The sequence below is a fragment of the Dermacentor silvarum genome, chromosome 10, assembly GCF_013339745.2.
Source record: "Dermacentor silvarum isolate Dsil-2018 chromosome 10, BIME_Dsil_1.4, whole genome shotgun sequence".
Lineage (NCBI taxonomy): Eukaryota > Metazoa > Arthropoda > Arachnida > Ixodida > Ixodidae > Dermacentor > Dermacentor silvarum.
In genome coordinates, this window is record NC_051163.1 from 116250282 (window position 1) to 116394460 (window position 144179).

At 45.4% G+C, this 144179-nt stretch overlaps 1 protein-coding gene and 1 long non-coding RNA gene across 2 annotated transcripts; one reads left to right on the top strand and one right to left on the bottom strand.

Annotated features, from left to right (window-relative positions):
- Nucleotides 1-1395: 1395 nt before the first annotated feature.
- Nucleotides 1396-74205, bottom strand: LOC119431781 (ATP-binding cassette sub-family C member 2-like). Its single transcript, XM_049658041.1, has 17 exons — nt 74137-74205; nt 66058-66230; nt 57825-57959; nt 54598-54738; nt 43956-44090; nt 41383-41444; nt 39870-39986; nt 36534-36665; nt 32580-32742; nt 24978-25235; nt 23106-23309; nt 18224-18370; nt 15254-15350; nt 12011-12213; nt 9559-9735; nt 1770-1937; nt 1396-1458 (listed from the first exon to the last, which is right to left on the bottom strand). Exons 2-17 carry the CDS (start codon nt 66214-66216, stop codon nt 1396-1398), a joined length of 2361 nt encoding a protein of 786 aa, XP_049513998.1. The 5' UTR covers nt 66217-66230; nt 74137-74205.
- A 55453-nt stretch (nt 74206-129658) lies between these two features.
- On the top strand, nt 129659-133099 carry LOC125940880 (uncharacterized). The gene is made up of 3 exons (XR_007464056.1): nt 129659-129840; nt 132052-132093; nt 132917-133099. It is a non-coding gene; the product is annotated as an uncharacterized LOC125940880 (long non-coding RNA).
- Nucleotides 133100-144179: the final 11080 nt, after the last annotated feature.

Here is a 144179-nt window from a genome sequence, read left to right on the forward strand (position 1 = left end):
TCATTTTCTCGACAGGGAAAGGGTTGGTGAGTTTGTGTCCTTGCGTACCACGTGTGACAAGGGTGGTTCAAGGGCGCGTTACAGATTCCCGAGCCTACAGCGGTATGTGTCATTGAGCTTGGACGCTTTCTGCGCTATCACCAGATCGGCACACTTTTCAGAGTGACACCACCACCGCCGACACCTGTGAGCCTATAAAACTTCGCTTAAAAGAAGACACGGCTTCAGTATATGTTTGCGAAAGATTCGACCATTTCACGTGCAGTCGTAAGATTATCGTGGAAACATACCACCGCCCACTGATAGCGATTTCCCAGAAAGCAATCGGAAACATGCCACCATGGCTACAATGCTTTTATCTCCACTTGATTCGGCACGACATCACAATCACTTTTCTTCCAAGGAAACACCTTTTTAGTCTGGTATGCCGTCACGGGTCTCTGTCAACTGCAACAGCGATGTCGACGATGACGGTGCGGAAGTGCAGGCCATGAGTGTGCTTTCATCTTGTGTCAGAAAAAGGACACTACAGGGACTTATCAATGAGACAAGTTAGAATAAATAATTAGGAAAGTGTGCTAAACAGCCTGAGTAAAAACAAACCGGTTGAAGACCACCTAAAACCATTTAATGGCGAGCTCTCGCGATTGCAGGGTGTCCTGTTAAAAGGGTGGAGGGTTGAGATTCTGCTAGCATGACGAGTGAAATGATCGAAAAAGTTGGAAGTCCACGGCGCGGGATAGTGTATTCTGGCCTTGAATGGGTCGCGAGATTGAAGCCTTTGTGCACAAGTGTGTAGTTTGCAGGAAATTTGCTTACAGCCAACCTTGTGAACCGTTGCGGATGGATGCGCTCACTGCCAGAGCAATCATAGTACCGGGTCGGTGCAGAGCTTTTTCACTACGGCGGAAGAACACACCTGTGTACTTGCGGTGCCAGTTCGAACTTTCCCGAGGTAGAACGCTCAGAGATGCATTGGCACTCACCATCATCCAAGCGCCTAGGGCTGTTTTTTCAAGATACGGTATACCTATGGAGATATGTCCTGACGATAGGCCACCTTTTTCAACCAAGCAAACTGCCGAGTTTGCGCGAAAGTATTATTTTCAGTATATCACTCCTAGCCCTGGCTACCCATAATGAAATGGTTTTGCAGAAAAGAGAGTGCAAGTATCAACGCGGATTTTAAAGAAAACTCATGAAGCAACTAGAGATTTTTGGATCGGTTTCCTTGCTTATATAGAACAGCGCCACTAGAAGGCAGCGCGGCACCTGTGGAGCTTCTGCAGGGCAGGAAATTGCGAACAGCGTGCCGGATTTTTGAGGTGAGCCATTTTTAAACATTGTCAAGCATCGCCAAAGAGACGACCAGAGACAACCTCTCTCAGCACTGAGTCAAGGGGACGTGGTGCGCCTGAAGAAGCGCTCATGGGATGCAAAAGTGCGAGTGTTGGGGCACTGCACGCAGCCACGATCTTAAATTATGCCCACAGAAGAAGGCAAGATTTTAGGCCACAATAGAAAAGACTTGTTGCGGACACAAGAACAGCGGCGGTAGCAAACCGCCTTTGCATGCATCTTGCCAAGTGGGTGTGGCGGGTCCACCCACAGCTTGACTGCACTCGCTTCATGGCCTGCTCGGCCCGACCCGCTAGCACACTTGTAAACCTGAGATCCGGTTTCATCGCCGTACAAATCTATTCGACAAGAATTTATCAGATCCCTGGAAACGTGGGTAATGAGTGCAGAGAAGCAGGCGGTCGACTTGCCTTATGCCTGAGCAGGCCTTTTCCCCCTATAACGTATCTGAAGACACGGCTGGCCACGATGGGGTCCAAAGCGCTAAGTGGGTCGTCTAGTAGGTAAACATCACTCTGGCTGTACACTGCTCTTGCAATGGAAATGCGTTGCTTTTGGCCACCACTGAGGTTGCTTCCCTGCGAACGACAACGAAAAATGAATGTTACGCACGAAGTTCCGAGGAAGCACACAACTTTCTTGATTGTACTGTTGTAAAACTAAATGACGCATGCTGGACAGCATTCTTAGAGATATCAAGTGCGGGAGAGGTGATCTTTTTTTTCAAGTGTACACGGCAGAAATAGCATAGCGTTTCTGTGTGCATTTCACAAACTCTACCAAGTGTCCAAAAACTCTGCAGCAAAACAATTAAGCCATCATGCATTGTTTTTCCAGGAATTGATCACGGATCCAAAGATCAGCCGCCGGTGGCTCGGAATGACCTTTAACGTGCCCTTCGATTCGCAACCTTGTCGGAAAAGGGTGGAATGTGGCGCTTAATATTGTTACGATGGGGTGCGTTTATTTAACAGATGAATTGATGAAAAGGGGCCGTGCCGACACCGAGCCGCTACCAAGACAAGCGCACTTCGTTCTCCTCTTCCTCCGTCCTTGCCGTAGTTTTAGCGTAACACTCCTCCCTTCACAGACGAAGCCCGCTGGGCGAGTAACTGTTACGTCCACTCGGAGTCACGTGGATGACAGCGTTTCAGGCGAGCGACATGAACAAGCTGCGTCCTCTTAGACCGGTAGCCATTGGACACGAGACGAGCAATCGAGTAGGTTACATCACTTAGGCGATCGGTGATGACGAAAGGCCCGGTGTAACGAGCCAGAAACTTCTGGCACAGGCCGCGCTTGCGAAGTGGTGTCCAAAGCCATACAATGTCCCCTTTGTGGTATGACACATTCTTATGTATTGAATTGTAGCGGATCTTGGAGTGGTCCTGGGATGCCGACGTACGGAGCTGAGCTATGCGGCGTGCTTCCTCAGTGCGGCAGAGAGTCTGGGCAATAGAAGAGTCCGCATGAGGAGTAAAAGGTAGAATGGTGTCAAGGAAGCTGCGGGGTGGTCTAACATAAAAGAGATAGTAAGGGCTGTAGCCTGTAGTTTCATGCTTTGCGGTGTTGTAGGCGTAGGTGATAAAAGGCAAGATGTCATCCCAATTTTTGTGCCTGGAATCCACGTACATCGAAAGCATGTTGGTCAAAGTTCTGTCAGTGCGCTCGACGAGACCATTTGTCTGTGGGTGATACGGGGTCACGTGGCGAAACTGGCAAGCACAAAGTCGCAACAGCTCTTCGACTACGTCGGCCACGAACTGGCGACCGCGATTGCTCGCAATAACACGAGGGGGTCCATGACGGAATATAACGGAGGACAGGAGGAAGCTCGAAACATCAAGAGCCGTGGCCGTTGGCATCGCTGTGGTTTCAGCATAACGCGTTAGATGGTCGACGCAGACTATAATCTAACGGTTGTCGTTTGTTGAGCGCGGGAATGGGCCGAGAAGATCCACTGCAACCATTTCGAAAGGAGATGATGGTGGCGCTACAGGGTGAAGGAATCCGACCGGAGCAGTATTAGGGCGCTTGAATTGCTGGCACTTGTTACAACTGGCCACATACTTCTCTATATTCCGTCGCATACTGGTCCAGTAGAATCGGCCCTGAATGCGATGGTATGTTCTGGTGAAACCCAGGTGCCCAGCGGTCGAGTCATCGTGCATAGCACGGAGCACGTGAGTTCTTAATTTTTTTAGGGACCACTAAGAGGAGGCGGGTACCATCAGCCGCATAATTCTTCTTGTAGAGGAGGCCATTTTGGATGACAATGTCATTGTTACCTGTTGGCTGAGCAGCTGAGGCGAAGAGGGCATCCAGGCTGCGGTCGTCACGCTGCTCTTCCCGGAAGGTGGCCAGGTCGGGAAAAATGTCGTCGATGGCGGCCAGAAACTCATCGAAATTGTCGGCGTCACATTCACTTGTTGGTAGAGGGAGCCTCGAAAGAAAATCGGCGTCCGCATGATGTCGGCCACTCTTGTAACGGACTGCAAAGTCAGATTCCTGTAAACGTAGCGCCCATCGAGCAAGGCGGCCAGACGGGTCGCGGACATCAACCAACCAACAAAGTGAATGGTGGTCAGTAACGATCGTGAAGCGGCGACCGTAGAGATATTACCGGAACTTCTGGACTGCAAAGACGACGGCGAGACACTCTTGCTCAGTGACGGTGTAATTTTGTTCGGCCCTGCTCAACGAGCGGCTGGCGTAGGCAATGACATGCTCGGCGTCACCAAGCGCTGCACGAGGACTGCGCCGAGGCCGATTCCACTCGCGTCGGTGTGCAATTCTGTTGTGGCAGAGGGGTCAAAATGACGAAGTATGGGTCCGGAAGAGAGCAGGAACTTCAGTTGACGAAACGAGGAATCGCAATCTGCTGTCCAAGTGAAAGGGTCATCCTTGCGCAGCAATGAAGTCAGGGAGTAGGCAGTATCGGCAAAGTTGGGCACAAAACGTCGAAAGTACGAGCAAAGACCCAAGAAGCGCCTCAGCTCGCGTTGTGACTGCGGTTGTTTAAAGCCGCTAACTGCAGTGACTTTCTGTGGGTCCGGTCGCACCCCGTGCTTGTCCACTAGATGTCCAAGTACCAGCGCCTCTCGTTGGCCAAAGTGACATTTCTTTGAAGTGAGTGTAAAGGCAGCTTGTTCAAGGCACGTCAGAACAACGTCCAGCCGATGGTTGTGCTCTGCAGAAGTACGGCCAAAAAATGACGACGTCGTCAAGATAACACAAACAAATCTCCCATTTCAGGCCGCGCAGTACCGTGTCCATAAACCATTCGAATGTTGCAGGCGCGTTGCACAAACCAAAAGGCATGACGTTGAATTCAAACAAGCTCTCTGGGGTCGCAACAGCGGTTTTCTCTTTGTCAGCTGAATGCATGGGTATCTGCCAATAGCCCGATCGGAGGTCTACAGATGAAAAGTAGGATGCGGAATGAAGGCAGTCGATAACATAATCGATCCGGGGAAGTGGATACACAACCTTTTTCGTCGCAGAATTGAGACGCCGGTAGTCGACACAAAACCTCCAGGACCCATCTTTCTTTTTCACGAGGATGACCAGGGCAGCCCAAGCGCTAGAGGAATCTTGGATGACGCCCTTGGCTAGCATGTCGTCGACCTGTTCAGCGATGATCTTGCGCTCTGACGCCGACACGCGGTAAGGCTTCTGCCTTATGGGATGCGCGGACCCCGTGTCGATCCTGTGGCGCGCCCGCGTAGTTGGAACGCGAACTTTGTTAGTGTTCTGTGCGAAATCAAATAGTGACACATGTTTGCTAAGGACGCTGACCAGGGATTGATGCTTCTCTGAATACAGTGACTTGTTGATCATTTTGAGAAAAGGCAACTGAGTCTTTAGGGACACCGGGGCCAGCCCCGTGCTCTCGGGATTCATGGAACGTGTCATCAGTTAAAGCGCCTATGCTGAGACTGGTATCCATTTCAAAAGAGGCAATTCGCATACCGCTGGGTAGCACAACAGACTGGGAGGCTAAATTTGACACCCACACTGTAGTCGTTCCGCAGGCCACAGAGAGGATGCATCGAGGTACAAGCACAGTTTTCTTCACTACCATCGAAGGCACAGGCTCAACAATTGCATCAAATGTATCGGCGTCGACACCGCAAGCAGCAACCCGAACTCTGGATAAGGAACGTGCCGGTAAGACTGCATCTTCAATGATGGCGAGAGTGCATGAACAAGTAGCAGGTTGGTCGATAAGAGAAGAGAGGAGAGAGAGTGAGAGAATAAACTTTAATTCAAAGAGCACGCGAGCGTAGGTAGCTCCTCCGCTCTGCAGTGGGTGGTCCCCTCAGTCCAGGAGTCCAGTGGCCTTAGCTGCCCTTCCCGCTCGATTGACCAGGTTGAGCTGGTCCGTCGAGTCGGAGCTGGACAGCGCTGCCTCCCATTGCCGTGTGGTGGGGTGTGTTATGGGTGTGAGCTGTGGTGTGTTTGCGCAAGCCCATACCATGTGGTAAAGCGTTGCACATTGATCACAGTGTGGACATTTATAGGAATACAGCGCAGGGTGTATGGCGTGGTAAAGACTCAAATGTGGATATGTGTTTGGAGTTTTCGCCATATTACGGCTTCCTCTCGCGTCAGAGCATTATGTGGTGGGGGTAGTGTTCTTCGTGAAAGGCGATAGTGTCGTAGGATGCGAGTGTAGGTTAATGGTATGGGCTCTGGCTGGAACTGCTCGGCGCGGTCATCTCGCGGCTCCCGGTGTGCATGCGCTCGGGCGTAGGCGTGTGCCTTCTGATTGCCGCGTAAGGACTCATGGCCCGGAGTCCACACGATTTGTATGTATGGTGGCAGCTGGTGCGCTCCATTCAGAATGCGATGTGCAGCCCTGGAAATTTTGGCCCTGTCATAATTTCTGCATGCCGTCTGAGAGTACGTCAGAACTATGACGCAATCCCTGTGCGGTCTCGTCGTGATGGCTAACGCTATCGCTAGTTCGTCTGCCTCCGCAGCGCTCACTCTGGAAACCGACGACGCATTTATTTCGGTCCTGTGATTGTCGACTACGCTGGTGACGAATGCGGTGCTGCGTGCGGTGCTGGCCGCGTCTACGTACAAGACATTGCGGTGGTTTCCATACTTTGTCGCGAGCGCCTGCGCTCGGGCTTGTCTCCGTCCGATATGGAAGTTTGGGTGCATGTTCCTGGGAATCGGTGAGACGTGCATTGTTTCTTGTATTCGTGTCGGGATTTTGGTCAGTGCGCTGGTCTTCCGTACGGTATATCCAATACGTTCCAAGACGCAGCGTCCCGCTATTGTGCGTAGTAGTCTTTCCTTCTGACTTACCAGGTGGGCCTCTATGATTTCCCGTGCGTTGTTGTACACCCCTGTCTCCTCGAGGCGAAGAGAGGAAAAGCTCGCCAGTACCGCAGTCAACAGTGGCACCGCACTGTTGTAGGAAATCGAGGCCAAGAATTACGTTGTGAGTGGCTTGATACACCGTATCGGAGAAAGAAACGTTCGCAGTGCACACTCCAATTGGTCGGAGCAACTTTCCACTCACAGCACGAAATGCATTAGCGTTATCCCAGCGGAAGATCACTTTACGGCCCTAGTCGGGTTTTTAAATCCAGACTGATGACGGAGACACTCGCTCCCGTGTCCACTAAGGCCACCGTAGCAACATTGTCCACTAAAACATGAATCTTGTTATGACGCATGGTGACTGGCGGAGGCATAGGGGCGTGTAGCTGATGATGACTGGTGACCTCACCTCCATTGGTTGCACCGCCTAGTTTCCCGGCGGCGGTGACGTGAGACGTCATCGCGGAGATGGAGACCTGCGCTGGCGTGAAGGTGGTGGCGTCAAGCTCCGCATAGAAGCTGGAGAGTCACTACGGTAATTCGCCTGGTGGTTTGTCCTGCTATCGGAGTCAGAAGGCCAGCGTGTCCCGTCGCCGTGCCGATTGCTACGCCGCTAAAACGTGCGTGGTCGCTCATACGACGGTGGGGACGTGCGTGGGTGATGAGGACGAAATCTGGCGACGTGACCGCGAATACCGCATTGGAAGCAGATGGGGCGCTTACGGGACTCACTGAAATTGTCATTAGCAGGATAACTGGCATGGTCATCCCACTCTTGAGAAACTGCAGGTGCTCTGGGTGAGTAACCATCGTGGAACTTATAACTGGGATACGCATTCAGAGTAGGGTTCTCGGCGTTCCCTTCGTCATCGGCGATCCCTTTTAGAAGATGACCAACTTTGTCCTCTTCTGTTATCTGAGGGTCCAGGGCCTTGCACAATTTCAGCACTTCCTCGATGTACGTCGTGCATGTTTCGCCGGGAACTTGGGCTCGCTGCATTAGGGTTTGTTCCGCACGCTTCTTTTTAGCTGCCGGATCTCCGAAGCACTTCTTGATTTCATCTACGAACCGTTCCCACGTCGTCATGCTTTCTTCGTGGTTTTCAAACCACACTGACGCGGTTCCCTTGAGAAAGAAGGCAACGCTGTTAATCTGGGCGGTGCCATTCCAGCCAGTGAACCGACTTGCGCGTTGGTAAAAGCTGAGCCATCCTTCCACGTCTTCCCCGGCTTTTCCGGCGAAGGTTCGTGGTTCGATATAGGGCTGCCATTGGGAGCTGGAAGAAGGCTACGGGTTGTCGCCGTCGGAAGCCATCTCTGGTGGCAGACCGGCAATTCGGCGACTTCGGCGAAGCTCCACGGATTGCACTTCTGCGGGAGGTTCGTCGTCGTTATTCGGGGACACCGTTGTTGTACCCAGCGCCGTCCACCAAAACTGTTAGGATGGGGTGCGTTTATTTAACAGATGAATTGATGAAAAGGGGCCGTGCCGACACCGAGCCGCTACCAAGACAAGCGCACTTCGTTCTCCTCTTCCTCCGTCCTTGCCGTAGTTTTCGTATTTATCGTATTCACGATAAATATTTAGAGCTTTTTTATTACAACATAGGTGTCAAAAAGCGTGCTACGAATAGGATAGACTCAACCACAACCTAATTCACACGTTATTAAACAATATAGCCGTATTTTATTTTGGATCACTTTTTATTCAAGCATCTGCCACAGGTATTTGTCCTCAGAACGTTTCATTTTCGTGCGCAAGATGCATCAGGAGCAGTATTGAAGATTGTAACAAACAAATGTAATAATTATTCTTAATTACAGATGAAGAAAGCTGTGGCAAAGTTTTCCTTCAATGCAACATATGCGTTAACGTCAGCGAATCACCTCGTTCCTCTCCCCTTGACCTTTTTTTCACAAGCCCTTGAAAGGCTTTGAAAAGAGTTTTGCACATTTTTATCATCTCTTTGTGCTTGGTAAACTAAAGTCAGTGTATCAGAAATTATATATATATATATATATATATATATATATATATATATATATATAAAACTGACTGATGCTTACGTTTTATTTTTTGCAGCTAAGTGTGGGTGCTGAAATTCGATTATGTTGAACTGAAAGGAAAACTGCTCATTGACAAATTGCCTTGCTGCTTTTTAAGATAACAATTTTGGAAGCGTGAAATCTTGACAGTAAACGTATTGCACCAGATGTTTGTGTAACACCTTTTGCAATTACCGGCCTCCCAAGCCACTCGGTTGGTAATCCCACTTTTATAAAGAAAGAAATACCAATGCTGTTAAATGGCTTTATTATTGTACCCGACTTGCTGCGCACGCAGTAGCGTATGCTGGGCCAAATCTTAACCCTTAGGTGTTTGCTTACTCACGTGTATCTTATATTACTGTAGCTCAACTTTGAACTTACTAATGAATGTAAATGCTCGTAAAGTGGTTTTATATAAACCAACAAACATTTAACCGAACAAACAACTATTTCGATAGCTCAGAAGCGTTCTCTGGAAAAATTTGTTCATGTTGGAAAGAAATTGGAATTGTTTTGAAGAACAAGGAAAAAAAAAAACAAATTTTGCCTCGAAAGGTAAAAAAATAAACTTGTCACTCTAAAAACTTGTCGAAAGAGACAATTCCCTATACAAGCGGTCACCCTTATTGGAAACCCGCGAAGAAAAACTTCCTGATTAGTAAGAAAGCAGAATCCATCTAGAGATAACGAGTAGACAGCAGGTGAGAAAATATTGAGGGTATCAAATAACGCTTATATTTCATCTCATCTGTTTCAGCAGCTCTTTTAACATGCAGTAAATGCGCTTTGCTTACGCAGTTCTTTTAACTGTACCTTTTCGCCAACTTCGGTCATGTCCCCAGTCGCTAACATGTTGATATCATTTATGAGTTGGCAGCTTTGAATAACATGGTGGTAGAAGCTTGGGTCCATCGGCTTCCCGTAGAGAATATTGTCCCTGACGGTCATATTGTGAACAGCGGGCAACTGTGGAGCAAAAGCTATACGACCCTGAAGAAGAAAAAAAGTGTTATTGCGCAGCGGATAATTCGCCGGTGTAGGGAAGGAAAATGCAATAGTCTCGAGTTGAATCAGTAAGCCTTCCCTTCAAGAAGAACTGGTGCAACGAAGGAACATGTTGCTGGTTAAGTTGACGCATGGAACGTTCTGTACTACGCTACACCATGCTTCCACATGTGAGATACTGAGCTGTAGCGTGAGACATACTAGAGATATTTTGCATTAAGCACGTTCATAATGGGGTAATTCATATGTCACATGCTACAACAGGTCAGTTATTGAAGGCTCTCTTCGTTAAGCAGAGGCGGAAACTGCCTAAGTGAAGCGTTGGTGTCAGTTCACTGGAGGGAAGTGATGTATATCGATCGGTCACGCATCTCGAGCGACGCGTCCACAATTGTTATGGAAAGGTTGGCGTGGTGAGCTTGTGTCAAGAACTGTATATATGCGTGATGCGTGCATTACTAATAAATAGTTACGTAGTCAGCGCCGTCCTGTCTATGTATGTATTACCGTTGTGGTCGTCTGTTTTGCGGAAGATTATCCTTAATTACTGGTTCAACAAGCACCCGCCAGCGAATACAACCCTTATATAGACTGTGACAACCTAAATAAACGATATCCATGTCGCACTCCAGATGCCCACTCAACCCTCAGTAAGTAAAGGTCTAAATTTGGAAAGGGAAGTTTGAACTGTGAGGCCGCTTCCATGGAGACCGAAAACCACAAGTGTGAAAAACTCACACCATTGCATCACGGCGTAATGCGCCAGGTATCTGGGAAGCTACAATTGCAAATCGCATTGTGAGCTACAGCTTAAGCGCAACCTTGGTTTGAGCCAGTTGGCGGAAACAGTGGCGCAATATAGACGTGGACAGAGAACACGTAAGACGTGTCAAACACCAACTTCCAACTGAGTTTATACAGAGCAAGAATCCCCTTTTTATAGTTCAGCCAAGTCACGTGATCATAGTAGAAATGCTACAACAATAACAATAAGTACGCGCGAAGGCTAAGCGATCAGCGGCGCAAGCTAATCAAAAGACATGCGCAAAGATTTGGTCAGAAAATCATTTACTTATCAAGAAGTGGTAAAGGCGCCATGCTGACACAAGCATCACCCACTCGCTCGATATAACAGGCCTCCATCACATCCCTCTCAGTTTTACCTTTACTTCTGCCGATAAATTTGGTTTGAACATTCATTGGATAACACGTGCATTCCCCTTTGACAACTTAGGTCAGTGGGTATCACAACAACCACAAAAACACCATGCCCTGCACTCCGCATCAATTTGTAACATTGTAGCACGTCGGTAAAGCATTAATCGTTGGCTGAAGAACCGTTATGTGACACATGATTCATAAGAGCCCTTCTCCACCAAACCAATATTAATTCAGACAACGTAGATGTCAATTGAAGTTGAGTGTGCTGTAAGTTTTTGCTTTTCCCTCCCTCCTTCTAGCTATTCCTCCTACGGCTTTTTGCCTCCGAGCCCCCGATCGATTTTCCGCCACAGGTAAATATGCGGGTGATTACGTGCAGACTGGCAAAAATTATCTACGTCTCTTAACAGAGCTCTCGGTTTCTAACGCCAATTGCACCGACAATGCGCCATTTGCACAACTCCGTAGAACCTGACACATGTGCTGCGGATCCTGCTATCTTCAACATTACTGCTTGTGTAGGCAAGCTTACACGTCCTGTATACGGTTATTGGAGCTGTAAATCAAAGAGCTATAAAACCTAAAAGAAAGAAATGCAAAACATAGTCAGCGCTACCTTTATAAAACACGTCATGCTATTTCTAAGTGTCTTTCCGACCTGGAGGCGTTTATGTGCAATGACTATTGGTACACTCCATAATCAAACGCTGCGCGCAAGAATAGCAGGAAAAGTAGGACGGCGGCTGAGACAATTACTGTAGTATGCATGAAACAAAGTTCGAGTTCGAGGTTGCGGGTTTCATCCTTGTGCCGGCCGCCCCATTCCGATGGGGGCGTGACACAGAAAGGATTTTGCTCTTAGATTTATGTGCCCGTTAGGAAAACCCAGTGGTAAAATGATTCTGGAGATCCTAACTACGGCGTACCGGTCAATCCGATCATGAATTCGTCACGTAAGTCTATGGTATTTGATTATTTATTTGAAATGTTATAGGTTCCGAGACTCTGCTAGAGAGTTGTTTTTGATGGTATTTCGTGAACAAAAATGTAAACACTTTCGAGGATGCAAGCAGCTGCAGTTAGCTTCCTGTTGACCTACCGTGGTGGCGACTTTGCCTGCAATGACGTGCATGTCACCCAGTATGGCAGCGAGCAACGAGGATTTGCCGCTACCTACAAATCCGACGATCCCAACCAAGGAACCGGGCTCTACCTCCAGGTCGATGTCTTCAAGTTGCGCTTCCGATACACCAGTGTCAGGAAGGGCCCAGGAAAAGGAGCATCTCTCTATTTTAACAGCACCTGAATACGAGCGGAAAATAATTTGACACGTTTATATAAGCATGATCAATGTTGATATTCTAAGGGTAACATCCAGTCCTTGAAGAACATTGACCTGGATTTCGGAAATTGAAGTTGTATTCGCTTTTCATGGTCATTCGCAATAACGTTGTCCAGAAGTATCAACACTTTTCTTTTTCTATTTTTACTGCCATTCCCCTTCCATGATACCGAGTGGGAAGTTAGAACTTTGATGTACGCCGACTTTCCCGCCTTGGTTTCTTAGCGGCTACGGCGTGGAGCTGCTCAGTTCGAGGTCGTGGGTTCGATCCAACGGAATGCAAAACAGTCGTGTACTTTGATTTTGCTGAAGTTAAAGAAACAGCAGGCGGTAAGAAATAATCCAGAGTCCCCCACTGTGGCGTGCCTCATATTCAGATCGTAGGTTTGAAGCGTAAAGCCTTAAAATGCATTTTAATTGTTAACCATTCAATCCGCCTTCAGCCTTTCTTCATTATTAAATGTCACTCTCAGTTGTCTTTATGATTGGTATGGCGAGATATAATACGGACTGTTAAACCATGGCCGACCGAGATGCAATTAAAATACATTCTTGATCTGTGAGAACAACTAGACAACGACAAAAAAACAAAAAGGGACGTTCGCAGACGCTGTCTATGAACTGAAGCTTTATTGCAAACACGTGACAAATGCACAGGGCGTCTCATTGTATTAACATAATTTCATTTGGTCACTCATGACATGTAGCACTATTGCCCCTATTTGGATATAAATTACTCTCAGAAGCCGGCATTATTTGCACACAAAATGAAAGTGAATAATTGACAAAATAAAACTTTTTTGCTAATTTAACGCTTGAAACTGACTACGTCACGTATGAAATTTCACGAATTGTAGCCGGTAACTTTTAAAGGCATGTACACTTGGTAAAACTTATGAGGATGACACCAGTTTCAAATAATGTATTGGTTTTCCGGTAACTTTAGGCCTTCAATGCACAAGAAGGCGTTCTGCTAAAAAAGTAAGTGGAACAAGCAGTGCATTTTCACGTGCAATTCAGTGCATGTGGAACTGCCTTCTATAATCGCTGGTTTAAATTCGTGTACTGCAATGTGTGATGAAGCAGTTAGTTTAAAATGGTATTAGTAACATTTTCGTAACTAGATAATCATGCATATTGATTTCAGGCGTGAGTCATGTATACCTCTTCGAGTATTCCAGCTCAGTAGGTCGGTTTGTGGTAAATACCACAGGCGATTGAAAAGAACTCTGTTAGCGTTAAAATAAAACACCATGTATACAACGCACACTGCACCAAAGCGGGAAAGAATAAATAAAACCAACACATCGTACAACAGCGCTAGATACATCACGTGTGATTAAATGTGATTGAAAAGTTCAGTTAGTCCTGTTTAGAGTGATAAGAGGCCTGACTTACGCATTCGTGCGCGTGCTCACGGATGCGAAAAGCTGCAGCTATCTGTGTCTCATAATGATAGTGGTACTATCGAAAAGTGGTACGCAACCTCGAGTGCGACAGTGGCCAGATAGATGAGATGTGGGTGTGCCCTTTAATGAAGTGTGGTATTCTTTCAGGAGTACTTTGGGGCAGCGCCCTGTTTGGCCAATATAGACTTTACCACAATCAAACGGAGCTTTGTAGACGACGCCTTTACTCCAAGGTGCAAACCTGGAATAATGCTTGATCGAACAGTCAGCGTTCTGAAGCGAGGTCCCGCCCTCATGCTTTTTCTGAATGGAAACACACATGTTGCTATGTTTGCGCTTTGAAGAAGAAAAAAAAAAAACATCCTAGTCCTATCTAATGCCGATTTTCTTGATGAGGTGCATAACCGAATGCAGGTATGGAATACCTACAGATTTGCGCCTGTTAAGTTATTTGCGCGAGTTCCTCAGGAATGTTTCTTCCCGCGTTATTCCAGCGAGCGAGCGAGATTGCTTACTGGCTCGGAGGAGCCACAGCCCAACGAGAGGGAACAAACGTAAAGAGTTATGTGAAAATAGCTTCTCTGTCACTGAACAAATGTGTTTTGCGTTTACGGCGCCTCTATTAGTGCGGCTGCCTCCGTTATACCGACTCAAGCATTCTCCCAAGGGCACCGGCTTCGCAAAATATTAGCTTCATTATCAAGACTGACTTGGACAGGTCTGTTCATTATAGCTGAAAACTCAGTTCGAGACAGATGAAGAGAACACAAACACGCGCGACTCCTCCGTATTCGTGCTCCGCGCGCACAGAAGCCGCACAAGGCAGCTGTTGTGCCGTGTTGCTGCATTCGCACTTTATCTTTCAAATCTCCGAACAGGAGCCAGGCAGAATGAATCAGATCGAGGCCTTAAGGTCATGTGCACGTGGGCTTCCTAACCTATTCCGTCAATTCTATCCACTGATACGCGAGAAATATGAGGGTGCGGCTTGTCGTGCTGCAGGAACACTTTTATTGCGCGATAGTTACCGCACAACACGTGTTGTAGTTTCTTCAGCGTTTTAATTACTGGTAACTTAAGCATTCATTTACATACATAACTGCACTGTACCCTGTTTACACCATTCCACATCGCTTAGTTTTACCCACTTTATTTTTTTGATGAGCACATCAACGTCTTCTAGGTTTCCGTCGAGGCTGTCCAAGGCCAACCACTTAAAGGCCTATCTTCAATGGTCGTCTGGCCATTTTTAAAATCTCCAGCATACCTTGGCACGCCGTTCGGACTGACATGCGTAGCTATACGAAGGCTGAAGATTCATGAATGTTTGCAACTAAAATGTGATGTTTGACGAGGAATTCTTCACCGCGCCTTCAGAAAACGAAACATCGTGGGCTGCCATTCTGTTTGAGACGCTGGTGGACAGTTGATGCAACCTGTTCATTCGAAATGCCAATTCTTGAGCACACAAAAGATAGTGCGACGTTCCATCAAACACCTATTCTTGTGTGCTTTTGCACTAGCGCAAGAAATAGTTAACCATTCCCTTCATTATGGCCTTCGTAAAATGCCATTCACTCGAGGCCTTTACCTTTTCTCGCGGACGCGGATGTTTCGCAACCGCTATGCGAGTTCTCCTGTTCTTCAGCAGTACAAAAATCGGCGATTCTCTTGAGTGCCAGAGACCCCTGAAATGAAATTTGAGGATCACAGCGAGCACAGCAATGTCGCAATGCACCAAACATTTATGCTACTGCTGTAAACCATGTTGATAACTTGATCGTCATCATCATCATCACCATCAGCATATTTTTATGTCCACTGCATGATGAATCTTGCCATCTCGAATTACCCCTGTCTTGCGCTAGCAGATTCTAATTTCCACCTGCAAATTTCCCAATTTCATGACCCCCCCTAGTTCTCTGCCGTCCTCGACTGCACTTTCCTTCTCTTGGCACCCATTCTGTAACTCTAATGGCCCACCGGTCATCTACTCTAGGCACTTGGTTTGGTTTGGTTTGGTGCCTATAGAAATAACACAACCCACTACGGGGGATTACACGGCTTGCCTAGATATACTTCTCTCTCGTAATGTCAGCAAGAATATCCGCTATGCCCGTTTGCTCTCTGATCCACACCGCTCTCTTCCTGTCTCTTAACGTTACGCCTAACATTTTTCATTCCATCAATCTTTGTGCGGTCCTTAACTTATTCTCGAGCTTCTTTGTCAATCTCCAAGTTTCTGCCCCATATGTTAGCACAGGTAAAATGCAATCATTGTACACTTTTCTTTTCAACGACAGTGGTAAGCTCCGAGTCAGGACATGTAAATAGCTGCCGTATGCATTCCAACCCGATTTTATTCTTTTGTAAATTCCTTTCTCATGATCAGAGTCCACTGTGAATAATTGACCTAGTAAACGTACTCCTGTGCAGACTCTAGAGGCTGACTGGCGATCCTAAATTCTTATTCTCTTGTCAGGCTGTTGAACATTATCTTTGTCTTCTGCATATTAATCTTCAACTTGACACTTGAACTTGATAACTTCATGCTTCGATACAAATGTTTCTATTAAAAGTAAAAAGGCAGACTGGTACCTTGGGCGTTAGAACTGCCAATCATGTTATGATTATGCTGCGAGAAATGACCCGATGCGACTGATTAGTGCCTTGTATCCTTCGGCTGCTGAGAAAGTCATCACAGGACAAATTTCTCTCAGCGGCGGTTACATTTCGACAGGGTGCGTGGTGCAAAAAAAAAAATGCCCGTGAACTGTGCTCTGAGGCACACTGAAGACCTCCACGTGACTGAAACCACACTTCAGTCACGCCGTATACTACAGGAGCCTGTCATTACTGGTTGGTGGGAAGCAAAACCACATAGCGTTCTCTTAAACATTGCTCACAAATCGACGGCTTTCTTCATAACAACTTTCATATAGGGCTATATTGTGTGTTCTCTTAGTTATGGAATTGATGGAAGGCCCTAAATTCGGCGATACTTCCCATCAACACTGTTCCTACTCTACAATCTGTTACGCATTGGTAATCGGTGCTTCTATTCTCTGTCTTGTACCGACCGCATTCCGCTGCATTGGATACAAACACTTTTGTAATGAAGCGAGCGAGATCACGTATACTATTCGCTATAGTAGTCACTTCGTTATAAATGTCACGTATTTTCACATTTTCCAATTTGACTGTGCTTGAGTGGTTACGTTCTACAAAACCTGAGTTTTTTTATCGTGCGCCACTTAGCAAAATAATCGATCGACGACCTGAATCGTGATAATATAACAATCATATTGCCAATCCAATCAAACAATATATTCATCTATCAGTCTATCCATAAGCCAATGTTTCTTTACTTTTTGTGCTGCGTTGGTTGTCCGTGGGGCACTCCGACACCCTTATCAGCTCAATTGGCCGGTCGTGAGCGACGGATGTCAAGAAAGGCATAGAATCGAGCCAGAGCCATCGTTACGTCACACCGGCCCCGACCAACGGACTCTCTGGTTAGTGCCGGCAGTGATGCAAAGAAAGCAGTCCGACGCAGAATTCTCATTGTCGCCGCTATAACAAAACGCGGTTGGCAGCAATGGCTTCACTTATTATACGCGAACAAATAAAGGCTGGTAATTTTTTTAGGTATCTGGGACAAAAGTGAGTACGCAATCCGAGCAACGAAGGCCCCGATATTAATACGTACGCCAGTCAGTTTCTATGGACATTATTTGACATTTTATTAGTCATTCGGACATGATTTCCTTAATAATTTGTCGTTTTTATCTTTCTGTCTTAATTTTTTTTGCTTTTGTCTTCGCTGATCTTGTACGTCTTTCTTCTTCATCTCATATTTAGTACCTCCTTCGAAGTAGCAAGCCCTGCATACGTATAGCAAGGCTGACACATTCATTTACCATTGTTCTATTTTGCTCTCTCGCGCGAGCACGTGTTCCAAGGTGACATTGTGAAAGTGGGCATGGCTTTGTCTTACGGCCAGTGACTCGCAAAAAATGACAACAAGGCAGGAAGCTGGACCAGTTTGTTTGAGTAGCTTGACGTATTTATAGTGGTGCAAAAACAAAAGACCAAAAACACGGAGAGGACAGCGCCTTTGCTAGCTGTTATCATGTGCGTTTCCAAGTTTTCTTTGAGCGCTGTAAATATGTCAAAATAAAATGAATTTACGCTGGCACTCTGGCGTAAAATTGAATTGTGAAGACCAAAACTTGGCTAGGGATGCATACACTATTTCCTTAAACATGAAATTTGCTATAAAATATTTCGGTATGGTTCCGCTCACATCATATTTATAAGATAGAAAGCTTGCCAGGGCGATGTTCGTCCATTGTGTATCTTATGTATACGGCATGACAATACCTAAATTAAAAAAAATATCCCAGCAGTATAGAACAGAACGTTCCTGCTATTAGCAGCTTTCGCTTATATGTATATTCACTCAATATATCATGTATTTTGTCTTGCTCAGGTACAAAGATTACTGTCAAGTCTCATATATGTTTCATTGCTTCTCAGGAGTGATCATTCGCTCGCTTACCTGACTGATATTCCTCAGAGCGTGTCCACAGTTGTTCATGCTGAGGTCTGTCATATACAATAGTGACACACAGGAGAACGCCAATGCTGGCGTAAAGATGATGTCTGGTTCTAGTACGCGCAGCGTCGAGAATAAAATGATCATAAGCTGTAACAGAAATGGAAAGACGGCGACAAATAAACGATTAAGATTGATCGATTGGTACATAAGACTTATATAAAAAGAAATATAAATGCCAGAGCGTTACATGTCTAATGAGGCAGGAAAGCTGGCGTTGTCCGCAACCAGTAATAATTGCTTATAATCTAATAAAACTTCCCAAGTTGTTGCAGCAGTCTTACTATGAGGGCAAGTTTCATTAAAGTCGGTTCATCAATGTTTGTGCTATCCTCTCCTTTATTACCCACCAAGGTAGGTGATTGGCCATCGCATTGGGCTGCTGAACTCTGATGTTGCAGGTTTTATGCCGCCCGCGCCAGTTGCATTTTATTGAGGGCAGAACGAAAAAAAAAACATTGGTGTACTTTAGTTTATGTGCAGGTTAGTAGCATCATGTGGTCAAAATTAATCCGGAGTCCCACGTTACGGCATACCTTATAATGAGATTCTAGTTATGGCACTTGAAATCCTGACTGACTGACTGAACAAACTCTATTAAAACCAGCAAGAGGTGGTGGCTGGGCCTAGGCCTCCCAAGTGGGGACGTCGAAGTGTTGCCTCTTCGCCGCCTCACAGGCTTGCTGGGTCGCCCAGAGTTGGTCGTCGAGGTTGGAGCTACGCAGGGCAGCGTGTCATCTCGACTTGAAATCCCGAGAATTTATTTTTTCCTCGCCTATATTATTTGACGTTCACCCGGTAATTTGGCACTAAAATCACTTTACGGCCAATTGACTATCTGACTTACTCCTAGCGTAGCTATCATAGCCGTATTTCGTTAATGTATTGGTCGGAAAATAAAGTGCCCTGTGCCTACGTATGACATTTTGAATATATTTGAAGTGAACAAGTGTATCGTGCAAAGAATGTCATGGTGAACATCTTAAATGGACTGACAACCACTTTTTGTGGTACCCGTGTTTTAGTGCAACGGAAAGCTTACTGGTCTTAGTGCGCAATTATGCAGCGGTAACGCGGAAAACGCCATGCAACATTTCGTATCAGAATTTTACGATCTGCATTTAGGATGTAATTGTGTTCAAGAAACACGCTGGAAACGGTGATAGGTGATCGCGATGGCAATTATACGCCGGCATTGGTGGGAAGCAGACGAGAAGTGCAGCTCTATCTGTGAAAAAGTTATATTTTAACGCGCGTTAAGGGCCCCGTGTCGCAGAAAATCCGGCGCCGGCTTCGGCGTCGGCGTTAAGTATCGACGTCTGGCGGAAATAATCAACCGAACCACATCATCCCGAACCACCCCGACCACACAGGCACTCCACATGGCGTAAGGCGTTAGTGAACAAAAATTGAATTTCTCAAAGTAAAATCCGTCAGAAAATTTGTAAAGTACGACTTAACCACAACCTACAGGCGTGATAGCGTCGGATTGTAATTTGAATATACGTGAAAAAAAAAAAGCCTGTTAAGCAGCCAGAGATCTCTGAATGCTATCGCGTTTCACTCTTAAAGGGGAAGCGTAAGCGTCCTCCAATTCTGATGGTGTTTTTCTTTGGTTCTAGGCAACATTGAGAGGAATGTTGAAAACCAAGCCTTTCTAAATTTTGGACACGCGCTCGCCTCGGGGCAACAGTAAATAATTTTTAAAATAATAAGAAAAGGCCCTAGGGCCTTCACATTTTGATATAAGAAGGCTGTAAAAATGTCTTCCCAGCAATGCATTTGTGCTTAAATGTGAAGCCAACTTTAAGGGGGTCAGTCTTTGTAAGCTGGCCTTGGTCTTTGTAAGCTGGCTTTCCCATGTTGTGTAATGCAATGAAGCCTACTTATAACGAAAATTGTGATGCAAACGGAGCCCGATAACGCTATCGCGTTCCACTCTTAAAGGCGAAGCTTTAGCGTCCTCCATTTTTTGTTAATCAAAGCGATGTTCCTTCGATTCATGTTTTATGAAGCATTGAATTATTTTTGATATAATAGGTGGTGACCGAATCTACGCTCCCTGACAGCTCCCTCCAAGTACCACACAAACTCATCTCGAAGACCATACTTTTGCTCGCTGCATGCGCCAGGCTTATTTTTAGCCAAGCCAAGCTGAGTGGTAGGATATACCAGTAGTGCTATTATTGCAGTGCTAACACCAATTCACAGCACAATTCGTCGATCGCATTTTGTATCTCATAGAGACCACAGAACTCTCGCGAACTCGTGCGTGAAACAGTGCTCACGCGTGAATAGCTCTGCCTGCTCTACCACTCCACTCGTTACAACGAAGGCAGCCTCGACTCAGTTACAGCGCACTTTTTATTAATTCGTAATAAGCATGGAATAAAGCGCGAAAGTGTAATAATATACGAACTGCCGTTTTAGCAATAAGTATGGTATGCCTAATAACAGCCGGCTTATGTGCTGTAATCTCATGCACTACACCCGAAGTACCAAGACCTCACCGCCAGGCTACGCCACTTACAGGCTTTTGAGACTTCTTTGCTAACCTAAAATAATATTTCCTACTTGAATCGCGAACAGCTGTGCTGGATTCTATCCCTATAAATCATGATAATTTCATTTCCATCAACGACCCACCACGCATTCTGGCCAGTTGTAAGTTCCTTTAAGCAAACATGACAGCGCTACGAACCGCGGGGGGACCACGAATTTTAGAATCAATTCTATTCCTCCTCTCCTGGCTTTCCAGGTTCCTTGTTGGCACGTCGTGATGCCAACATGTTCATACACGCGACGTCCGCAGCGAAAACCGTTCGATTGCTCTATCCGAGAGAGCAGCACTTCGACGACAACCAGCCGTGTGTTTTGAGTCGGAAAGGGGGCTCAGCCATTTTGCCCCGCAGAACCTTCCGTGAAGTGTAGGAGAGTTTGCTCCTTGGCTAGTTGGGCGTACATTGTAATTTGAACTAAAACAGCACAAAAAAGGACAAAAGTGACAGAAACAGCACTGTGTATGCCACTCTTGTCCCGTCTTTCACATTGTTTCTAGTTCTAAATACATTGATACATCTTTCATTCAGCCGGCGCATTGCGGAAGGCGAGCACAAGTAGAGAATCGCGCAGCCCTTCTTCTGGCTCTCTATTCTGGTTGGCTGACGTCACTCATGCCTTTCTCTGCGCTGCACAACACTGATAAGAGTACGCAATACGGAGGTCAGAGCGCCACGGAGAACGGTACCGAAGGCGAGTGACAAACCTTGGCGGTCACGTAGCCATTCACCAAACGCCTGTAACATTGAAGTTACGGCATCAATTCGAAACATTCTTGGGATTTATGCTCATTGTAGACTGGTACACATGCTGCGACTACAAAACAAGATTTTTTTCTTTAGCTCAGAGCTGGTTCCGGGGTCCTTTGCGAAGATTCTGCACTCAAGCCACGTTTACATGAATGCGACAGAAGCGTATCATATTATCGTTCATGTGTATCGTACCGCAAGTAAACAAGGTAATCAGATGGGAAGGTGGTATCGCATCAAATGCGCCAAACTGGGGTAGCTTGAGATGGAGAATGCGCATTTCAGCGGCCCATCTAAACAGAAGTGTATTGTATCAGGAATTCTGGGAAAGCATTCGCTGCGGGATGACAACCGGCCAACTAACCGGTGGTGGCCGCTGCCGCACTGCGGGACACCAATACAGAACTTTCGGCTTGCGAATTTCTTTTCACAAGTGAGCACATTGTTTCAACAGACATTGACATTGTTTCAACAGACATATCATTGACCAACAGGCACTGTTTCAACACTGCGCGTTGAAACAGAGTCTTGTTGGTCAATGATAAATGAGGCTAACACCAGTGAATTGTTTGATTCGTGCCGTTAACGTAGTCATGTCTACTTTGAGGAGACAGAAGCCATGACGGCCGCGTTTGGCTACCACTGGACATGACAGTAGTCGCAGGCACGCTGTAAAATTTTATTATCCTAATAGAATACGGCAAGTTTCCGCAAAATAAACGTCGCGTAAATTTTCTACGCGGACAAATGAAGGATAACCTGCCGTCACCAGGCAGTTACTTTCAGTACATTTCAGAGTGCCACAGCAAAAGCACGCTTATCGGAAGTTAGCGCTAAATTTCAATTATGACACCAGATGACGTTAGCTAGCTGGACAGGGTAATGCGCATTTCAGCGGCCAATCTAAACACAAGAGTATGGTATCACGATTCTGGGAACGCGTTTTGTGCGGGATGACATACGCTACTGTGTAGATTTAATACGGAAAATAATACGACACGCTCTCTACTGTATTCATGTAAACGCGGTTACAAGCAAGTATATAGCAGCGGCCGCGTCACTTCACCAGAAGGCAGGAGAAATTACCATCCGACATAGCGTTAGCACAAGGTCTGTCGAGCATTTTCATTGCATAAATCACAGATGAACTGGTATTACGAAGAAGCGGTTATTACATGCGCTTCCTAAAAAATCAGGATAAATACCACAAGAAATGCCTGCGGGGTGCTTTACCACGAGTGATAACAGCTTCAAAGTGTTTGCGTTTAGAGGTATCACCTTGGAGCGGTTATTACGCTGGACATCGGGAAGTTCCTCTGGCTGTGCCTGATTAGCCGAAAAGCCAAAGAACACGGCTTTCGAAGAGATGTTATAGTAAAGTATGGTATATGTTTGCGAAAACACTCTGAAAAGAGAAAAACCGCGAGACAACACCGTTGCTCCACAAAATAATGAAGAACTCGCAATTTCGGAAGAGAATAAGAGTTGTGTGCAAATCTGCTTGTGGCGACACGCACCACAGAGCTTGTGGACGAGTAGAGGCAATCCAAGATAGCATCCAAGAGGTTCACGCGGAAAAGCCACCGGAGCTCGGTTTCCCTGAAGCGCAACACGTTCTCCTGGAGGGCGTCTTCCCAGGCATACATCTTGACGATGCGGATCATGGCCAGCAAGTCTGTAGTGACTTTCAGGCGTTCTTCGCGGGCACTTGTCACTTTTGCCTGCAAGAAAGTGGACCAGTTTTTTTAGTCGCTGTTGTTTTTTCCGTTCTCATTGATTTTTGTCAATTGATATACTCTATTGATCCTAATTAAATGGTTTTACAGAACCCCAAACACCCAGAGGCATTTATTTCAACTCTGTGATTGAGTCAATTTTTTAATCATGATTTTACCTGGCCAGCATGTATTACATCAAATACTTGATTTCAAACACGCTCCTCTGCCGTGCTTTAAGTGCGCGCAAAGGAACTGCAGTAGGTAAAATTATATATGGAGCCCTAAATTACGGCGATTCTCATTACCCACTATTCAGTTTCAGGACACTAAACCTCCCAAGTTCTTAAAATCTTTAAATGCTCATTGCGTCCTAAGAGTGAAATTGCCGAATAAACACGTCTTGTTCAGCGTTATTAGCAGTACATTACACTTTTTTGTATATAAAGAGCTCCAGGATTAAGAAAACCGGACGAGCAAAGCAGGGACAAAAGTGGGACATGGTGTACGTGCATGTTCAGTTTCAAGTGATTGTCTTCTGCTAATAGCGCTGCTTCTTCCGAACTTCTGTACACCCTAGTAGCATAAGTGCTCCAGCAAGCTTATTGTGATTTAACAGCTGCACGGGAAGTATCGTGAACTAAAGTCCCATAAAGCCCCTCTACCTTCTGGAAAGTACCTCCATCTTCTCTCTCCTCCTCCCGTCTCTTCTCCTAAACCGCTTCTTTTTTTCTTTACTTTCTGCTTGCGAAAACAAGTCGACGGTGGCGCACGCTCGAAAGTTCCCGTTTAAACTTTCAGGCCGGGCGTGCGCCGCCGCCGCCGCCGTTCAGCACGATTGGACGATTGCTGTTCGCGCTATCACGTGACAGCAATCGTCCAATCGGGGATACAGGAAAGAGAGAGAGAGAGAGAGAGAAGCGGCATTGTTCAAGAGATGGCGGTACTTTTCCGAAAGTAGAGGGGCTTTAAAGTAACAGTGCTCTAGATAACTTCTAGCGTTTGCAGCGGATGCTCGCCATCTGCTGTGGCTTTGCCTAAACTACACATGAAGGAGAGTGCTTAGATGTGTCATGGTACAGGCAACGTGCACTTACTCATGAACAATAACTTCCACAGGGCAGTTCTGGAGATTATGCATAAACTAGGACGGCACGCACTTGTTGAACTAGTTTGTGTCTGTAAAAGTTCTTGCGTTAAGAAAAACAATTCGCGAATCCAGTGCACATGTGGGAATCGGTGGCATGAGAAGCTTTCTTTGATGCTTACTGAAACGTTTTAAATTTTTTTGTAGCTCAACTCTCCTAGCTTTGATGCCATTCTGTTCCCTCTGATTTTTCCTTCATACTCGGCTGCTTTTCTTGCACACTTAGTCTGGTCTCAGTAACCAACTTTTTAAATTTTTGCCACTTGTGCTTGTATATTAAGGGACATACAAAGTTTCACATGTCTATCTTGAAGCGTTGTTCAAGCATGTTCACATGTCCAGCGGCCAAGTTATTGTATACTCGACAAGACAGCAGTCAGCAGCCAGCACGCGGAAAGTAGGGGAGAGAACATTGCTTAGTCGATCATAATTCTGTGCTGTATAGGTCATGCGAGAACACATACACGATGAACGAAACCGTGTGACGTAGGCAAAGAGATATTGGCTAAAAAAGCCCCTGCACTCACCCATAACCTTTTCTGGACGAAGGAGAACAAAACGGGCAGGCACAGGACGATAACGACCCATGCGGCGCAGCAGAGTGAAGGGCCGACGCCAGTGCGTGTTGCGAGCATCCAGAAGACAATGGGAAGCGACAAGGCTCCGAACATTGGCATGGGAACAACATAAACGCAGTTGGACGCCAACCAACAGTCCACGGTCAGCATCGAAGTGATGCGACCTGCCGTATAGCGTGCTCTGGTGAGAGCCGACATTGACGTTACCTGAAACACCAGCAATGTCCGATGTACACATGTTCGCTTGTTCATTGTCGAGGTGGTCGCATAGAACACTATAATTGTTTTTGATGTGAAAGCATCATATGGCCCACTGAGGGAGAAAGCCGGCGTCTGTCATCTGGACAAGCGAAAAACCGCACCAAATTCCCATTGGCATGTGAGGCCACGCCGCGAGCGCGCCTCGACGGAGCAGAACGGGCGAAAGGCGGGCGAACGGGCGAACCTGCTGCCGCGATAGCACGCCAGGTGTTGCGTGAGGGGAGAGGGCATCGCCGCAACGCCGCGTCATCTTCGCTCTCGGAAGACTGTGTTATCCGCACGTTCTTTGTCCGCACAAGCTCTCACCTGCGTTTTAACTGCGCCTCAGAAAGGCCAATTAAAACGCGCCAATCATTGGCCAATCGTCTGAACGCGCTCACTTGCCCCCGAGGCATAACTCAAACGAGACTCAGTGGCGTTCATCATCCTCATCATCAGCCTATATTTTTTATGTCCACTGCAGGACGAAGGCCTCTCCCTGCGATCTCTAATTACCCCTGTCTTGCGCTAGCGTACTCGAACTTGCGCCTGCAAATTTCCTAACTTCATCATCTCATCTGGTTTTCTGCCGACCTCGAATGCGCTTCCCTTCCCTTGGTATCCATTCTGTAACCATAATGGTCCACCGGTTATCCATCCTACGCATTACATGGGCTGCCCAGCTCTATTTGTTCCGCTTAATTTCAACTAGAATATCGGCTTGCCCCGTTTGTTTTCGGATCCACACCGCTCTCTTCCTGTCTCTTAACGTTAGTCCTAAGATTTTTCGTTCCATCGCTCTTTGTGCAGTCTAACTTGTTCTCGAGTTTCTTTGTTAACCTCCAAGTTTCTGCCCCATATGTTAGCACCGGTAGAATGCAATGATTGTACACTTTTCTTTTCAACGACAGTGGTAAGCTCCCAGTCAGGATTTCGCAATGCCTGCCGTATGCACTCCAACCCAATTTTAGACTCTAGAGGCTGACTGGCGATCCTGAATTCTTGTTCCCTTGCCAGGCGATTGAACATTAACATTGTCTTCTGCATATTCATCTTCAACCCAATTCTTACACTTTCTCGATTAGGGTCCTCAATAATTTGCTGTAATTCATCTCCATTGTTGCTGAATAGGACAATGTCATCTGCAAACCGAAGGTTGCTGAGATATTCGCCGTTGATCCTCACGCCTAAGCCTTCCCAGTTCAAGAGCTTGAATACTTGTTCTAAGCATGCAGTGAATATCATTGGAGAGAATGTGTATCCTTGCCTGACCATTTCTTGATAGGTAACTTTCTACTTTTTTTTGTGGAGAACCAAGGTAGCTGTGGAATCCTTGTAGACGTTTGCTAAGATATTCACGTATGCCTCCTGTACTCCTTGATTACGCAATGCCTCTAGGACTGCTGGTATCTTTACTGAATCAAATAGCTTTTCATAATCTATGAAAGGCATATAGAGAGGTTGATTGTACTTCGCAGATTTCTCGATTACCTGATTGATGACATGGATATGATCCATCGTAGAAAGAAAGTAAGGAATATTTGAAATTATAACGTGGCGAAGATTGAGGAAGCCGTAAAATGTGGACGCAGCATAAAATCAGTAAGAAGAAACCTTGGCATAGGACAAGGCAAGATGTATGCACTGAAAGATAAGCATGGTAATATCATCAGCAATTTCGATGACATAGTAAAAGCAGCGGAAGAATTCTATACTGACCTGTACACTGCCCAAAACAGCCAAGCTACTTTCATTCGAAACAGTGATTAACTGGATACAGAGGCTCCTTCTATAAGTCCTCTCTATATGCCTTTCATAGATTATGAAAAGCCATTTGATTCAGTAGAGATACCAGTAGTCATAGAGGCATTGCGTAATCAAGGAGTACAGGAGGCATACGTGAATATCTTAGCAAACATCTACAAGGATTCCACAGCTACCTTGGTTCTCCACAAGAAAAGTAGAAAATTATCTATCAAGAAATGGTCAGGCAAGGAGACACATTCTCTCCAATGATATTCACTGCATGCTTAGAAGAAGTATTCAAGCTCTTGGACTGGGGAGGCTTAGGAGTGAGGATCAATGGCGAATATCTCAACAACCTTCGGTTTGCAGATGACATTGTCCTATTCAGCAACAATGGAGACGAATTACAGCAAATGATTGAGGACCTTAAGCGAGAAAGTGTAAGAATTGGGTTGAAGATGAATATGCAGAAGGAGCCCTTCCTGAAGCCAGCCTGTTCTCTTGGTTGGCTGAAGTCAAGGGTTGCCCCGATTCTATTGGAAATTATCTTGGTGAATATTTTAGACAATACTGAAAGCAAGCTAATGGGTCTATAATTCTTCAATTCTTTAACGTCTCCTTTCTTATGGATTAGTATAATGTTGGCGTTTTTCCTGCTCTCTGGTACACTTGAAGTTGTGAGGAATTGCGTATAAAGGGCCGCAAGCTTTTCAAGCATGATATCTCCACCATCTTTGATTAAATCTACTGTTATTACATTTTCTCCAGCAGCTTTCCCCTTGGTCATGTCTTTCAAGGGCCTTCTAACTTCATCGATAGTTATAGAAGGAGCCTCTGCTATCCGGTTCATCACTATTTCGAATGAAAGTAGCTTGGCTGTTTTGGGGCACTGTACAGGTCAGTATAGAATTCTTCCGCTGCTTTTACTATGTGATCGAAATTGCTGATGATATTACCATGCTTACCTTTCAGTGCATACATCTTGCCTACAAGTACGGCGATGATTTTTGAAGAACGGATGCGACAATCACTTGTTATGCAATGGAATGCTCGAGGTTTACGTGGTCGTTTGTCGGATTTCCGACAGCGGGTATTTAAGTACCAATTTCCAGTTATTGTTATCTGTGAACCTAATATGGATTCTTCTTTCCGTATTTCTGGATATGTCCAGATATGGTCTCGTAACGACCAAACCTCAAGCAAAGTATTAGTTTGTGTACGTCATGATCTGGTATACTTCAGACATGACGTCCCATCACATACTACTAACGATTACGTATGCCTTACCATAAAGCACAGATGGCGCACGTTCTCAGTGATTGGAGGATACATCCACCCAAGAGCGAGGATTGATTGTTCGCACCTGATGTCTGTGCTGCAAGCATCGCAAGGTCCGCATATTGTGATTGGTGATTTCAACGCACACCATCCCCTGTGGGGTAGCACTATGACGAATACTCGTGGCAAAACTTTGGCCGACTTTATGTGCAGTCAAGGATTATATGTGCTCAATGACGGATCTCCTACATTTATTCGTGGGACAACCTACAGCAGTTGTCTCGACCTAACGTTTGTGTCAAGGAGCCTTCTGTTCTCAGCAAGCTGGTCGACGGATGTAGAGACTCACGGTAGTGACCACCTCCCAACTTAAGTTCAATTTAGCTGGTTTCGCCACTCAGCCTCACGTTGCATCCGTCAAACAGACTGAACTTTATTTAAGACGTCTGTCAATGCCGGCTGTCAGAGTCTGACATCTCCATCTGCAATAGAGGGCATCATTGCGTCTACCTTGCGGGACAAAACCAGAGAGGTTAGCGTACCGAGACACAGATCATCGGTCGACACACAATATGAGGCCCTTCGTGCAATCCGTCGCCGCGCGGAACGGCGATACAGAAGAACAAAATCACCATTAGATCTTTCGAACTGTCGCCGAACTCAACGACATGTTCTTCGTCATCTCGACAAGCTTGACAGACAGCGTTGGAGGGCATTCTGTCGATCCCTAGACCCGAGACAACCTCTATCCAAGATCTGGCGGGTCATACGAAGTCTTCAGACATCTTCACAACAAAAACACCCATTCCGTGCCGTGGCTCTACATCAACGCTGGACCGAATTGGAGGTAGCAGAGGACTACTGTAAACTTATTGTGGACACGTCAAATGCAGTGAGCTCATCGCTTGTCACCATCGCGCCCCCATCACTTGATGAGCGACTCGAAGAACCTTTTACGATGCAAGAACTTGACGCTGCAATTTCTGCTTCCCGACGCTCATCGGCACCAGGACCTGACGGAATCACATACGCTGCACTCCACCATCTTGGCACAGAAGCACGACGTATCCTTCTATCTTTTTATAATGCCACATGGGAGTCTGGAAATGTTCCAGATAGTTGGAAGTGCAGTCGCATTGTAGCATTACTTAAACCGGGGAAGTGCCCTAACGAGCTTTCCTCCTATAGACCGATCGCCTTAGCCAGTTGCGTCGGCAAAGTAATGGAAAGAATGGTTTTGTCAAGGATGGAGTGGTTCCTAGAGAGCAATAATTGCTTTCCTGATTTTATGAATGGATTCAGAAGAGGCCGTTCTTCGATCGACGATGTTATCGACTTGGTCTCCACTGTTGAACAGGAAAGAAGTCGCCGCTGGTTAGTTGGAGCTGTTTTCCTGGATCTTAAGGGTGCATACGACAATGTTCTCCATTATGCAATCCTTGATGCACTGGAAGATTTAGCCGTCGGTGGCCGGTTATATGCATGGATAGTTAGCTATCTCAGTGGCCGCACCGTGTACATGTCGACAAGTGATGGCGACACCGGCCAGCACGATATCCACCGAGGTGTTCCACAAGGGGGAGTTCTCAGTCCAACTCTCTTCAATATTACACTGATTGGCCTTGCATCTGAACTTCCTAACACGGTAAAGATTAGCGCATATGCGGACGACATATGCATATGGGCATCTGGAGCTACCCGTCCCCAAATGCGTGCTAGACTCCAACGTGCAGTGACAATCACAGCTAAATATTTGCGGCGTCAAGGCCTTCAGCTCTCAACAGCAAAATGTTCCGTGATTGCATTCACGCGAAAACGAATGACCAGGTATCCCATAATTGTTAATGGAACAGCGATACCTGCAGTAACACACCACAAATTCCTTGGCGTAGTCATAGACCGGGGATTATCTTGGTCAAGACACGTCGCTACAATGAAGACAAAGCTGAGGAGTTTCGTTCACGTCCTTCGCGTCGTTGCAGGAACAAGATGGGGCCCTTCGGAGTCATCGCTACTTCAACTGTACCAAGCGCTATTCATAGGATATATACGGTACAGCATGCCAGCGCTCTCAAGCATGGGACTTAGTTGTGTGCGCACACTGGAGAGCATTCAAGCTCAAGCATTGCGCACATGTTTGGGCCTCCCACGATGCACGTCAACCAATGGAACTATAGCGGAAGCTCGTGCTTGCCCGATTGCTGTATACTTGATCTGCGAGCCTCTTCGACTGCACCTCCGCGTGTTGACCCGACACAAACACCATCCTTTGTCATCGCTCCCTGCCATACAGCCAGGTTGCAGCTTTTCAAGGATTCTATTGCGTCATCAGAATATTGTACCGTCAAGATTTTCTCCCGACTGTATTCTGATAACACCCCCATGGGTTCTGCCTAAACCGTTTGTTGCTCTGCAGATTCCCGGCATTACAAAAAAGACGTCCATTGCATCCATTGGCCTTAAGCAGCTTACTCTGTGTCACCTTTATGCAAAGTACGGTGATACCATACACGTGTTTACGGATGCCTCTGTCACACCATATGCATCCACTGCAGCCTTCGTCATTCCACATATGATCGTCGCACGGCAGTTTAAACTAGACCATAGGACAACATCAACTGCCGCAGAACTTGCTGCTATCCGGGAGGCACTTCGATTTCTCTCCAAGGAGCCTCCTCGCGCATGGACGATATTCTGCGATTCCAAACCAGCTCTTCAAACCATTGACTTTGTTCTCAGGCGGGGCCCGTATTATTCAATTGCTATAGAAATCGCAGAGCTTCTCGACCTTGCAAATAGAAATCGCCATATTATCACCTTTCAATGGATACCTTCGCACTGGGGTGTGATAGGGAACGAGCAGGCAGACGCTGAAGCGAAAGCCGCTTTAAATAATGCGACTGAAGTACGCATTCCATTCTCGCGGACAGACACAAATGCCCTACTTCGTTGCGTAATACGCAATTGTGCGTTGCAGCACTGGACCCAACCAGATCATCAACACAAGCGAGTGCATAAATGGGGCCCAGAAATGACATACCGCATTCCTCACAAGCTCAAAAGAAGCCAATCAAGCATCATGCACCGGATACGCCTTGGTGTCGCATTCACGAATTGTTACAGACATATGATTGGTTGCAGTGGCATTAGCCCCAATTGTGAATACTGCCAGGTACCAGAAACACTTGACCATATATTTTGCGTTTGTCCCGCGTACGCGCAAGAACGACAGAAACTGGTCTCCTCAATTGCAGAAGTCCATAAGAGGCCCCTATCAGACGAGTTTCTTTTAGGTCCTTGGCCCAATGCAAACAGCGCAGCCATGATAACCAGTGCCGCTTTAGTCTTTCTACAAGCCACTGGGCTAGACGCACGGCTTTAGAGATGCCACAACGTTGTAAAATTGTACATACACACCTCCTCCTCTTATCATTATCATCCATCAGCCCTTTTCCTCCCCGTCCCTTCTCCCCAGTGTAGAGTAGCAGGCCAGAGCAAGTTACAGCTCAGGCCGACCTCTCTGACTTTCTGTAAATAAATTTCTCTCTCTCTCTCTCTCTCTCTACATCTTGCCTTGTCCTATGCCAAGGTTTCTTCTTACTGATCTTATGCTGCGTCCATATTTTACGGCTTCCTCAATCTTCGCCCCGTTATAATTTCAAATATCTCTTACTTTCTTTTTGTTGATCAGTTTTGACAGTTCAGCGAATTATATCTGATCTCTTGAGTTGGACATTTTCATGTTTTGTCGTTTGTTTATTAGGTCCTTTGTTTCTTGGGAGAGCTTACCTACTGGTTGCCTTGGTGCCTTACATCCCACTTCAATTGCTGCTTCTGAGATCAACGTAGTTACGGTTTCATTCATTACCTCTATGTTGTCTTTATCTTCCTGTTCTAAAGCTGCATATTTGTTTGCGAGCACCGGCCTGAATTGGTCTGCTTTTACCCTTCCTGCCTCTAGGTTGGCCTGTTTTCCTCTTGACTAATTTCACTCTTTCTCTCTTCAAATTGACAGAAAGGCTAGACCTCACTAACCTAGGGTCACTGCATTTTACCTTACCTAACACTTCTACATCCTGCTCTATGTTTGGATCGGCAGAGAGTATGAAATCCATTTCATTCCTTGTTTCTCAATTAGGGCTTTTTCTAATGGAAAAGCGGTGTTCAATTGGAAATCAAATGCTTTCGCATTCAGAACTCATAACATGTGCTTAGATGTCCTCAGATTTTTCTTTTATTGAGATATTTTTAGGCTAACTATTATCAGGTTAGCGAAACACTACTGACCTTCTTGAATATGAAGCCTATGAGAATAGTGCGTGCACGGCAGCCCAACACGTTCAAGATATCCATCTGGTAGCACGTCATCAGCATTTCACAGGTAGTGGTTGCCATAAAGAGAAGTATCGCGCTGACCATGCCGACGCTGGTGCAACTATCTATCAGTAGTCTGGAAAAATGTGAATGAAAATAAAACAGTGTTTGCATTGTTTGACAATTGTGGAATAATTACGAGAAATGAATTCGCAGAGCTATACCACCATATGTGAGAAGTAGTGATACTGTTTAAAAATGTGGTGCCGAATAACAGACCGAATAAAATGTGCAGCATAAAGAAAATATCACTTCGTTTTCTTTGCTCTCACATATCATTTTGCCAACAGGGTGCTATTTTTATATAAAAAGACCATAAAGACATTGAGGCGCTAGGTGAGGTTTTCTCGAGAAAAAAGTTGTTTTAGAGCGCAGCTCTTAGGCGCCCGTTGCTGCGTTGAGCGTCGGCGTGCCTGGGCGTCCGCAGGCGTTGTCCCTCGGTGTAACCGAGTGAACGAGCGCAGTGAAGGATGAAAGAGAGAACGCGGAACGCAGAGGGGAATGTAAGACTGCGAGAGCGAAGAGAACACGAGGAAGAAAGAGGGGGAGGAGGGTGCATCCGAAGCATGAGGAGGAAAGTGGGAGAGGAGAGTACGGCGAAAGGGTGAGGAGGGAGTGGAATGCCGGCGGCGACCAGGCATGCGGCGAGAGCGGAAACAAAAGTGCTGGCGTGGGTCACGCACCCGCTGCGCATGGGCTGCTTCACCTGTGCCGCCGCCGCTAAAGAATGCGCTCTGCGCGAGTCACGCATTCCCGTGTTCACGCTGTCTTTCTGACAAATGAGCGACGCAGAAGAAGAGCGACCCAACCGGTGAAAATGATTCGTCTACCTCTGCTGCTAAACGAGCTGCCCGAGCAGAGGCTCAGTGTCACCGCCGGGAGAACCCTTTCGTTCAGAATCAAATTTTTTCCCCAATATATCGCTAATTCAAAACATCTAAACAGCTGCCGCCAATTTCGCATTGGAGAGTATCGTAATCGTCGGTGAATTTACATTAAGCAAGCACTTTCAAGATTCTAGTACTATAGTAGAAGGACAAATTTCCAGGGTTTAGAGCATAGGACCAGCTATGCAATAATGTTACACAAAAGCGATTAATATGTCCCGACATCACTTGGAAAGCAAGCTAGTGAGATTGGCCATGCGTAGTTAATATTTTAGCATATCATAACACCTCGCACCGTTCTTTGTGCTTCGCTTGGACGCTTCATTTCTTGTGGCATCTTGTTTCGCAGCAGAGCTTGAAGAAGGCAATTCTACAATTCTTAAAGATGGCAAACCTGCATTAATAGTTTTCGGCTTAATTTGCGTTCATTGTTTTGCAAGTGATCCTGTGCACTGGCCGCGTGCGGTGATTGGGACCCTCTGACATCTTGTGCTTGGGTATTTTTCTTTATATCCTAAACTGATATTTCTACGTTCGGTGTATATATCAGCACTCAATTAAAGTGTCGATGGATGGATGGACGATATGAGCATTCCTTTTAAAACTGGCTGGAGGGTTGCGCCAGAAAGCTGCTTTTGTTCTTTTGGGTAATGTCTTACCTACCTTGTTATTCTTTAGCTGTCCTCTCAGCGGCTGAGTCTTTTTCGTTTGTGACATGTCTCCTTTACTCACCCTTGCGAGCCCTGGATGCGGCTGGTACACAACTCGATGATTTCTGCGTCGACGACGAACGCCAACGCAGCGGCGTGTTTGCAATCGCCGTCAACGACGGCCTTACACGGGAACAGGCCACTGACAACGGTTCTCGTCGAACCAAGCCGTGTTAAATAAATTGAGAGTGAAGTTTGAGTTAGGCGCCAAAACATTAATATATGTAAAACATCGCAAAAAATGTAGCCGGTTCAACGAAGGAAAATTTGTCCAAACAGCGGAGTTGCATGTGGTCGTTCTGTTTCTGTGATTGTCGCGTATGTTGTCGCAAAATATAATAAAAAAAATCGGGGTAGCTTGCACTAGTGACGCAAGGCTAAAGACAAAGCGGAGCTGATCGGTTCCTAGCTGGTCCTGGCTATACGAAGTGATGCTAAGTTATACGAAGTAATGCCAAGTGACACTATGTTATACGAAGTGTATAAGCATTTCCTCATGGTCCGTGTCATCGGGAAACGTCTCGCGAAGCACTTGCAGTCCTAGCACACCGTAGGGGAAGTGGGGCGAAAGCTATGCAAAGTGTACGGGCGGCGCGCAACAGACGACACGCCGGGATGACGTCACGGCGTATGCGAAGTAGCACGCAGCTGCTGGGAGCTTGGCCGAGCCGCCGCCAGAGGCGCCTGCTGCAGTCACGGACTAGGGAGCCTACATGCAAGCGCTTGCATGTATACGCGTCCTATCACGGACACCGCGAGGGTTCGGCGCTAATGCGGGGAAACGGAGAAGCGCGGATGGCGTCGGCAGCACCTCTGCGCGTTGCCTCGTTGGTGCTGCTACAATTTGTTTCTCTCTCTTTCTTTCGCTCTCATTTTTTTCTTTCTCCCGAGCATAGCGCGCGATGCGCGCACTCTCTCTCCCTCCCTCGCTCTCATTTTATCTTTCTCTCTCCCAATCATAGCAAGCGATGCTCCGTGAGGTGGTTGCTAGGCGAACGCAGTGGCAGGCAACACACATTACGGCCAGCTCAAAGAGCTCCGCTGTTAATAAAACGGACAGAGAATGGTAACGCACCGGCACATGTGCGATCGGCAAAGCAGACCAACAAAAAATAGTAAAAGAAAGGCTCACTTCTGCCCTTGTTGGTGGCTTTTGTTGAGCTTCGCAAATTCACGTGCATTAAACACGGAACACTGTTGAGGTGCACAGCAAGATAACGTAAACTGTTGGAGTTCCACATCTTAAATTGCCATGCTGACCTTTGTTTTCGAGATGCACTTGCATTGCCACATGTACTCGTTGTACTATTTATATACTACCTACATGCCGTGAAGAAAACGTACCTCGCATAAGCGGAGTTCTTTCTCAAAGAAAACGCACGAAAAGACGTTGTCCTGTTCGTCAAGCCTCGGAAACCACAGCGCAAAATCAATATAAGGGTGAACCTCGCCGTTGGCGGCGCTTTTCACTAGCGCGCTCCTCGCACTTTACGAAGGCCGCCTGGTGCCGATTCGCCATCGCCAATTCTTTCTCCATCTTCCTGGCGCGAAGCGCTATCAGCGCTTTGACGCCATTGAACTTCTTTCGCGAATGCCACGTAGTTGTTTGGAGGATTCCAAAAATTTATTTGTGAGAATACGTCTAACAGGCACCAATGTCTTCTTGCATAAAGTTAATAAAAAATCCATGTTGGTAATTTACGCCGTGCGTTGTACTTCGGGCTTTCTTTTGTGGTTCTGTTAAGCCTGGGCTTTGAAGTTCTTTTTCCCGCTCTCCAGGGATGACGGAGGTTACAAAATTCGGTACGAGCAGTGAGTAAGCCCGAACGTGATCATTGCACTTAGAGGCGTCACTTGTCCGATTTTAGTTGCAAACACTTTTTCAAAGGGTGATAGATATAAATTGTGGGAGTTAAGTAACCAGAACAATATTTTAAAGCGTTAGGTGCAACTTACTTACATGAAGTGTCACGCAAGATACTGAGGCTGACTATCTCCTTTAGGCGCCGTTATGTGATTGCAGTGTGATGAGTTTACAGTAACATCCGTGCTCAGCAATGCTTGTTAACTTGAAGTCCATGCTTAATTTGCCCTAACGCCTGGCGTGAACGTTCCCGCGAGGCTCAGTGTATTCCCTTAGTCACGTTCAGGACAGGCGTCATTTAAATCAAGTCGAGCATGGGTTTCAAGTTAAGATGGATTTCTGAATACGGGGGTGTGTCTCTTATTTTGGAGCAATTATTGCGGCCTGACATGATACAGTTACTCACTCCAAAGCTGGGATCCTTGCGAATACGCAGGCATAGTAGCCCATGATTGCCAATACTACTCGAAGAGCATCCACCCACAGCACCTTGAGGAGGGCGATGTAAAATGCATGCCGTTTTCCAGTGGCCATTTTTCTGTGAAAGATGACAAGAAACCCAGTTAACATCTGAAACAAAGACAGTGGTCCCAATAAAACCTGGCATGCTGTTGCTGTCATGAGCGTCAAGCCGAAACGGCCGGAAATTAATGCTGCCTAATATTGAACTTGTGTTGGTGCGAGTCTATCACATTAGAAGTGATTGCAATTATTTTGTTTTCCCAAATCGACACCGAATAATATGCATCTTAGCCTAAATGCCATTCGCGTCCCTGTTTACTTCATGACTGCCAGCGGCTTCTGGTCCGCGGAAACAGAAACAGAAATAAATAGTTGAAAAGGTGTATAGCTTCACATCACCCTGCCACCTTTTTTTCTAGTAAACCGGTGTGTTGGTATTGCAAGCTGAGAGGCAAGAAAGCTATCCTTGCGCATTCTACAGCTCATTTTAAGGTGGTCAAGAGAGGCATCATGTAATTGTGCTTCAATAACGCCCTTTTGAAATCCTGCGCGCACTTGGTCCACAGAAGTTTTGACTACCAAGTTTCACGTCTTTTAGACGCCGGCTACACGTTGCATGTATCTCCTGTTTTGGCGGGAAGACTACCTTGAAACGCTGCTACGTTACGCGAATGCTAAAAAATTGCTAGTCATTATTGCCGTCTATATTTATGTCAACTTGTTTTCCGATAATCAAGCAAAGTTCCAGCTACTTGATATTATGCTTATCAGCAGCTGCAATAATCTGATTGAACAAGCTATAGAGTTACCGTGCAGTGTGATAGGCTTATTGATTTATGCTTTAGAAATATACCATATGCTGAAACTTGCTCTGTAGTCCTAGATTCAGGTATTAGTGATCACTCATACGTATTTGCAGTTTTTCCAGCATATGATCATTCAAGTGACGTAAATTTCACTACGCGACACATAAATCAGCACAGCGTACGCTTCTTTCAGTCAGTAGTCGTAAGCACAAACTGGACAAAAGTGTATTCCGAGCATGATCTATCTCGATCTTATGAAATGTTTATTTCAAAATCACAGCAGAGTTACAATACTGCATTTCCTCTTGTAACAGTAGATAAGCATCATAAACTACAGAAACCGTGGATTCCAAACAACCTCTATCATCGTATTAAGCATAAGGAAACCCACTTATGATACAAGGATTTTTTTCGAATATTACATTCCAAATCTCAAGCTCGTAGTATCTGCTGACCTAAACCAAAATGTTAGTCACAAGTTGTGCTCAAAGTTATGGTTTAGCTATTTCTGCATGGCTACCATCGTCGCTATCGTCTTCTAGCGGACAGGAGGCGCCATCTGAAGATGGCGTAGGTTTAGCCGTCATAACGTGCTGACATAGCAAGCGTTTAAGAAGCGAGGCATTTTGCAAGCACTGGAAAGCACAGAAGGTGACTATCTACCAGAAGAGTTCTCGGACAAGGAACTGTGCGTTGACTAGCACCCGAGGACGACGATGGCTGAAGCGCGAAGTCCGATGTAAACAAATGTTTTCACTGAGTTTGCCTCATTCGTATTACACGCAGATGAAGCCTTCTTTTTTTGTTTTTGCATTTCGCCATCCGAGAATCACGCTTTGTGTTATATGCGGGTCCGTACTATATACGGGTTTTTCTGTAAGCACTTCCAAAACCATAACACAGGGGCATGAAATATGCAACGTACGGTATGTGAAACAAGCCACAAAAGGATTTGTGTGTTTACACCGCACTGACAATACCACGCTGTTCACTCGCCGTTCTTTAAATCGCTGCAGATGCACCAATAGCCTACGTTTTACTGAAAAAAAAATCGCCGGTCTGAATTGAGACCCATGCTATTGCTGTCGCATGGACTCGTTCTGACGGGTTTCTTAAGATTCTCTGGCTTTCTGTTTTTGTTGGGGAAAAGCATCGCACAAGACCCAAGATCTGCGTTGGTTTTTAATGCTTGTTGACATTAGCTTGGAACAGCCCGGTTTGTACTTCGAACCTGTTAGTATCCGTGGAAACAACTGATATTTGGACGCATTGCTTCTGGAAGGGGGGGGGGGGGGTATCCATTTTGGCTGCAGCTGAAGTGCTGATTGGCTGGTCTAGGGTACGAGTGAGAAAAAGCGGACGCCCCCAGCTAGTCTCCTTCTCGCTGGTACAGCTCCAGCCAATCAATGGCGGCTGCAATGAATAGTCCACGAGGTGAACACTTACAGAATATCCCCCTCCCCTCAACCTCCCTTGGTAACATAGGATTCTAAAGATTCAGCAGAACGCTGTCCTGATCGACACGCTGCCATTGGTTTTATGTAAGGCTGCGAAACAGGGCCAGTTTATTGCTACAAAGCAAGAAAAGCAAAAATTTAGTGCTATATATTTTCTTTTCTGTGTACAAGGTCGGAGAAGTAATATTTTACCATTAGGTTGTTTGCAAATTCAGGTGTGCAATGTTTGAAACAATAGCATCTTGCGGCATTCCGCTGTGTAATCTCCAGACCATCAGTATTAATTTTAGGGTAGCAAACCCATCCGTTTAATGCAAATACAATTTTCCTTCGTACAAGCAAGAAACAAGCGATGTCTCAGAACGAAAACGGTCTAATTTCTTCAGAAGTGGGCAGTTGTGACGGGAAGATTATGGAACTATTTCTCTATACAAAGGAGAGGTTCCAGTAGGAATTGAGGAATACAAGTGCTCATATCCCTATTTCGGCCATATTCGATAAAATATGGTGTCCCATAAACTTCCCGTTGCATGGCGCGAAGGGCAATAATTAATAAAGAATCCTTTCTGAGGTACAAAAACGAATAAAGGCTCAAGCACTCCGCACACTGACGTTAGGTTCCTTTTATTATTGGACAAAATTGAGGAAAAATCAATTGTACTTACATCAAGATTGTCCGCAAAGTGCAACTGTTAAATTTGGAAAGATTCAAATTAATTTGGAAAGGTAAATCGCACAGATTCAAAATGGGAAGATTATGCTTGATTAGTAAATTTTAGTTTGTATTTACGGAGAAGGTAGAGATTACGATCAAATATCACATAAAATAATGTAAAATAGTTAAAAGGAATGTAGTCTTGAGGACAAACTTCAGAACTGAACTGATTTCGTATGACTGCTTAATGCTCTTCTACATAAGCCACTGAAAAAATTAACACGCCGTAAATGAATACCTCACTGAATACCCCACAACGCGCGGCTGCTATATTTCTTTTCGGGTACAGAGTAGCATCTTACCTCAAACTCAGTTTCGATCCAAGTGCCTTCACAAACAGTTCGCAAGCCAACCCTCTTCGCAGCCTCGGAAACTCCTTCATTGCTGCTGTTCCTTTCTCTGACATATCCTTGAAAATCCTGTTGTTTGAAGAGCATAAAAAAGCAAAACCTTTTTATTAGGTACGAATTGCTTTAATACCGATCCAAGGCCCTACAAAGAAAATGCTCCCGAGAAATATCGATAGGTCTTTCCCTTTGCATGCCTAATTACGTACAGTGCCGTCCACTGCTATGTAGAGCGCGTGAGCAACCCGCTTCGCTCGATGGGGAGACACCTCGTGGTGGTTGCTGGGGCAGATATCGCGAGCCCAGGAGCACGTGCGGCCTAATAGACAAGCAGATCTGCGCACGTTTCTTTAAATCAGAAATGTTGGTAAGCGTATCTGCTTTGTCGGCTGTGCGCATTACCCGAGGGCGCCGTCTTATTATACTATATACCTGGCGGCAACGGAACCACTCATGTGAGTGATAATGCGTGCGATTCCTCATGGCACTTGGTATGAAAAAAAAGTATGGCAACACCCATCCCAGATAATGTCATCGACCAATGAAATGACAAGATCACGCTCATTCTGCCTAGAATAACAGTATAAATATGAAACGTTCTCGCAGAATTTTATTTCGTGATGGCTCCCCGTTTCACAGCGAAAGAGCGACGCGCAATTGATATTATGGGTCGTACAATATCTTAAACAGCGACATGCGCACAGTTAACAGGCCGCTTATAATCAAGGACGAATTAGTGACGCTCCGCGTGCCAGCCCACGCCGGGGCGACAGAGGACAGACCGAATTGCTCGAGAAATAAGCATCCTGAGCACCAGTCGGTCCTTTTGAGGAACCCCAATTCACCCGCGTGATATCCTCGAAAATCAAAGAAAAGACAGACAAAAATACAGCCGCCCACATACCGACCTTACGGGAGAATAGGACAGGGACTGGCACCGTATAACGACAAACACATATCCACACCTCCAAATACTCAGTAAGATGCACCCTGCACTCTATGAAGATACATGTCCTTAGTGCGGGGAGCGCCCAACTCTTGCCCACGTAACTTGAACGTGTAAACTACGGCCTCCTAATTCCAAATCACGCCTTACAATACAAGTGCCGATTAACAAACAGTGCGAGTTTTGGCTTGCTAGCGAAGATCTAGAGAGCCAGAGAGCCAGAGAGCTCTTCTCGATGAAGAAAAGCGAACCGCAGATACCACTGAAACCCTGGACTGAGGGACCCATCCACCACCCAAAGCAACGCAGAGAATTAAAGTTTATACTACATCTCTCGATTGCTGATCGCATTACCAGTGACAGACATCGTGAGATGAGTTCTGCCATAGTTTTTGCTTTATGCACTGAAACTAGCTGTCAATCGTCAACTGCTCTTAGAAAACTTCTTAACAATAATACAGAAACATATTAAAGACGTTTAGTGATAAGAAATTGTGAAATTGCATGTAAGGTCGTACTCACCTGATCAAGACTGTGGAGACTTGGTGCCCAAGTACTGATACCGTTGCCTGGTCTACTGATTTCTGTAAATGCAGGTCACGACAATAATGCTGCTAGGCGCACTTGATCATCACGAAATTTTGCAGATTTGTTTTTTTTACAATGCAACGCAGATCCTGAATGTGCGGTTACAACCATGTTGTAACCATACAATTGAGATATTCGTCGTGTGAGTAAGCTGTCGCTAACTTGTCCCCTGTCTCTTTGTACTTGTGTTGCTGGTTTGCGTCGCGCTAAAGCAATTGTCAGAAAGGAGCACGGTATATCCCAATTACAGGGTATAATTTTCCATACATTGCACTGTTCATATGTTTTGCAACCAACTTTAAAGATATTCTTAGTGCGTTCGCATATCTTAATCACATACCAAATGAAAAAAAGAGTACAATTTAAGGCAGTAATGACAAAGATAAACGTAACACTTGATCACACATAACTACATTTCACACAATGCAGAACAATGGGTTAGTCTATTGCATGCTCATTTATATCGTGCCTCTACTGCATACCCATTTCTCAAAATTGTCCAAAACTTTGAAACGTTAGACAATTGAAAGTAAAGTGCGATGTTGAAGCATGCCCTGAAGAATTACATAAACCTTTGATACAAAAAGTTACCGCATATACAAAATAAACGTGGGTTATTTACGGCACATTTTCATTACGTCGACTTTTGCACAACGCAATTCAAGCAGGAAGTGTAGCCGCTGTGTATTTTACTGTGTGCGACTCAGCAGCATTCAGATAGTTGTTTGCACAGGTTGGTGATCTTAGGCTGGCCAGATAAGCCCAATCATTCAGGTGTTCATAGATTCCTCTTAGTAGAGGACTGATTTAGCTAGAACAGTGGATAAGTAGGCCTAAAGCAAAACAGTAACCACACTTTTGATTGCTGAGAATATGGTTGCATCTCCGAAAGCAGATCAACTTACACATTAGGCGACTGTGCTCATATATATAGAGTGTGCACGCTTTTAACTTACAGACTTCTATTCGAAGTGAGAACAGGCAATTAGTGCCGCTGCAGTGAGAAGGTGTTTACGTGTGCTGTTTGTGCAGTTTTATACGCTTAGACGAGAAGTTGGTTTTAGAACAAGCATACCAGGTACCATGACCGAAATAATCAAGCAGGCACTTGATACTGTCAATAGATGTTCTTTACCTATTGTGGGCTCATAGACTGTCTACCAATTATCTTTCCGTCCTCCTTCCACTAGCGCGGGGTAGAGAATCAGACAGGAGCTTGGGGCACAGTTTCATTTTTTCTTTACATTCTTCGCGAGCATAAGTAAATTCTTTCCTTCTTCTCTCTTCATGAGAGGGCAATTTCTTGTGTCTTGAAAAACGTTGCTTAAAGAATGTTGGTTAAAAAAGTTCTTAATCATTGTAATATTTTAAGGTGCAAATAAGACGCCATCCAATCCAACATGTGACAAACCTTTGTCGTTGATCGCAATATATCAACGGTTTATAGGGTATTCTATTCCAGAGTTAACACATGTTCAGAAAAGTATTACCTGTGTCATGCAGCGTAATTATATCGCTTGAGTTGTGTTGCTCCAATAGGCGGATAATTGCCCAAGAAATCAGAAATGCACCATTTACTTTTAAACTACCTGCTTTACGCACTTCTTGCAGTTTGTAGGATTTAGCCTGTGAGTTCGCAAGAAATATCTATCCGGAACAAAGTCTGATGATGGCGCCAGTTTTGTAATATTCACTCCCAAAATCTTTGTCGATGTACACTAGCGTTGCAGTTATTTTTGCACCTCATTTCATTTAAAGTTTGTAAAACGTTGGGCCAACAGTACTTATTTACTGCAAGTTTGACCTGCGCTTATGTTAAAGTTGCTGTTAGTTTGAAAATTCGTTCTGCATGTGCCTTGAGAACTAATTAATACAATTTATTTCTGAGGTTTTACGTGCCCTAACAGCGATTTTATTTTGACGCACGCCGTAGTGGGGGACTCCGGATAAATTTTGACCACCCGGATATTTTTAACGTGCCCCCAATGCACGGACCAAGCGCGTCTTTGCATTTCGTCCTCGTCAAATGCAGCCGCAGTGACCGGAATTTGATCCTGCGATCTTGAGTTTAGCACTGCAGCACCAAAGTTATTGCGTCACCACGGCGGGTCCTTGAGAACTCATTCACTTCGTTTGTATATTAGCAATGAGTTCCTTAAAGTAAATAAAAGAAATTGTTAATTTCTTCATTAGGCATTTCGCTTTTTTGTCCAAATATGGTCCGCCTGTTCGACTAATTCAAATCATTGAGTAGATTTGTGTTATACGCCACACTATCTTTTAAATTACATTAACTATAAAATAAACCACCTGGCAATCTGGTCCAATGCTGCTTCTGTGCATGCTGGTATCTACCTGGTCTTCTGCGAGGAGAACTGAAAGTCTTATACATAAACATTCTGCAAGCTTCAGTGTCTTTCGTGCACCCACAATATCTGATTAAAGGAAGCCAACAAAACAACGCACCTGCACAGTGTATTTCAACATGGAACAGCGCCATTACATACCCGTGTGTGTTTTGGCCTCTTCATGACCAGATCTTGTACCTCCGAGAATAGAAAATTCCCAGACACCGCAGCTACTGTGACGAAAATTACGATCACTGATTTCTTTTGCAGATAATTTGCGGACAGTATAATATCCTGAAAAAATGCGTAAAAGGAGTCATACTCTTTTAGCTTATGCAATGACGTAAACAAGTAAATAGTATCTCGAACAATCACAACCGATCACAACTGACACTGACATAGTTTTGCATGCAAACTCTATTTACGCATTTGTCTTTCTTACACTAACACGCCCGTTACCAAAAATATAAAATGCAAGACAAGCGTTTAATGCACACGCAATGCAACATAAAATAATTTCACATTTACGCTATAATTGGTAAGCATATACAAAATGGGCCCATCACTTTCCGCCCGGTTATCAGATGATGTACCACGCCATTTCTCACGTAATGCAGAGGCTTTTTCATATGACGCCATGACGTCATGACGCCAAGTTCCCTTCGCAGAAATGCCGCCTACTATGACCCTACGCTCCACCTACACCTCGAGCTCTTGAGAGCCACCAATGTTTACCGTGATTTCTAGAAAAATGTTTCTGTATTACCTAACGACATTTCAGATCCACTATGGGTAGTCCCCAGGAGACTGCCCCGTCAATGTTGAAATTTTCGAGCCGCTAGGTAGTTAGTTTTGTGACAATGAGTGTTTAGAAACTTTGGAACCAGTTTACAAACTGTAGAAACAGTTAAGAAACTATAGAACCAGTTTACAAACGTTGGTGCCAGTATGAAGAGCATTCCAAACGCTCCAACATATATGCATTTATGATAGACCATAACGCAAGTATCTCCCGGCGCATGTTTCCAGGCAGTGCAGGAATGAACAAGTTTGTTTATCAATTAATGTTTTCTTCATTTGCATACACCTTACGTTAACAGAAACTGGGAAACATTAAGAGTGAAGTAGAGAAAGTTGTGAGCGTTAGAAATGTTATTGACTGTGCCCGTTATAAGTGCAATAAGTTAGCTAATTGATGTTTTTGGTACTTTTTTGAATGAGTATGGATACATTGCTTTGGAAGCTATATGAAAAAAACAAGACATTAGTATTAGGAAAATAGAGAATTACCAGGCACTTAGCATTATCTATTTCTTCTTCACCTCGAGAAGTGACAAAAAGCGAAGAAAACGACGACCGCACCAAAATTCCTCACCACATTTGAAAAGTAGAAAATAGTAATATGAAAACCAATTGCTTCACAGAAACTAAACGTTGAAGCAAAGCTTGGGATTTGGAAAGTTTTGTGGTTTTAGCATCACGATAGAGGGTTACCACTTTTAGGTTTTACAGAATTTTTAAAAGGGCACGGTGCAGATTGCATATTTCTTGTTCTTGAGCTGGTTAATTCAAAGAGGCGGACATTACTCGCACGAGAAATCGAAACACATGTTCAACCAATTAACAAAAATATGCTAATGAACTTTGTAATTAATTATTTTACGGTAACTATTGCAATTTTTGAATTGTAGCCGCTGAGTTTGCAACGCGTATAAACTTAGAATTATATTCAGAAGGACACCAGTTTCGAGATATTGTGACAAATGTACAATGCAATACATAGACGTTCTAGTTACGCTTGTGCTTCAATGCATAAAATGCCATTTCATTGGAAAATTAAGTTAAACAACATTGCATTTTCTCCATTAGTTTGGTCGTGCATATCTCGAAACCCATGTCATCCTCAAAATTCGTCATTGGTGGATGTCTCTGGCAAACTAACCGGCTACAATTCGCAAACTGTAATATGTCCCATAAAGTAATTAATTAGCAAGCTAAATAACACACTTTCGTCAATTAATAGATTTATTGTTTTGATTTCTCGTGCAAGTAATGACCACCAGGAATGTCCAACAATAATTCCCACCAATAATGCAGCTCAAGGACTAGAATTAAGCTATCTGCCACAGGTGATTTTTGAAAATTTTGCAGAACTTACATATGTTGCCCCATATATAATCAATCAATCAATCAATCAATCAATCAATTGATCACCAATAAATAAATTGTTTATTAGCCATGCCCAGGAGCAACCATATGGTCTAAATGCTGGCACACGCATACAAAAAGCAAAAACAAAAATGTCTGCAGGGAATATCAGTAAAAAACAATAAAAATAACAATTTGAAAAGAACACTGTACATACAATAAGACGCAAGGTGAATACAAAAAAAGGAGGAGAAGGGCAGTTGAACAATTGTGAAACTGTAACACAACTGCACAAAGCTCGGAAAAGAACAATGACAACGAGTTATGAAAAATATCAAGATCATGAAAGTAAGCGTTATAAAGACTCTTTATTCTGTCGACAGGTTGAGTGGTAGTGATAACAGGCAGGAACATGCAAAGTTCTATGTTCTCTGCGGATCTTGCGCGGAATACGAAACATGATAAAGCTGAGGAGTTTAAGGCAGGTGAGGATACCGTGAAGGAGTTTGAAAAGAAGCAGAAGGTCAGCGCGATTACGTCGACAGCGAAGTAAGGGCAATGACAATAATCCAACAGTTCTATAGCAAGGTCCAGTGTCCGCGTAAGCAAAGCGATGATGATATATGCTTAGAAACTTTTTCTAGACCCAATATATGATGCCACTGTTGGATCTAGAAATGCCATTCCAGATGACCGATGAGTATTCAAGTTGAGGAGACAGATTGCTGTGTACAACTTGCGGAACGGTGTAGGAGAACTGAATTCCCTCGATAGTCGGCAACCAGAGCCTAAAGAGAGCGTACCCCGCATTGCAACTCATTTAGTGTGAGCTGAAAAGTGCAAGGTTGTATCAAAAAGTACACCGAGATCACTGATCTCACAGACCTTACCACAATGGTACAGAAACTACTGAACAAGAAAAAGACATGCTTGCTATTTTCCGTGTGAAAGTCATTACTTTGGTCTTAGCAACATTTAAGGTGAGGTTAGGATCTGTTTACCATTTAGAAAAAGAAAACAAGTCAGACTGCAGGTTGCGACAGTCATCAAGAATATGAATTGCCTTAAAAATCTTGATGTCATTGGCATATAGAAGGAATGAATAATTGCTAATAACGGGAAAAACGCATTAAAATGAGTGGTCTTAATACTGATCCTCGAGAGACGCCGCTAGTTACCACGTAAAAAGAAGATGTTTGGCCTCTGAGGTTAACATAACATGATCTATCAATAAGATAACTGCGCAAGAGATTTATTGTTGACGGGTAAACACCGAAGGTGCGTTAGCTTGATTAGAAGCAATGAGTGGCTACAACAAAAGCTTTGCTGAGGACACAATGCATTGTGTCAACTTGCCCCCTTTGAAGTACCGGCGCGGAGATATGTGTGAAGAAGCTTGCGAGATTTGTGATAGTGCAGCTGCCGGTGAGAATTCCATGCTTATTCGGAATCATTGAGTTCACAGTAAAAGCCAGTATTTATTTATTCCAGTACTCTAAAAGCTCGATAGGCGTTACACAAGGGGGACCCAATCATGAATAAAACAGGGGTAGCGCAACTTCTTAACATGCACAACTTCAGCATAAATGCAAACTAAATCAACACAGCAAAGATTGAGCTGCAATAAAACAAATGTGACATATTATCAATTAATGTTCAATTATTATATATAGCAGCAATTCGAGACATTTTAGACATAATTTACAAGTGCATAGTAACCAGAATTACATGCGATGCCACAACCAACGCATATGTTGTGAAGAGCACGGTCAAAAATCTTTGACAGTGGCACGGAGAAGAGAAATCGGGCTATAATTCGACACATCGGTTTCACAGTGAGGCTTAAATACAGGACAGACACGAGCAGTTTTCTATATATGAGAGAATTTAGAAGTATTCAAAAAGTTATTAAATATAGATGTCAATACTAGGGCAAATATACTGCCGCAAGCTTTTAAAATTGCGGAGGGGATGCCATCAGGGCCGCAGGATAGGGAAGGCTTCAAGCGCTTAGGGCATTTCGCTGATGAGCTTCTCAGCAAACTACGCAGCACTAGATGTAGGAACCGTTGTGTGCTGCTGACACCAGCTTTGAAACCTAAAGCTTTAAATGAGGATGATAAATGAGCAGCTAAACAATCCGCGACTGCTTGAACGTTTACGCCTCTGGAGTCGAGCCAGCGAAAACACTCTGAACCTTTATTAGAGCGCTTGCGGATATACTTCCAAAATTCCCCCGGCCGGTCGGAGGCGCTCTTTTCCAAGAACAGCAATATACGAGTCGTGATCCCGCCTATAGAGGCGTTTGGAGAGCGTGAAAAAAAAAAGCGAAATTCTTCGCTCCATTCATTAGGCACAAAACCTCTGGATTTACGGTGCGCGCGATCTTTATACTTTAGGGCAGTTATAAATTCAGAGGAGAACCAGTGCGGATGTTTATAGCGTTTAGGTCTGTACTAGGGAATGTATTTGCGCATACTGCTCAAAACAAGCTTTGTAAACTGATCTACTCGGTCATCGTCATTGCGTTCGTCTGTGACCAGTGCGACCAGTGCGTGGTGGACAAGTAATCATACGAACCAACACAATCCCCCCGCTCGAGAGTAAAGTGAGAGGATTCATTAATGCCAATGGAAGAGCTCTGGCTCAGGGCTCACAGAGAGGTAGTTATCTGAAGTGATGCGTAAAACTTATCGCATCGTACCAGGGAAATATCAGAACGGGGGATATCTATAACCTGAGCATTCGAGAGGCAGAGGTCTCAGACGTTCCCACAGAAATTGGCGATCAAGTTATGTTGCTGAAGTGAACAGAAGGACAGAAAGTCTAGAAGCAGGTGGCATTGGCACTGTGTGCAATGATTGTAATGAGAACATGCAAGCGTGTTCCAATCAATTCCAGGTGTACTAAAATCACTAAAAAGCATTTCTCTCTGCTTGCTATAGGAGGATAAGACACTTTGAATAGTAGAGATGACCTCATCAAAGAAGACAGGCGAGTAATCGGGTGGTACATAGAAAGTACCCGTCTTTCACGGCGCGCTAGGCTGACTTCAAGCCAAACCGACTCTTCTAGACTTTCTATGTCGTTGCACCTAACGCATCTCAACAGCAATCACTAGTACACCACCCCTTTTTTGTTTAAATCCCCTGAAGTCCCGATCCCTGTGGAAGACGTTGCATTGTGGTGAATACAAAATTCTGAAGCCGAAGTTTCATTTCAGAGCCAAGTTTAGGAAATAAAAAAAAATAGGAAAAGAAGACGAAATGACATTGGAGAAAAATTCACGTGCTTTGGTGCGAAGTCCACTAGTGTTTTGGTAGATGTCCAAACTACACTCCGCTTTAATCTCTGGGGGTTTTCTCGGAAGCATGAAGCATGCCGCCGTGTAGCAGCCTACGGAACTGCTTGCACAGACATCCCATTGGCCACGTAGACGGGTTCAGGCGCTTAAGGGCTTCATCATCGACGACTTCATCAACGCAGATGTGTAACGCGGCATACGAATATGCCTAGTCTATAGGCAGTTTGCAGACAATGGGCGGTGCTCCGACGTTTGAGGGGCGTGCAGTCAGATCAGCAGACGAGGTTTCAATCAGAGATCTTGGAAACAAAAATGGCTTTCGCTCGCGAGGCACATTTAACCCCCGATATTCCCTCGCTCCAAGACAGGCAGGCCGACGTTCACTCCGTGTTGCCTTGGAGAGATGGTCAACAGCGGAATCCCTCGGCGAAGCAGTCCAGATGGTCGCAGCATACGTTTTATTGGACGGGTGGACCAGTTCGACCGAAGCAGAAATGGGCGAAGACGGCGTGCCAAGCTCATCCCGCCGGGAACGCACCTGGATCCATAGCGCACCTATAGTCCTCAGCCTGCTGTGTGAGTGTCAGCGCGTTTTCCACGCGCAGACGCTCATTGTCACACCGCAGCCACGCCACTTTATTGCTGAGGTAGGATATTTCCTCGCGCACCTGAAGGAGAAGGCCACGGAGGGCAGCCATGTCACTGACCGCCTCAAGATCTGTCCCGACGAGAGAATGTCTTGTGGAGGGGTCACCGATGGGGACGCAGCGGTCGTGTTACGCTAAGCCTGACCGCTGGAATGTTGGCGTTCTGGCACAGGTTACATGTGAAAGCTTTCTCACCATACTTCAGTAGCTCGAGGTCCACGTCGGGCCATGCAATGCACTTCACGTGTGCGCGGTTTTCGCATGAAATACAGCGATGAAAGTGATGTTTGCCGGAAAAAGGCTGGGAGTACAGAATACAAGCGTGCGTACCAGGTGCCGCCTTAATAGTAATAATAAAATGAAAAATAATAATAGAAGTGCTTTATTTCTGTATCATTCAATATGCATCATACAAATAAATCGGGAAAAAAGCAGTGAAGTTTGACGAGGCCTTGGCCTCCTACACAACATAACCATCGGCGATAGGGGCAGCAATGTTGCAAGGATATACATACTTCAAATGCAAATAAGCGCGCACACGTATGTAAAATACTTACAAAATTCTATTCTAGCGCATATAAAAATAAATGAGAGAGAAAAATCTGATAATATACGCACAGTTTACTCGTGTCTATGCATTATTGTGTTAACCAATATGATTTCGCTGTAACATGTCTTAACACATTTGAAAATATGCGAGGGTTCGAAATGTTCATTATGTGCAATGTTTACCAAATTACTGTAAAAATACGCAAATACTACGCGTTGTTAGCTCAAGTTTTGTTGTTTCTGCCTTACAGCTGCCTTACAGCTGCAGTCGTGGCCCGGTCAGGCAATTTTTCGCTTTTAGCCGTGCCCCCCAAGGCACTTGTTTCTAGGATTGTCCTAAATAAATAAATAAATAAATAAATAAATAAATAAATAAATAAATAAATAAATAAATAAAGGAAAAATTCGGCACCTTGTAGACAATCCAGGGCATCGTCTGTTCGTGGTAGAGGATAAACATCCTTACGTGTGATCTTGATTAGTCGACGGTAATCCACGCAAAATCTGATTGAGCCGTCCTTTTTCCGCGCCAGTACGACTGGAGAAGCCCAAGGGTGTGATTGCTGGATCACGCCACGTTTCAGCATGTAATTGACTTGTTCACATGACGCGGCGTTTGGCTTGGGACACTCGGTAGGGACGCTGACGCAGTGGAGCATGGCGACCGGTGTCAATACGGTGAACAACCGCTGACGTGCGCCCCGAACAAAGTTGGCCGAGGTCGAAAGAGGCCCTAAAACGGTCAAGCAGTTGAACGAGCTGATCGCGCTGAGTTTGCGGGAGTGCGTTATCGACGCTGCGCAACAAGACATCGTGGTCGGGTGAGGCGGGTGAGGCGTGTGTGGCGGGAGCGGCGGCAGTAGTGACGGCACCGATAGGCAGTGGGGTCGTATCGCAAGGCGCATCAAACGGAAAGATGGCATCAAAAGTGTCGAGACGCCCAACAGATTCGCCATGTAATAGAGTTGAAGGGCAGGGAAATGGATTGCACGCGTAAACGGCCGCGGAATCATTATCAAGTGTGACGACTGCAAACGTTACGACAAGGTTCCGGCGACGCGCACATTCCTCAGACGGTGCAAAAAGTGCTGTGAAATTGGGGACAGCGTCACAGGTGACGGACACTAAGCCGACAGAGAAAGCAGGGATGACGACGTCAGCAGCGACAACCACTTTAGCAGACGGGCGATGGCCATCGACGGTTGTGGTACAAAACGGAGACAAGGCGAGTTGTGCACGAGCGCAGTCGACAACTGAATGATGCGCGGAAAGGAAGTCCCAGCCCAGGATAACGTCATGCGACGCATGAGAAAGGACGATAAATTCGACAACGTAGAGCGCATCTTGAATTAAAACACGAGCGGTGCAGGTGGCCGAAGGCTGTACGTGCTGCGAGCTCGCTGTGCGTAGCGAAATATCAAAAAAGGGAGTCGTCACTTTGTTCAGTTTGCGGCATAGAAACTCACTAATGACACAAATAGCTGTTCCTGTGTCAACAAGAGCGTTCGTCGCGACACCGTCTAGAAACACTACAATCTCGTTAGGCGGCGAAAGAAGAGGCCTTGCAAATTTCGACGACGGCGCAGTTCTTGCCTCAGGAACTGCGGCTGTTAGTTTTCCTCCTGGGCATTGTTGGAACGGCGAATCATGGGGGAAAGGGAGCGGCGGCGGGGAGAAGGAGATTGGCCTGAGTTGAAGATGGGGCGACGGGAATACGAGTCCGTTGCGTCAGATGCAAGACGGTGGGTAGCTTGTTGAGGGAAATGACCAAGGTTGGGAGCGCCATCGCGAAAATAGAGTCCGCAGCGGCGTCAGAGGCGCGCAACATGTCCGGGAATACCACAAGCGTAGCACACTGGCCGGTTGTCCGGAGTGCGCCAGGGGTGGATGGGTGGTCTCGGATGCGAGAACGGTGCGTAAACCGGCCGTACAGGACTTGGCGGCGTGTAGAAGTTGGAGGCTGGGCTGGATGGGACTGGCGTCGGTTGGGCAGGAGATCGTGTAAGGGCTTCAGCATAAGTGAGCGGCGCCGTAACTTGTAGCGGCGCGTAGGCGTAACTTGTAGCGGTGCCGTAACTTGCGGCGGCGAAGCAGGGGACGGCAGGGCCTGAGCAACTTGCGTCTGGATAACCCGACGAAGCGACTGGTCCAGTGTGGGGAGAGGCTCGGTGACCGATGTCACAAGAGAGAGCTGACAAGCAACTTCCTGGCGTACGTATTGCTGAATTTGAGGCAGCAAGGAGGTGTAGTCAATACAAGCGCTGCTGGGAGCCAAAGCTGAAAGGTCAGCCGGTTGCATTCCTGGGCGACGTGCGGTGATGCGCTGTTTACGCAGCTCGTCAAAACTTTGGAAAAGTTCAATAATCTCAGTAACGCTCTGTGGGTTTTTGGCGACGAGCATATGAAAGGCACCATCGTCTATGCCTTTCAATATGTGTTTGATCCGCTCAGGTTCCGACATAGACGCATTCACCCGCCTACAGAAGCCGATGATATCCTCAATGTAGCTCGTGAAGGTCTCACCAATTTGTTGAGATCGTCCGCGGAGACTGTGTTCAGCGCGAAGCTTGCACACCGCTGGCCGCCCGAAAAACGAAACGAGGGTCTCTTTGAACGCAGAACAGGTGGTAAAATCAGCTTCGTGGTTCTTGAAGCACAGGTTGGCCACGCCGGCAAGGTGAAAGAAGGCGTAAGTCAGCTTGTCGCGGTCATCCCACTTGTTGTGGGCGCTAACACGTTCATACTCGGCCAGCCAGTCTTCCACGTCGTGACCGTCAGTGCCACTGAAGACTGGAGGATCACGCTGACGAAGCACCCCAGAGCACACGACAGGTGTGGGAGCGGGAGTAGTTCGCGAGGGGCCAGCGTCCTCGGTCATAGCGAAGGCAGATGGTAGCGTACGGCTGCGGAGTTCCAGGACGCTGAAAGGGACTACCGAAAACCTCCACCAAATGTAACAAGAGTATTCGGCAGGTAGACTTGACGAAGCTTGACGGTTGAAACAAGCTGGTTAGTTCGAAACCAACCTAGCGCGAACCACACGATCGTCAACGTCTTCTTCCACAGTGACTGGCACAGAGCTGGTGCCGATGTGCTTCGGTACAAAATAAATAAATGTAGTAGTGCGTGACAAAAAAATACATTATAAAAACCTGACTTGATTCACATGAAAGAACCCGACAAAATGCGGGTTTGTGGGTTGTTTGATGAAGATAGAGACATATGTTAACCTAGTAATCACTGATTTACGCTATTGACTGAAATAGCGACACAGTTACTGAGTTTAATTACATGAATGTCTACTTCGCTAGTTCGCTAAATTTTATTTAATATGGCTGGGAGTTTTCATTTTAGCATTTGTGTACCGTAATTAGTCGACTTTCCAGATTTCCGCGTTACGTATTGAAAAAGTGGGTGAATACTTCACGCCAGGTAAACTGATTAATGCGCTTGCTTTATTTAATATAGCTTTTCTATAGAAGCGAAAAAGCCAGCACATATACAGAGACTCTGCACGAACGATGTTATTCTGGCTAAGAAGCGCTTCAGTGCGAGATAGGAATGGCGTTTTACTTATGATACGAACAGCTCTCTTTTGCAGCAGGAACAACTTCTTTATATAATTTGATGTCGTTGTCGCCCATACGCGTGCAGCATAGTTTAAGGTACAAGAAAACAGTGAATGATGCAGTAGCATATTAACCTGAGAAAGAGGTGTATAGCAGTGTCGGTGTAATAGACCAGTGGTACGTGATGACCTCTCCATGACGAAGCTGACATGTTGGTCTGAAGTAATGTTTTCAGAAAAATATGCGGAACAATTTAGACTTTGGGGCCATTAAGTGAAAGTTAAGGAAGCTCGAAGACCTTATGACGTGTACGGAAAGGGAACCTCATTAATATATATATATATATATATATATATATATATATATATATATATATAAAACTTCGCACGAGTTTGTTTTTTCACTGTTCCCCATTCTGCATATGGTGTGCGTATTACTGAGAAACAAGTAAAAAGTTTGATTCGCGGTAGTAAAATAGCTCAGGTCATGAATACAGGAGCTATTCTGATAAAGAGACGAGCTTTGCATAGACATGATACTTTCTTGTGAAGCATGACAATGTGCCACGGTGTAGCAACACTAACCTGAAGATGGGCTGCAGTGGTGAACTCCAAAAAAGCGTCTAGTGCACAACCAGTGGACAGCAGTCCTAACAACGCTGCTGTGAATGCGGATCGTGGGAGACATCGCTGCTGTCGCTTCCACACAATCCAGGCGAGAAGAATCTGTGATGGGAGTTAAGAAGACAACAAAGGTGACATCGGCTTAGGAGCTTTGACAGCTTACCAACATGGCCTGAACTTGTTCTATTTGCGGCAATACGATTACGCCATTTTCATTAGTCGCTTTCCTGCATTTGATCTGTTTTGATTCAGCACTTATCTGCCGTATTATCCCCGGTTGGCCATGCCATCTTTGCTAATTGCGGTATCACTTGCTCTCTATTTTCAGATGTTTTGTACTCCAGTTGTGATGGCACTTTAAAATGTATCACATGCTTCTCTTACTCAATGCCTTGCTTGAGGCCTGTAAAGTAATCCCAATTAAAATAAAGAGTACATAATCTATTTGCTGCTAAATGCATGGCACACTGGGAACAGGGAATGTAAACAAGCCAGCTGATATTTCCAGCTGGATATTTTTTATAATGATGCAGCTGCCACGCCCCCAACAGCGTCACCGTCAAGGCTACAATCACGCACTCTGAAATCACGATGCTGAACGTTTCATCATTGCCTGGACTTGCCACAGCTGTTGCCGTTGCGCGCTTAGTCGCATATGCGCTCTGTATTCAACGTGGCCGCGGTTGCTTCCTCGGCGACTTCCGCAGTCATAAACGCTTGATATTCTGAACACCCAAAGTACCATAGAGCGCGAAAAAAAAAAACGCCAGAATGGCTGTTTCACCCTCCACACATTTCATTGTTATTCTCATTCCTTTGGCATGGCCCCTGAATGACGTTAAGGATATTCGGGTTGCAATTATGCCGTGGGTATTTCGGTGTGGAGCATATACTGGGTTTTCTACTTAATTTGTGCTAAAATGAAGAATAAATTTGCAAGTGCCACGTAACTGGACAGAACCCATGTAACGTTGTTTGCCGTCGCTTGAAGCTAGTCGAACTAATAATTGTATGCAGGCTAAATACATAGTTTGTTATTATAAATATTGAACGGCTCAAAAATTCTCTTCAGGGCAAAAGTGTCATAGAGGAAATCGTAGACCACCCTGAAAAATTCCCGATCCGGCTGTTGGTTGCTCCATACGTGCTAGATAAACATGTTTTCCCGAGCTTGAAAAATAGCTTGCGAAATGCAAAAAAAAAGTCAGACGTCACTTTTTCGCATATCGAGGGTTTTTGCATCGAGTCTCCCACGGCTGCCCCTGTTCCTCTGTCAATGAGGGCCTCAGATTAAGCGTTTTCGCCTCCAGAAACACTATTGGCTCTAGATATGGGCATGAGCTAACCCATGATCCTTGGCCGCTCTAGTGGTTTGACCAGCAAAGAGGGCGGTTTTCCGCAGGTTTCGTCCAGGCGCTGCATGGACGCTTCACGTCGACAGGTGTGATAGCCGAAGTAATCGTGAACATCCTGAGGAATCAGCCTGTTCTTTTTGATATAAAAGTGTACGAGCCGGTGCACGCAGTACACTGGCTGTGAAAGTTCCTGGCAACCAGCATTTGTCGGCGGGGCCACTCCATCTAATCCACCATCAGCGCTCGAGACGAAAATGGCCTCTATATTTGCTACATTGTCCATCTTCTGGCACGATTATCTCCGACATCAGGTAAGATGATTTATACACTGCCGGACAGGATAGTATACATGCGATAATTTCACCTATTTCTTCATTAAATTCAAACTAATCCCTTTTATATAAAGATAATTTTTTCAATCCCACCGCTAAAAACAAAATTGCCTGTGCCCCTTTACACCAGGTCAGAAAATGTAAGTCACTGTTTGTTCACTTTCTTTGTTGAAGTCTTGCGTGCAGTTAGTACGAACATTAGAGACGTCACCTAAGTGTTTTTTTTTCATAATATCTTCCTTTTATGCTTATACAACTGCCAACCATTCATTATAGCGCCCCCTGATATCTAAAATTGTTTTAGGAAGCAGAAAAGTGGTGTGCGAATGGATGATTCGATGAAGTGGCGGACGCACCTTTAGAGAGCATGGACCTAACTGTCAATGCATTAAAACTTCAGTGATGCCCAACGCAACCGTAAACTTTGGCGACGAAGGTGAAAGTTGAAGATGCGATATATGGCTTTTTTGAGCCATTCGAGCCGGAAAGCGGCCCATGGCAAGAATACCTTTAAAGGATCTAACATTTCAAACACGGCCATGGCAAGAATACCATTACAGAATCTAAGAGTTCTGCGCTGAAAGCGAGCTTTGTCTTGGGGAACAACATGCAGCCTCCATCAGCTGCCTTGGGTCGCGCACATGCTTCATTCTTCACATTGTTTCTAGCATTGACAAAGTCGACGGAGAGTACAGTGGCAGTGTGCCTGAATGAGTTACTACGTCACTCTGATAATTTCGCTCGTGGTGACCCGCTTGAAGTTTAGTAGTTATGTGCGGAAAGAAGGTAAATCTGCGGCTGACATTATGGGCGCTTTCATGAAACTTTCCGAAAAATACGAGTTCACTACGTTCCTGAATTATCTTGCCCATGATCGTCTCGTAATGAATGGTGTGCACACACACGCAGACCCGCTTGCTCGAATGAACCGACGTCACGTTTGAGTGCACGAAGGTACCTGCCCTCGATAGGAAGACAGTGAAACGTGACTTTACAAAACTTTACAACGGCCACTACGAGAGCATGCGCTCGAACATTTGCCGATAAACATGTGCCGTAAAGTTTGAGGATAAAGTTAATTATTGTAGTCAGTTGAATTAATGAATTTATTTTTGTCTTTAATCTGAAGTGAGCCGGTGCACATAATTATTCTGCAGTAACGTGATGCGAGTAACGCTTGTGGAATTTTAAAGAAATAAATGTTGGATGTAAAAATAAGTGCATTGTTTATCGCCGCCTTTGTTTTCGCGGTATTTGGAGAGCTTGACGTTGCTTAAGTGGTGCGATTAGCAAGCAATGGGACTGACATGGCATTTCGGCGGCATGAGATTTGACCCAGCTCCAGACGTCGAATTACCCATTGGAACGGGTCCTAAGAGGCGAAATGAATTCAGGTGAATACAGCTTGTGCAAATGAGCATGAAAAAGGAGGAAGGGTTGCGTGGTGTTCCCACAGTCAAGCAACGAACGCATACAGGAACGCACGCACAATGCAACTTACCAGTGACAGTGCCATAGCGTAGTCGGACACCGCATCTCGGAGGGCGAAAATAGTTACGAACTGATTGCGCTTTACATTTCCCAATGCAAAACTACCTTTGGTGACTGAGAGACCAGTAGAAATGAAGAGCAGCACCTGCATAGGAAATTTAGGGGGGGGGGGGGAGAAAAAAAGGGTGAGGTACCAGCCGTTCTTTGTCCATGCTAGGTAACCTGTTGTGAGATTTTAGTTCAAGGCAGAGGTACTACAGGTTTCCGGCAATTATAAAGCCTTCCTTGCCGCTCCCCTACTTTTCAGTGTCAGGCTGCTGTCCTTGCACGATGCGGGCGAAGGGCCGGTGCAGGCACTGTCCTAGTTCGTCATGTGCATAGTGGTAGGGGTCTGGGTTACTGAGTGCAATACAGTATTCCGTTTAAATCACACCTTTGTTCGCCTAATTGCCCCGCAGTTAAACATTGCTGGCTGCTGTCTTACGCAATGAGCCAACAATACAAATTAGTATTGAAAAGGAAACAGTTCTTTAGGTTACGCAGTGCCTTCCTATGATTCAGCATTTTTTGTGTTCACTAACTTGTGAGTACAAGGCATAGATGGTATAGGTTAGTTGTAACAGTACGCCAAAAGCATAACCCATTCTTCTTTAAACAACTAGAGCACGAGGAAAGAACTTCCGAATTTGGAAAGAACAATATGACGCTTACATCCAACTGGTTTGTTTCTGAACGGCACCAGGTATGCGGTTCGTGAACAAAGATATTATGGACACGTGTACTTAGCCTTTTCTCGGGGACTGCATTTAGCCCAGAAACATCTTAAAGTTATCGCTCAGTGCAAGACGTGCCTGCATGATTGGAACTTACTACAATGTTATCGATGGTTCTATCCGTTGTCGTCACCGCAGCTTGTGTAATCTGATTGTATGCGTGACACAAATTGTGTAGTACTTTCTGTAAGACACGCGGGCACCAGCCATAACTCTGGAACCTTCGACGCGCTTGACCGGCAGATCAGATTTTCGACGATCACCGACTGTGTTTGCCGCTATCGTTCTGCTTTGGGTGTAGCTTGTTTTTCTGCGTACAGCTAGGTTCGCCCTATGAAGAGTTAGTTTCACCATTCACAGTTTTGGTACTTTGTTCTTGACCATCGCTATCACGTGACATCTGGTGGAGGTGCTTGTGCGTTCATTTACCGAACGCCCCCGTAAAGCCGCGATCCCAGCGCGACACCTGAGGAGAACACCAACGTCGTCAAGCATCAGCGAGCTAGCCGTAGGCTGCAATGACTGGTACCGGAGTACGGACCTCTTCCCGAGAAGACCACAGGAATAAACGCCAACTCAACAACCACAATAGCAGCCCCAGCGTCCCCCATCCTGCTCCAACAACCTCGGGAACCGCCGACCTTCCATGGATTATCGGCTGAAGACTCATAAACATGGATGGAGACCTCGGCTTCTGCCGCATCTACCTCGACCACCATAGATCCCGAACCAGACTTCGACATAAATCCAAGTCTCCCCATGAGTAAGCAGCCACAGCTCAAGTCTTCTGCGACGATACAAAGACTGCGTTTTGACGCCACCGAGGATTTGAGAAACACGAATTGCAAAGCACCGCATAATAAGTGAAAAGTGCACTGGACCACTCCGCCAGAGCCCTTACCGAATCTCGACGCGAGAACGTGAAGCTATAAGGCAACAAGCCGATGAAGTGCTGCGCGATGACATCATCCAGCCGTCGAAAAGTCCTTGGGCGTCTCCGGTGGTCTTAATGAAGAAGGATGGAACTCTGAGCTACTGCGTCTATTATCGCCGCTTTAACAAAATAGCAAACAAGGACGTATACTTCCTCCTACGGGTAGACGACGCATTACACTGTCTCTGCAGTGCTAAGTACTTTTCATCGAAGGACCTCAGGACAGGTTATTGGCAAATTCAAGTTCACGAAAGCGATCGAGAGAAGACCGCGTTTATGCTATGCGGACTGTGCTCGGCACCTGAAATTTTCCAGCGCGTCATGGACACGGTGTTAGCAGTGTTGAGGCGGCAGACCTATCTCATCATCTTGGATGACGTCGTCGTTTTCGCCGATAATTTCGACAATCACAGCCGGTCCTTGTCGAAAGCAGAAGCCAATTACTCTACAACGGAAAAAGAATTACTTGCCATTATTTGGGGATACCACAACATTCCGCCCTTACCTATATGGCCGGCCCTTCAAAGTCGTAAGCGACCACCAAGCCTTATGTTGGCTGGTAAATTCAAATGACCCTTCAGGACGCCTAGCACGAAGGAGTCTGAGACTCTAGGAATTTGACATGATCCGTCATCTACAAGTCGGGACGGAAGCACTCTGATGCCGAATACCTATCACGCACCCCCATTGACCCACCGCCTCAAGACGACGAGGATGACGACTCCTTCCTAGGAACAATAAGCGCGGAAGACTTCGCTGAACAGCAACAAGCAGACCCAGAGCTAAAAAGTCTCGTCGAGTATTTGGAAGGCAACATCGACTATGTCCCTAGGGCGTTTAGTCAAGGATTGTCTTCCTTTTCACTGCAAAAGCACGCGTTCGTAAGGAAGAGCTTCTCACTAGTGCGCACTAACTACCTTCTTGTTGTTCCCTCAGCACTTTGTCCGAAGGTTCTACAGGCCCTACACGAAGATTCGACTGCTGGTCAGCTCGGATTCTCTCGGGCGCTATCGAGGATGCAGGAGAAGTATTACTGGCCGCGCCTGACTGCCGACTTCGCCCGTTACGTCAAGACATGCTGAGACTGCCAGCGACGCAAAACACCACTGACATGGCCAGCGGGATTACTACAGCCGATCGAGCCTCCTTGCCGTCCGTTTCAGCAGATCGGGATGGATTTGTTTGGACCTTTTCCGACGTCCTCATCTTGGAAGAAGTGGATCGCCGTGGCCACCGAATACCTTACGCACTACGCGGAAACGAAAGCTCTGCCTAAAGGTAGTGCGGCCGAAGTTGCTAAATTTTTCATCGAGAACTCCTGCTACGACATGGCGCCCCAGAAGTCCTGGTCAGCGACAGAGGAACGGCCTTCACTGCAGAGCTCACCCAAGGGATTTTGCAATACAGCCAGACAAGCCACAGGAGGACAACTGCCTACCACCCACAGACGTATGGTCTTACGGAGCGGCTGAACAAGACCCTCGCCGACATGCAATGTACGTCGACGTCGAGCACATGACGTGGGATGCCATCTTGCCGTACGTAACGTTCGCTTGCAACAAGGCGGTGCAAGTAACAACGCAGTTCAGGCCGTTCAAGCTGGTTTACGGCAGCAACCTGACAACGACTCTCGACGCCATGCTGCCCTACGTCATCGACGAAGAGAATGTGGACGTCACCGCCTATGTCGAGCGCGCCGAAGAAGCCCGACATCTCGCCCGCCTGCGCATCAAGAACCAGCAGAGAGGACCGAAAGCCGACACTCCAATCTTCGACGACGCTACGTCGAATACCAGCCTGGTGACTGTGTTTGGGTTTGAACCCCAATACGCTGACGAGGACTTAGCGAGAAAGTTTTGCGACGCTATTTTGGACCCAACTAGGTCATCCAACGTTTTGGCACCCTGGACTATGAGGTCGTGCCAGACGACAATTCGCAACCACAGCGGCACCACTCACGACCTGCAATAGTCCAAGTTGTGCGCCTTAAGCCCTGCTACCAGCACTAAATAACTCTGCGACATAGTTGCTTTGTTATTTTTCTTCGCGGCATGTGGTTTAGTTTCTTGAGTTCGTGTTTGTAGCATCGGGGCGATGCTATTTAATCTTCTCTTACATTTATGAATTGAGCTCCCTATCTGATAGGTTGTCTTTCATTCGGCTAACATGTATAAGTAAAGGATCAGTTAAGCGCGTATATATATAACGGGGGCATTGACACGTTCACTTCTTTGGATATCACCTGGATGTCACCCATTAACAATTGAAGGTGTTATCGCTCAGTGCATGACGCGCCTGCATGATTGCCATTTACTGGAATGTTCTCGAAGGTTCTATCCATTGCTTGTTATCACCGAAGCTTGTGTAATCTGAATTGATGCACGAAGAGAATTGTCCAGCACTTTCTGGAAGATATACGGGCACCAGCGATTACTCTTGAAACTTCGACTCGCTTGACCGGTAGATCAGATTTTCGACAATCGCCGACTGTGCTTTGAGTGTAGCCTGTTTCTCTGGGCACAGCTAGGTTTGTCCAATAAATAGTTTCGCCATGTACAGTTCTTGCTAGTGTGTTCTTGACCGTCGCTATCACGTGAGAATATTTGCGTTGTTCATTAAACTCAGTTTTACTATTACTACCCACCGCGTTGGCTCAGTCAGCTAAGGCGTTGCGCTGCTGATCGAGGGATTGAATCCCGACCCTGGCGGCCGAATTTCGATGAAGGCGAAATGCAAAAACGCCCGTGTGCTTGCGTTGAAGTGCACGTTAAAAAACCCCAGGTGGTCAAAATTTATTCGGAGCCCTCCACTACGGCGTGCCTCATTATCAGAACTGGTTTTGGCACGTAAGACCCCAGGAAGAAGAATTTTACTTCCTAAGCAACGTTTGCAGTCTGTGTAACGAAAGCTGTGTAGCTATTGTCGTTGTTGAAGTACGAAGGTTTGTTTTAACACGAAAGTGTTTTATGCCGGGGTCCACCAAGACTTCACTGACGTATTTCCGTCACGGAAATACGTCAGCTTACAATGTACACGAACATAATACAAAGAAAGAAACCAGAAGAAAAAGTTCCACAAACATGGAAAATTTGGAAATCGAACCCACGACCTCTCGGTCCGCGACGATAGATCGCCGAGCGTTTAACCCATTGCGCCACAAACGCATTTGCAGAGAGCTACACAGACGCGCCTTATATATCTAACACTCCTCCGTGTACCCGCGCTCTTGCTCGGGGCGGTGCCGCCGCCTACGAGCAGAAAAGAGAAGTACTGCATTATGACACTAACGCGCACCGACAGTGAACGCTTCGGTGGTCTCAGCAATACGACGCCTCGATGCCAGCATTCGAAGGGACGCTGGCATCAAGAAGCACTACCAACGCCACCTAGGTGGCGTTCACCGTATCTGGCCTCCGCAATTAGCTCTGAAAATGTTTCTGAAGTTGATCGCGGAGGCTGCAATTACGACGCGCTGTACGCGCTGATTTGACTCGGTGACGATTCAGTTACGTGCTTTGTCTTGCGCGTTGTATTAGTGTGTCAGTTACGTGCTTCGTCTTTCGCGTTGTGCTAGCGTGTGCAGCGTAGTGCAGCTTCCATATGCACGACGGTTGCTCATGGTCATCGACGTTGGTAGTCGTGATGGAGGAGACGTGCCACCAGGCGTCAGCGTGGGTGCATCAACGCCTAAGGGCGCTTTAGCCACAAAACACCAATAGACATTATATATCAATGTGCAATAAACATTACACTACTTCTGTGAAGACACGTTTCACTTTCGTGTTCTATACCGATTCCTATATAAGAGGGATCAACCACATTTTTTTGAGGAAACCCTGCTTTGATCGTTCGGGGGAATACTGTTGAATGAGCTGTGTGCACACTTTTTCTTTAATGTCGGTAGGCATACCTTAGAAATTTCCACAGCGTGTTTGAGGTGACTGAAGTCCCTTTAAGTGCTTCAACATGCAAAGTAGTTGGCGCATGTTCTTTTGTATCTCTTCCTGTGTATCTTTCGAGTGATTTTTGTTGATTATACATTATTTTGCTTAACTTTGACCGCAACATTGCCTTAACTATTGAAAATAATGTGCTTCATGCTGAAACACAAAGTAGTATTCGTTTAAATACAAAGATTTTTTTGACAAATATTTGGTTTATTTACCCTGTACTACCGGTGAGGTGAGGAACCACTCGCAGGCACTCGGTGGGCTTTGCCCATACCTCCCCTTAGTGTTTTTTTTTTGATGGAATAGAGTCCCATTCAAGTCAGGGCGCAGGAATGCGGAATGATAGAGACTATATAACATTTCTGGCGAAACAAAAAGGAATCCCGCACCACATCTCACTTTTTTTGTTCACGTTTATGTGATTAGCATTCACGCAATGTGGCTACGTTGCGTGGTAGTCTATATCGTGGGGCCGACCTCCTCGGGCATGTTTAGGACTTAGACAACGATACAAAACTGCCCACCGTGCATCAAGCTTCTTATACGCAGGAAGGGGATGCGGGCAAGACGAGATGTTCAGCGATCTCGCAGAGGTGTAGAAGCTTGTGGAGAAATTAGAAAGTGTTAGATATTTAGTCGCGCACCTTCCTCCTTCAGAAGGCTGGTCTAGGTAAAGCATACAACCAACTGGGTCACGTCCTCGGAAGGCAACTCTTGCACGAGCACTGGCAAAAACATCTCTTGGATCTTCGAGACAGGTGATCCATATCATAGATGGTCGCAGGCGCTGCACAAAACATCAAGCTCGTCGTGGAGGAAGTGTTTCTTGACGCAACTGTCCAGCCACTGTAAAACGTTCAGGTTAGAGGCTGGTGACCGGCCGTTAACCCTGGGCTGGGTGCTTTTGTTGCAGTAGGGCTTCACGGTTTGCAGTGGCACGTTGACACTCAGTCTACTCCATATGGTGTAATCATCCCTAACTCGCATACCTCTGTTCAGTGGCGTGGCGACGGTGAGCTGGATCGACACGACGCAGTCTCCTCTCTGCGTCCTTGTAGCGGCGCACTAATAGGCCCCAATGCCTCAAAAAAAAAAAAGAGAGAGAGAGAGAGAGAGAGAGCGCCGCGTGCACATGTTCACGTGGTAAATCACGCTAGCGTGCCCATCCCCGAGCGGTCGCGTTCACCGGCCACTCACCAGGACAATGGGCCCCATGGCTCGCCAGTTCTGACAAACTGTGGCCATGGTGGCTTCGTCTCCTCAGCCGCCTTCACATAACTGGTGACTCCGGACGACTGAGCAAGGCACGACAGCGTCAACACAGGGACTCGTACACGGCGAGCGTGACGGTAGCATTCCTGGACCAGTAGATGTCCCTTGCCTCCACGGCTTCCACTTGTTTTATGTAGCCAACCTGGCCACCTGGTGTATGCGGCTGGACAGCCACTTCTTCATCCACAACGTGACTGACCCACTGCTCCACTACCACCGCGCACGGCACGCTCTAGTTTCCAGATGACCTGATCGGGCAACTACGACTGCCACCTCCTGGGCCGAACTTGTACAAGGATCTACGGCGCGACCGTCATCGGGAACTACGCCTATTCGGACTCACGGCATAGTCCTTCTGGCATGCTGTCACGAGCTCCCTTGCCTCGTCACCAGTCGCTTCATCCCTCATCATCTTCGCGACGCGCACTGCCAGTGTCCAGCTGCCCTGCTTGACCAACTGCACGCGCCGGCCCAGACCTCCACCACCCTTCGGCACTTGAGCTTTCACCAGCTGTGGAATTAGTAGGGTAGGAATGCTAACAGCCAAAAATAAATAAATAAATAAATAAATAAATAAATAAATAAATAAATAAATAAATAAATAAATAAATAAATCAATCAAATGAAATGTTTGGCAATTCAAGTCACATACATTTTCTATTTCTTTTTGTTTCTCACTTTTTTCGGTTCCTTTACTCCCATTTTCTGATGGTGGCTGTTTCGTCATTTAACAAAAGAAAATTGTTAGATGGTTTACTTCGCTTTAGGAGTAACTGTTACTCCGCTCATGACTACAGCTTTCAGGGGATAGGAAACAGTGAAATGTGGAAAGCCAATGTAACAATTCATACAACTACAGCAAAGCAAGACGCACGGAACTTATTAGAAAAACACCTGGTGACAAGACACCCTGTTCTACGCAACAAATACCGGCAACAGGCCTTTCAGTATACGTGTATGCTCATGCTCTCAAGAGCATGATTCATCTGGAGAGCTTCTTCACATTTACGAAATCTATCTATCCATATTTGCCTATAAACAAATAATAAAAGACGTTCGCACAAACCTCATTGCAATCAAAGTATCGACGGCAATTTCCGTATTCCATCCTAACGAGACCGATTCTGTTAAAGTTACGAAAACTCTCTCTTACTGTATAAACAGATAAAAACAATTATTTAAAAATATGCCTGAATTACAACAATTTTTAAGACTTTTTTGTTAAACAAAAGTACAATGCTGCCATTTCTTTCTTTGTTTTTTTACTAAATATTGTTTTATAATGTAGACGTGAACACAGACGCGTCGCCTCACCATTTGCGTGACATCCAGCAACGTCCAGTACGGCCCATTCGGAACAGGAGGGTAGTTGTTGCGTGCCGTTTGCGCTGCGCCGAACAAGACGAGGATTCCAAGAGGAACGCACTTGAGTAATATCGCCGCAATCTCTGCTGGCCTCAGCTCGTCTTCCATCTTTGCAACAGGTTCTAAAGAGAAAAAAAATGAGAACGACATGCACGATAGCCGCATAAGTTGTCATAAATTGTAGCAACGCCTTGGGGTCATCATTCCCGAAATCACGTGATCAAACGACTTTTCATGTAACAGTATTTCAAAAGCCGTTCATTTTTAATTGTACTTATGAAGAGGAACAATGATGTCTTAATAACTGAATATAATCTATTGGGTCTACATGTTACAATATATATGTATACGGGTACAATATATAGACTACCTGAGTTTGCGGCCTTATGTAATACTGAATTGAATTCTGGGGTGTACGTGTCGAAACCACGTATAAATTGCGAGGCACGCCGTAGTAGGGGACTCCAAGGTAATTTTGACCACCAGCTGCTCTTTGACATGCCCCAATGCACGGACACGGACGTTTTTGCATTTTGTACCCATTGAAATGCGGCCACCGCAGCCGGGATTTTATCGCGCGACCGCGTGCTGAGCAGCGCATGCATAATGTAATAAGAAGCCCTAATGTGATTAGTATAATAATTTTTAGTGCATTATCTAGGTAAATTTTGTTGCCATCCTGTGGATTATTTAGCTTAAAGTGTTTAAAGCATCTCTCAAACTTTCACATTATTTGGTTTTTGCCATTATTTGGTTCTTGCCATTTCTACGCCTTAGCTAACTGAGCCACCGCGGCGGGTTGCACCACAGCGCTAGATTCACAACCTGTTCAAATTTCTTTCTGTGTTTATTTTTCCAACTTGCTTTGTCGTGATGAAGCTATAGCTTCCCGGCGAGCCAATGCATTATTGCTCTCGGAAAAAAAAAAAAGAACGGGCAAGTTTGCACACGGTCGTTCAAAACTTAGGCACAGCGAAACTGTCGATCCCCAAGTCTTTCTGGCTGCTACTGCTATTGTCGGGTACAACTTTAGAAGACAGGAGAGGCCCCGTCCAGATGACCGAAGCGCAGCAGCCAATTGAGCGGGACTATTCCTTTAGTCGCGGAGGCAAAAAATTTTGACTGCTTCTAAAACGCGTATTTGTCGGTGTAAATAAGATTTGTGTATCTTGACGAGTGGTTTGGTAAAACTATCGTGATGGAGATGCTACAGAACATGCCGGATCGCGAGAGAAAAATAACTCCGTGCCTTCTACAACGCTGTGCGTCGTCTGCTACGGAGCAAGATCGATGGCACGGGGCGTGTAATTATAAAACAGTCGCTGGCTTAATAGCATAAGATTCATTTATACTTTTTGTGTGTTTGCAGAAACTTATTTTTTAAAGTGTTTTAGGCTTATTTTATTATTATTATTATTATTATTATTATTATTTATTTATTTTTTGCGGTTGCGAAACTGCAATCTCGTGAGTTCGCGCACGTTCGCGCACGGCATTCCGTGCCAGTTTTCCGCCATGGAGCCCAGCGAGGTGACATCGGAACGCGATACTTTGTTGCCTAACGAGCCTTGTGTCACCTCGATGACCACAACACCAAGAAGCCTCGGCAAGAACAAGAGCGGCCACATCCTGAACAGCGATTCACGCAACATGATCTTCCACTGCTACACGTTTTGGCGTAGCAGGGAGCCTGAACGCAGCGTGGAGGACACGAGCAAGTTTGTCGCCGACATGCTCGGTCGTCAGCGAAAGGACTGTGTTCAGGGTGAGGGAGGAAGTTAAAGCTTCGCATTTTTCGGGTGGCAAACTGACGACGCCCTCGCGAAAGCGCCCACGCAATGCGGAGAAGAGAAGACGCAGCGCGAAGTTTGACAGCTTCACGTTGTGCGCGCTGAGGTCATGTGTGCACGATTTCTTTCGCCGCAACGAGATACCGACGGTCGAGAAGATTACTACCGAGTTCTCGGAGCGTATGGAACTACCATCACTAAGGCGGTGCACTGTGTGTCACCTGCTTGCCGAGATCGGCTTCAAGCACGAAAAGAGAAGAGGCAACTCACTGCTTATCGACCGGAATAACATCACCGATTGGCGGAATTGCTACCTCCGTGACGTGGAGCGCTACCGGGCGGAAGGCCGAAAGATCTTCTACCTGGACGAGACATGGGTGACGGCAGGACACACTCGGTCGATCGTGTGGACAGACACCGTGGTGCAGAAGCGCGGACGCCTGTTCGCTCGAGCAAATGGCTGGATGACGCGTCTAAAACAACCTTCTGGGAAAGGTCAGCGCCTGATCGTGACGCACATCGGCAGCGAGGATGGCTTCGTCGACGGCTGCTTGGATGTATTCCCAGGCCAAAAGACAGGCGACTACCACCAGGAAATGGACGGCAATCGCTTTGAGGGCTGGTTCAATGACGTTCTGCAGAAGTTGCCAGCTGGTAGCGTCATTGTTTTAGACAATGCACTTTACCATAGCCGGCGAGAAGAGAAATTGCCGACGACGGCCTGGAACAAGGAAAAGATACAGGAGTGGCTCACAAGCAAGAACATCCCCTACGGTGAAAGTATGATAAAGAAGCAGCTGTTCGAGCTGGTGGCATCTGTAAAGTCACGCTTTCTGAGCTACATCGTACGATAGCACAGCTGTAAGGAGCCGGTTGCATTGTACTCAGGCTCCCGCCGTACCACTGCGAATTTATTCCCATTGAGCTTGTGTGGGCAGAGGTCAAAAATGGCATCACTGCGGACAACAGAGACTTCAAGCTGTCCACGGTCGACGCCATCTTGAGGGAGAAAATCAAGCTGGTAACGGCGGAAGAATGGAGGAAGAGCATTCAGCACGAGATGGACTTGGAGGCAAAGTTCTGACTTGACACGTCTGGGAGTGAGCACATTCAACCCGTCATCATCCAGCTGGGTGGAGATGACACTGAAGAAAGGGCTACCAAAATTTTGCCAGTGGGTTCGCAACAGCCAACCATCCATTCCGTGACCTCTCAAATGAATAAGCAGTTCCATTTATGGCATATTCCTTTAATAGAAGCTCAATTCTGATAAGCAACGTCCTGCACACATCGTGCTCGATTTAAGAAGTGGCATAGAAACACATTTAAATGCTGGTATATCTGAATTGGAACACTATTGTTAACCCTGATTATCGTTGGCGGGCTCAAAATGCTCATTCGGGCAGCCACCGTCGAGTTTGACGCGCCCCAAAGTGAAATAGCAGTAGTCAGAGCACGCTTTATGGCTCTGTTAGCAGTCTGCACTGGAAATCACAGTCATGTCATAGCCAGTGCTGGTGAAATAGCAGATGACAACACGAAACTGACAGCCACTGTTAGCAGCTTGCACGCCAAAGCACATTCATGTGGTTGCATTGTTTATTTTGGTAATCCGGCTCACACAAGTAATGCGAATAAGAGAACAAATATAAAACATCATTAGCTCAGTGAGGCCCAAAATGCTCATTCAGGCAGCCACCGTCGAGTTTGACGCGCCCCATAGTCAAATAGCAGAAGTCGGAGTACGCTTTTTTACTCCGTTAGCAGTCCTGCACTGAAAATTGGAAGTGGTGCTATAGCCAATTTTAATTTATTAATCTGACTCGGGCAAGTTACGCGAATTGCAAGCAGAATTATTAACGTGATTAACTTTGCTAGCATTTTTTGTCATATTTACATACCGGAAAAATGCTCAGCAAAGTTGAACGTGTTTTACCGCGGACACTGGCTGTCAGTCCGCTGGCGTGATGAAGAGCGGCAGCAGCGGCGAACGAAGTCCCCTTCGTGCTGGCTGCCTCTCGCTTCAACGCGAACTAGGCGCGCCAGAACACAGCGCCCACGAAGCCATCAACTATCTCGGCAATGTAGAAGTTTGGGCTTGTTGTTGGGCCATCCTTTAAGAACACAGACCGCGCTGACCTCCAAGTGAATTTTTACTCACCGAAAAACACTTAAATGACATTTTCTAATGAAATGCAAGCACACAGGCACAGCTGTCTTCTAATCACACAAACAATAGTTCCGCGTGATAAAAAGGATGCGGGTTGCATTCACAATGAAATGCAAGCGCAGGCACACTGTTGTCATCTAATCGACCAAAAATTAGTCATGCGTGATATCAAGTACGTGCGTGATTCTAGTAGTTTAGTTCTTTATCGGTTAGGGCGATTGATGCGATTGATGGTGCGCTGACAGATTTGTTTCTATATCTTGCCATCTCCAGTGACCTCAATTATTTCTTTGGAGTTTTTTGAGGAGTTTCTGCCTACAACCATGCAGCCTTTGAAATTCGGTCTCCAGCCACAGTCATTTCCGTGTAGTGCTAAATGACCTTCTCTGCCTCACCTCACATTGTTGTAATGTTCGCGCAAATGGTCATTGATGCAACGTCCTCTCTGTCCCACATAAAGTTTGCCATCCAAAAGCGCAATTTTGTATGCAATACCTTAAGCGCATCGGACGCATGGTTTCCTATGGTTGGATTGGCAGCCAGGTCATGCTATACCTTCCTGGTGTTTTGTATTCCATAACCATAGCAGTTTTTGTGGAGCCGTGAACAAGACTTGGGTGATAATCCTCTGGCCAAAACCTTTCAGGCAGTTATACACATTATGGATAAAAGACAAAACAGCCACTTTCATCCGCAGTATGTTTCGCTGGTTAGATTGTCCTCCTCTGGTTCCACATCACGTATTTTTCATTTCAAGAGAGTACATGTATACTAGCCGATATCTTATGTGACGTTGATTATAAAATATTTGAAAAGCACTTACAAATAAGTTGCAGATAGTTATTGCTGAATTAGTAGCTGAACATCAAAAATGTGTGACTCGAGGACGTTCTATAGAGGCAAATATTCATATAGCACGAACAGTACTTGTGTGCATGGCGGGTAGTATGAATGAAGTAGCTTTTCTTCAGATTGACATAGCCAAAACCTTTGATCAAATCCAGCATAATGTATTGCTGAGCTGTGACGACATATTAAGCTAGGTGTAATATACAATGATATATCCCTTAAAAGTAATTGTGAAGCGTACCATATTAGTTACAATAGAGGTAAAGTGACTTGTTTGTCAGGATTCTTGCCACTTTCACGTATAGTCTAATCAGAGCAAAAGCGCACAAGACACGGCGACAAGAAACGTAAATGAGCGCTTTCGTGCTTGTCCATGCTTTTTGCTGTTGTACTCTTATTAGACTATTATTATGAAATATTATTAGCCGAACGTACCACCCTTGTAAGCTATATTTCGCCTTCACTTTTTGTTATATATTTGGAACCACTTTGCTTAAGCGCGCTTTGTAACTCAAGTATTAGAGAATACAGGTGCACAGAAGGGGAAATTGCAGTCCTGGCTTATGCGAATGACATTGCCTTGTTTTACGTCGAAAGGCCCAGTAATAATGAGGCTATAAACCGTACTAACCGTTTCTATGAAACGACCGTAGCAAGTGTAAATATTGACAAAGCGCAAGTGTTTTGGCTAGATATGAGGGCTCTAACTACACCTGTGTTCTCGAATACCCATTGCAAGCCGGTTGAAGAACATGCTCTGATAGCCCGGCTGCTAATGACCCCACACACACACACACACACACACACACACACACACACACACACACACACACACACACACACACACACACACACACACACACACACACGCACACGCACACGCACACACGCACGCACGCACGCACGCACGCACGCACATGCGCAAGACATTGCTCGCCTTTTTCTTTTCATATACGAAGTCCCTAGTGGTCTGCCGCTGACACGATGATTGTCGCTGGTGTACTCAGAAATGTAGGCGCGCTGTCTGATTTAGCGGAGAGCGTGGAAGGCGATGCTGGGCGCTAGGGCGAACGTCAGTGGCTGGTGGTCAGTAAGGACATGAAAGGAGTGGCCCTCGAAAAAATGTCAAAAGTACTTCACAGCCAAATAGATGGCGAGCAGTTCTCGGCAAAGGTGCTGTAAGGGCACTCAGTGGGCTTTGCCAAGCTTCTTGGAAAAGTACGCATTGGGCTGCCAAGCGCCAGCAACTAACTGCTGCAACGCTGCACCGACAGCGGTATCCGATGCGGCAACCATGACGGATGTTGGGGCGTCGCATTTGGGGTGAACGAGGAATGTCGCCGTGCAATGGCTTCTTTGATGCCTCTAAACGCGCGGTCGGAGGTGTCGTTCCAGGGCACGGGAGTATTCAGTGTCTTGAGGTCCGGGACTAGGTCCTGGAAAGGTTGCAATAAAATGGCGCAGAGAGGAGTGAAGCGGCGGTAACAGTTGGCGAGGCCAAAAAATTCGCACAGTTACCTGCTGGTGGATGGTTTAGGAAACTCACGGATGGCTGTGACGCGGGTCTGGAGGGGACAGATGCCATCTGCGCGTACGCGATGGTCGAAAAAAATCCAACTCTGTAACACCAAACTCGCTCTTCGGACCGTTAACGACAAGACCAAACTTACTGAGTCTTGCTAGCACTTGACGTAAGTGGAGCTTCTGAGCTTCAGTGGTGGTGCTGAAGACGATGATGTCAATATAGGCAAAGCAGCACGTCAAGCCACGTAATACCTTGTCAAAAAAAAAAACAAAAAAAACGCTGAATGGTCTGGGCCGCATTACGAAGATGAAAGGCATGCGCAGATATTCGAACAGGCCGAAGGGTGTTATAATGGCGGTTTTAGGAATATCTGAGGGTTCCACAGTAATCAGGTGATAAGCATTTACCAGGTCGACCTTGCTGAAGATGGTACAGCCGTGCAGTGCCGTCGTACTGACGAACCAAAGTTCCGAATCCGACGACAAGAGGTCGGGGAGCTTGAGAGCGGAGACCTAGGGCTCGCGGGGTGGTGGTGCTGATGACGGCACTTGATCAGAAGAATGTGAAGCCATGAGTTATTGGATAGAAGGCGGATGGCGAAGACTGCGGGGCCTGAGTTCCCGGTGGCCTTAGGCCTAGCGATGCGCCTGAGGCAAGTGTAGGGCAGGAGCTGAGAGCGATGACACGAAGTACGGGTCACCATTTTGTGGGCGCGAAAAAATCAGCCAGACGTTGGTGCCTGGTGTCCACAAATTATATTTTAGCAGTGCCCACTCAATCAGGCGGGAGCGGGACAAAGCGCTGCTGGTATTCTTTCTTGCAGCCGCCGATTCCACTGCTGGCACACCCTCAGAGGGCTGGGCGTATCGTTGTCGTCTTTTTGGTTGGATCACTGTGTCACGTAGTAGCGCGCAACAAACTTTCAGCTGAAGTGGTTATGAATGAGCTCTTGCTAGAAAGAGCACAAGCGCCTTAAATCATTCCGAAGAGGCGACAAAAGAATAGTATTTCGAAGTCAAGCGGCAAAGAAAAATGGTTTCTTTCCATGCCATGAGAAATATCCAAGTAACTACTTAAGAGTACTGACACCCTCCCCAACACGAGCCACCGAAATGCAGCTTTCCATTCAGTGATAAACAGAGAATTATATCTGTGGAGACAAGCACTTGCGAGAGTTAAAGAAACACTAGGAAGTTTTTGAAGTGCCCTAAAGTAATATGCTCCATGTATACATGTATGCACATGACGAATATAGAAGAAATTCTAGTGGTCACTGTAAATATTTTACGCTGATATAAGTAATATTTTGATCGAACGTCTGTCAGCCCGAAGAACTTTGTCTTTCTAGGTTTATTACTGCATATTTCAGAAGCACGGGGACATTCATTGGGAAATTGAGCTCCAGAGAAACAGAAAAACTGATCCCCAACCAGGTTTTGTGCAAGTATACTAATTTGCGGTGCATTCTCATGAAATCGCAGTGAACAATTTACAAAATACCGCAGCTCCTGAAATAAATTGCGCAGTTGAGAAACTTCTACCGTGAGTGGTCTAATTAAATTACGAGACTTACGAATGCTCGATTTTCAGATGCCTGTACACATTCTTCTAATTATGCTCCGCAAGTGCCGGCATGTGCGGTGAAACAATGCTGTTTCAAAGTGTAGGAATCGTGCGCATGCGTGTGCTCTTACCTGCACAATTGGTGTCTTCGCAGCTGCAGCGCAGTACGCATACAAAGCTGGGCCTTACAGCACTGCACGGCATGCATTTGATAATTTCACTGGCATCGGCAACCATCAGGCACGCGAAAGAACAGCTTTAAAAAGTGTTTGTAGCGGAGAAGCGGACGTGAAACATTTGGCGGAAACGGTGTCAGCACGCATGACGTACAGGTAAGCGTAGGGCGGCTCAACATCAGTGCACCTCAATGAGGAGAAAGCCGCTTGGACAAGTGCCACGCAAAACATTTACTGCGCACATGAAAAAAAAGGAAATGATTTAAGCAAACAAAAAAAAAAAATCCACGTTCCACCAACATGCTTCGCCTTTTTCATTCTCTTGAGAACTTTTTAGTTCCCCAGCGATTGGCCTCCTCCGTGCTCCACAGTTTTCCACGATTGGTTTCTTTTTATTTTCGAAGCCTATTTTGCCGCATGCCAGTCCCTTTTGCGGTGTGTCGGTGCGTGGGTCGGTAGGTAAGTGGGTATTTATTCTCTGTCGCACACGTTGGACATCTGTAAGAAAAAGAAATGCATGATCGACAGTACAATTTGAACCTTCGCCTTTGAGCCCAGAAGTCAAACGAACGCGCTTACTGCTAGGCCACGATCGCTGCATATTCCTCTTATGCCACAGCCGACTGGCTATTAGAGAGGGACTCCGTTAGGACGCCATAAGATGCGGACGTGTTTCGCATGGGCTGCTGTTTCGCCTCCGGATAAAGCGGACCCCCACCAGTGGGCCCCCACCAGAAGGTTTGCAAAACGTGCATCATATAGGGCCATGGGGCAGACCACTGCCCTATACAAGCGTCGCCATTTGCGAGCAGTGCGGCATCGACAAACCCACCTTTCCACACCCGTGCTATCCCCTTACAGATCCTGCGGCGTGGACCAACCCACCACCGACCCGGAATGCCCGCGAGACGAGCGGCAACATATCAACACAGCCTGGATCAAGGAGGCATTCAATTGCTAACATCCACTCGCAGCCGCCCGCAGGCTCTCGAAAACACAGTAACGACTCTGCCTCGGGAGGCGAGTTGGCCGCACCATACCTCAACGCTCACTCCCCTCCTCAACCTCGCACTCTCTCCCCTCCAACACGTCCCCCGCTCTATCCCCGCGAACCCCAAACGTCTGTTCTTTCCTAAAAATAGTGCGCCTACGCCGCGACATGGATGCACGACATACGCAGATGCCGATCGACCTGGATGCGGCAATAGTGCGCACAAATGTCAGGATACAGCCAACTATAAGAGCGTGCGGCAGGAGTGTCTAGCGCTTCGACAAGAGGTCATTACCGTTATAAGTGCACCATAGGAGCGGGAACACGACTTCAATGGGGAGTTAGTGTCTCGCCTGGACTCTGCAATGCTTCCTTGCCAGCCTCCCAATCCGTTCGCTCCCAACCTCCACCAACGGATGCAAGAAGATCGCACCATTATTCGCGCCCCGCCTCTTTCTCTCATGACGATGATGGCGACGTATAGCCAGCATCATATCAGGACAAGGCAAGATGTACGCACTGAAAGATAAGCAGGGTAATATCATCTGCCATTTCGTCGATGACACGGTGAAAGCAGCGGAAGAATTATTTACTGATCTGTAGAGTACCAAGAGCAGCCAAGCTACTTTCATTGGAAGTAGTGATGAACAGGATACAGAGGTTCCTTCTGTAACTAGCGATGAAGTTAAAAGGGCCTTGCAAGACATGAATAGGGGAGAAGCTACCGGAGAAGATGGAATAACAATCGATTTATTCAAAGGTGGAGGAGATGTCAAACTTGAAAACTTCCGGCTCTTTATATGCAACGCCTCACGACTTCAAGTGTACCAGAGAGCTGGAAGAACGCCAGCATTATACTAAACCATAAGAAGAGAGACTTTAAAGAAGTGAATAATTGTAGACCCATGACCTTGCTTTCAGTATTGTATAAAATATTCACCAAGATAGTTTCCAATAAAATCAGGGCAACACTTGACTTCAGACAACCAAGAGAACAGGCTTGCTTCAGAAAGGTGTAGACGGGCGTGATGCAGGGATCAAAGTGTGTTTATTCTGAGACAAGGCCCTGATTAAATAAGGGCCGATACAAAACATGACATGCGCACTAGGAGCACCAAATGCGCACGTGTACAGGATAATGCGACAATGCGCTTGGTTACAAAAGGGATATTCTACGATGGATCATATTTATTCCATCTATCAGGTAATCAAGAAATCTGCGGAATACAATCAACCTCTCTATATGGCTTTCATAGATTATAAAAAAGCATTTGAATCAGTAGAGGTACCAGCATTCATAGAGATATTGTGTAATCAAGGAGTACAGGAGGCATGCGTGAATATCTTGGCAAATATCTACAAAGATTCCACAGCTACCTTGGTTCTCTACAAGAAAAGTAGAAAGTTAGATCAACAAAGGGGTCAGGCAAGGAGACACAATCTCTCCAATGCTATTCACTGCATGCTTAGAAGTATTCAAGCTCTCAGACTGGGAAGGCTTAGGAGTGAGGATCAACGGCGAATATCTCAGGAACCTTCGGTTTGCAGATAACATTGTAATATTCAGCAACAATGGGGACGAATTACAACTGATTGAGGACCTTAACCGAGAAAGTGTAAGAGGGGTTGAAGATGAATATGCAGAAGACAAAGATAATGTTCAATGGCCTGGCAAGAGAACAAGAATTCAGGATGGATAGTAAGCCTCTAGAGTCTGTAAAGGAGTATGTTTATATAGGTCAATTACTCACAGGGGACCCTTATCATGAGAAAGAAATTTACAGAAGAATAAAACTGGGCTGGAGTGCATGTGGCAGGTATTACCAAATCCTGACTGGGAGCTTATCACTGTCATTGAAAACAAAAGTGTACAATCATTGCATTCTACCAGTGCTAACATTTGCGGTTGAAACTTGGATGTTAACAAAGAATCTCAAGAACAAGGTAAGGACCGCACAAAGAGCGATGGAATGAAAAATGTTAGACCTAACGATGAGAGACAGGCAGAGAATGGTGTGGATTAGAGAGCAAACGCGGATAGCCGATATTCTACTTGACAACAAGTGGAAAAAATGGAGCTGGGCAGGCCATGTAATGCATGGGATAGATAACCGATGGTCCATTGAAGTTACCGAATGGTTACCAAGAGAAGGGAAGCGCAGTCTAAGACGGCAGAAAACTAGATGGGGTTATGAAGTTAGGAAATTTGCAGGCACAAATTGGGATCAGCTTGCGCAAGACACGGGATAATTGGCGATTGAAGGGAGGCCTTCGTCCTGCAGTGGACATAAATATAGGCTGATGATGATGATGACATCATCGTCTGGCGGTAGCACGGCAGGGGATTTCACCAAAAAATGGGCTCTCTGCAACAGTGAACTCCCCTTTACGGAAACCACTGACATTATCCCCCTAAAGTAACCAAATTGCTCCGCTTCATTATCTGGCTACACAACATTTACGGGTAGCTCTCCTCTAGTGGGAGCCCTGGTGAAAAAAAAAAAAAAAACATTACATGCAAGTGGCATGCTATACACGTAGATAAACAGCATCATAATCTAGAGATCATTACAAAGGGTAAAAACAGTCGTAGTATTTAAATACTAAACGTGTATAGCGCTCACCGCTAACGCGCACAGTTATTTCATCGCGTCCTGATAGAATTCAGTCGTCTCGGTCGAACCCTTCCCCTATGCGGTGACTTCAACCCTCTACATCCTGTTTGGGGTTGCCAAAAATCTGGGGCGAACAATACTCGTCTCTGGGAAAACATGTTGCTACGAGAGAGACATTCAGCCTGGGACAGACGACAAAGAAGACGGTTCTCTCTAGTGCTGGTGGCTGTCCACCATCTTGGCTACTGTCTCTCACATACTGTACATACATTGTCGCTAGTCCCGCCTTGTGTCGTTTTACGTAACATCTTTGTGGTGGGGTTGCTGGGTAGTTCCCTGTTTCGATCACGGAGCTCCACAACGGCCGCCTCATCACGTTTGCGACCATGTCAATCGGTGCAGGCACATCGTCTTCACCCCCTGCCACTCCCGTGGCTCCCTCCTACATCGTTCTGCCTCCTGCTCGTGATCCTGGCGTATTTTCCGGCGAGGATGGGGTTGACGTCGACAAATGGCTGAACCTTTCCGAATGGATCAGCGCCGGCTACAGGTGGCACCCGACCCTTATGCTCGCCAATGTGCTTTTTTACCTCGATGGCCCCCCGCGGGTGTGGTTCGAGACGCACAAGGCGGGCATTACCAGCTAGGACTCTTTCAAAGAGAAGATCCGCAACCTTTTCGGTCAGAGCAGTGGTCGGCAGCTTGCTGCGCGGAATGAAATTGCGACTCGTTCTCAGACATCCTCCGAGTCATACGTCTCTTACATTCTTACATTCAGGATGTTATCGATGTTTGCCGCCAGGTTGACGAGAACATGCCCGAGTCCGAGTAAGTTTCTCATGTGCTCAAAGGTATCACCGACGATGCTTTTAACCTGCTCGTCTATACCAACGTTGATAACGTCGACACAATCATGAAGGAGTGCCGGCGGTTTGAACACGCGAAGAGCCACCGTATTACCCAGAGATTCACCCGGCTGCCCAATACGGCTGCAACTTCATCGTGTGATGCTGTTAGCCTGCCGCCCACCTGTGACCACGTTATGCGCATTGTTCGTCGCGAGATTGAAGCTACCTACCCTGCAGCTATTAAACCCCCCGTGTTTACAAACCATGCCATTGACCCATCGCAGCCATCGGCGTCCCTCATTCAAGCCCAATCTTGGCCTTCCATCAGCGTACCCACTGACTTGTGCTGACGCTCGGCCTTATTCCTCTGCACCCGCTCGAGGATCCTACACCTCTCCCGTCTGCTTCCGCAATCCTGCGGAATGGAGAACGCCCGATGAACAGCCCATCTGCTTCTCCCGTCATCAGGCCGGGCACATAGCTCGTTATTGCCGTCGCCGTTGGACCTACGCATCTCGCCAGACCTCCATGCACTCTACTCCTTTTAGACGTCCAGCCGCTGGTTCCCCTACTTACTACTCGTCGTCCTCCCACGAGCCTCTTCCATCTGACGCCACTGCTCCTGTTCGCCGCTTCTCCCGCTCCCCGTCGCCGCAACGCCGCCAATCCCGCTCTCCGCAGCCTCGCTGCTCTTCCTTCCCGTGCTTCTCTGGACGATTACCGTAGGAAAACTAGATAGTGCAGCTTATGGAGGTGAAGCTGCAATGCCATCGTCCCATGGAAATCCTCTACTGACGCTCCCCACTCACAGTAGCCTCCTAGAAGTACATGTACCTCAGGTACATGTTACATTTGGACCCGGTATGCCCTACACGTGTAGGCAACAAGGTCTCGCTTGATACGTGCCCCCGACCGTACCTTTTCCAGAAATATAGGACCGGTAGTTGCGCATGGCCCTCTGAATGAACGTCTAGGCAGTGACTACTACATTGGGGCCACTATCCTACCGCTACGCAATGCGTACCGTCCCGAGCGGAAGGCGCACATTGTGGCCTGGACGATGTTCAGGCAGTGCCGTCAGGATCTTGCTGAAGGGATGGGATGCGAGCAATGGCTGGCCTTCCTTACTTACGACCTAGAGGTGACCACGCGCAAAGTCGCCACCACAGCCGATATCCCAGATGGGGACCCGCACCTATTACATCTGTGGAAGGCACGTAGAGGACTCACGCGACGTTGGACGCGCCAGCGGCTCAACCGCAAAATTCGCCGGCGTGTCGACCGTTTCGCAGGAGGCAGAAGAGAATGCGCAGATGCTCTCGTCCAGAACAATTCTGCGAGAGCGTCGATCAAGCATCCTGGGGACTGCAAGAACATGGTCGATACTTCGCACAAAGACACAAACACTTCAACATCTACTAGGCCTAACAAACGCGAGCCGGGACAATATCTCCGGCCTCCTCATGCAGCTGCAGGAACGTTTTATTCCCACCGACCCATATCCACTATACCGCAAATACGTCCATACGCAAGAATTGAACGAGATGCTAGACACGGACATCGCAGTCGATGAGGTCCGCCGCGTAGTACTCCAAGATCTCTGCAGCGACACCGCCCCAGGACCAGACTGCATGAGGTTCACCACTATTCGGAATCTCAGTTATTCAGATCTGAATCACCCAACAAAGTTATTCAACGAACATTGGCGTCAGCGCCCACTCCCACAGGCACTGCGTCACTCCGACTTATAGTTGATACCCAAACCAGGCAAGCCTATATCCATAGAAAACTTGCGACTGAAATCTCTTACTTGATGCATCAGAAAAACTTATGAATAAAGTTCTCGTACCGCATCTCCAACCATTTATTAAAAGGCCGTCTTTCTTATTACGGGATTACACACACAATACGGGATTAGGGCCATCTTTGCACATAGGATGTGCTGCTACAGCTCAGGAATCAGGCTCTGGGTCGCCCGTCTCGTGCTGAGACGAGGTCCAACCTCGCTCTTCAATTGAAAGGGGTATTTGATAATGTAGGACTCGACGTGACCGTTAAACATCTTGTGGATTCAAATTGCGGTGGCCGCATAAAGAAGTACATACGTTCTGTTCGACGCAACAGAGCAGCAACCAGTAATGTAGGGCCCCACCGCATGGACATTAGGCGCCTTACAGCTTGCGGCACTCCGCAAGGCTCCGCAAGGTAAGGTGAACAGCTGGGCGAGTTGGAATTTATGCATTCTTTGATCAGACCGCGAAATAACACCAAGACAAAAGGGAAGGACACAGGCCAACAATTGAAGTTAATTATGAAATCATTGCGGCAGACTTCAACTCAAGATGAATGTCGATGGTAATGCGTTAGTATTGAATGAATACAGCGACACAAGGTCGATTCAGGAATCTCTAACTTGATCCCCAGTCTTAAAGGTTCTACTCAATCTGGTATTGATAACATCAACTCAAAAATGCTAAAGAATACTACAAAAATTTCTAGTCGTATTCTGTGTCTGATTTTGAAGCAATCGTTATAATCTGGTGAACTACCTAAGGACTGGAAGATTGCCAAAGTCGTTCCTCTTTTCAAATCTGGTGACAGGCACTCACCTGGTAATTATCGACCTGTTTCACTAACATGCACATGCTGCAAATGATTTTAGCATGTTACTTTCACCTAGAAAGCAATACCTTTTTCTTTTCTAATCAGCATGGTTTGAGGAAAGGCTACTCATGTGACACGCAGTTATTTGAATTCACGACCGACCTTCAGTTTCACATGAACGCTAATGACCAAAATGACTCCCTCTTTCTCGATTTCTCTAGAGCTTTCGATACAGTACCGCACTGCCGCTTGATTTCCGTGTTGTCTGTCATTTGTTTAGATTCATTAACACTACCCTGGCTTCGTAACTTCCTGTCTATGTGTCCGCAATTTAAAGTAGTGAATAACTTTTCATCTAACCTTTGCGACGTCTCGTCCGATGTTCCTCAAAGCAGTCTCCTCGGTCCATTACTCTCTTTAATATACATTACCCGAATAAAAAAAGACATTTCACTTCAGTCATTAGAATCTCGCCGCATGGTCACTCTTCTCTGACTGTGTCACAGCTTTCTAGGCAACCAGTGCACCAAATTTGACGAGGTTTGTTTCATTTAAAAGAAAAGCCTAAAGTCTAGTGACCGTTGGTTTTCAAAGTTCTCATTCAGGCCGTAAATTTTTTATTAAAGATTGACAAAAACTCTACATTTTCTGAAAACGAAACTATATAGTTTACAACTCTGTAACTCAGCAATAAAAATCCTGTCACAATTCTGGTAATTGCACCTTAGAGTATATGTAAAGCGGACAAAATTGATATGTTACACATGAATCTCAAAAAAGTTCATAACATTGAAATACAGATTTTGCAGAGCCCTTGCACACAACGGAACAAATTCATGTAAGATGTAAATTGACCTATCGAACTTGTCCATTTTGAATCATCTTATGGGTGCCGGTTACAGAATCACGATATCTGTTTTTGATGCAAAGCTATTATTTGTACACTTCGTGCTTCTATTTTTGTTTTCGCACTGTCGGATTTTTGAAAATTGCTTTAAAACAATTCACGCCCTAAATTGAAATTTCCCTTCAAGCAGTCACTGGAATTTAACTTTCTCTCTCTAATGCAACCGATTTCAGTAAAGTCGGTCCAGTGGTTATCTCAGAAAAGCGTTCTTGCGTTTTACATGTACTTGAATAGGCCGCATGGGAGTTGGGCCCGAGCTAAAGCTTCCTTTTTAAGAGAAAACATAAAAAGAAAGGACTGTGGTAACTTCAGTGATTCCTTCGCCTTTTAACTCATTTACTCTTGCTGTAGTATTCTCCCACAGGGAAGGCCACCAGGTTATTTTTGCTTGCCTGATATTTCCTCAAATAGTCGCGTTCACCCAATACGGGGAACTAGAGACGTTTTACATTCGCGACCGAGAACCCTATTTAGCACTCTCCATGCGGCGTCAGGTTGCTGTTTCTTTATATACGAAAAAAACCACTGATAATATCCTAACTTTGACGACCTAGGCTCGGCGTTCAATTTATTTCTGAAAGTTTTAAAATCTTTCAAGTCAGGCGGTGCTCTTGTACGTAAAAATGTGTGAAATAATCGATTATTCTTATTAATAGCTTTTCTGTGAGCAGGAGTGACCCAAGGTTTTCTTATTCCTTTTGATGGTGTGAAAGTTGTAAAAGAAAAATGTATAGCGCATATTCACGGAAAATTTTCAATGAACTTAACATATGCATCAGTCACGTTTTTTATTCTGAATATGAAAAGCGAATCATCAACACTGATGTCACGCTTAAATAAACGTCAAGCATCGTCTGATATATGCTGCAGTGTAATTGCATCCCTTCGACTATTTGTATGAACTTTGGGGCGGGGGAAAGCAAATAATGAAGATTCGGCAATGGTCATTTATGCCAGAGGCGATGGTTCCTGCATCAGTGACTCTAGTTTCCACGTTGGTAATAAACTAATCAAGTGTTGACGAAGTTAGTACAGTGATGCGTGGCGGCGTAGTGATTATATTCACAAAGCCTGTGGAAGAAATGGTGTTGTTGAAATCCTGAACACAGGTGCTAGCTTCAAGGGTATTGATATTAAAGTCTCCACCACAAATGAGTTTCAGACTATTTGTGGAAACAAATTGAAAGAAGTTTTCAAAGAAGTTCATAAAGTGCCCAAAATTCCCATTTGGTGGGCGATAAACGACAGTAATGACGTCAGCGTTTCGTTTCAGTGTTAGTACCTCGTAATCGTTTGAAATGCATGTATAATCTGATATTACCTGATATTCCTTAGAAGCTTTAACATAAACAGCGACGCCACCGCCCCTACGACTACGGCGACTGACAAAAAAGTTTTTGTATTCATTAAGATGGAGCATTGCACGCCCGTCGTAATACCATGTTTTAGTAAGCCTTAAAATACTATACTGAAAAGGGAATTCGTCTAGGAAATAGGCAATCTGGTCACGCTCAGCGAGGGCAGAGCGCGTGTTAATATGCAAAACAGAACCGTACATAGAAAAACATGGAAGAATTTCATGGGGCAACATAACATATCGTGGTGGCGCTTTTTGAAAGTTTAAACTGTACGTAGAAAGAGGGGGGCTAATTTCACCGCTGTTATCTTATTGAGGTCGTCTTCAGAAGTTATGGATATGGCGCTAGAAGTGTCTCACTGCCTCGCAAAATCCTTTCATTATGGGTTTACACGGAACTCCACTGGCAGTTCTTACGCCTGATAGCCATACTGAGAAGTCTCTTTAGTGTAGGACAAAGATGCTCATTTACATAGGTAGGACTTGAGCTGCCAAGTCCTAGGCTGTTATCAACAAGCCAGGCTTTTCTCGCTTTCTTTAATGTCATGTCGCGCTTCGACCGGGACTTGAATTGCACGATAATGTTAGTTTTATCCGGATGTACGTAAGGTAGGACTCGGTGCACGTCTGGACACGCGAAGCAAGGTCCTTTTGAGCGGCGCGCTGACATCCAACATGCTTGCCAAACAAATCCTTGAGTTTCTGTTTACAAATGTCCCAGGTGGTTAGGTCCTCCTCGTGGTTCTGAAACGAGGCGCTGCCATTCCCGCGAAATAGAATATCAAATTATTGAGCATGATGGTTTGGTCCCAGTGGTTGCTCGCGTTCACCCGCTCGTAAAGTTGAAGCCAATCTTCAACATCGGAGTTGTCGGTGCCGGAAAAGATTCCCGGATTGCAAGGTTCTGCCAGAATGACGGTTGGCGTGGGGGCTGACGAGCTCAAAGCATCCTCGCCTTGAGCTGGCATGGTAGATGCAGCCAAGGAGCGCCCGCTGCCTAAATCCGTCGTGTCCGCAAACTCCACCGAATATGTTACGGGGAAAAGTGGTGGTAAGAAATATATGTACAGTGTATTTACAAGAACTGCAGCGGCTGACAAGATCATACTTAGCTCGCGAAGTTCAGAGCGTCGTCTTCATCGAAGTCACCTGAAAACGTCTTCTTCATCGGTCTGTCACACTTTTACAATAGTCGAAAAGGCCGGAATGCGCCTGTCAGCAATTTTTATATTACAAAGATATCAACCTCTTTCTTAATCACACATGGTGGACCATGGGGGCGCGGGAATTATTTGCATTTTCACTTATTTCATGACATTATATATCCCGCAGGGGCGTCTGCGCAAGCAGGCGTTTGGTGAGTTGCGACACCACGTACCCGAGCACATGAGGGTCGGACCCTCCCGCTTGTAGCTGTGCGCGGCTTAGCCGTGTCCGGGGAAAAGGGGATCCTGGGGGTTGAGTCAATACCGGGGTTTGGACCTTTATGGCCCCTCGGTGGAGGCAACACACCACTTTGGCCTCCGCTTCGCGTAGACGGCACCCCCGGACTGACCCACCCGGGGGAAATCGGTAGTTGCCCTTTCCTGTCCTTTTCTACAATCTTCGTCTTTTTCTCTCACTTTCAATCTTTCCGGTCCTCTCTTTATTTTCCTTTTACTTCCGACTTCATGGGCAGCAAGGGTTAACCTTGTGCATTATATCCAGCCTTGGGTATAGGTATTTGGTTATAGTGGGGATGCACCGTTGGCGTGCACAGAACTGAATCATTTGTCCTGTGTCGTCCCCTAGTTGGGCTCCATGGTGGGTGGCGGCCATCCCTGCCGAATTTTGCTATCTTTTCATGGAATCCAATTTCCCTTCACTGCCTGATCGCTCCCTCCAGAGGGGGCGCACCGATGAAACCTTTAATTTCTTCATGCAGCCAAAAGAAATCTTCCCAAAGTATCATGTCATTCACAGTCAGCACGAAACCAAGACAGTCCGCACAATATCTCCTTTTGTTGTCTTAAGATCTTTGACAGAATCACTAGGCCCAGGCTACAAAGTAACTAAGATGGGAAGCGGCGACCTTCTTCTTGAAGTTCGTGACAAGACCCAGTACAGCAAATTATCAAAACTCATTGCCTTTGGAGACATTCCTGTGTCAGTGGGCCCACACAGATCATTGAACACTGTCCACGGTGTCATCTCTGAAGATGATCTAATCGATCTTAGTGAGAGCGGGCTACTCGAGGGATGGCAAGACCAGAATGTAGTAAAGGTCCAAAGAATAACCATCAGGCGCGATGACAAGCAAATCCCCACAAAACATGTAATCATAACCTTTGGAACTAGTAACCTCCCAGACTCAATAGAAACTGGATACTGCAAACTCCGTGTACGGCCATACATCCCGAATCCGCGCCGATGCTTCAAGTGTCAGCGTTTCGGGCATGGTTCGCAGAGCTGCCGAGGGCGCACCACCTGTGCAAAATGTGCATCAAATGAGCACTCGTCCGATACCTGCACTTTCACCACCCACTGTGCTAACTGTGATGGAGATCACCCAGCGTACTCCCGTTCATGTCCATCGTGGAAAAAAAAAAGCAAATCATCGAACTCAAAATCAAATTTAACATATAATTCCAAGAGGCACGCAAACGTTTCTCGACAAACAACCAGTCTAATCCGTCCTACACCGATGTGGCGCGCCGGGGGGCAACGTCACACCATTCGGCGGCCGCCCAAGTGACACGGAGTGTGACGGCGGTCACGCCATGAGCCCCCCTGGCTGGAGCAGCCAGTGCTGTTCCGCGCCCTGCCAAGGAGGGCCAGCAAGACCCGCGGGTCTGCTGGACACAGGGACACTGCCCGTGCAGATAGGCCCGTATCCCGCACAAACGTGCCCGCTGAGCGGGCACTATCCACCACCTCAGACGAGGTGATGGATACCAGCAAAACACCGGCATCTCAGACGCCCAAAGAACGGCGCAGCTCCCTTGAGCGCGCCGGGAAGAAAGGGAAAACCCCCATCACGGGGCCTGGAAAGGCCTCGTGAGCTAGCCTAATTTACCTCTCTTAGACACACAGCACAAAACGCATATAAAATGGATACACAGATAGTACAGTGGAATGTTAGGGGTTTACTCCACAATCTAGATGACATTAAGGAACTCCTACACAAGTACAATCCAAGGGTGCTGTGTGTCCAAGAAACACATCTTAATTCATCACACACTAACTTTCTCCGACAATATGCGATCTATCGCAAAGACCCCAACGATGGCCTCGCCTCTTCGGGTGGTGTGGCCATACTAGTAGATAAAGGTGTCGCCTGCCTGCATCTGAAGCTGCAAACTACCCTTGAGGCAGTTGCAATCAGAGCTGTGCTGTTTCATAAACTAGTAACAATTAGCTCTCTATACATCCCTCCCAGCTACCAACTCTCCAAAACAGAATTCCGAGGCTTTATAACAGAACTTCCTGAACCTTACATCATAGTAGGCAATTTAAATGCCAATAACCACCTCTGGGGAGATTGTCGTTGTGATGCAAGAGGGCGCTTAATTGAAAATTTTCTTTTCTCCACGGATGCATGCTTGCTCAATAAAATAGAGCCAACATACTACAGTGTGGCACACAAAACATACTCATCTATAGATTTAAGTATCGCCTCAAGTACACTTGTGTCATACCTAGAGTGGAACGTCACCAAAAATTCATACGGGAGTGACCATTTCCCAATCATCCTAAAATTAACAAAAGCCGATGAGTGTTCTCCACATCTGCCCCGTTGGAAAGTCGACGGTGCTGACTGGAAACGATATAGAGAGCTGACATATGTGGCCTGGGAGGACATCTGTACATTTCTTATCGATGATGCAGTGTCATATTTGACGGCAATTATAACTGACGCTGCGTCACTCTGTATCCCTCAAACGAACGGATCGCCATTTAAACGACGTATTCCCTGGTGGAATGAGGAGTGTAAGGAAGCTCGCAAAAATCAAAATAAGGCTTGGAGTCACCTTCGCGACTCTCCAACTTCCAAGAACTTAATCAGCTTCAAGAAAATAAAGTCGGAAGGTAGAAGAACGCGCCGCCGTGCTAAAAGGGAAAGCTGGCAGAGATTCATCTCCAGCATTAATTCATATACAGATGAAAGGAAAGCCTGGAACAGGGTAAATAAAATAAAAGGCCGCGAAAGTCATCCTCTACCATTAGTAAATACACAAGGAGACACACTCATTGACCAAGCTGATTCTCTAGGCGCACATTTTGAAAAGATTTCAAGTTCATCCCACTACTCAGATACATTTCTGAGATATCAGAAACAAGCGGAGCGCCTGCCTCTGGATCGTAAAGGTAATAGAAATGAACCCTACAACCGTCCATTTAATATGACGGAATTTCAGGCTGCACTAAATGGTTGCAACAAGTCCGCTCCAGGAAGTGATAGAGTCTTGTACGAGATGATCAAACACCTAAACCCCGAAACCCACAAAACACTGCTATTACTCTTTAATTCCGCGTTCTCTGCCGGTTACATTCCGTCCGCATGGAAAGAAGCAATCGTCATTCCTATTCTCAAAGAAGGCAAGGACCCTTCCTCAGCCAGTAGCTATAGGCCTATAGCCCTGACAAGTTGTATATGCAAACTCTTTGAGAAAATGATTAACCGGCGCCTCATCCATTTTCTTGAAAGCAACAAAATACTCGATCCCCTACAGTGCGGTTTCAGGGAAGGTAAATCCACAACAGATCACCTTGTCCGCATCGAGACCAATATCCGTGATGCCTTTGTACACAAGCAGTTTTTCTTATCAGTATTTTTAGACTTGGAAAAGGCATACGACACAACTTGGCGTTTTGGAATTCTCCGTGACCTGGCTGGAATGGGAATCCGAGGCAACTTATTAAACGTGATTCAGAGCTACCTCTCTGATCGCACGTTCCGTGTCAGAGTTGGTAACGTCCTGTCTCGACAATTCACACAGGAAGCTGGTGTACCACATGGTGGTGTGCTGAGCTGTACATTATTTATTGTCAAAATAAACTCGCTCCAAACTGTCATACCACGTACAATGTTTTATTCTGTATATGTGGATGGCGTACAAATAGGTTTCAAATCATGTAGCATTTCTATCTGCGAGCGACATGTACAGCTTGGGCTAAACAAATTATCTAAGTGGGCTGACGAGAATGGATTTAAACTAAACCCACTAAAAAGCACGTGTGTTTTCTTCTCGAACAAGCGAGGTATATTACCTGACCTCACTATTTATCTTAATCGACAACAGCTACCTGTGAGCCATGAACATAAATTTTTAGGCCTCATTTTAGACTCTAAATTAACATTTATCCCCCACTTGAAGTATCTGAAAGCGAAGTGCCTGAAGACAATGAATCTACTGAAGATCTTGTCCCGTACATCTTGGGGAAGTGACAGGAGGTGCCTCTTAAACTTGTACAAAAGTCTCGTATGGTCGCGCCTTGACTACGCAGCTATAGTGTATAACTCTGCTACACCTAGTGCTCTGAAGATGCTAGATTCCGTTCACCACTTGGGTATCCGTATTGCTACAGGTGCCTTCAGGACTAGTCCTGTTGAAAGCCTGTACGTTGAGTGCAATGAGTGGTCTCTGGATCTCCAAAGGACATATTTAAGTCTCTTCTACGCCCTGAAAGTTAGATCAGACATCCAACATCTATGTCATTCTACCATTCGCGACATGTCCACTGTCAGGCTGTTTCGTAACCGCCCAGCCAACCGGCCTCCTCTGTCTCTCCGGTTAGAAGCACTGTCAGAAAAAAGAGGTCCCTCTTCTAGGGGATGTACTAGTGGCCCCTACCTTGCTTCCACCGCCTTGGGAATGGCACATTATTCAGTGTGACATCTCTTTCATAGAAATATCCAAACAAGCACCGGAGGCACATATACATTCCTATTTTCTTGAACTCTAGGACAAGTACTCCTGCACAGAATACTACACAGATGCTTCGAAGTCCACTGCTGGCGTTTCTTACACAGCTCTCGGAGACTCATTTTCTACATCTGGGGCACTAAATCCACACACATCTATCTTTACAGCGGAAGCATATGCTATACTCTCGGCTATTCAACACATAAGGCTCACAAACGTCGCTAGGGCTATTGTCTTCACAGACTCATTAAGTGTGGTCAAAGCCCTAAGCAATCTACGGAAACACAAGAACCCCGTTTTTAATAAACTCTACAGTTTATTGTGTTCCGCATATATGTGCAACCAAATGATTGTCGTATGCTGGGTACCTGGCCACAAAGGTATAAAAGGCAATGAAGCTGCTGACAAAAATGCTACGTCAGTAACCTTTAGCGATACAGACCCAAATATCCCCATCCCTGTCACAGACCTAAAGCATTTTCTACGCCCTAAGCTGAGGAAGCATTGGCAAGGAGAGTGGGATACCCAGGTACTAAATAAGTTACACATGATAAAACCAAAACTAGGGAACTGGATAACTGGGAAAACGGCACGATATAAAGAAGTGCTTGATTGTCGAATAAGAATAGGACACACTTATAGTACTCACTCTTACCTCTTAACTGGGAATGATCCTCCGATTTGTAGTAAGTGCGGCAATATTCTGACAGTTGTCCATGTTCTTATTCAGTGCCTTGCTATAGAAGCACAGAGGAAAAGGTATTTCCCTTCTGCATATCGTGACCACATACCTCTTCACCCATCATACTTTCTTAGCCATGAACCGCTTTTTAACCTGAAAACAGTTTTAGACTTTTTAAATGAAGTAAACACCCTGAAAATCATTTGGCCAGGTAATTTTAGCAAGTGATTAACGGCCCTTGTATTCAAGGGCTCTCTTCAAGCCCTAGTATCACTGTTATATGTCTTACATCATACGTTTTTAACGACACCCATTTGCCATAGCCCACATCACTAACTAGGTAGTGTCATTATTTTACCACTTACATGTTTTACGCCATTTACAGTGACAGTTTTTTAGGCCCATCTACAGCCATGTCAGATCTACATTGAGGAATTTATTGTCCACGCCATCCACAATTCATCGATAACATTACCATTTGTCATGGCGCTTTTTGGCCATACCTGGCCCTTGCGCCATAAAACACGACACATCATCATCATCATGACATTATATAATGTAAATATGATAGAAGTACAAAAGCTAGTGAGTGCCCAGAGGTCCCTGATACGTCCCAGTAGCAGAAGCGCAGCGCACATCAGAAAAAGCACATTTGTTACAGACGACATTGCTAATTAAACAAAGAATTGTACTTTAAGTCTATATACAGCACACATGTATCCCTAGTGAAGGTAATAGTATTATCAAGGTTATACACCACGAAATACAATCAACATAAATTACTTTCAATACTCGCAAGAAAAATGACAGCAGATGTGTGCAACCTTTAGAATTACGCCCAGATTTCCAGTGAAGCTGTTTCTTTCGAACAGTTTCAATGGAAGTTTTAGTTTCCTGAATTATATCGCATAGTTAAAAAATTGCCGAGCACTTGTACAATTTTACAAGCCAGTAATTCATTAATACACAAGTTACTTCGCCGTAACGTTTACCACGGTCGACTCCCTCCCTGCTCATTCCCCCCTGCTCTCTCAAATTTGTCTGGATTTGATATCGGTTGAGTTAATAGTTCTCCCAGGGCGGCGGGATAAATTCTGCTTGGTTAGTAAAGCACATTCATAAAGCTCTGGATCGCTTGCTGGCGTAAGTTATTACAAATGCCATAATTAGACCTCTGCCTTTGAAATTTACTTATATAGCGCCCACACCGCACCCTTTATTTACGGCAAGCATAAACCGAGCGTCTTGTTCAGTTCACAGAGGACATCGCTGAAACCAACTAACGCCGCATGACGTATGAAAAATAGGGGTGGGGGGGACGGCTTAGTAATTATTTGCAACGCTTATAACTAAGTCCGGAACGTAAAACTTTTTCGCACTTACCATGACCCCTCTTCTCTTTCGCCGAAATATAATTCTGTTGTATCCAACAGCTATGTCGGGACACTGGGAAATACAGCTGAAAGTGGCTATATCACACGCTCTACCACTAGAATAAGATATTTTTTACAAAGACTGCGTTTCATCCAACCTCATTTAACTTCGCACAGAGAGTTTTCATAGCGTACCACCAATGTTCGCTAGATTTTGCCTTGGTGGCAGTGGCAGTTCTGTCAGTGCCGTGGGCTCAATTGTGCCCCGCTCGATAGACAGGCTCATAACAAGCTATAGAGTGCTTGTATACGTAATTTATTGCGAAAGTCCCAATTAACCATCTATTTTGAATTTTACTTACACATCAAATGTTACCTGGTCCTCAGAGTCACAAACTATAAAGAAGCTGCTTCCTTTTCAGTGAGGACAGCAGGAGAACCCAATATATCAGGTGTGAAAGAGTACAAAGTAAAAAAGGAAGTGTTCTCAAAGGCGTGAAATTGAAGAGTGATCAAGTAGAAGTCTATGACAGATTGAATATGAAAAATGCGTTTTGTAAGCCGTTGTTGCAGTATCTCCATAAAACAGACCTACATGCTTATATTTAGCCCCATTATGTTGTTATGCCGTGTGGCAAACCAAGCGAAAAAAAAGTAAGGGTTAGATCATTATTCGTAACGCTACTAAATGAGCCTGAAACGTTAAAAATTGGCAACACATTGGGCTTAAAATTCTGTCTATTCCGTCAAAGTATAAAATATCTGAAACGCCGAGTTCTCTTGGGACATTGAAAAACCTAGCTAATAACAACAGCGGGGTACTTTCGAACACTTGCTTATAGTTCTTTAAAAACTGCATTTGATAAACACGCATTTACCATCGTTCATAAACTTGGCGTATTGTTTCCGCTATGTTCGCAAAATTGGACTTCAGTTGTAGATGTAACTATGACAGCGCAGCCGTCTATTCTATTGGAAAAGGCGAATTTAACCCACTCGTTTGGAACATTGTCTACATATTGTCTGCATATTTACACTGTCTACATATGTGCATACATATCTTCAGTGTGGCCCCGTATTCTTACTCTTGTCCTTGTCTTTTTTACTTTAGTAATCATGTCTTATGCTCGTTACCAACTAGCCCAATTTTCTGCCTTATCTACATACTGGCCATACTATGATCTTAATTTTCCCAGATATGAACAAGATGCCTGGTTTAGCGTCGCTCACCGAGGACACCGGAGAAAAAACTATGAATCTCGTTTGATGCACGAAAACACATGGGAAAACAAGGGATCAGTAATTATCGGCAACACTTGACTTCAAGCAGGAAAGCGAAAGCAGCGCAATGGGCTTAAAATTCTCCCTATTCTCTCGGAATTTCAAGTCCGCATCTCGTGCAGATATTTTAGGAGTCTGGGAAACATTTCAGCTAGCGGAAGTATAATACCCTGTAACACTTCAATGAGTAACTTTCTACAAAGCCTGTAATGAAGCTACACCGAATAAGCATATATCACTCGTCACACATATAACATTGCTTTATACTCCGAATTAGTATAAACGAAGTGCCACATATAGTTTACCAAGAATACCAGGGGGAAACAACTAACTGCCCTTTCTAAAGCATAAAAATTTAGAGAACGCGAGTATTCAATAACAGATTTTCGAGAGCATAAGTAACCATAAGCCAATTTTCGGTATATGTCACCAAAAATGCCTTTCAGTTCTTGAAAATATAAAGTATCCACTGATCTTGCTCCGGCCGGGCAACGCGTAATATTGTAGCTCTTATTTAGAAACGGCCTGAACACGAAATACATAAAATCAGAAGTAACACATGTCTTTAGAAAAGCTTCAGTACAGTCAGTGGCGTACCAACCCTTTCTCGAGAGGGAGGGGGGGGGGGGGGGCAGACCGCAAAAAAATAAAAAAAATATGACCTCTCTCTCTCTCTCTCTCTCTCTCTCTATATATATATATATATATATATATATATATATATATATATATATTGCGAATTACTATTACAATAGGCGAAAGAGCCTGAAAATGCATCTGTCCGTTATTTTTATATTTACCAGACATAGACCTATTTCTCAATCACACATACGGAACCATCGCGGCCTCAAAAATTGTTTGCATTTGCATTTACGTATTGCAACTATGTAACATTTCAAGATGCAGGAACAAAAGGCAATGAGTGGCTCACAGAGGTCTCGGATCCCGCCCAGTAGCAGCACTAGAGCGCACATAAAAAAATGTACATTTGCTACAAACAATATTAATAATTAAACGTACTGGGTATTTAAGATTACAGCCTAAATGTATCGCTAGTTTACTAATAATATTGTCTAAGTTCTACGCAACAAAGTACAATAAACATAAATCACTTGCAATATTCACTAGAAAAAAATGACAGCAGATGTCTGCGACAAACCGATTTCCAGCGAAGCTGTTTCTTTCGAACAGTTGCAATAAAACTTTCAATTTCTTCTAATTATATTGCATACATTAAAAAGTTGCTCATATAGGACCATACCATTCCATGCCGTAAACCACACCAGTCGTTGGGCGCGGCAGATTGTAATACGTCATCCTGACCTCCCCCTCACCCACTGGTTAAATAAGCTGATTGTGCTTTCAAATATACGGATATAGTGGTCTCAAAACACTGGAAATGATGAAAATAGCGCAAGCTGACATTTGTTAGGGCGGAAACTGCCCAGCGCCAGGCCTTCTCCGCATCGCGAGCGTGTATGGAGAATCCCGCATGTCGTCCGCTACAACGCGTCCCGAGGAGGCAAAAAAGACAATTCTCACTCTCCAAGCAGGGGATACGTGGTAAAGAAAAGCATTGCTCACATGGCCACTATTAAGGAGGAAAATTCAGCTTCAGCTGAAGTTTTGTTGGACTTTCCACTATGCACCCTTCACGAACGTGCCCCCTTTCAAAAGTGGGAGCGCAAATGGCATGCTTTGCCCCCCCTCCACTTCTGACAGTAAGGGGGCAAGTGCCCCCCTTGCCCCCCCCCCCCCCCCGATAAATATGCCTATGAGTACATACGCCTACTCGAACTGAAACGGCTCTGCACGTTCGACCAAGGTCATTTTCACGAAATTATCTACGATAAGACGTGATTACACAACGAAATTCGACAGTTAGTCTTGTAAGTGGTTTAATTAGATTTCTGATGGCGATAAGATACTGAGACGGCAACGCTATGTAGACTATATCTGGACGGCGATTCAAAAGTTTCAGCATTTGATAATCCAACGATTTCATTCCGTAGAAGGCACACCAATTGTTGGGCATGGCTGATTATAATACTTTATCCGGACCTCTCCATTCCCTCGCCCGCAGATTAAATATAGCAAGCCGATTGCGCTTTGGCGGTCGCAAAAAAACTGGTCACGGTGCAAGCAGTGCAAGCGGCAATTCGATATTGCGGGAACTGTCCAGTGCCAGGCCTTCTCCGCAATGTGAGAGCGCGTATAGCGAATCCCGCGCGTCGCCCGCTACAGCGCGTCACGAGGAGACAGAAAGGACACTCGTCGCTGCCCAAGCAGGCGATACGTAGTAAAGAAAAGCATTACGTACGTGGCCACTCTATTATGAAAATTTAGCTTCAGCAGTGGTTTTGTTGGACATTCCGGCCTGCAGCCCAAAGTTCAAGCTTTCAGAAGTGGGAAGGAGGAGGGCAAATGGCCTACTTTGCCTTCCCCCCCCCCCCGCCTCACTTGTGATAGTAGGGAGGGCAGGCGCTTCCCCCCCTCCCCCTCCCGCCACTCCCGGTAGATACGCCTATTTTCTTCGACTGACCGCAAAACAAATTGCACTGACGAGTACCTCGTTGTGCTTGAAGCACAACCAGTCACCCGCTCTGCAGCTGGCTCCGAAGTTCCAGTTGAAAAACTTGTGTCGAAACCTGGCTGTCACATCGGGGAAGTTAGCGCTAGCATTGCCAAGCCGTGCACCACCGTTGTCGGGTTCCTGAAGGACAAGACGACGCTGACGTTTAACCTCCACATCACGTTATCGGAACTCGGGGACGATGAGCCGTTTCGATGATGATGAGCGCCCTTTCCCGAACGAGTTCGCGTCGCCGTTGCTGAAACGCAGCCTGCTCCTCGGCGGAATGCACCACGCGCATGCCTCACGCGCATCTGAGGCGGAATGCACCACGCGCATCTGAGGCGAGGGAAGCCCGGCGGAGCACGCGCCAATCCCCTTTCCTTGCCTTTCCCTCCCAGCGACACACCAAATGATCCTGATTGGTCACGCGCGTCACGTCATCCGGCGCTGGCGCAGCTTTCCCGGCACCTGCTACTTCCTTCATTCATTCCTTCTTTCCTTTCTTTCTTTCGTTCTTTATTTCTTGTGCCTGGCTCTTACCCGTATATCCCGGGCTCATACCCGCATATTCGATGCGGGTATGCGCTATGCCTGCCTGATTTTTTGCTTGACTACAAAGGCTATGGAACTTCTGAGGACAGTTTTCAAGCTTCGAGTTTTCAAGCTTGGCTTGAAAGCTCCGCTCCTTGCAGGTAGTCGAGGGCGTTGTCGATTCGGGGCAAGGGATAAAGATCTTTATGTGTGATTATAATACGGCGCGAATAGCCTACACGTAATTTGATGCTACCGTCATTTTTCTTCACCACAACAACTGGGGAGGTGTAAAGACTGCGCGATTGCTGTACCACGCCATGGTGAAGCCTATTTTTAAGCTGGCCGTCTATGACACAGCGTTGTGCGCGCGAGACTCGTTACGGGCGCTGACACAGAGGTGCGTGGGTGACAATGTCGATGTGGTGAACGATGGCGGATGTGCGGCCCAAAGAAGGTTCATGGTCAAAAGATGTTCTGAAACGGTGGAGGAGCTCCAAGAGCTGGGTGCGCTGGTTGTCTGAGAGTTTAGAATCAATTGATTGGTTGAAGACCTCTGAGGATGACGAAGAAACTGAGGTAGCAGAAGTAATGCCGGTGATCGGGAGGTCGGTCATTTCATCGTCGGGCACTTGATCAGCATAAACGGAGTAAATGCCCTCAAGTCGACCCAGGCTTGGTGACGATAACCGATTCGTAACATAAATCGTGAGAATGGCAAAAGGAAGGAGGAAATTTTTACGAGAGGCGAAGGCATCGCAGGGTTTAAACAGAGTAGTAGAGTAGGGAGCACAGTATCAAGAAAACGGCACGAGAGCAAAAGAAAAAGGTGGTATATCAGAGTCCGCTGCGCCGACCACTCGGGCAAAAGGAGAGAAATACGGCGCAGGTGGGACGTCACATATCGGAGGTAATGCAAGCTCGGCACGCACACAGTCAACAACGGCATCATGTGTGCAAAGGAAATCGCAGCCCAGAATGACGTCGTGTGAGTATGGTGAAAAGAGGACAAATTCAACGACCTATTAAAGATCCTGAATGACTAGCCGAGCCGTGCACGACACAGAAGGCTGGACGTGATGCGGGTGTCGCCGTGCGTGTGCAGGAAGATCTTTGTCAACTTGCGACATTATTCACTACTCAGCACAGAGGCAGCAGCTCTGGTATCAACAAGTGCTTGTACAGCGACACACTCAATACACACATTGATCTCGTTAGCAGGAAAACACCCAGGCCTTGTAGCTTTTGACATGAGCGCAGTTCTTGCCTCCGGAACTGCGAAGGTTAGTTTTCCGCTTGAACATGAAGCGGGTGGCGTAGCATGGGGGAAAGTGAACGGCGACATGGGGATCACGACCGGTGATTTCCGAAGGCGCGTTTGCCTGACGATATAGATTCAGGCGCTGGACCAGGCGAAAACGGGTGCGGTGGCTTCGGACGCCTTCACGTGTGCGGAAGTCACGGCGAAAGCAAACACTTGCAACATGGCCAGGAAGGAAGCAGAAATATCACATTGGCCTGTTGGCCGCAGTGCGCTAAGGGTTTGCAGGTGGTGGGGCGGGATTTAAAAAAAAACAGAGATCGCGGCCGGATGTACAGGAGGCCGTGCCACGTAGAAGGCGCTTGGAGGTTACCTGGGATGTGTGGCGAATGAAGCTCGAAGGCCGGCTGCGATTTCAGAGTATGTCAGACTTGATGCCGAATGGCACAATTGCGAGTGATTGCGTAGGATCCGGAATGCAATGCACAAGGAACTATTGCCGCGCTACTTCTCGAACTGCTGCATTTGCGGCAGCAAGGAACTGTGGTCACAAGAATCATCGCGAACAGTGATAGCCGAGATGTTTGTCGTGTTGAATTTAGAGCGCTGCGTGGAAATGCATTGTTTCCTCAGCTCATCGTAACTTCGTGGACTGAATCACGTTGGTGACCCTTCGGGGGTTTTTCGCAACGAGCCTGTTTAAGGCGTCGTCCTCAATTCATTTCGTTATTTGCCTGATTTTTTCAGCTTCGAACATGAAAGGGTTGATGCGGCGGCAGAGGTCTACGACATTTTCAATGTAGGCTGTAAAGTTTTCGCCGGATTCCTGGGCGCGACCACGCAAGTGCTGTTCTGCGCGGAGCTTGCCTACAGCGGGCCGGTCGAATACTTCCGCGAAGATCGTCGGCTATGTCAGCTTCGTGGTTACAGTACCCCATTGATGTGCCACATTGCTCAAGTAAAAGATGACATTGTTTAATTAGGCAGCCTCATCTCATTTGTTGTGTGCACTCACTCGTTCGTAGGACAGCCAGTCCTCGACGTCGTGGTCTTCGGTGCCGCTGAATGTAACACGGTCTCGCTGCCTTGGAATGCGGGAACAGATGATAACTGTGGGTGAGGCATCTTCTTGCGGCGTCATGTCATCAGACATAGCCGAGGCTGGAGTTAGAGTCTATGTACGGAGTACCAGGGGGACGAGTGAAGCCAGCAACCTCCACCGAATGCAAGCACAGGTTAAGCTCAAGGCGTGATTGATCAGAATAATCAAGCGACACGAAAGCGGTCCAATCAACGGCTAAGCAGAGGGAGCGCGAGCACCGACAATACTATTCATGCACGTCTTTTGCTTGAGTCCCTGTTTGTCGCTACGAGGTGAAATGTGGAATATTTCCTTCGCAGCTGTTTGACCAAAAGCTTATTGCTGTGTTGCGCCGCGTCACTCTTGAACAAAGCGTTGGCAGTGCTTCTACTTCATTTCGCAGTTTTTGAGAGCGAACGCACTCCGCGTCACTAGAGACTTCGTAAACCATACTCTAAATAAGGAGGTTAAAACTCCTTAGCTCTAAACCTCCGTGTGTGTGCCGAGCATGCGCCGTCAATAGAGAACGCACGTCAACTTCTACGATACTGCAGGTGCAGTGGGGGTTGCAAAGTATGGCAAAAAAACACCGCGTATCCACGAAGTGAATGATGAGGAGTGGGCGAAGCACTGGGAAATCATTCGGGTAACCCTGAAGCCCGCGTACACACACACACACATGTATATATATATATATATATATATATATATATATATATTGTCACGAGTGAACGCGAACAAGAGGCAACACGTTGAGCAAGACGGCGGAACAGCTTAAGAATCACCAGTGCGAAGACATCTTCTTCGTCTTCGAATTAGCCTGTCCGACTGCTCGGAGTTAGTTAAAGCACATACTCTCTTCGTCGTTTAAACGTCTAGATAGAGTACGCGTCCATATATATATATATATATATATATATATATATATATATATATAGCTTATGTAGCCCTTGTGCACCGCAGCGTCCCTAGCGGTAGCGGACTCCATGCAAACCAGAGCTAGGGTCGACGGGCGACGACGAGGGAGGGACAAGGCTCGGCACTAAAGTGCTTCACCCCTCAAAACATACCCACCACTGTTGCGCAGTGGCTCAGTGGAGGCAGCTGTGGCGAAGTTTGAACAGCGAAGCTGTTTAAGCCAGCCGTAATTTGTGCGGCGTAGACGTGATAGCAATGGCAACCCAGAAGAGGAAGAGGAGGATACCGCGTGCATGCGCACGCGGTCTCCCCCTCGCCAGCTCCCTGCCTTCCCGACCCCTGCCTGTCTTCTCTCCGCGGTGCGCTGAGCCAGGAGAAAAAAAAGGCGAAAGCTTGCACTAGGCCGCGCAAAGCGCAAGACACAGCGAAGCTGGCTGATTTATATCGAGCGGCTAGCCTCCAACGCGTACGGCGTCAGCAAGCAGCAGCGTTCTTGGTACTGTGCCAACCTTGGTTAGTCTGCCTGCGTTTGTGGCATGCCAGGAACGCTGTCGCTCGCAGGCGCCGACGCATCCAGCGCTAGTCACGCGAAATGTCGCCAAAGCGTTCGGCGTCGGCAAGCGACAGCGTTCTTGGCACTGTACCAAACTTGGTTAGCCTGCCTGCGTTTGTGGCATGCCAGGAGCGCTGTCGTTCGTAGGCGCCCATGCATCCAGTGCTAGTCACGCGAAATGTCGCGAAAGGGAACGTACCTCCAAAAATGATCGCTCGACCTTCCTACATGCGTAGTTAAGTTAAACCAAGTTAAGACCCAGCAGCAACCAAGTTCATACCTAGCAGTAGCAGCCAGAAAAAAAAAGCTTCGCTGTGTCTAAGCTTTGCGCGACCAAGTGCAAACTTGTCTGATTTTTTTATTGCGATGACAATCATGTAGACACTCCAAGCGAATTTCCACCACCGCGGTTACCGGCCGTGTCGCCATGAGGTTCTGCATAAAGTCCAAGGGCGATAAGGCCCAGACCACACGTACGTTTGACGATGCGCGCAACCTCGCGTCTACGTGCCTTGCGTTTGCCGCGCTTCGCGTGCAATGGCGGTTGGCATCTACAGGAGACGTGCGACAGCGGGAACCCACTTGGCCATGCACTTGGCTCACTCATAGTGGTTTTGACAGACATTGTGTCTTATCTTGTTATTGTCAGGTAGCATGTGTGGGTTTTTGGGTGGCCAAGAAAGTTCACGCACACGAACACCTAATATTTCTTCCATGCACATCTTTTCGTTCAAGTTTTCCTCAAAAAAGTAAGGTCCAATGATCCTGTCCCCGAGTATGCCACACCACACAGTCACACTCCAGCGTACTTGATGCCTGTGCTGCCGCAGCCAGTGTGGATTTTCTTGTGACCAATAATGCGCGTTGTGAATATTCAAATAGCCCCTGCGGCAAAACCTAGCTTCATCTCTCCAAATTATTCGGTCTAAGAAGTCTTTTGTTCATCAGTTTGATCAGGCCCGAATCGCAGAAGTCAACCTGCCTTTCAAAGGCAGCCTCACTTAGGTCCTGGTGAAGCTAAACATGATAAGGATTGAACTTATGCTTTCTTAGCACATTTGCGACTGTTCCAACGCTGCGACCGCACTGACCGGCAATCTGTCGCATGCTGAGTTCTGGGCCGCGATTTTGTAGCTATGCATTATGACTTATTCTACTCTAGTCTTATCATCCACCGCTCGCGGCCGGCTGATCCCGTTGATAACGCGAGCGGACCGTCACTCCGACCACTGACAAAGCGCGATAAGCGCGAAAAGGCATTATTACCGGAAAGGCATTGCTACAAAATAGCGGCCCTGTCAAGGACGTTACGCACGTGACAACGTCAATTTCAAAGCCTTCATCGACGATTGTCTTCCTGGTTTGTCTCGCATGGTGGACTAACCCTGTTGTGCGAAAACGCTTAAACACGTTTATGAATGTCGGCCTAGCTGGTAGGGGATGGTGCGGGTGGCGAGCCGCGTACAGCCGCATTGCCAATGAAACGGTGCCATTCATCTAAGCCATTGTACGTACCACGTCTGTCTTTTTCGGTAGAATACCTCGTCCCGCCAGAAGCAGCCATAGCACGAATGAATTCCCCTTGGATATTCTTGGTTTCCATTCCGTACAGAGGCGCCGCTATTCCAGAAGCACTCAAGTGGATGACAGTGAAGCTAACGCGCTCACAAGATGATGTCCCGGTGCCATCTCAATTCATATAAAAACGTGCCGAAAAATGATCTCCTGTTATCGCGTTTAACATGATCCTGCGTACTGCGTACGGCACACCGTGCTGTCATATCTTGATTTCGCCAGCGCAGAGGCGAAGGGGAACAGTTATCATATTTGTCTATGCCTCCGCCCTGTTGTCAGACTAAACGCCGCACACAACAGCCGCGTCACATCAGGGAGGAGCCTTGAGCCGATCCTCACTGTCTTGCATGCGTAATCATGCGAACGAAATTTAAAATTTGGAGTGAGATATTTCGGAGCACAGACATGCTAGAATAATTCTTCCAAGTGGAACTGTGTATAAACACGACTGCCTCTAATATTTGAATACAAACATACCCACTTACTGCAGTCAATAAAAAGGTAATTACTTAATTTTACTTAATTCGGCTGCTGACAGCGAGAATTATGATCTCACTTTGTGTCCCCCTGACCCTATACCTTATTTGCACAGATGGTCTTCGCGTGCCTCCCAGTGCGTAATCTCAAGAAAACCATAAAGCTTAGTTTTGAACACCCGGTGTATGTCACGCCTTGCTATCCTCCTAAGACCACTTGTACAATACATTGCACATTGCCTTGAACATTTTTTAAATTCATTGGGAAGCGATTCGGTAAAATAATAATTCTGGATTTGAGGTACGGTACATGTGTAACCATAAAAAAGTGGTTTCCTCCGATTCGTGTTATGCGCTTTCGAGAAATTTAACACTAAATTGATCTAGACCACTTTGCTGTCCCAGACGGCAGAAAGCAACATTGTGGTGTGTTTCCAAATCAATGAGATTGTGTGAAAATACCGGACGCCATAGCAACATGGCAACATTGCAATCACAAGCGGCAATGGCTGGCGAGTGCTACTAACCACGCCATGTGTCATGATTGTCCAGAATCCGGTGGGCATGACGGTTTTTGGAGGACGTACAGGAAGATTAAACAGACATTTCACTGGAGTGCGATGAAACACGATATTTCAGAATATCTGAAGACGTGCCATCAATGCCAGCTCTGCAGAGCGAAGTTCAGACCCCGTGTGGTTATCCCAAAACACTTAGAAAATTCATTGGAGACCATACACCTTGACTTCGCTGAGCTGAGAAAAAAAGGGGGAGAGAGTACGAACTACGCAAGCTTTTCTGCTGGCCATTGATAAGTGCACAGGCATGGCGACATGCAGGCGAGGAAAAGAAGGTTCCAACAGCGTTATCTCACTGCTTTACTAAGACATGTTCAGTCACACAAACGTAATCATCACTGACCATGGTCCAGCTTTTAGACGTGATTGCTTGAAACGATGGGCTGACGTGAGGAACATAGAGCTTCCTTTTGCTGCACCGTAACATCCAGAAGCAGATGGACTTGCCGAAAGAGCGATACGAGATGTCAAACAGTTCATCGCGCTCTAGCCGGGATTCCCAGGTGGTTAGAAATGTGGCCTTGGAGCGGCTGTGAACCACCACAATCACTCACACACGGCTGGCTTGGGGTGCACACCGCGCTTCGCGTACCATGGAAAATCGGAATGACTTCCCGCAGACCACCTGATGGCAATCACGAATGTGTTGGTGCTGCAAGAACGAAAGTCTGAAGACCAAAGTGTAAGATACAAAACCGCCATGAAAAGAAATTACGACCGCCTACATTCAGTAAAACCATCGGACGTACAAGTGGGAGATACGTGCTTGTTCGGAGCGGTCTGCAAGGATCAAAGGCTCATTTTACAGGACACTACAAGATTGTGGAGACCGCCCACCAGCAAGGCATTTTAAGGACTCTGTTCTGCAGTGGACTGCCAGATGTTATTGAGACAACATCTGTGAACAACGTGGTACCATATAAGCCCAGGAGGGTTGACGACAGAGGGAAGCCCGTGTAACGCTCGTGAAAGAGAATGGACGAGGAAGAAGAGGGCCAGATTAATTGTCTGATTAAACGGAATGTTACATTATTCAGCCACAATTGGTTCAGTTGCGCAATCTGCGGGTAATAGCTCATCGCTGTCGAGAAATATTATCTTGGTCACGATTGAAAGTGCACCGTGCCACCGGGCTACAACTGCTCACTCAGTAACAGCTAGTCCACTGTGCATTTGTGCTAGAAAACTAATGTACGTGTAACAAAGGCCAACGCATGTTTCCTTTTTCGCAGCTGTTGTGGTTGTGCCCCGTCAAGCGAGAGCTTCGCATTGCCTGGGGCACGTGCACTTGCATTGCCGGTGTAAAAGGTTCAGTGCAAGCATAGATCGGCTGCATGCCTCTATGTCAACAGCAGTGAAGAGGACAGCTGCACAAGCTGATCTCAGGAGTGGGGAAGGCCCAGTGCGAAGACCTAAATGCAGCCGTCATAACGCTTATCAGACGTGTTACCTCGTAAGGTTTAAGACTGTGCTGCATGATAACATTCACATCAATGTGGCACAACATGAAAAAAAAATTCGGACAATACGAAAAAAGGCTCTGACTGGAGAAAGTGCACGAAAGTTGCCGACCTGTAATTGTGAATAGAATTTTGTTTTTGGTTAATTTAGAACGTTTCCTTCTTTTGGCAGACAATGCAATGCTCAATATAGTTACATACCTCATGTTATCTTAGTGTTGACTCATAGTATGTTCAACTCACCTTATGTATACATTGAAATTGGAACCAAAATGCGTCAATATACATGCCTTCCGGTTTCTCTTAATTCATGCACGAGGTAAGAGATCAACAGCTTCAACTGTGTGCCAAGAACGTGATGAGCTGCCCCGGGATACACTGCCCCCGAAAAAAAAGCTGGAGTTAATATAGCTCAATGCTGACGAGCTTATTTGCAGAGAGGTGCTCGACACTGTTGAGCAGGTACCAAGTATGTAGGCTCTAGCAGAGATGCAACCGCAGTAGGTCTGTCCTACGACGACAACTTCCACCTGCTCGCCTGACACTGACACTGTAGTGCACATTAATGTAGTTCAGTGAAGTGGGCAGGCCGATGTCTGAATAAGTAGTCCTTGTGACATCTCTGTGACGAATGTGCGGGGTGTGTGACTGTGACTTGGCCAAGCATGAGTTTTTATTGATGTTAAATGGGGGAACGTGTATCGTATGTATATAATTATACATAGCTGCCATCCGCCGCTCTCGGTTGGCAACCCTGGTTGGCTGGGAGCCCGGATGTGGAAGGTAATAAAGCGCATTCCCCATCTTGCGTGCATCGATGCAGTTTACACTCCTCTTCGGGAGTCCTATCTGCATGTACGTGGCCTTTCCACAACTGTATCACAACACAAATGAAATCAGTTGCTAGGCGGGTCCTTTTGCATATGAAGTTCAGTGACGTCACTCCCTGCTCTGTATGCTACAGTTGCCGCTTACCGGCAACTGCAGCTCATACAACCGTAACTTTTACCGGGAAACGCTTTCGGCGAACGCTATGCGCGAAGGCGAGCTTTCTGGTTATTTTTTGTTTCACCAGCATGACTGTTGCCGCCGCTGCCGCGGATCCGCGGAGGCGAGTGCCATCTGATGGTCCTGCAAGGAACCGAGCGGCGGACGCGGTGCGCGCCTTCCACTGAGATTGCTTGAGTTTTCTGTCGACGCAAACGAAAAACCACGGCATCGTAGTCATATACAGTGAACTGTAGAAAGCCATCCAGCTTTCGTATTAAGCGGGAACGCCAGTGACGAAAAGCGCCATGAAGTTTGAAATTGAACGCCGCAGCCAATCGCGGCTGATATTGATACCGCACGCGTTCCTGCAAGCATCTGCGTCGACCTGCTGTATGACTTAGTAGCCGCCACAACTTCGTCACGGACATCTCCCACGGGTAGTTTCCATCTTACGTAGGCTAATACCGAAGCTGCCTCTCCTGCAATCCCGATGTGCTCACTTTCGATATTGCCTGAACTACGCGTTGAAATGTGATGATGAATAAATCGGACGAAGGCCTCTCCCTGCGATCTCCAATTACCCCAAAGACAAGGGTAAATGGTGATCGCAGGGAAAGGCCTTCGTCCTGCAGTGGACATAAAATATAGGCTGATGATGATGATGACATCGGACGGCACAGAACTAGGTGGGCTGATGAAGTTAGGAAATTTTCAGGGGCAAGTTAGAATCAGCTAGCGCAAGACAGGGGTAATTGGAGATTACAGGGAGAGGCCTTCGTCCTGCAGTGGACATAACTCTAGGCCGATGATGATTTCGAATGAAAAGCGATTTTCACAAATTAGAAAGTTGAGATAACATAACGTGTGGCTACCTCTAAACTTGCGATATAAAAAAACTCACGCCGTGGGTATATTAGACGTATATTATATCGTCTGGTGAATAAACAAGTGAATGAATGAATGAATGAATGAATATTAAAAAGGGTAATGAAGACATCCACTTTAGAAGTATTCTGCAACTCACGTTATGAGGGAGTTGCCTAATGCCGACAACACTGAGCTACACTCGGGCAACCCTGCTTTTTGTCTACCATGGGAGGCTTAGAGACGGGCAGGCTGTATCATCGCTCGGCTACTCCACCATGCAATTTTATGCCTTGCTCTATTTATCAAGCATTTATGCACTCAAAATCAGCATGACGACTTACTGCTGCGTGCCTCTATGCAAGCAGTCTGCCGCTGTGTACAGTTCATCCCGTAAGGTATACGTAATAAGTGCGCCATGTTCAACAGAGCGTTCGATGCACGAGTACCACCTTTGTATTCGTGGCCGCTGCTTGACCACCCCAACTGTATGTAATAGTTCTGCGTCACCGGTATTTTCGATGGCGATTGAGTCTTATGAAGCTCTTTCCTAAATGCTGTTATGTGCGGGCACCTTCAATGGCGAGCTTGCTCAATTTGAATACAGTCAATAGCGATCGAGCTTCTCGATTGCAATCGCAAAGTTAGGAAGTTTAATGTATATTAGGCAAATTCGTAAAGTGCTTTGAACCCACATATACAACGGGTGGGCTAGAGCTCAGTGAACTCTATAGTTTCAATGTTTATAAAACCAAGGTCCGTTCGCTCTCCGTCTTCGCCTAACCTCTCCCGTCATGCGGAAGATTTCAGCTGAGAGGGCGCTGGTACCACAGCAGATGACGGAGCATGAGCACTCAGCGCTGTTCCTACCAGCGGTTTGGAAATATAGGCTTGTTTATTTGGTCAACTGTAACGGCTACTGGAATTGCTCTTTGAACTATAGCGTCACGACATAAATTTGAGTAATGTTGAATGATTTAGGAGCAATAACTGGATTTGACAAGGCCACGTCGCTGAAATGATGGCTTTCGAAGGCTTTCCACAGCGCGTACGAGAAATGACGATATTCAATGGAAACCGCCCGAAATTTAAAGTTTATGCGTGAATCTATTAGTGCTCAAACTACACAGCTTATTCTAATGTCGTCATGCATCATTTCTAGATGTCAGCTGAAATTATGAAGTCGGCAATAAATTTTACATCTGAGCCGCCGTTGCAGCCCAGTGGCTATGGCGTCGCGCGGCTAAGCTAGAGGTCGCAGGCCGGATCCCGGGTATGACGGCCACATTTCCTTGCGAGTGAAATACACAAACGCTCGTGAAATTTTATTTAGGTGCACGTTACATAAGCTCAGGTGGTCAAAACCAATCGGCCGCTACGAACTGCCTGATAATCATAACGCCGTTTTTGTAGGTATTTTGGGCACGTGTACTTACTCAATCTCTCCAGTAGTCTCTCCTCCCATCAGGTGTTTCGAACCGTTATTTTTACTATTCTTAAACATAAAAAATATAGCTGTCCAATTTCCCACAGCAAAATGTGTTTTTTTAGGTTTATTGTTGTCACATGTACTTAGGATCGAGAGAAACCAGTGTGCTTATAATAGTCTTCTATTTTTTTTATACAAATGTAAGCACAAGACCTTCACCCTCAAAAATAGGTCGTATATAGCAGTGACTACTTAGCTGTCAAACTATTTACCCAGGTAGCACAAAAGAGATACATAACGTTTTCGTAGCGTTTATCCAAGACGATAAAAACGGCTTAAAGAAGACTTCAGTGAGACAACTCCGTCGGCAAAACGTCGTATATATCGGCTATAGTCCGGCTTAATTACTTTTCAGGAACGATCTATAACATGTCTTAAAGACGTATTCGAAAAGCTGGTCTAGAAATAGGATTGCGAAAGAAACAAATAAGCCCTTTGCCAAAGCTATTCATATCCAACTTCTAAACGTTTTTAAGCCGTTGTCAAACACTGGTCTAGAAATAGTGTTGAAAAGTTTACGATAATCTGAAGCTAGTTTTCGCGGGTTCCAGATGAGTAGAAGCGTCGGTGTCGAGTGCAAAAAGAGCTCCTGGTGCAGTGCCAAGCACTGTTGCCTATCGACGCCGACGCATCCTCTACCAAGTCACATGAAAATGAACATGTCCACGAAAATGAATCTACAGTACTGTCTTTGGAATGCAGCAACGATGTTTACAACCAAAATGGGAATGAAATCCCGCTAAGAAAAACTGGGCGCGTCTGGACGAGCGTCCAGACCAGGGCTTTCGCGCGAATTGCGCATGAAATAAGGACAGTACGACAAAGCAAAACTTTATTGAAAAAGTGGAAGATTTCAGCAAAATGTATAAGAAATACAAAGTAAATTGAATTAAAAGTACCCCAACAATAACTAAAGTTTGCAGATACAATTCCTAATGGAATAGAAACTGATAAACAATGACTACAATATACAAACAAAATTCGTAAAGTTTCTTATTTAGCAAAGTAACAGCCCATGCAGTGAGATGAACAGACTAGAGTTATTTAGAGATTGATATCACAGCCTGGACGCTCGTCTCCCATTACACAATGCCTCTAGGGGCCTGTAAGGTATTTTTAAATAAATAAATAAATAAATAAATAAATAAATAAATAAATAAATAAATAAACTGCAAGAAGCAAACTGAGAAATGTGGGATTTAATCGCATGGTAGCTGCCTACAAGCAATGTTACCCATAATCTAGAAGCTTGAAAAGAACACAAAAAAGAATAACGCTGCGTACTATCAAAAACAAACACTGGAAACATGTTAAAATCAAAAATACTACCTTTGGGATACGTCAACTAATGTAACCATAAAACCAAAAAGCAACAATCAATTAAAAATAGTATAGAATATTCAAACGGGGAAATCAGTGTCACAAGTGTGCATTATGTACTGCAGTGTACGATGAGACTGAGTAATGCTACATAAATAAAATAATCTTAGCATTCTATTACACGAGACATGGATGTATAAGTCTCATATTAGAAACTTATATAACCTGGAAATGAAAACTATTGCACTGGAAGCTTCATTCAACGTAAGCAAGGAAGTAATTCTCGGTTTATGTGAAAAGCATTGTACAAGAGGCCCATATGTACCACTCTGGAAAAAAACAAGCATAAGGTCGCAATGAATCATCTGCAAACCAGTGAATACGTTTGTACACTGCCATGTTTACACTTTACACACATCTCCTGTTTCCTAAAGTAAATAAAAAGCACTCTGAATGACAAGAAGCTTTTGCACATGTAACCCCGAGCAAACGCTTTACCAGTTCGCCCTCTAGCAGCCATCGTCATCTTCCTCAGCCGTTTTTTATACAGGGTGTTTCACGTAACTTGGGCCAAACTTTAAATATGCAAATGCCACGTAGCTGGACAGAACCAAGGCAATGTTTGTCGCCGCTTCGAGATACTCGAAGATAATTAGTCTTCAATAATTCTTCAACTTCTCGATTATTATAATTAGATAAGTGTCAATGAAAAAATTGTAGAGCAACATGAAAAGCTCCCGATGCAGCTTTCTGTTGCTCAATACGTGCTACTTAACAGCGTTTTTCTGAATGTGATAGAAGCCCCCGAACACACTCAGAACTGCCGCGCGACTGGCCGGAGCCAGTTTGTGTGTATTTTGACACTTATCTCATTGACACTTAACTATAACTGAGAAGTTTAATAATTGATGAAGACCAATTATATAATTAGGCGGAATGCAAAATATAATCTGAGTATCTCCAAGCGACGGCAAACATTACCTTGGTTCTGTCCAGCTACGTAGCCTTTGTACATTTTTGAAGTTTCACCCAAGTTAAGTGAAACTAGAGACTGGGGCTAGTCGGTACGTACTCGACAGTGTAACAGCGCAAAAGGACAAAGGACAAAAATAGGAACACACACCAGCGCTGATGTGCGTTCCCCTTGTCCTTCGTCTTTTCGCGCTGTTCCTAACACATGATAGCATAATGCAAATTTAGCCATCAACACCCACCACTCCTCACAATTCCTAACCCCAACATGATACCCCTAGCCATCCAACCCTTTAGAGAGCAATGGAAGATACTGCTGTCCAGACCCGCCCTGGAAGGCCAGCTTTGGCTCGTAACCAGGGGCCAGGCGGCGAGAACAGCATATGGATTCCCGTGAAGTAGGAACCACTTCCATCCGACGCATGCGCTGAAAAGCTCACGAAATAAAGTTTTTCATTAATTCATTCCCCTGTCGAGTCTGTATACGGCGAACTCCGGCGCGTGTCTCGTGCTGCAAGGTTAAAAAAAAGGAAGAACAAGAGAGCTTCTTCTGCTTCTGCCACCGGTCCGAACGGTTCTCAGGTCTTTTACTCAAGGCGAGATTGACGATCTTCGAGGTGCTACAGCGGAACGGTCGCTGTTGCTACAGAACCTCTTGCTGAATTGTCAGCGATGCGGTCGGCCTGTTCGGCATGATTGTCGAGGGTCTTCTTGTGTGGCAGCCAGGGTGACCACCCGATTCTGCGGCAGGCGCTGAAGGAACAGTTCACGCAGCAGCGGGCTGTTTGCGTCTAGCCTAGAGTAACTAAGGAGCCGCCGCATACGACGTAGAAGTTCCGACGGTCGACAAGCTCCTGTTCGTTGAGAAGCTGCTGAAGCCGCCGGCGCGCAGACGCGGACTTGCGATCCTGCATCGTCGATTTGAAGTGGTAATAGGGTGTGGTGTCGTAGGGCGAGTCCACAACTTCTTCAAACTCCTCAACCACCTCTGTCTGTAGAGAGTAACGAGACAGCATGGAGAAACCACTCGCACTCCGGGGTAATCTGCCGAAGGTCGAAGATGACCTCCACCTGAGTAAATTAGGTTGCAAGATTTTGTGGCCAAAAGGACGGCAGGTGAATCTCCAACGTGGCGAGGCCGTTTGCGCTGGTCGTTGGTCTCTCGTTGCTGGCATCGTCCATGACGTGGTGCTCGCCGTACAGTCACGTCCGGGTCACCACGTTATAGCGACCGAGGTTAGGTCCACTACAACAATGGGCCTCTTCGATTATCAGTCCCTGACAGTCCCGGACTGCTTGGGACTGCTGTGCTGCATTCGATTTTGCTCGGACAGCTTCCGAAGCTCCGCCCACTAGTCCGAGCGTTGTCAGAAGCGCGTTCGTATTTTTACGGACCGGAAGTTCCGGACTGACCGCGGACTGTTGGAGCTGTCAGCAGATGTTTGCTCGGACAAGCGCAAGTAGCTAGCAGACGACGGCTGTCTTAAAAAGATGCGCGCGGTGTTTGACGCCATGTTGTGAAAGATTCCGTGTACTTCTGCGTACTTTGCTCGGTCCAGACGGCAACTACTGTGCATTGAGTTAACGCTTCTGTTGCATCGGTGCTTTGTGTGCCATCATGCAAGTTTTTTACGAGCCGTCTAATTGCTGTAGCTTTATTCTTGGAGTGTTTTTTAAAGAAAGAAGCACAGCGATCAGGCGCACATGCTTGCTTTTCCTAATGTGTTTCACGAAATCTGTCATGCTCATTGCTATATACGTACGCAGTAATCAGGTAATTTTGCTTTTGAGGTAAGTGAAACTAGCGTGCGAGGAATCGTATATTGCATGTGCCTATTTCACGCCGGCAGCTGGGGTGGTATACAATAGGAGCTTCGCGGATTGCTGTTGACATATATGTTGATCCCTTCTGCTACCAAGTTCGAGCGTTTGATTTTTGACGTGCAGGATTAGTGGTGTACACGCGCTCTCTCACGCGTCGGGTCTTTAATTAGCAGACGGTCTCGCGAGCTTTGAGGATGTAGGCGGGTGCTTTCTGCATGAACAGGGACGTGGCACGACCATGATTTCGGAGTCTCTCCACAGCAATTTTAGGGTCAATAATTATATTTTACCACCACCACGATTTTGCTTACGTCCGTGTGGGAATTCCACTTAAATTTCTCAGGCAATGAGCTGGCTAGCGCGACGTAATAAACTGCGCTTTTCGAAAACGTTCAACGCGCTCAGGCTACGATTGCACTGTGCTAGCTTCATGGTTGTGTGGGCGACGCGGCCTCTAAAACTGCACCATTTCGGAGGCCACGCTAATAAAAACGCTGGGTAGGGGGCTATCTACGAGTAGCAAAGAGCAGACGACGGCAGCCAGGAGAGTGACTTCCGGTCGCGGTGCTTCGACCGAAATCTCGGACAGCCTGACAGCTGGATCACGTGACTGTGACGCGCTCTTCTGTCAGGGCTAGTCAGACCGGAAGCCGCGAACGGTTTGCGGACAGTCCGGGATTGCATAATCGAAGAGGCCCGAACGTGTGTCGCCGAGCGGAAGATATGAGAACCGTTCGGACCGATGGCAGGAGCAGAAGCTTTTATTTACATCCCTTTTATCGCGCAGCCAGCCAACGCTTGCGCAGCCAGCCAATCGCGCAGCCAACGCTTGCGTCGGTGTCCTGTCGCCTTTTAAGCGGCAACACCCTGCTAAATGCTATGTTCGTTTGTACACGGAACGTTTGGGGGCACTGCAATCACGACGTACACAAAGTCCCTATACAGTAAAAGTACCGCCATCTACTCTTTCCTCCGCCGTCTCCTCTCCTAAAGCGCTTGATTTTTTCTTTAGTTTTTGCTTGCGAAAGCAAGTCGATGGTGGCGCCCCAAGAAACTCCCCGTTGAAGCTTTCAGACCGGGCGCCGCCGGCGACTGCGGCTGCGAAGAGTGACTTTCAACATGGCTCTGAGAGGAAAAACAAAAAAAAATATAAAGAAGTGAAAGCGCGCACTATCATCGTCCAATTCGAGATCCAGGAGAGGGAGAAGCGGCGTTGATCAAAGGATGGCGGTACTTTTCCTATATAGGGACTTTAGGCGCACAAGGGGACATGTCGCATGGTATTTTTTGTTTTGAGGGCATCTGCAGTAAGCGCGAAAATACTATACTTAATAGAAAGTTAGAAACTGTTTAATCGGACGTTTTGAAAACCGCTCTTCTTTCATAACTTCGTTGCTTCAGAAGTTGGTTCATTAATCGAAGCAGAATTAAAAAAATAGTGACTTACGCCATACAATGGTAAGCAACATGGGTTCGGTCGCGTTAGAATGCATCGACACATTTTAAAACTCTGGCTGAAGTTAGCTGGGACACCCTGTATATGCATTTGCTCTTCACTTGGTAGCACCAGAGGTACAACTAAGGTGTAGCGCTGAAGACTTCCCTCTAGGTGTGCCTGCTAGAAAAGTGGGGAGGCCTACACTATCTTTCAAATTTTTCCAGCTTGTAATGAAACATATAACAGCACAAGCTACAATGTTAAAAACATACTAAATTTTATTATGGCTTAAGAGAGTGATATGTACACAAAATATGCAACTACAACACTGTATCCGGATCATAAAAACAAACATAATGCGGGGATATATAAAAATCATTGCCGAAATTGTTTTTAAGAGGCTGTTCATTGAAATCATATATGTAGATTCTACATTAAATGTACCAAGCATTTCAAGTGAAATTAGCGACAGCTTATGTACTACCATATTAAATTGCGTTCACTCGCGCTTCCTGTGCTAGCAGTGTGATTGCTTGCATTCCTTAAGCGATTTCGAAAACGCCCTTTAGAGCAGACGAGGGAAGATTTCCCAATGTACGTTCATGTGTTCTCCCGCACTTTCAGCAGTGGCCGCTGTGTTGATGCCAGTACACTGACCGAGAACGATCAGTGGGCACATTGCAAGGGAGCAAGAATAATTAAAGCCGCTATGCGCTTCAAGCATTATCACGTTTTAGGTCACCTGTAAACTACTCACTACCATTCAAGACACCATATTCAGTTACCATGCATTCGTCCGATACTTCTGCGGTTATTGGTACACTGTTGCCCTGTAATCGTATTTTGTACTTAGAACTCCCCGCAGGGACCAATTTATGCAACTAATCATGCACAAATCCATTCCGCACTGCCATGGTTAAAATGGCTGTGTAAATAACCCATCACATGGGTTATCTAAGCAGCAAATGCTATGTACTTTTACCCGTCCACTTACTTAGTGCGTTGACATGCCTAAATATATAGGCTCCTCTGCTCTGTCTGATGTACGCTAGGAAAGCTTGTTGCTCAAGGACCAAGAACCGCGGCATGCCCTGTTGCGCGAAGTGCACGAAGAGCGCACAAATAGAAAGAACCGCGCGAGCACTTCTCAAGCACCATGCGTACACTGGCACACGCACGAATTCGGCAGACGGCCAACTAAATGTCACGAAGGCCGCGCAGCGTAGAGCCCGACACCAGTCACAAACTGAAAATAATCGTGACTACATGGAGTAACAGGATATTTTACGCCAATGGGATTCACGATTCACATATGCAGTATACACTAGCGAGTTATGCAGCATATATGCGGTATCCATTCGCAAACTAGAAAAATTATATGAAGAAGAAAGCTACATTAAGCAGCGCAATATATCGCAACCATGCCAAGGTGCCAAAGTAAATCGAATTCGCCCGTCTCACATTGGAAACAATGTTCCTCTAAAGACCATGGAATGCCAATAACGTAAGATAAAACAGGCCAAAACTCAATTGAGAGAACCTGAATCGCAAGCGATAACAGCATGGTGTGGTACGCAATATTCTATGGGCGCGCTGTAGCAGAATGCAAAGGAATAGGACGGGCACTTAACCTCTTTCTCTTGCGCTACCGTATCCGTAATGAATCATTAACAAAAAACCTGTATGTCAGTTCTCTTGTCTGCAACATTCTTGCGAAACGGGAAACTCAAATACCGCGATCACAACTGTCTAGAGGATATAGGCAAAGTGCGCAGAGACAGCAATTTCCGCCTTCCTTCGCATCCTGCCAAACTTGATAGTTTCACTCCTGACGGCGGATCCCGATGCCAAGCACACAAAAGCAACATCTCTTCTGACCTTCATCCTGATACTGTGCTTAACGCCTTAAATACAACAGCACTGAAAAGGCTCCTCACATAGCGACATGAGAATCAGATTGAAGAGCAAATTAGTGCCCTCCACTAGGCGCTCTTTAATGCCAAACTAAGCTGCTCAACAAATTAAAACCATACAAACAAATCACTGCACACGCAGTGTCGAATAAGACAGCGCAACACTGCAATATACTTGCATGACTGTAAAGAAAATCACGAGGACGGTGCGGTGGATTGAGACCGTGATATGTGTGGTGCGCGACGCGGTGCGGTGGTTGGAGACAAGAAGCAGACGACATGTAGTGCGCGCGCCGAGGCGAATTCCGTGCTGGATTGAAAGACGACCACGTCGAAGAACTGCACGTGAACACGCGGGGCAAGAAGGAAAATAACAAAAGGAAAAAGACACCCAATCGTAAGAGAGCACGGAGCTTCAAGTGGCCAATGAGAAAACGACAAATCGGCCAGAGCGACAGAAAATCCAGCCGCGCTGGCAGAAGAGGGGGAGAGTTCCAGAAGCGGTACCAGGAGAAGGTCGGCTACCAGACCGGGGGTTTAAGACGGGCCATCGGGTTCCGGACCCGAGCCACCATGACTTCAGCCGACCGGGGCCTCTTCGCAACCCGTTCCTGGGAGTCGCCGCTCTGCCCGATCGTCAACTGCGGCCCGAGGCCGGCGAGCTTCTGTGCCCATGGGCAGAACGTGATCGGTCGGCCTACGGACCCGAGTTCCACACCCAGCTGCCTGGCCAGAACGGCACCGCCGTCAGCCCGTGCTGCAGAGCCACCTCCCTTCTCTCTCCACGCGAGAGCGCGGCAGCTCTGGTCGCTCGTTAAACGGGCCAACACCCCGACCTTTTGGTGATACCGACACCGCTTCTCTCGTCATCTGGTCTCCGTTTCGCCGCATCGAGACTGTAGTGCACACACACACCCGCTGCCTGCCCGAACTTGCCTGCAGGTATTAACGCCATCCAAGCCCTAAGTGCGTTTCTTGCCGTAATGTCTTTTTCATTCTTTATTTTATATCTTACTTTTCATTTTAGTTTTACTAAAAGTTTGTGTGTTTTCTCCAACAAACGGATCTGTCCTCAATTGGGTTCGCGGAGGCTCCGCCTCAGAGAATCGTCTAAAGCCATTAAAGAAAAGAACCTGCATCCCAATGTATCAAGCAGCACTCAGAGATTCTTTACCTTTTGTGTCACAATAAGGCATACTCATTCTGGACGATTGGCTAAGAACGGGTACATCCCCTGTGGCACTCATCGATAAAATAAATCAACGAATTTGTCAAATATAAATCGACATACTAATAACAGGTCAGTGCGCTTTACAAATATTTGTGAGCTGACACTGCACCTTGAGGTTTTATGTGGGACACGCCCAATCTGGAGATCAGGCACACACCGAGTGGGACTTACTGAGTGGCTAAATCAAAGAAAATAAGGTGAATCAGGAATTTCGTAAAATGTGATTAGACATTTCAATAACAGAACCGTGTGCTTTAGAAACGCCCGTGAACCGACAATGTATGTTCAGGTTTCATTTAGAAAGTTATCTGCTTGTTACTCAGGGTTACTCAGTGCACCTATACATACTTAGTAAGTATAGAAGCATTATGTCTGCCCGTTCACTGGTACATCATTCGGGGCACATATAACCTTTACATCTGTAGCCAAAACATTTACCGACGATTACGATACTCCCTAATTAATGCGAAACTTGAGCGCTGCTCTACAGGTGTTTTCTTTTCGCGTGCCATTATTTTGTATTATGATTATATAGACATGACATGACAAGAACTTTATTTGAGTTCTGAGGAATTGAGATCTAGGGGAGCCGCAGACGAAGTCGGTGGCTCCGCCCACAATGGGACCGGCAGACGAAGTCCTGCTGCGATGTCGTGGGCCCTCTGGACAGCCTGTAGTTGAATGTGAAGATTGCTGCTCTTGAGGGATTTCTCCCATTGCTATTTCGTGATGAGAGGAGAGGCGTTAAGGGCTGGGCACAACCAGAGCATGTGATCAAAAGAGCATGAGTCATGACCACATTTGGGGCACGACTGTGAGTGGTCAGGGTCTGTCCTGTTAAGGGACCGAGGAGTGGGATACGAACGGGTTTGCAGAAGTCTGATTGTGCCAGCCTGATGCTTGTTCAATTTAGGGTGGGGGGGGGGGGGTGAAATGTCCTCCTGCCCAGACGATAATGGCAAACAATTTCGTGGAAAGTACATAATGGATCTTTGTGGATGTTGACCTCGTTCCGAGCCGGGATACCCACGACAGCGCGGTATGTGAAATCGCGCGCGGTTTATATTGCAAGGTTTATATTAGGAAGAGAACGCTGTGAGTAGCGAAGCTGGCACGAACAATCTGCCTTGTACGGCACATTGCAAACGGAGCGAAGTATGGCGCTACTGCTTCGCTACTCCGACGATCGCGAGAGGCAGCGCGTGGGTGACGCGTGGCTTCCTTTATGTATCTTTCATGTTACTGTACTTTATGTATCCTATATGTTGAAATTTGGCTACTGCCTTTGTTTCTTTCATGTGTCCGTCCTTTATGTATCCTTCATGTTACCGTCCTTCATGTATCCTAGATGTTGAAATTTGGCGACTGCTTTTAGGTTTCCTTCATGAGTCCGACCATTATGCACCCTTTACGTGGCTCTATTAATAAAATCCTGTATTTTATGTAGACATGCATATATGAAGAGTTCCCTGCGTCCATTTTATACTTATGAAGATTTAGTGAGTTTCAATGCTTTGCCTGGTTTTTTATTATAAGCTTACTATTTCCTACATGATGCATCATACTGATTGGAACTCTCCTAGGGCACAGAAATTCAAACAAAATTGGTCTATAATAATATTTTAGTATAACACTTGCAGTACAACTTGTGCCTTGCTCACTGTAGTTTTGCTGTTGTTCTACATATGTCTTTTTTTTTTCAGAAGTATAAAGTGTAATGCTTGGATGGAAAGGTGTCAGTTGGATAAGTGCTTTCACTTTCAAAAGAAAGTTTTGACTGTACTTGGCAAAGGTTTCTTTGAAACTACAAGTAGTTTATTGGGCTATCTGCATGTTACTTTGGTGTGCCACATCCGCTCATAGCAGACCTCTAGAATGTGGTGCATGGATGAGAGCTTACAGGACACCTGAAAAACGAAACAAAGCCCAAACGTTTTCGCTTATGCAATAAATTTCATATAAGCAAGAACAGTTTGGCATGTATGCACACAGCTAAGAAACGTGCAGAAGTCAAAAGGATAGTTCATAAACAAAAAATCTGTACACTGAAGCTTTAAACTAATCGTTATTTGAAACAGACTGCGCTGTTGCTATCTGCCCGTCCAATCAGGTGTGAAACTGCTCACAAATTATTTTAAGCATTATTGCAGCAGCAGAAGTATTACATGAACTTTAGCAGCAAGCAACTGGCCAATAAGCCTTCATGTGCTACCTCATAGTATCAAGGTTACCAAAGTTGAGGCCCTTGCTATGCCATGAGCAAGAACATGACAGTCATCATCATCATCATCAGCCTATATTTATGTCCACTGCAGGACGAAGGTCTCTCCCTGCGATCTCCAATTACCCCTGTCTTGCGCTAGCCGATTCCAATTTGCACCTGCAAATTTCCTAACTTCATCACCCCACCTAATTGTCTGCCATCCTCGACTGCGCTTCCCTTCTCTTGGTATTCATTATTTAATTCTAATGGTCCACTGGTTATCCAATCTACGCTTTACATGGCCTGCCCAGCTCCATTCTTTCCTCTTGATGTGAACTAGAATATCGGCTATCCCCGTTTGTTCTCTGATCCACACCGCTTCCTGTCTCTTACCGTTAGGCCTAACATTTTTCGTTCCATCGCTCTTTGTTCGGTCCTTAACTTGTTCTCGAGACCCAATTTGACATTGTAAAACGCATAACGCAATCGTGAAAACTACCGCATTCGTAGCTCAAGTACACGTTTCTCTGTGTTCATTGAGTTCTCACAAATACGAACCAAGGCCTAAATATGCTTTATCACATGCGAAAAACATATAAATCCACTTACTTCTTAGGCCGCAGCCGTAAAAGGCGCTCGTGCTCAGTCCCTTCATTTTCAACCCTCCTTGAAAGGCGGTAAACGAAGCGACTTTGAACGTAGTCAACGTAGTGAATAGCACGGGTCCTAGTAGCAGCCGGAAAAGCGCTGTCTATGAGGAGATATGTGTTTCGATACCCGTGGCGCGCTGTGTTTGGTTGTTCAATATATTAGACAAATCTTCCATTGGTGGGCCTCAGGAGGATGTTGAAAAATTCAGGCGGAAATAAAATCAGCAACAAACATAAGACTACCAGGAAAATTATCTCAATGCAATATTTAAATATGTAATAAACCAAAAGAGCAATCGATTATGAAGAAAATTCTTGAGCATATGAAAAAGGTTTTGAAACCTACACCACGATCTTGTAGTCATGCTTTTTTCGATGCGATTGCTCTTCCTCAGTAGTCTGACTGACACTCCGCCCGCGCTATTAGTTGGAACAGCCGACCGTGAACTCTGGGTGATAAGAGTGGCAAACATGGAGCAGAAAGCATCGCTGCAAAATCGCAGGCCTTATTTCATTACGCAGTGCTGCAACTCACTTAAACTGTGTACTGTGATCACATGAGCTGCCATCATCTTCTGCAGATGAAAATAATAATAAAAGCCAGCGTCTGATTGTATGTCTCGATGGCTGTTTTAATCTCTGGATATATATTTGCAGTGCAATATAGATGACAACTACGTAACTACATCCAAGAACACAAACAATGCAGACAAGTTCTCGCGAAGCTGAAATTTAAGCTGAACTGTATCTATGAGAAATATCTTCACACAAGTTAATTTCTAACACGGCAGTCACGTGACAACTCGCGCTGCCCTACACACATCGATATACAGTACACACGTAACCTGCAGAAGTGCATATATACGGAAGAATTCCTTGCCGGGAAAATACCGAACAAACAGTAGCTTTCAGCGTTTACATAAATGTTTGCCCATTCAGTCCCAGCAAACAGGGGTGGTAACACATACTTCACTGCAGAAAGCAAGAAATCGATAAGTATACATTCCACGGAAACTCTCGTGAAACTTTGTTAAATATGCACAGCAAATTGGACAATTCACTCTGTTCTCGTTGCACAAAGTTTATTACATGAACTATAAGCTACAAGAATGCGCACAAGTGCGAGACTTGCTTACATTTCAAGATGTGAAGTCATCAAACTCTCCTTCGTCTCGCAGGAACCGCGGCACCGAAGCACTTTCCGACGCAAACACTGTCGAATTGCCGATGAACTCTAGCACACGATACACAACTTTTCAACAGATTCCTCCACACACCATGATTCCAAGCAACAGTACCACATTTTTTTAGGAGAGAACGCGGACAGTCGAGAACAAAGGTAGCTCGGATGGGCGCTGTAGTAGACTCTAGACACTGGCGTATCACATGAAACATACGGCAAAATAATAGCATTAGACGAGTCCAGAGGGTTCGTGATGATTAATGCACACGATAGGGACCACATTTTGTATAGGGACTTTCAAAATATGTTTCAATTAGCGTCTGAGTGCAACGAGCACTCATGCCTACACAACATGGCCCAGCTAAAAATAATTTCGAGCAATTTTACCGGGTGTAGACGTCACACCGTGACGGCGCCGCACTGCGGTTAACAAGTGAAAGTAGCCTCAGAGTTCTACATTCGCTTCTAGACAATGCAAAAGTACGGCCTTCGAGATTTAATTTTGTTACACAGAGGAAGACGTAGCTGGAAGGAAGGCCGGTATTTAAACATCATTTATGGAGTTCAAAGTGCCTGGGTGTGCTGTCTTTTTTATAAAGCATATACAGGGAATTTTAGGCGAACCATGTACGAACTATTGCTGACGGACACGAACCAATCAGCGCGCAGCCCGTGCATCTCCATCGGCTTGCAATGGCGGACGGCCTACGGGTAGCTACGAGGCCCACCGAGCACAACAAAGCCGTGATCACCGCCCATATACACGCTTGTTATGGCACCAAGTGTCACGTTTTAGAGAATATGTGACGTCATCTTGAATCGGTAGAACCATATTTACTCGTAGCGAAGGGAATAAAGACAACAAAACGTGGTGATGGCGGATTTGCTACGGCAGGTGGAGCTTCGGCCGAAGTAAAACAGGCGTTCTTCTTCTTTCTGGGGTTTTACGTGCCAAAACACGTTCTGATTATGAGGCACGCCGTAGTGGAGGGCTCCGGATTAATTTTGACCACCTGGGGTTCCTTAACGTGCACTACAACGCAAGCACAAGTAAAACAGGCGTACTGGTTGCATGCACGCGTAAACAAACAAATGCGGCCATGCTCCGTACACAACTTTCACTACTCAGCCAACTGACAATTGCAAATTATTCAGGTGTGCGCCCAAGAAAGCATTTACGGGATCCGCGCTGCCGTAGCTCAACCCCTGCTAATGTGAACACAGCATATTAGAAAAGAAATGTACTTTTAGCAGCGACCGCAGGTTTTGAATTTGTTAGTGAGCGTACTTTAGTTGATAATTTGCGTAGAGTAGTAGAGAAAATGTATTTTAACAAGAAGGAGGTTCGAAAAGACCGAGCCCCCCATTCCTTTTACCTGGATACGCCAGTAGTTAATACACATTACAGGTAGATGATCTGCCTGTAGCATGTATTACCAGATCATCACTGTGTGCAATCCATGTTACCTGGATGTGCACTCGAAAGAATGCCCAGCCAGGTAACATAGAGCGCACACATAGGTAATATCCTGCCGTAAACACAGGGGACACCTCCTACAGGAAAGATAAGTTAGCCTCCTCGAGTCGTATGAAAGCACGAGTAAAGATGCGGTACACACGAAGTATGTTTTCTCAAGTTCACACAACGGAGAAGGAAAGCTAAAGGTCACATAGGGCGCAAGAAGGAAACATACAGGAAACATAAAGATCACAGCCATTTTCATACGGGGCCTTCGCTTTCGTCTTTCCCTGTGCTCGTTCGCTCGGTTACGAGGTAGTACGACGTCCAGGCACGCCGGCGCTCAACGCACAAACGGGCGCATAAAAGCTTAGCTCCAAAATTTATCTGACGAGACAACATTCGAACACACATTGGCAGGTCAGTGCCAGGAGCAACCAGGGCTTTCGACATTTTTGGACTTGTGCAATGTCAAGAGAGCAGTAATGATGACGTTTTAATGCGATTAGCATTCTTTGTACACTTTTTGAGCACATCTTTGAATCTATTTATTTGTTTTGAGCATATATATCTATCTAGCCTGACGCCAAGCCAGTGGTCAATTGGCTATCAGCTTGGACCACTATAGATATGCTCGTGGTTATGATATCGTCATGGGTTTTGCATTGTCATCATTCTAGCTTCATCATATTGCCACTTGTACTTATTTATCTTTACCGATGACCGTATTTTACCGGCTAGCAAATGTTCAAAGTTGTCGCACAAAGCAAGGCGCATCTTTCTGTATCGGAAGTTTCTCGAATGCTATCGCTGGTTTTGCTTGTTGCCTATAGCCGCGTGTACATAATGCGATAAAAGCGCATCAAGTCCCCAAGCTGATTTGGATAGACGATGCGACGCCGTTTAGATGTAGCGCATGAACGCTTGCGAGAACGTAGCGCCTCAATGCGTGCGTCGACTCGCGCCCGTAAATCGACCATCGCCTGGTGTCTAAATGCGATGCACCTTTCTAGCGTATTACCTCTGTTTACATGATTGCGATCCGCTAGAAATGCGATACGACGTGCTACTGACGCATTCATTTCAATGCGGCATATGTCGTCGGTGTGCCCTGCGTAATCAGACTGCGTGCACGACGAGAATATTAGTGTACATGGTAGAACTTACGCGAGCATCAGCGATTATGCTGGAAATTACAAAGAGTCAAGTATAAATCGCCGACGTGTCTGATCGGCACGTGAGATTTTCGACGATCGACGAATGTTCTGGTTTGCCCCTATCACTGTTTTGAGTATTACTTGTCTTGCTGGGCACAGATTCGCCAAAAAAGTTAGTTTCGTGACTTGCGTTGTGCCACTGTATACAGTTGTTCACTGTCATTACAATGGGACAATATCATTGTAGTGATACGATCGTGGTCATTTCACCATCGTCCCTCCAGCTTGGTCATCCGATTATCGTCATTCCGTCGTCGTAACGGTTTCGTCGCCATGCCATCTTCACCCTGCAGTCGTCGTCACACAATCGTTGTCATGTCATTGACGTCACAACCTCGTCGTTATCCTATTGTCGTCGTGCCATTGTCATGCCATTGTAATCATTGCGTCTTCCTCGTATAGTGGTCCTAATGTACTAGTTCTCATATCATTGTTGTGACACTTTCATGGTTGTTCCATCATTGTAATTTCACTTCATAACCCGTGACTGTTATCATGCCATCATCGTCATAGAAGCTTCGTTGTTTCATCGGCGTCATTGTTTCTTCATCATTCTATCATAATTTTGCTGTCGTCATTGAGTGATGATTATACAATCGTGATGACATCGCTCTCACTGCGTCGTCGTGAGACAGTCGCCGTCTCTTGCGCCAACGTGAGATTATGGCAAAAATTGGTGCAAGAGCACATTCGTTAAGAAAGATCATTCGCGCCAGCAAAGAAACACCAATATTATAAACAGCTTCGTGCAATAATTGAACATAAAGCATCAATGTGGATAATGCAGTTTTGTAAAAAATTAAGAACAGGGTAAATTGTGCTTTAAGGAAAATATGGGCGTGTGAACTTTATGTTCGTAAGGAAATAAGTTTCACATTTTATTAACTGAATGACTGAACTCTTGTGCATCAAAAGTACATTTGCAATCCCTGGAAGAGTGTACTTACTGCTCTATCGTAAGCGACGACAGTATGAGCTAAACCTCAGTATTTTCAGAGGGACAGACATTCCTTATTTATCACAAGATAGCCTCGATCAAGTCCGTCTTTTTTGCAGCGCTACAAATTCCAGCTTCAACGGCCATGCTGTAGAACGCAGATGACGAGTCAGAGAGTAACGCACGCACGGAGTCGAATTCCTTAATTTCCCTTCTTCCAACACCAGGATCCTACAAAAAAGGAGAAAAAGGTTAGTTTAGCAGAACACAGAAGCACAAGAAATGTGCGAAGGCAGGTCGGGACAGATCGTAAACAGTCATGAGGTAACTTGTGCGCACTGTCTCCTCCTTGTGGGATGGATGGATGTCTCAAGTACAAGACTGTGTTGCCGGTTCGAATGACCATATGAGCTCATTCTAATAGCCGTTTCGGTTCGCGTTGTTGTCCGCCGCCGCCGCCGCGTAACCGCTATCTCCCGAAATGCGAAAAAAAGTACTCGGTCGCCGCCGGGATCGAACTCAGGCCCGCTACGTGGGAGCCGGATACTTTACCACTGAGCCACGCAAGCGATTGCTGTCCGCGTCAGAAAAAGGCCCTATAAACGCGCCCTAGGCAGGCGCGCAGGCGCAGACGACCCGAGCCTCCGCCAGTATGCTTAAGTTAAGGCGAACTAGTTAAGGTGCCTGCAAAAGCCGCGTGCACAGGCGCAGATGAAGAGATGCGATTCAGACGAGGCGCGCAATAAACGCCATTCCGATGTGAGATGTGCGCCACGTATTCGCGGTACCTCTTCGGTACACGTTATGGCGTCTCCTCGCAAGGTACGAACCGCTGCTCAAGAAGTGAATCGTAGAGCTACGTGCGCGGCTACAACCAAGCACCGTCGGGCTCAGCAGACTGCTGTGCAGAGAGTATTACAAACCGCAGCTCGCCGTCGACGCCGGGTGGAAAGTTGAGATCGCTCTTGTCAAAACGAGGCGAAGAGACTTTGCCGCGAAGACCCTGTTGTGCGTGGTGCCGAAACTGCTACTCTTAAGCCGCCCCACCAGCTCATGCTGTGACGGTGCTGCGTGTGCCGCGCAGGCCTGTGACTTTTTTGCATGCTTGTGATTTGTACATGCGCGTCTAGTGCATGTTGAGTTCCTAAATTTTTTGGTGCCTAAGCAGTGCATTCGGAACTTAGGGATAAGCTACCCCAAGGACAACTGCATTCAGATTTTAAACAACAGCACATTACTTCCTGCTGTTTCGTAGGAATTTAGAGGTCCTGTACCGGTAATGGCCGCTCAGTGGCTATGACGTTGCACAGCTAAGCTTGTGGTCGCGGGTTTGATCCCGGTGGTGGCAGCTGCATTGCTATGGGGGCGAAGTGCCATAATGGTGGTGTACTTAGATTTAGGTTCTTGTTAAGCAATCTCGATCAGGTGCTAAAAAGAAACATTAATCTGGAGCCCTACTGCAGTGTGCGTCATAATGAAATGGTTGTTCTGGCACTTGAAATCACAAAATTTAATTCACATTTTAGAAGCCATGTGACACATTTGTCAGTGTAAACTACTCGTTCTTAAGACGTATTCTTATAAAACGGGAAGATATTGCTACAGTAGCGACCACGCTAGGTGATATGCACAGTTGAAATGCGGGTGCACTAATTACTGCTCTGTCGCGAAGCCTTGCCATCAGGCAAAGTATGCGGCGCTGTGTGCAGCACGGTTTCTCGGAGAGTACTGTACTGGTGTCTATGCATATATTTCGCAGTGTGTAACAAGCAATATGGTCATGGATGAGAACGACGCTGTATGTAGCGCAAACATGTTGCTCTTGAGAAAATGGCGGTGTCTGCAATGAAAACCTGCTGCTGGCACTGACAAATGAGTCCGGATATGAAAAAAATAACCAGGTTTGGTGATTTTCGCTATGTTAGTTTAAAATTTCTTGTGTAAATACAACCAGTGCTCTTGCTGTGCTTTAGGTAATTGAGAAAATATTCGTACTAGTGGCTTGGCGCTCACTGTGTCTTGGTTTGAATTGTGCGTGGTTTACCTGTACGACGAACTTTCATTGGTTCACCTCACTATGAAATCATGATGTGCACCGACATCGCTTTATTATGGCAGTAATGGCGGCTCTCATACGGTTGCTACTTTCAATTCATGCGCGCTATGGGTAGCTGTTCCTCGAGACTTGTTTATGTTCACTCCGTGACGCCGACACCCATTTATATTAATGCGCGATGCTGCTGACACCTATAGCTCAATCGCGAGGCCAAACTTCTCCGTGGGGCAGCACGGGCTCGATCACGTGACCTCCATCTTTGTGCGCGAGGAAAGAAGCCCCGTATTAAATCAGCCTTCTAGGATCGGCATCGTATTCTTGCCCTCGCCCCAAAACACGATGCTCATCCTAATCGCACTTGGACATTGTTCGGACCAGCACGGCGATGGCGACGTTCATGCGCCGGTAGTGTCCGTATAATAGTAATCCCTATAAAAATTATGCAGTATTGTTGGAAACGTGAAAGGCAAAGAAGTGGCTTTTATGGTTGTTCGAATAAAAAATTGCCTTTTACCCGTCTCGAATTACACGCTGCATGCAGTTGCCGTTTCGAATTCCTCCACAACTCACCTATCGTAGTCCAGGACCGTGTGGATACGGTGCGCAACGGTGAGGAGGGTGCAGTTGGCGAAGGCCTCCCTGAGGGTGGCCTGGATCAGACGGTCGGTGTCGCCGTCCATCTGCGACGTGGCCTTGTCCAACAGAAGTATCTTGGATCGACGCAGAAGAAGAGCCCGTGCCAGGCACACCAGCTGCCGCTGACCCACGCTGCACAGCACGCGATGCGCGTCTTAGTTACGGGCCTTCGCAAATTATGAGGTGCCATTTGTTGAGGATTCGTGATCGACATATAAAAAGCTGCGGAGCGAGGCGAACCAAAACACGCATATAATGATAAACGGAGAGTTAGTGAACTCAAGACGTCTTTTCTTGAGCAAATATGCATGAGGGTTTGGCGTATCGTTGAAGGTAAGGAATTTTTCTTAATGCACGCTTTGAGGACAACCCATAGGATGTGGCGAACACGCCGGGGCTAGCCTTCATTTGACAACAGCATTTCGACATTTCTAACAGTTTTTATGTATTGCGAAATCAGTAGCAAGGTTGGATCCTCATTGGCTTTTCCGCTCATTTAGTTTCGTTGATTCGACAGCAGTCGCAGTCATCGAAAGCCAATCTCGTGATCCTTATTCTACCAAGAAAAAACAAAACGTGTCATTTAAAGCTTGACGCTTTAAGTAGTGGGCTATTACGCTGCTTGTTTTTCCTTATTACGCGTACATTGGAGTGAATGAAATATAAAAAAAATCAAGGCGTTACAAGAAATCAAGATGACCCTGACAGATGCGCAAAAAACTCGGGCAACCAGAGAAAAGCATACATTAAGAATGGCGATCCAGTGGCCGTTGTTTTTGAGCTGCAAACACAATATTACTGCGAGCCGGATAAGCGACCTATACAGCTTGATAGTGTTTGAGAATGACTGTCATGCATTCTCTGAACTAGGATACCGGCAAACATAGGCTACGGGAACTTGTAAAGGTAGAAAACAGAAGTGTTTTCTACACGTTCTTTGAGCAATGTTCCCGAAGTAGACGATATCCCTACAGTCTGAGTGATGAGCTCGCGAAATGAAGTAGTGAGCTGTTCCAGTATGCGGACAGAAACTGCCTTTTGCAGACAGCGGCACGAAACATCCCCTATTCTTAAACTGTGCTTTAAGAAGAACGGTTGCCGTAGCTAGCTTAAACAAGAAGTTTTGAGGCATGGAGAAATGACATATCCGACAGACATGCTTCAAAACATCTCGGTAATAGCATTCCAAGAAATGTGCATGATAAAACGCAACGGATAACAACGCGTACGTCAACGCAGCAGACATTTCTCGCAGGCAGTCAAAATACAATAGAGACAAAAGCGTTGCTTTAAAAAGTGCACACTTTCAACGGCCTCCACCTGCAAATCCCAAGGGCCCTTTAATGTCACTGTGACAGCCAATGACGTAACTATAGATGGAAATCAGTAGCCCAGAAGAAGCTATACGTACCATTTCTTGCACAAATGAAATCGCAACATTATGTTAGCAGAATAGAACGCGAGACAAGCTGTCTAACATAGAAATGAGCCAGGCTGAATCCCCCATCTTCGCAATAAAGAAAAATGTTGCCACGGCTAATGACGTCAACGCTCAAGCACCAGACACGATGGAAAGGTAATGCACGGTATCCGCGGGCTTCTTTCACGCTCGGAAAAACACTTTTATGTACCACGTATTGGGCAACAGAAAGCTGTATCGGGAGTTTTTCCTGTTGCTCTGTAATTTTCTGATTGACACTTTTCATCTAAATATAATATCCGAGAAGCTAATTAATTATTTAATAATTACTAATTATCTATTCATTAATAATTATAATGATTATCTAATTATTTATCTAATGCAAAAAATTGAGTATCTGTAAGCGACGGCAAACAACATTACCTTGGTTCTGTCCAGCTACGTGGCATTTGCATATATTTAAGTGTCGGTGCTAGAAAGTTGGTACACTCTGTATATACTGGGTGTTCAAAATTAGGCTTTACGAAAAAATTTAAAACTCACTTGTAGCAGGTAGCATAATTCTTATCGCTTAGCTTGGTTATTAGAAACGGACATTAGTAACAAAAGAAATTGAAACTAATATTCTAATAACTAACAAAAATTGACTAATGAACTTCTTAGTTAATTATTTTACGACACATATTGCAATTTATGAATTGTAGCCGGTGAGTTTGCAAGACGCATCCCCCTAAAATGAATTTCCAGGATAACACCAGTTTCGAGATATTATTGCCCAAAGTGTGGGACGAAATACATGGGCGTTCTAGTTACTTTTGTGCTTCAATGTATAAAACAGCATTTTGGTAACAAAGTAAGAGTAACAACAGTGCATTTTTATGGCGAGTTTGATGGGGCATATCTCCAAACTGGTGTCATTCTGTAAATTCATTCCAAGTGTATACGCCTGACAAGCTCACCGGCTCCAATTCGTAAATCGCAATATGTGTCGTAAAGTAATAAAATAAGAAGTTAATTAACGATTTCTTGTTAATTAGTTGAGTCTATGTATTAATTGCTCGTGCTACTAATATCCGCCTCATCGATTAACCCAGCTCAATGATAAGAATTATGCTACCTGTCACAGGCTATTTCTAAAAATTCCGTAAGACTTAAAAATGAACACCCTGTATATATATATTTATATATATATATATATATATATATATATATATATATATATATATATATATATATATTGGCACAAATTTGGAGCACAAGACAAACGTCCCTACAAGCAGTGACTAATGACCGGTGATTGGACACCTCCTGGATTCCCATCCGCTGCTATTGTAAGTGCCAGTGCCCTGTCTGCGTCAGAAAACGGCATTGCCTCCAAGTTAAATATGGGAAAGATGGTGAGAAAAGTAGTATGTAAGCATAATAAATAAATATGTTTTTTAAAGAGTGCGTTTCGTTTAGTTGTTAGCCCTTAGCGCACAATAGAATGAAACAAGTTTGGGTGATCTCTGCGACGTGGTGTCCATATTTTACATGAAAGCCTAGGTCTATTCTGTAACACAGACGGGGTGCTGGCCAGTGTGCTGGGAAACTGCTTGGCCACCACGCACAATCTACGCTGTTATACTTTGCCGGTGGCAAATCGTAGCGCAGAAGCACAGGTACAAATGTTTAATCAATGGTACGGCATGCTGTCTACCGTTTGTCATGATGTCAAACTAACAAACACGAACAGCGACAATTGTGTACGTTGCTGATCAATAGTTCATTTCGCGCCGGTTGCTTCACGTATTAAAATAAGTATTTCTTTTTAATCCAAATGATGAAAACTGTGCGCGCACACAGGGCGTGGCATTTAAGACGTTTGAATTTTGCACTATTTGCCGCGCGCTCCGTACGTGACCGGCGTTACCGCGATAAAGAAAATAGTTCCTCAAGGAAGCTACGCAGAAAACTTTCATACTCTTGCAAACCGTAGAAATTGTCAAGAAATACCATTATATTACAAGATTTCTTATAAATATTGCAATTCATGTCTATGAAAGCGTGGATTTGTATGCGCGTTTTTGTGTGAAGGCGCGCTTGCGCTGTTGACTCTTTGGCGCATTCCAGAACTTTGTGCGTGCGGCGTATGTGTGCGGGTTGCGTGATGAGTTTGCTGCGTTTTCTGTGCCCTTTGCCTCGCTGTGACATCTTTGGCATATTCCAACTTGTTGCTCGCTCTTTATGGGCTACACGTTGCCTCGAAGATCACCATGATCGCCTCCGACTCAGCCACATCGAAGGTGAGTGAGTGTTTCGAATTCCACTTGCTCGTTCATTGCGACGCTTTCAGCAAAAGTGCGTACAGAGCCCGTGCGTGTCTTCCACGCGCTTCTGTGCTCGTTTTCATTACTAGTACTATCCTTCCGTTGCGAGAATTGGTTGTGCAGCAATAGATTTGTGATATTGAGCATGAAGTTTTGTCCTGATTTAACTTCACAGCGCGCTTGCGGCGACGTAAAGCAGCTATGTGGAGCCAGCTAAAACAGGGCATGTTGTGCGCGCCACGATTTTTGGTACGGCGTTCCAGCACCGATTGAAATTAGCCTTATTAATGAGTGCTCGTGCTCTGCCGTTTTGGTGGGCAGCTATGTGGAGCCAGCTAAAACAGGGCATGTTGTGCGCGCCACGATGTTTGGTACGGTGTTCGAGCACCGATTGAAATTAGCCTTATTAATGAGCGCTCGTGCTTTGCCGTTTTCGTGGAAACAATGCGACGTGAAATAATCCGAATTGTACTGTAATCAAGTATATTTCGTTCGCGCAACGCCGTCCTTTGACGTGCATCTACGACATGGCGTGTCGGGATAGGAGAAAATATGCGCGGGGTGTTTTGCCGTTCTAATGTATTCTGCTGCGCTGTTCGCTTCAGGATCGAGTGCCCAGACTTCATCTAACGAGAGGGAGCAGCAGTCTTTCATGGTCTCTTACGTGCCGCTTACGGTGTCACACAACCTGAACTCCTTAAGTAGGCAGTTTTTATATGAATATTTTGAAAGTGTGGCCCCTGGTCAAGTCAACGAAATCCGGATCAACTCTCGAAAAAACATCCTGACGGTAGATGCCGTGCATGTCCTCGCCGTGCATGTCCTCGCCGTACTGGAGCAGCTGATCGCTGCTCTTTACATAATTTAATTACCTTGCTTGGCACCTGTGGTGCTCACGCGGGAGAAGCCCATACACAAGCTTCTTCGCGGCGAGTTTTTGTGAACTTTCAATTGTATTCGTGACTCCGTCCATGCTCTATAGAAGTAGATGACACGTTTGAAGGACCTTTTTGGACTTTGTTGATAGCCATGAGGATGCTGAACTTGCCTTTACGGTTGTACATCCTTCTTCTATGTCATCATCACCCCTCATCCAGCCTTTATGTCCCCATTCCCCCCTCCCCCTGTGCAGAGTAGCAGGCTAGAGCATGCTAGCTCAGGCCGACCTCTCTGCCTTCCTTCAAATAAATTATCTATCTTCGAGTGCCCAGAGTCCGCTTACACGCCGTGCGGTAGACACGCGCTGTGGCGCGATAATAATAATAGCAATGGCGTATATGTGATTCTATGTGATAGGTGAGATAAAAAAGGGGTGATGCCAGCGAATGCTGTGAAATCATCAGGTTATGTGTGGTTTGTTTTCCGCCGGTACGCGCGCGGTGAAGCTTTTTTTTAACCATTATATCCCTTCGACGCCATCGAGTACTTCGCGCTAACGCCTTCGCGTAGGCGCTCTATATTCACGGAAAAGGCAGATTCTGTGGAACTCTATGTTCTGCTTTAGTGGGATGAAACATTCAAAATAATGTCATCGTGTGAAGTTTCAGCCTTTGGCCCTTCAGTATTAACTGATTGATTTAACTAAGTTCGAAAATCAGTAAAGGAACAAGATGCTTGGGCATATTTGCCGTGTCGTCCCACTGTGCTTTCAGTGGCATGTAGGCGTTATCCACGAATGTCAAAAAATTAGCAAGGCTTTTTATGAGATAGAAGTAGACAGCTATGTCACTAAGTTATTTTTGCTTTGAAGTCGCACACTAAAGAGGAGAGAGATTTAAAGGGGAGCATATCCTTGTGATCTAAATGACGCTTTGCCATAAGCTTGGAACAATGGTTTGTTGGTGGAGCAGTTCTGTGGAATACTTAGAGAGTAAGCAAACTGCAGTAGCAGCAGTTAGACGGGGAGTAAAAAATGCAGCACTGGTTTTATATGTCGAGCTACCTTTAAGATGTGGCCGCAACAGTTCAGTAGATGAGCAAAAATAATTTTAAAATTTAGGAGAGACATTAAAAATAAATTATTTGCTCACCTCACACCGCCAGTGGCAAGAGCAGCCATGCTTTAATGTTTTCAATCAATCATTTATATCCATCCATTTATGTCGGCCTAATCGTCCGTGTAGATGTTTTGATTGTTGCTTTTGAGTTATCGTGGCGTCATATTTTAATACTGACATCTGTTTTCAGAATCAAAATGAGCCTGGAGACGCCACAGCCGGAATGCGAAAGGTGAATTCTTTGGCCATTCATCGTCTAGCATCACCATGATCAAATGCACTGTTGCCAGGAGAATGTATTGCCGGGAGGTATTCTCCTTAAGATTTAGTAAAAATGGTAGCATTCAGTGTCTGCTTTGCGATTTTGCATAGCCTTTGATTTGCGAGTCAATTCATTTATTTGATGAGGTGGGCAGTTGGCACACCCTGCCTTTGTGTTTTATGTACACATTCAGCTGAGTAGGTCTCGGACACAGCAAGCGAATCTGATGTGTAGTGGTAATCGCATTAACGTCAACAGTTATCTTCCTGTTTGAGCTGCTACTGCTGCTTGCCAACACAAGCAGCAGTCGCCCAAGATGGCGTGAAAGAGGTTCATTGAAGAGTGGCACAAACTCTGAGTCACATACCTAGAGGTCCAAGCAGGTCCATTAGATGGCTATTAACCCACTTCCCTCAACATAGCAGCCCTACCTATTAGGCCATTGACCACCAAGTGACACAAATTGGCTGGAAAATAGTTAGACACAGACACCCAAAAGTATATGAAGTATCCTAAAAATGCTACTTGCAATAAAGTTTTTGATGCTTTGGTTTACTCACTATTTTATTTTGTACTGGGTGAACCCTTGTTTTTCTGAAGCACATGGCATCCTAACAGCATAACAAGCTATGACATTAGTTTTAGTTGTTTTTATTAGTGACATTAGTTGACAATTTAGGTCTAGAGCAGACAGTATTTCTGTGATTTATTCGGAGTGTAACTGTTGTGTAAATGTGCTTAAAATCCTTAAACTACCTCACTAATATTTACCTAAACGTGCCGTTTCACATAGGTTGGAGAAGTGCTCATTCAAATGATCCTGGCACAGCTTGCCATGGTGGACCAGGCAAGTTTGCAAGGGCCTTGATTCACCATGTGGTCACAGAGAAGAACCTCACTGGGCCACTCACTTCTCGGAAACAACACCACCAATAGGCAAAAAGAGGCTCTTGGCCTTATCAGGGTCAACGCTGTTATAGGCAAGTACCGTACTTCCTTTTTCCCATTGCATTTTTGCATTCACATTTTGTACTTGGAATTACCAGCTTGCTATTAGCACAACAAATGACTTTCAAGTAGCCTGTGTCTGCAACTACGTGCTGCAATAGCCTACTATTTGGAATGAATGTTCATTTGATCTCAAGTCTCTAATGCCTCCATACTAAATTGATAAATTTTAAAAGCAGCCTTAACTGCCAGAAGTGATTGGTGGCTCCAACTGACAAAGTTAGGTGATTTGCGCATTAGTTGCACTACTTGACTGTCATTGCAATGAATAGTTGCAATGAAGCAACTACCAATCTGTAGTACCAATCTATGAAGCTTGCTACCAATCTGGTGCTATAGCGGGTGTGCTTAAGTAGCCTGAAAGTGTTGTTATAATATAGGAATTGTGGAGAAGCTATGCTCAAGTGCAGTTACTGCTCAACTCGAGGGACAGCACTTCCACAAAATTTCAGCAATCAAAATGGCCCTCCAGATTCTGTAACGCAAATCATAGTGGTTTCACCTATTTCAACAGACCACATTGAATTAAAGTTGCTCCTGTCTTGAACGAGGTCCAAATGGGTGCAGACAGTAGCCTTTCAACAGAGGGAGCTTAAGTTACGGGGCATAATTGTTTGGTTGTTTCGATCAAAGCAACAATAGGAACAGTTGCCAACTTCGTTGTCAACATTGCTATGTTTAGCAATGTCCATTCATTCAAGGCACTCAACCTATTAAGATCCAATTTATCACATTGTATTCTAGGATGTGGAAAAAACAAAGGTATTTATTTGACTTTTCCTCACGTTCCCATAAAATGATCAGTACTCAATAGGCCCTTGGCAGCTACTATATAAAGCTTCTTACAGAACATGAGGCATGTCCACAGCTCCCACTTTGAAATTGTTGGAAATGTCTCCTGCATTCTTACTTCAAGGACGCACTTGCTGTTTTCAGCGTTATTATAAACCAGTGCTCAAGTACTATGGGTTTAGATTTATCAAAGATTGAATGAGCTTTGTAGGTGTTCATGTTTAACCCTTTGAGGATCACATATTTTCTGGAAATACGTCCCCTAATTTAAGCGTTACATTTTTATTCTGGATTGTTCTTCAGAGTGACCTTTCGAGAAAAAAATGGGTAAATAATTTTTTAGGTCACAAAGTGACAAAGGTTTCTGAGTGTCCGCTGTTTTACACCATGTTTATTGTAGCATGCAGGGCAAACTAGCATAATCACATTTTTTAAATGTAATGACACTCACAAAACATTAAACTAGGTGAATACTCCCAAACTACTGCAGTGATGGGCACCATAGAGTAAAGAGAAAGATCAGTTTTGGAAGAAGCCAAGGGGCAACAGCACAATCAGGATTTTTGTAGAAGCCGCAGGAGGTTACAGAATCTGTAATGTGATGCTTGGGGACACTTCATTCTTAAAAGGTATGCTTATTTATATGTTCTTTCGCCGCCTCATATTTATGGTCATGACCACACGATTTGTTTCCGCCACTCTACATGCATGGCAGTGACCCTCAAAGGATTAGCAGAGCCAGTCCACTTGCATATTTCTCTTGTAAGACTGAGCATGACTTCGTATTTCTTCTTCGCATTTATATGTGTTAGTGTAACCAGGTTGGCGTGCAACTGCAGTAAATCCTCGTTATAAGCAGTATTTTGTTTTACGTAGAGAGGCATAAGAATGGCCATCACGATGCGAGAAGTGCACTTCAGTAGCATATGAGCTCGTAAAACAAATTCAGATATACCATACTCAATTCTGGCCGCGTAACCCTATTTGGAGCAACTCCTGCAAGGAAAAGTGCAATAAAGTGCTGCACATTTTGATTATGATTGTTGAGAGAACTAATTTTAGTGGCCAGTAGTCTACCTTTAAGTTTTTTCACCAACAGTATGAAGTCTTTTTTCCACCATTTTGTTCCTAAGCAAGCAACGTTCACATTTTTCAGACCAAGGATATTCATGAAGTTATTCTGCCACAGTGGGCTTTTCGTGTTTGCCTTCTACATATTGTACTAAGTGGAGTCCTCCGGCACGACTCCAATTTGAAAGCTGGTCATTCTCTAGAATTGAACTCGTGAAAACTTTGAATAAACAAAACAAATGAAACAGTTTCATTATAACAGGGCGTATTGTACGTCGCACTTTTGCATGTGGAACATTGATCTTAATCCTCATGCTGTTTTCCTTTTTTTACAGGCTTTACCTGTCACAAGTTTCCTGGGACAAACATGGCCTACATTAAGAACACTCTGGCCTCACTTCTCGCAAGGGACCTGAAGTGTCCAGAAGAGCTCAAGTCTGTGGACAGTTCAAGTGTTGTGCACTTGCAGCCCTCAACATTTTTTTTATTATTATGATGTTTCTAGTCACCTGAAAAGCCCAGGTTGGATGGTTCAGACACAAGTACTGTGTTGTGATTAATAATTAATTGCACAAGTGTTGCGCTTTGTATTTTAGTACATTTTTACGTAAATTTTTAATATATTTCTACAAAAGATAGTGTTTCTTGATTATTTTATTTCATAGGTATCTCGGGTCATTTCATGCCAAGACTGTTTCATGACGGCACACCATTTCAAGTTTGTTTGCTAAAGTAAAAGTAGGCACAGTGAGAAATTTTACAGAAAATTAGGTTTCATACGTACACCCGAAAGTGGAATCTGTGCTATTTATTGTCAGTGGTTCTCTTTAAGAAAAACTACGCATTAACATATGTTTGTAGTAATGGTTTATTTTGCTATTTCAAAACAGTAAGAATTAAGTGGCAAAAGTTTGCTTAAATTCAGAGTGCAACAACAGTTCTCGGGCGAGGCCGCGATGTGCTTTCTTTCATGTACGCATGAAATCTGATTTCTTCCAAATTCTTTCATTCTAACTTGTTTTGCGGCACTCAAAAATTAAAAAAAATTTCCTCATGCCAGTTCCATTTAAGTCTTCCAGCAGGTAACTAATGGCCACTGTCTATCAGATAAAAATCTTAAGTAGTCAAAGTGAATAAATCGCTTGGTATGTAATGACCTGCCCAGGAACCTAGTAATCATGGCAGAAAATGCAACTGGATCGTGCAACAAGCAATGCAGCCCAATAAACTGCTGTCATGGCACAACTTATTGTAATTACCATGTCGTTTCAGAGGTAGATAACGTTTAGTAAAATGGGCACACACCATTTAACCAATAAATAAGAGTCTCAGTGGGCTCATGCAAATTGTGCCATGATTATTAAGTTACTGGCTACCAAAGAGAAAGCAAGTACATTTTAAATGTTATTTATTGTAATGCTTGTATAATATTTTCTATTTATTTCAATTTTGAGAAATGTTTTACTTTAGGGCCACACTAACTTTACATCTCTCAGTATTCAATTTCGTTATTGTATCAAGCTGCTGGCAGTTTGTAGATTGCGTTAGGAATTTTTTGATCTCCCGGCACACATGGCTGTACTGTTAACAAACGTTTGGCTTCAATAAACAATTCATCTAGAAAAAAATGCTTTTTGTCCACATCAATTTTGAGCTGTTGATTTCGTGAAGGAGTATTGATTTTGTGTGTTAAGCCAATGCAAAAACTGGCATAATGGTTCTGCTAGCAGCTCTATAATATGTTTTATTACAGGCTATATCTAAAAGTGGTTTTGATCCCTGGGTGACCCAGGTCTGCAATACAGAAATGCCTGCATTTTAGTTTGCCCCAGTCCTCTAGTATGCAGGGACCACATCAGTATGGCATCAATGGTAATGCTATGAGACTCAACGTAGCTCAGCAGTATTTAAAGACAAGTCTAGTGCAGTTTTCAACACTACTCACCAAACAGCATATTTCAGTGGGCTCTCAAGTGATTTCAATTGTGACGTTCAACACTGCTCCAATAATATTTAAATGGTGTTGCACTATTGACTAACATAGCACGTTGGCTTGTTGGTATAATATAATGGAGGCAAAAGGCCTAGTGCATCAGAAACAGGACACAAGAGGAAGAACACAGAGAACACACACGTTTGGCGCCTAACGTGTGTGTTGTCTGTGTTCTTCCTCTTCTGTCCTGTTTCTGATACATAGCACCATTTGACTCCATCAAGCAATATTGACGTTTAACGCTCATCCAAGAATACTTCAATGGGGTTTCAATATTGATGTTCAACAATGCTTCAATAATATCTCAATGGGGCTTCAATGTTCAATAATGCTCCAATAATATTTCAATGGGGTTTTAATATTGACATTCAACACAGTTCCAACGTTATGTCAATGGGGTTTCAATATTGGCATTCAACACATTTCAACAATGTCTCAATAGGTTTTCAATATTGACATTCAGCACATCTTCAACAGTTCTTCAATGGGCTTTCAATATTGGAATTCAACATGGTTTCAACAATCCATCAATGACTTCTCAAATTGAAATGACCCCATGATGTTTCAACAAAATGTCGCGGGCCAATTTTCAACACCTGTCAACAATTTCCTCAATAATGTTTCAACAAAGCCTCAATGTGCTTTCAATGCTATTTGTTGACATTGACCAACGACTTTTCAACAACTTTTTAACAATTTTTTGTAAGGGTATCTCTTCTATAAATTGTTAAATTAATAAACGATGATAACAATTGCAGCAGTTATACGTTTCAGCTACGTGGCAGTTCGCACAGAAACGCGTGGCACTCAACTGAAATACAAACAATGAATAAGCTACAAATACGTTAGGCACATCACATTCCCCACATTCACATGTATGCATTGTAGACAACTGTCTTAGTGTTCACAGGCATTTCACGAACGCTTTGTGGAAAGTGGCAAATTTTCTTTCCTCTTGTGACTACTCTGGCAGAGAAAAGGTATTGTAACAGAAATCAGACCTTACTCTCCCGAGATCTGGTAGGGACCCCAGGCAAAAGGCGATGCAGTAAGTATATCCTGACTGGATCCGGTGCCCCTCAGTACATGACATATGACCGCTGAGAAACAGGAGTAACCAAAATGCATGAGTACAGTAATCTGTACCACGAACGCACCGGCGCGACGCAGTTCGATATTCTAGAACAGCATTTAAATCATGTACTCATTTAATCGTGACATGGTACCTAGATTTAAGTGCACGTTATACAGAGTCGCAGGTGGTAGAAGTTATCCAGAGTCCCCCACTACGGTATGCCTCCAAATCATGTCAAAGTTTTGGCACGCACAACTACAAAATTTATCACGTGGTTCCTGAATAAAGTGATTGTTTAAAAAAAACTTCTTTTTGCATGCCCTAATGAGGCAAAACAGCATACATATCGCTGAAGAGTACTGATTCGGTGGTTTGGCCGCGCTTATTCCGCAAAATTACTCAATAGAAATTGAGTTTTTTATCAACATGCACTAATAAGTCAGTTGATTTCCGGTTAGATGCCTACATAACTATGCTCTGAGGCAGTACTAGCATGTATTTTTTTCAATGAAAAGTGAGGTTCAACTCTTGATACCCGATTAGGCGATATTGCTTTACAGTTTACCTTTTGTGCAACACAAATGGAAAAGGCGCGCTGGAGGATTAAGCTCAATCTCTGATCAAGGCGTCTTCATTTAGCGGTGCACTCGATATAAGTTCTTTTGAAATGGGTTGTCATAAACGTCTGATGGAATACCCGACATTTGAGCGTGCTTTGGGGTTTTGTAAGCACTTTATATTATTACATTTCGGCACGGTGTCTTGTGTGTCTGGTGTCTGACGTTGAAAATGTGTTTGGAGGTACATTTTGTGAAAAGGATATTTTTTTCATAACCACTGTTGCTCTCGAAATTCCGGTTGAAGCGGAACACCCTTGGCGAAGTTTGCATTGATCTTCGGTTTTTCAAAAATACTTGAAAACTTCGAATTCTTAACAGCGTGTACACATTGTAGTTTAATAAGCAGCTTCTAAAAGACCACTACGTAAATTTCATCCACTGCCTAAAGTGATGTGCTTCTCCAAAGAAGAATTCTTTTTTGTCGGTCGCACTACATGAATTTGTGCGAACGTTCTTGTAGATAGTGTACATGCGTATAAAACTAACATTCTTATTACGCACTTTGCCGCAATTGAAATTTTGCTTTGGTGGCTAGTGACGCAAGATACCTTTTTCAACTTAGTTTCCAAATACAATATCGAAAGGGCAGTCCCGTGTCTTTCTGTAAAGCAAAACGGCGCTCGAAGATTGAGTTCACTTTGCAGGGATGTAAAATGTGAGAAGTTAAGCGCATCGGGACAGCGCCTCAGCCACCAGGGGTCATGATACGTGACACTCGCAGATGTAGATCCTTAGATATTGTGGGACATAGATATAGGGCGCACTGCGTGAATTGACGACGACGGCGTGCCTTCGTTGATGTGGGATAGCTACCATCTTTTCGAGTAATTACTACGCTTGAAAATATAACTAGTAAATAGTTTCCCGCCTACTTTGCTTCCACATAACATTTGTTGACTGCAACAAGACCAGCGAAGACAATGATTTTGCGCAGTGAAGGCTGCGCCATGTTGTTTGTCCGCATTGATATACTATAAAGTGTAGACAGTTGAGTAAGTAAGTGCGTATCATTGAAAATGCGAAGACCCCGATTTCAGCTTGTGGATTACCTCTAAGCTTTATTGACCGAGCAAATGTTTATGCCTGACCTGCAGCCACCATAAAGCAAGTGCTTGTGCTGAAAAATTTATTTTACCACGTGTCCGAATCACAGAAGCGGTGTACCCAAGAGCCATTGGCTGAGAGACGCTTACATACTCTTTTGTCAAATGTACAATACATGAGAGAAACCCTCATAAACTGATCTTTAACAGTCAATAGATTGACTTTCATCTTCTTGCAGACTGTTTTCTGTTCATAGGCTTGTCTTTTTGGCTATATAAAGTCTGCTGCAGTTTATACGAGAAGATCATTAGTACGTCGAATTCCTTTGATATACCCTTATCAATAGACTTCCTTATGGCTCGCTGCAGAAGTTCTACGGAGACATATTGCCAAAAATTGTTGTGGCTTCAATCTTTGACGTATTCATAGGCAACGTGCTGACTTTACAGCAAATTGTTTCTTGAGTTTTTGTAGGTAATGAAAAACTTCTATCGAAATTCCTGAAATAGAGCAAAGAGTGCGCGTGGCCCATAAGCCCTCATCAGAGTGAAAGATCTGAGCATCTGACGTTGTAGCTCGGGAGAGAGTCGAAGCCAGTAAGACCGACGTGGAATGAAAGTCTCTACCAACTCTAATGAGCGCAAAGCACTGTTATTTTATTATTTGTGGTCGTCTTTTATATCACGTGTTTTACTTTTCCTGCACTGATTAGCTGAGACAGTGAATTTATTTGACTTATCTGAAAATGCAACACATCAAAAACAAACAACGTAATTTCGCTCTTCCGTTGCATCGGTGGCTTTCGCGAACGCATGATAAGAAGAAACCTAACAAATGTAAGAATTTCTGGGCGAATCTATTAAACTATACGGGGTTAGCCATCCAGAACAACTTTAAGTTGAATACAAGAGTAACTAAGGACTAGGTCAAGTCAGACTGTTTAAATAACGTCTCACTCCTTGGTACAAGGTCGCGGGTGCGAATCTTAAATACCCACCGCCGTGGCTTAGTGGCTATGGTGTTGCCCTGCTAGGCACGAGGTCGCGGGATCAAATCCCGGCTGCGGCGGCCAGATTTCGATGGGCCCAAAATCCAAAAACGCCCGTGTCCCGTAAATTGGGGGGACGCTAAATATCCTCTGGTGGTCAAAATTTATCCGGGGTCCCCAACTACGCCGTGCCTAATAATCAAATCATGGTTTTGAAGCGTAAAACCTCAGAATGCAATTCAATTCAATTCTTAACTCTCTTTGGCGCCATCCTGTGGGATTGAAATGCAAATAAAAAGCACTGTATGGCGATATTTGGTGCGTGTTGCAGAACCCCTTACGCTTAATATCATCCCGTGCGCTGAAGTGTGGTTTTCGGATGCTAAAAGAATTCATCAGTGAAATGAATTAGTCCATCAAAACTATTGCATTCACGAAGCATTGGAATTTAAGCTAAAATGGTGCATAGATACCATTGCTTTAATGTAATAACACTGACAGCTGCTGTTGCAACCAACGAATCAAATTTTACTAATACCTTATGTCCCGCCATTCTAGCCCTCACATTTTCGCATTAATGTTTCACGTGATATATCCGATGTCACACACACACAACACACACAACAACTCAATAAAATGCTCATGATCTCCCACGCATTGTTACCTGGCATCGCGCCTTGCTAACACATGTCGCACTCAGCCAGCTACAGAAATTAGCGATGCTCTGAAAATGCCGAGGAAAGGTTCCGCATACGTGAGTAGCGTTCCTGTGGCGAGTGCGTGAGCGTTGTATGCCGAGGAAGTTTCGTATCTTTTCACCCGACGTCTTTTCTTTTCCCAATAACGGTGCTCCCCGATTTCAGCTACCGTATAACTCTTCGCTAGGGCTTGTTATTTTGTTTGTTTATTTCCCGTCGTTGTGTATGTACTGCCGGCAGCGCAATAAACGCGTCAGTTGGTGGTCAGCTCTGCGCCATTGTCATATCGCTGGTCTTGTTCACCGCGATGTGTTTTTTATGATAATCACTCACCATCACACTTATCTTTGTATTCTACGTTAGGAAGGAATGTTGATCAGACACCCACACACATATTCACGGTCACAGAGTCTCAAAATGCGCTATGCCTTTTTGGTTATGCAGTCCCAAGACCGAGTAATAAAAATTATTGAATGATTGATTTGGTTAAGCCTGCCAAACAGCAAGAAGCCAGATGAATCAGCTAAAGAGAGGCGCTACAATTTTAGAAACAGCCATGTACTACAATGAAACAAAAAAACTGACAATGAAACAAAAAAATGCATACAGACGAATAAGTCAATTTTTGCTCAAATGAAGATTTTACTATGAAAGGGATAAAATTTGCTGTAAGCTCTGCATTCAGGAAAATAAATGTTGAAGAAGAGACAGCTTTGAAGCAGGTCAGAACCTAACCCACAACCTCTGCATGACATTTGTGATGCTCCGGCAATTGAGCTACAGGTTCAGCTGTGCACCACATCCGCAATCTTGTCTACTTTCGTATGTGCGCCACTCTTTGCCATAAACGAGTTCGCCAACGCCACTCAGGGCTACGGCTACGGATGTGAATCGTCATTTCAACCGCGGGCACGCGATTGACCTACAGTCGATGCGTCCTGGGAAGGTTGCGCGAGTGGTATACATCCTATGGCAGAGATTGCTAAAGGCGCCTTCTTACAAAACCTTTTATGCTACATTCGTGATTTCGCGATTCCTTTTTGTTACAATGTTCCCGCTGCACTTGTATGCGGTGCTGGCGAGTGCTGTTTTGGCTGCGAACAGGGGTCATCATTTGTATTTTAACTAGAGGTTGGCGAACATTTAAGTTTTCGAATACGAGTCGAATAGAAAGAGTAAGTATCGAATATCGAATAGTCTGACGCAGGTATAGTATACGCTGCTCGCATATTTAGTTCCGCATAATTAGGTACCACGCTTGTCCCGACTAGTGCAAGAAAGACAGCTATCAAGGACTAATAGGATCAGTTCTAAGCTCAAAATCACTAATTGTCTTTAAAAACCTGCCTAAATAAGCTCTCAATACCTTTAAGCCTAGTTAAAAACAAACGTTCGGAGAATTATTGGCCGCTGCTGTGTCCTTTTAAAAGGGTTAAGAAATCTCGAGTTCTGGAGTTGTGCAAAACGAAAAAAGCTGCTGAAAGAATTGTACGCCGTGGGCACATGTAAAAAGACCCTTTGCAAGAAAAAAGCTCACTGGTTGTAAAACTACCACACGACTACAAACTGACAAACTACAAGCAAAATTACGGGTTATCATGTAGACTTCCACAGCCAACCGCAAAACAAAGGTTGAAGTTCCCGCTTTATTTCGAAAACGTCTATCCTTAGCAGGCGGAGAAACGTTAGAAAACCTTCAGAGTCGGCTTTTTGGAAATATTTGGCTATTTTGAAATATTTGAAAGTACCCAATAGTTTATTTTAGAATACAAATACAATTAGTGAGTGTGTAATTTCCAATTTGTGATCGAAAGTTCAAATATTCGCCAACCTCTAACTTTAACATGAACATTTGAGTTTTTCTAACTACTGAGGAACATTTGATATTTCCACCAACTTATGTTGTGTAACTTTAAACCTGTGGTAACTGTAAATACGTAGATTTCGCCATTCCTTGATGAAAAATTTATAATTGTTTGGAGCACATCTACGAATTATGAAAAGCGCCGTCTAACAAGCAGCAACACCTCCTTAAATACACATAATTACAAGGAGAAAAAAATATTTACGGTATGGACGTCAAAGGCAAATAATAAATTCATCCAGCCGACCACGTTCGCAGCTTCCTTCAATGCGTCGATGCTCCAGTGTCCGGTATCATTGAGCAAAACTGGAATTTCCGGCACAACGCGTCATAAATGTATGCTTAGCCTAGCTATGCCCCTTCGGTTCTTTCTTTTTTCTTTTCTTTTTTTGTACACATATGCTTCATGTCAATTATTTTTTCATCATATTCAGCGTTCACACTATGACCGTTGATTACAATGACTCCACGCAGCACTTTCCGATATTGCCAGATTGTTTTCACCGCGGTCCTTATTCGAGATCACGCAGCCGGAGGCCATTAACGTGTCGGCTTTAGCGGCGCGCCGCATTCTTTAGCGCTCATAGGAATAACGGGGCTTTTGCCATGCTTGGACAACAACAACAACAACAACAACAACAACAGAACGTATGCAACCGAGAGAACACGCGAAGACTGACCTGAACGCTGTTGACTGCTACATGAACGGTAAACAACAAGAACTTTTTCGTTTATTCATTCATTTTGGACATGTTTAGGTTTAGGATAATTTCTAATAAAAATGTTCATGCTTTAGAAACGGAATTTTGTGTATTTTTTCCTTGAATTGTACCCACTGCTGTATTGCCCTAATGAGCGAAGCTTGCACAAGAAATATAAATATATAAATAAGTAAATAAATAG

What these genes read in the sequence shown, in the direction of transcription:
- LOC119431781 (XM_049658041.1), bottom strand. Translation starts at nt 66,216, where the DNA reads ATGGAAGACGAGCTGAGGCCAGCAGAGATTGCGGCGATATTACTCAAG. An exon ending in CCACTGCAGCCCATCTTCAG is followed by an intron (nt 44,091 to 54,597) that starts GTTAGTGTTGCT and finishes GCATTTTTTCAG; the next exon opens with GATATTATACTGTCCGCAAA. An exon ending in AAGGCCTGCTCAGGCATAAG is followed by an intron (nt 1,459 to 1,769) that starts GCAAGTCGACCG and finishes GGCTGCGTGCAG; the next exon opens with TGCCCCAACACTCGCACTTT.